This window comes from Erythrolamprus reginae, chromosome 4, assembly GCF_031021105.1.
Source record: "Erythrolamprus reginae isolate rEryReg1 chromosome 4, rEryReg1.hap1, whole genome shotgun sequence".
In the NCBI taxonomy this organism is placed as follows: domain Eukaryota; kingdom Metazoa; phylum Chordata; class Lepidosauria; order Squamata; family Dipsadidae; genus Erythrolamprus; species Erythrolamprus reginae.
Window position 1 is genome coordinate 45,349,517 of NC_091953.1, and position 144,179 is coordinate 45,493,695.

The 144,179-nt window shown below is 38.5% G+C and overlaps 2 protein-coding genes across 4 annotated transcripts in view; one reads left to right on the top strand and one right to left on the bottom strand.

Moving 5' to 3' along the window:
* Positions 1-17,728, bottom strand: part of MAEL (maelstrom spermatogenic transposon silencer) — a 25,276-nt gene extending 7,548 nt beyond the window's left edge. The window contains exons 1-8 of the mRNA XM_070750188.1: positions 17,561-17,728; positions 16,182-16,265; positions 13,759-13,843; positions 7,129-7,284; positions 6,668-6,709; positions 5,941-6,068; positions 4,589-4,643; positions 1,521-1,662 (exon numbers count right to left, since the gene is read on the bottom strand). Of these exons, the coding sequence (XP_070606289.1) occupies positions 1,521-1,662; positions 4,589-4,643; positions 5,941-6,068; positions 6,668-6,709; positions 7,129-7,284; positions 13,759-13,843; positions 16,182-16,265; positions 17,561-17,692 (824 nt within the window). The 5' untranslated portion in view covers positions 17,693-17,728. The remainder of the gene's footprint in view (positions 1-1,520; positions 1,663-4,588; positions 4,644-5,940; positions 6,069-6,667; positions 6,710-7,128; positions 7,285-13,758; positions 13,844-16,181; positions 16,266-17,560) is intronic.
* Positions 17,729-25,971: 8,243 nt separating this feature from the next.
* ILDR2 (immunoglobulin like domain containing receptor 2) lies at positions 25,972-102,554 on the top strand. 3 transcript variants are annotated; one of them, XM_070750193.1, is made up of 10 exons: positions 25,972-26,173; positions 34,945-35,277; positions 40,385-40,504; positions 69,335-69,391; positions 71,486-71,632; positions 76,795-76,971; positions 82,053-82,166; positions 90,828-91,038; positions 94,904-95,564; positions 100,344-102,554. In XM_070750193.1, exons 1-10 carry the CDS (start codon positions 26,128-26,130, stop codon positions 100,377-100,379), a joined length of 1,902 nt encoding a protein of 633 aa, XP_070606294.1. In that variant the 5' UTR covers positions 25,972-26,127; the 3' UTR covers positions 100,380-102,554. The 3 variants fall into 3 exon arrangements, with proteins under 3 accessions (XP_070606294.1, XP_070606292.1, XP_070606293.1); XM_070750192.1 differs by lacking the exon at positions 25,972-26,173 and adding an exon at positions 29,021-29,039; XM_070750191.1 differs by lacking the exon at positions 69,335-69,391 and having other exon boundaries at positions 26,056-26,173.
* The last annotated feature ends 41,625 nt before the right edge of the window (positions 102,555-144,179 follow it).

Consider the following 144,179-nt stretch of genomic DNA (forward strand, 5'->3'; position numbering starts at 1 on the left):
TTGCTAAAAAAGTAAATATAAAATATACAGTACATGTATAAATATTTTACACATTTAAGTATTATAGTTCTGCTGAAAAAAATATTAAAACAACTCTAACTGTAATTATTAGTTGTTCCCTCTATGTATAACAATTTGACACCTGTTTACTGGATTAAAACATTATACTTCTCGTTTTGACTATTTTGTTAAATTCCTTAAACACTCCTTTCCAAACTTTTTTTCATTATCCAAAATCACTTATGAGAAAATCCTATCACACTAACAAACACTAACCGTATGTACTTTCTCGGAGCACTTTCATAACTGTGAACAGTTGTTAAACGAATGGTTTTTAATTTGAGAATAACCAGAATCACTAAAAACATTACTGATCTTTATGTTATTCCAACAAATCACCATTGATAATTATTCTGTCACCTACCTGCTGCTGCTCTTCCCCATCGGCCAAAGTAACCTTGGTCTACTTTGTCTCCACTGGACTCTGCCAGCTTCCACAGTAAACCTTGGTCTACTTTGTCTCCACTGGATTCTGCCAGCTTCCCTGTCCCCGAACAGGGACTCTGTTGGCACTGGATTAATTTCCCTCACACCCCATGACCTACCTGCCAGATATCAGCTATCTTAGCCGGTCACTGGATTAGAGGCTCTACATGCTCTGCACAAAGTTTTACTACTTCCGTGCACAAAAAAGGAAGCCATCTACATAATAGCTCTCTAGATCTTACTGCACACCAGGATAGGTCTCAAGTTCTCCATGCCATTGCTGTCCTGGATGATTCTTCTCCCAGGTAGCAAAGAGGGAGTATTTTTTTGCAAGGAGCTAAGACTGCTGAAGCAGGATACATTCACCAAGACATGGCAATTAGGCAGTCTCATTACTGACAGAAGCCCCATGCAGAAGATCTTAAGCTTGGTTGGTATTGGTGAATCCAGCAGAGGAGAGGCAAAGCAAAGACAAAAAGGCCAGCTGGGGACAGAGGGGATAGCAATAGAAAGAGCACCAGCAGAAGACAGTGGCTTCTTCATTCCAATTGTGGTTTATAGGGCAGCCAAAAAACCCAGGGATATTGGGGGGATAGATGGTAGGGTGGAACTTAAGTGGGAAGGGAAGGAGGAAATTTATGTGGGATTACTGCAATAGTCATAAATGCATGCAAGTTTCCAAGCAATTATCACATCAGTGTAGGATCTTTGGGACTCTTAACCATCAAGTATTAACTTCAATTACTCAAAGCAAGATTTTTCCCCCCGTTCTGTTCATAGGAATTATGCATTCCTTCATAATTTTAAAATATATTCCCCTGCTGATTGCTTTGTATATTCTAAGAGTTATACAGATACAAACTGAAGTAATCATTTCTTTGAACATCGTGCAAGTAAAGTAAGGAACCATCAAAACCACATTAAGATGTAATTTGAAAAAAGAAGTTATAGGTAGTAGATAAAACATTGGAAAACAGAGACGTACAAGTTTATGGCTCTTTCAGAAAAAAAAGAGAAAAGATTTAAAAATATACCTAGTATTTCCTGAATAATCCCACATGGAAGCATCCAGTGTGTTACACACCCAAGTTTTAGAAGGTTCTTTTTGAAGTTTTTTACAATACAGCTCCACAACAAGATCCTCCACATTTAAAAGCTTTATATGATTGGCATTACCTATTAGGAAAATAAATTTCAATATCAAAATACAGTGGTACATCTACTTACGAACGCCTCTACTAACGAACTTTTCGAGATACAAACCCGGTGTTTAAGGTTTTTTTGCCTCTACTTGTCGTCTCCCTTCCGACTTAATTATAGTTCATAAAATCATATACCAAAATGTCCTACCTGTTAATGACTACTCTACCTTCATCCGCAACAACAGACGAGCACAACATTGATTTAAACTAAATGTCAACCGCTCCAAACTTGACTGCAAAAAATACGACTTCAGCAACAGAGTAATCAACGCCTGGAATACACTACCTGATTCTGTGGTTTCTACTCCTAAGTCCAAAACCTTTAACCTTAGACCAGTGTTTTTCAACCTGTGTGCCGTGGCACACTAGTGTGCCGCGAGACATGGTCAGGTGTGCCGCGAAGCTCAGAGAGAAAGAAAGCAAGAGAGAGAGAGAAAGAAAGCAAGAGAGAGAGAAAACAAGAGAAAGCAAGAGAGAGCAAGAGAGAGAAAGCAAGAGAGAAAGAAAGCAAGAGAGAGAGGAAACAAGAGAAAGCAAGAGAGAGAGAGAGAGAGCAAGAGAGAGAAACAAAGCAAGAGAGAGAGAAAGCAAGAGAGAGAGAAAGCAAGAGAGAGAAAGAAAACAAGAGAGAGAGAAAACAAGAGAAAGAAAGAGAGAAAGAGAGAGAGAGCAAGAGAGAGAAAGAAAGCAAGAGAGAGAGAGAAAGAGAGGGAGGGAAGGAGAGAGAGAGAAAGACATAGAGGGAGTTAGGGAGGGAGGGAGAAAGAGAGCAAAAAAGAGAGGGAGGAAGGAAGAGAAAGAAAGAGGGATGGAGAGAGAGAAAGAGGGAGGAAGGGAGAGAAAGAGGGAGGGAGAAAGAAATAGAGTGAAGGGGAGGGAGAGAGAGAGAATTTTTTTGTCCAAACTTTTTTAGCCTCCCCCCCCCCGCTCAATGTGCCCCAGGGTTTCGTAAATGTAAAAAATGTGCCGCGGCTCAAAAAAGATTGAAAATCACTGCCTTAGACTATCTAAAATTGACCTCTCCCCCTTTCTAAGAGGTTTGTAAGGGGCGTGCATAAGCGCACCACTGTGCCTACCATTCCTATCCTATTGTCTTCTTTTGTTACTTTTTATCATTATTTATCTAATGTTTTATTTGTACAAATTACCACCCTATAATTGTTTGACTAAACAAACAAACAAACTAACACTTCCGAAGCATTTTCTACTTCCAAACCCAAGCCCAGGTCCTTGCACTCTTTTACTGCCGCAGGGATTCCGCTGCCTTGTGACTGCTACCGCCGGGATTCCCCAATGGAAAACAGCAGCACACACACGACAAACTACCCAGTCCCCACCCCCCAGGCTTGAGAACTGTCTTAATGGGAAGAGGTAGAGATGAAAACAGAAGTGAGGAGAGACACACATCCTCCTCCTCCTCCTGATTCCGCTCCACCACGGAACAAACAATAGGCAAAAAAAAGTAAAAAGACGGAGCGCAGCAGCTGGGGATGAGGGCACACGTGAGCAGGCGGGGAGAAGAAGGCAGAATGAATGCAGCACAGCTCGGAACTACAGCGCTGCCCCGCAGACCCATTTCTGCAATGCAATAACACCCCCCTTCCAAACTGCATGGCGAAGTCTCTTTTTTTCCCCTCCTTCGGCTTCAGAGGCACTTTAATAGCAGGATTTAAGGCAAGCAAAGGTGATATCCCGGCGGCAGAAAGGACAGATCCAGGAGGGGGGGGTCATTTGGACGCTGGTGGAGGAGGAAGAGAAAGAAAGAAAGGAGGAGGACGAGAGTGAGGAAGAGGAGGAAAGGAAGAGGAGAAGGAACACAGGAGAACGAGGAAGAGGGGAAAAGAAGGAGGAGGAAAAGGAGAAGGAGGCAGCAGGGCTGTCAAGGAGGGCAGAAGCCAAAGTGAGGCTGTCAAGGAAGGAGAAAGTCTCTCCCAGCACTCAGATAAAAGAAGCCCTCATTTCGATCTAGGCAGCCTGGATCCTTCTCCTTTTCCTCCCCCTTCTTTCCCTCTCTTCCTCGTCCTCCTGTCTTCCTCCTCCTTCTCCTTGTCCTTTCTTTCTCTTACTCCTCCACCTGCATCCAAATGATTAGCCCCTCCGTCCTCCTGTTCCTCCACTGTTTCACCTCCCTCAAAGTCGCTCACTCGTTCGCTGGCGTGCATGGCTGGGAAGGTGATCACTCTTCCCTGGCAGTGGTGGCACAGGGATTCTTTTCCTCTCTTCCTCCTCCCCTCTTCTCCTTTTCCTTCCCCTCCTTTCTTTCTCTTCCTCTATCACTGGCGTCCAAACGACAGTCCCCCCCCTCATGGATCTGTCCTTTCCGCCGCCGGGATATCCCCTATGCTTGCCTTAAATCATGCTATTAAAGTGCCTCCAAAGCCGAGAGGGGAAAAAAGAGACTTGGCCATGCAGTTTGGAAGGGGGACTCATGGAGTTCAAGAGAGGAGAAAGGTTTGGTGGAAATGATCAGAGTGGGGTGGACAAAAATGGGAGGTACGGACTCATGGAGCTCAAGAGAGGAGAAAGGGGTGGTAGAAATGATTAAAGTGGGGTGGGTAAGAACAGGAAGCAAGGACTCATGGAGCTCAAGAGAAACTCTTTTCACCTTGCTTTGTTGGGACTGCCACCACTTGCTACCTCTCGCTGTCTCCCCCCCCACTCCATTCACCCAGCAGCAGCTTCTTTTAAAAAAAAGCCTTAAATTTTGGATTTTTCTAATGGGTTTGCACGCATTATTTGCTTTTACATTGATTCCTATGGGAAAAATTGCTTCTACTTACGAACGTTTCTATTTAAGAACCTGGTCACGGAATGAATTAAGTTCATACATAGTGGTACCACTGTACTACAAAGTATTTGTTAACAACATTTCCCTTATTATAAAGGTAGCAGTTTCTTACCTGTTTCTCTAGCCATATAGTTTAGGCACCAGTTAACTCTGAAGTGATCATCAGACTACAAAAATAAAAATTTGGAATTAAATATTTATTTATTCAGTACATAGATACTGATGAGAAACGGAAGAACTTAGTTTCTTTTAGAATGTCTTAAATCTATTGTGGCTCTAATTTACTTAATTAGATCACCTTCACAATAGTATTAATTAAAATTTCATTTGATGCAGTCTGTAAAATCTTCAAACAGCAATACTATAACTGTATACAACAATGGTTCTCAACCTGGGGGTCGAACGATCATTTCACAGGGGTTGCTTAAGACCACGGGAAAAGACAACTTTTATTCTGGCGCCTTGGGACCAGGGGTGGGTTGCTGCCTGGATGGAGTGGAACGCAGTGGGGTAGTGAAAATGGAGTTCCACCCCAGAACACCCAATTTGCACTGAAAGGTGAAAGAAAATGCAGGGCATCCTGCATAGGCCACACTCACGGTGTGGTAGTAAAAAAGTTTGGTAGCCCTTTACTGCTTGGGACATATTTTCACAATCCGTCCAATTAGGCGTTTACAGTGGGGGTATCCCTCTGACCTTCCTACCAATCAGCTTAAAGCTCTGTTGGGAGATTTGGCGCTAGACTTATGGTTGGGAGTCACTACAACATGAGGAACTGTGTATTAAGGGGTTGCGTCATTAGAAAGATGAGAACCACCGGTGTACAATATAGAAATAGAAATTTATAAACTACCAATGGATTGCATAAACTAAGTGTTGAATATCATGGAATATGTTATTAGAATGATTGCCTTCCTATGCCTTTATCAATTAATTTTTAACAGGATTTAATTATTTTTCCCTCTTTGAAAATTTTATAATTTTAACTTTACATTCCAATTTTTATATAGCATTTTATATTTTGATACTTTACTGTACACTGCCCAGTCCCTCTTTGAGGAAAACAGGGAAATTTAGAAATGTAAACTATAAATAGACAGGTGGATAGATACTAGTGCATGAACGTAAATGGAAATGATTTTGGTATCTATATGAGTCTTTAAATAATAGTGGGTCAAATATTGGAGATTCAGTGCTCAAAATCTGACGTTGGTTGACATGAGCTTAGAATACTTTAATAATGGTAGAAACATTAGACACTTATCTACTCTTTGATATTTGAGGAATAAGATAGCCAAGAACTTTTTTTAAACACTGAAATCTCAGATTAGATGAATAACTGATCAAATGCCTTTTAATTAATATATGTAAGCCAAAGGGTTTATCCCTGTGGCTGAATTCCACTGTGGAAACATATTTGGGTGGATATTCTTATTCAATTCCTTCTCAGAAATTTGAATGTACCTTACAATACACAGATGGGAAGTTGCCACTTTGTGGTTTGATGAACTTGTAAAGGTCATGCAATACAACTGAGTAACTTGTAGTTGCAACCTCAAAACCAGATATGGGAATTTTATGGGTAGCATCACCTAAAGGAACATTTAAAATATTTTAAGATGCAAAGTGTCATTCATACATTGCAATATCTATATACCAGTTTTATGAGGGAAGCTCAAATATCTTAATTTGATTTTTATTAAAATAGTCAATAAGAACAAAACTAGTTTCATAAACAAGTTAAAATGTTTGTCATAAATGTAGAATAAAATGTCCCATTATAAGACACCTTTTTGAAATAAGGATTTTCCAAAAGCTGAACTCTGCTATATTATTGAGTTAAAGTACTATCCATAAACACCATTTGCTTTATCATTCAGTGGGAAATTCTAGCATGAATTTTACTGAAAAATGTAATAAGCAACATTCAATCAATTCTGTAAATCAGATGATACAAGTGGCACAATAAAAATTTAAAAAATATGAAAGTTTTCAAAAAGATAAATACTGTAATTGTGAAATGGCTGAAGTGTATTAACAGTAGCATGCTACACAGAATATGTTGTACAAGTAAAATAAAATGTTTCAGAAAATCTGATATAATATCCAACTGTGACGAGGAAAAAAAACGAATAAAAATTTAGTCAAATTTATGGAATAAATTTTGTTTCAGCGTTTGTGTAATATTCACCTGCAGCCTGGCAATGAAACCGAAATCCCCGTGGTACTTCTCCTGCAGAACACCAAAAATCAAACAAACTACATTTACAGATTTGTATGTTGCTAAATTGTTACCTGAATACCTATAATGTACTGTCCTTTCAGTGCCATTGTTAACTTCTTGTGGTAGTTGAATGATAACTACCTGTACTTCTCTTGCAAGACAGATTTAATAGATTAAGATCCTAGGAAATTTGCACTAAAATACTTTTTCTTGGTGATGTAATGTTTATTAGATCATGATTGATTCATCACTAATATTGTCAAACCATTTTGGCCATTTGAGTTTTTATTTTCTCATTATGCAGGATTAAAAAAGATTGCTTGAAAAAACTGAAACCTCCCTCTTTTAGAATAGGCCTGAATATCTATGTCCCTTCTACTTTCAGACACATCAGAACAAATTCATCCTCTCCTTTTTCTAACACTCACCAGGATTTATAAAATGATGAAATTCTGCAATTATGCCATCTTTAAGTGAATATTTGATACATCCAATTTCACAAGGGAGGAAACGCTGATTGCAGTGAGGGGGTAACACTCCATGACTGAATATATTCAGAAAATAGAATGAAGTTTCTTGCACAACTGAAAAAATGATTTGAATCAAATTAACAATATATTTTGTTATGTGATTAATATTTAATACTAATATAGTTGCCCCATATGTCTAATAAATGAAATAAATTTTAACACAAAACATTTCAGTATATTTAAAAGCTTGATATAGGATTTTAGCTTTCCCTCTAGAAACATGAATGTTGTCTGCATTTCATTGACTAAAATCCTGGTTTATTGGCCTAACTATTTAAATTACATTTCATATTTTTTCCCATAAATTACATTTCATATTTTTTCCCATATAAAATACATTTCATATTTTTGCCCTTCTATTAAAATTCTTGAAATATTTAAATGTTAGAACAAAATAATGTAAAGCCACAAATATGAAATTATTTATAATTTAAAATAGTTCATGGATTTAATTTGTCTACTCACGGAAATAAAGATTAAGCAGTTACCAATCAATGTAAACAAAAACACAAGGTCAAAATAACTCATTTCAATACTAATTACCATTTGTTCAAACTCATTTAATAGCAATTATCCCATCAGCTCAATAGCTTTACTTGACCTATCCTATAATCAGGCCTTTATTCTAAGCATGCTACTACATTTCTTGGACACTAAAGCCTTACTATATACATTTAATTTTTGTAATTTTTATTACTGCTTCCTTGGGACTCTTCCTGATAGATACATATATCATCTCCTAACCTCTATCTCATTTAAGCATAATTTTTGAAAAATCCTTCAGAACCAGCACACTTCCTAAGCTGTGGTCGAAAGCAATGGTCATCCCCATCTTCAAAAAAGGAGATCCCTCTCTTGTCGATAACTACAGACCAATTTCACTATGCTGCGTCCCATGCAAAGTCATGGAATCAATTATAAATAAATCAATTACTCTCCATCTAGAAACTAATAATTTGCTCTCTAACAAACAATTTGGTTTCAGAAAAAAACTATCCTGCAACCTGCAGCTCCTCCACTGCAAAAATATATGGACAATTCATCTAGATTAAGGGAAATCTATAGATGCAATTTATACCGACTTCTGCAAAGCCTTTGATTCAGTGGTCCACGACAAACTACTCCTAAAACTCAAATCCTATGGCATCTCAGGATCATTCCATAGCTGGATTACAGCATTCCTGTCAAACAGACAACAAGTGGTCACATTAGGAAGCACCATATCCACCCCATCCCAGTTAAAAGCGGTGTTCCCCAAGGTAGTGTACTGGGACCAACGCTCTTCATTCTCTACATCAATTACCTTTGCGATTACATCACAAGCAACTGTGTCCTCTTCGCCGACTATGTAAAACTCTTCAACACCACCGATAACACAACTACTCTCCAAAAAGACCTGAACTCTGTTTCTGAGTGGTCTAACACATGGCAACTCCAAATCTCAACTAGCAAACGCTCTGTCCTACACATTGGGAAAAAGAATCTGAACTTCAAATACGAACCGAATAATCAAATTATCACAGATAATACCCCACTCGGTTAAAGACCTCGGTATACTAATAACAAAAGATTTAAGTGCCAAAGCCCACTGCAATAACATACGGTAGCCAAGAAGGCTTCAAGAGTTGTAAACCTAATCCTACGTAGCTTCTGTTCTGGCAATCTCACACTGCTTACCAGAGCTTACAAAACTTTTGCCAGACCCATCCTCGAATACAGCTCATCTGTTTGGAACACATATCGCATCTCAGACATTAACACCCTTGAAAATGTCCAAAGATACTTCACCAGAAGAGCCCTTCACTCCTCCAGTCGAAACAGAATACCCTACGAGACTAGACTTTCAATCCTGGGCCTAGAAAGCCTAGAACTAAGACACCTTAAACATGATCTAAGTATTGCCCACAAGATCATATGCTGCAATGTCCTGTCGGCGACTACTTCAGCTTCAACCACAACAACACAAGAGCACACAACAGATTTAAACTTAATATTAACCGCTGCAAACTTGACTGTAAAAAATATGACTTCAGTAACCGAGTTGTTGAAGCATGGAACTCATTACAGTGATCCCTCTATTATCGCGAGGGTTCCGTTCCCAGACCCCTCGCGATAATCGATTTTTCGCAATGTAGGGTTGCGGAAGTAAAAACACCATCTGCGCATGCGCGCCCTTTTTCCCATGGCCGCGCATGCTCAGATGGTGGAGTTTGCGTTCCCCGCCGCCCACGCAAAGGGGAAACCCCGATTCGGCTCCTCGCTGCTGCTGCGCTACCGAGCAGATCAGCTGTTGGGCGGCCGAAGGAACCTTCCCTGGGTCTTCCACTCTTGCTGGCGGGCGGGTGAGCGGCGGGCATCAGCAAGGAGCCGGGGTTTCCCCTTTGCGTGGGCGGCCGGGAAGACCCAGGTTGGGGGTTGGGGGGGTGCTGGGAAGCCCCCCATGCCGGCGGCGACCTTTTAAAACAGCCGCGCGGCTTCCCAACTGAGTCCTGAAGCCAAATGCGGAAGTTCGCCTTTGGCTTCAGGACTCAGTTGGGAAGCCGCGCGGCTGTTTTAAAAGGTCGCCGCAGGCATGGGGCGGCAAGATATTGACTGTAAAAAATATGACTTCAGTAACCGAGTTGTCAAAGCGTGGAACTCATTACCGGACTCCATAGTGTCATCCCCAAACCCCCAACACTTTACCCTTAGATTATCTACGGTTGATCTATCCAGATTCCTAAGAGGTCAGTAAGGGGCGAGTACAAGTGCACTAGAGTGCCTTCCGTCCCCTGTCCTATTGCTCTCGTATATCTCCTATTCCTTTCTTCTATTCCTGTATCTCTTCTTCTATTCTTTCATTGATATGGTCTATATCTTCTTTTCTATTCTTTCATAGATATATTTTACTATGAGTATCTCCTCTATAACCTTCATCATGTATTTTACTATGTATATATAGATATATACCCACTAAAACCCTCATTGTGTATTGGACAAAATAAATAAATAAAATGAATAAATAAATATATGTGTCTGTGTGTGTGTGTATATATATATATATATATATATATATATATATATATATATATATATATATATATATATATATATAACTATATATACTATGTGTATATATATATATACAGTGAACCCTCGATCATCGCGAGGGTTCCGTTCCAGGACCCCAAGCGATGATCGATTTTTCGCGAAGTAGCGGTGCGGAAGTAAAAACATCATCTGCGCGTGCGCAGATGGCGTTTTTACTTCCACTGCCGCCCGCCCTTCGCCCGCCCACCCCGTTGCTCGCGCCTGGGGTGCGCGCGCGCTTGGGGACACCCTAGCTCTGCTTCCCAGCTGGGAAGCGGAGTTGGGGTGTCCCGAAGCTCGCGCGCGCCGCCCGCCCACCCACGCTGTTGCCGGCTCCGCTTCCCAGCTGGGAAGCGGAGTTGGGGTGTCCCGAAGCTCGCGCGCGCCGCCCGCCCGCCCACGCTGTTGCCGGCTCCGCTTCCCAGCTGGGAAGCGGAGTTGGGGTGTCCCGAAGCTCGCGCGCGCCGCCCGCCCGCCCACGCTGTTGCCGGCTCCGCTTCCCAGCTGGGAAGCGGAGGTAGGGTGTCCCGAAGCTCGCGCGCGCCGCCCGCCCGCCCACGCTGTTGCCGGCTCCGCTTCCCAGCTGGGAAGCGGAGGTAGGGTGTCCCGAAGCTCGCGCGCGCCGCCCGCCCGCCCACGCTGTTGCCGGCTCCGCTTCCCAGCTGGGAAGCGGAGTTGGGGTGTCCCCAAGCGCGCCGCCGCTGGGGTCTTACCGGGGCAAGAGGGGGAAGACCCAGGGAAGCCTCTGCCCGGCGGGGAAACTCCACCATCTACGCATGCGTGGAAGGGCACGCATGCGCAGATGGTGGAGTTTACTTCCGGGTTGAAAACTAGCGATATAGCCCTTTCGCGATGCTTGAGGACGCGAAACTCGAGGGTTCACTGTATTACTATGTGTATGTGTATGTATGTATGTGTGTGTGTGTGTGTGTGTGTGTGTATATACACACACATACACAGTGGAACCTCAAGATACGAACCCCTCGTCTTACGAACAACGCGTTCGGAGACTGCTGGGAAGCTGCGCAGCTGTTTTAAAAGGTGACAGCTGGGCGGCGGGGCTTCCCAGAAGCCTCCCGAACGCCGGTTCGTAACTCGAACAAAGTTCGTAAGAAGAGGCAAAATTTTTCTGAACCCCGGGTTCGGTTCGGGAGGTTGCTGGGAAGCCCCCCAGTCCGGCTGTCACCTTTTAAAACAGCCGCGCCGCTTCCCAGCTGTCTCCCGAAGCCGAACGCGGAAGTTCGGCTTTGGCGTTCGGCTTCAGGAGACAGCTGGGAAGCGGCGCGGCTGTTTTAAAAGGTTGCAGCCGGCCTGGGGGGCTTCCCAGCACCCCCCCGAACCCGGGTTCGGGGTTCGGGGGGTGCTGGGAAGCCCCCCAGGCCGGCTGTCACCTTTTAAAACAGCCGCACCGCTTCCCAGCAGTCGCCGAAAGCTGTTTTTTTTCGGGGGGTTTTTTGGTTGCACAGATTAATTGACTTTACATTGTTTCCTATGGGAAACAATGTTTCGTCTTACGAACCTTTCGTCTTACGAACCTCCTCCTTGCACCAATTAAGTTCGTATCATGAGGTATTATGTATGTATATGTATGTATGTATGTATGTATGTATGTGTATATATATATATATATATATATATATATATATATATTCGTAGATTTTCATGGGTACAGGTATGACGGTCTTGGTATATTCGGGTTTCTTCCCGTGTAGGATTTGGAAATTTCTGGCAACGTTTCGACGAGGTTTCACTTTTCATCTTCAGGCTGGTGTTTCTGTCCTTGTTCTAAGGCGAACACTGCGAGACCTGAGCTGCCTTCCTTCTATAAATACTGGTGGCTGGGTGTGGTTTGATGGCTCAGCAATTGCCTGCTGTGTAGAAACTTCCTGGTGAGTCAGTGGAGTAACAATTGGGGTCGTTGATGTAGCTGAGGTATGCTGATTAGTTAATGGTTGTAGATTAGGCATGATATCCTGAGTAGTTGGAACTTGCAGGCTACTTGATTGTTTTACAATGTGTGTTCTGAGTCTGGTTTCTATGGCTGGGATACGTTTGAGGGCTGGTTTCCAGATGTCTGGTAAGCGGAAGGTATCATCCCGCTTGTTCATATTTTGGGGATGTTTTTCTATCTCGATGGCTTATATATACAGTGATCCCCCGGGTATTGCGATCCCGATCATTGCGAAACGGCTATATGGCGATTTTTGAACCCGGAAGTAAAAACACCATCTGCGCATGCGCGCCCTTTTTTTCTATGGGCACGCATGCGTAGATGGCGCCGGGCAGATCAGCTGCTGGGCGGCTTCCCTGGGTCTTCCCCCTCTTGCTGGCGGGAGGGCGAAGCCCCCCCAGCACCCGCTCGCCTGGCCACCCGCCGTTCGCCGCTCGCCCGCCCTTCGCCCGCCCACCCGCCCTTCGCCGCTCACCCGCCCTTCACCCGGCCACCCGCCGTTCGCTCGCTGCTCGCCCGGCCACCCAGGTTCGTTTGGCTTCGGGACATGTTGGCGGCGACGTTTTAAAACAGCCGCGCGGCTTCCCAACCAACTGAGTCCCGAAGTTCGCCTTTGACTTCGGGACTCAGTTGGTTGGGAAGCCGCGCGGCTGTTTTAAAACGTCGCCGCCGGCATGTCCCGAAGCCAAACGAACCCGGGTGGCCGGGTGAGCAGCGAGCGAAGGGCGGGTGGCCGGGCGAGCAGCGAGCGAAGGGCGGATGGCCGGGCGAAGGGCGGGTGGGCGGCCGTTCGCCGCTCGCCCGCCCTTCGCCCGGCCACCCGGGTTCGTTTGGCTTCGGGACATGCTGGCGGCGACGTTTTAAAACAGCCGCGCGGCTTCCCAACCAACTGAGTCCCGAAGTTCGCCTTTGACTTCGGGACTCAGTTGGTTGGGAAGCCGCGCGGCTGTTTTAAAATGTCGCCGCCGGCATGTCCCGAAGCCAAACGAACCCGGGTGGCCGGGCGAGCAGCGAGAGAAGGGCGGGTGGCTGGGCGAAGGGCGGGCGGGTGGCGGGTGGCCGTTCGCCCGCCCTTCGCCCGGCCACCCGCCGTTCGCTCGCTGCTCGCCCAGCCACCCGGGTTCGTTTGGCTTCGGGACATGCCGGCGGCGACGTTTTAAAACAGCCGCGCGGCTTCCCAACTGAGTCCCGAAGTCAAAGCCAGGGACAGTAGCGGGCGAGCAAGAGAGCTGAAGATAGAAGTCGGCAAGCTACAGAGAGAGAGAGAGACACACACATGGGTACAGAAGCAGGCAAGCTAGAGGGAGAGACAACTGAGGAGGGGAATTTATTTTAAATTGTTTTGGTTCTCAACCAAATCGGTTCTCAACCACACTTCCAGAACGACATACACCCACTAACTCTCATTGTGTATTAGACAAAATAAATAAATAAAATAAATAAATAAATTTACAGAACATTTCGGCTAAACTGGTCAAGAGATGGATTATTTTAAGACTATACTTTACCTTGTTCATACTTAAATGGGCTTGCAAAGCTTGTAACAGAAATAAGATCCCGACTTTGAGTTGGTACTGGGACTTCTTTACGTGTCTAAAAAAGGTAATTCAATATTTACCAAATCAAGAACAAACATATATAGAATGTTCCTTTCTAGCACTATGCTGTTTGATTTGACAATATACAGTGGTACCTCAAGATACGAACCCGTCTTACGAACAACTCGTGATACGAACCCGGGGTTCAGAAAAAATTTGCCTCTTCTTACAAACTTTTTTCGAGTTACGAACCGGCGTTCGGGAGGCTGCTGGGAAGCCCCCCGGCTGTTTTAAAAGGTGACAGCCAGGCGGCGGGGCTTCCCAGCAGCCTCCTGAACGCCGGTTCGTAACTCGAAAAAAGTTCGTAAGAAGAGGCAAAATTTTTCTGAACCCTGGGTTCGGTTCGGGAGGCTGCTGGGAAGCCCCCCAGCCCAGCTGTCACCTTTTAAAACAGCCTGGGGGCTTCTCGGCGGCCTCCTGAACGGCAAACCCGGAAGTTCGGGTTTGGCGTTCGGGAGGTCGCTGAGAAGCCCCCAGGCTGTTTTAAAAGGTGACAGCCGGGCGGCAGCGTTTTTTTGCGGGGGGGTTTTTTTGGTTGCACGGATTAATTGACTTTACATTGTTTCCTATGGGAAACAATGTTTCGTCTTACGAACCTTTCGTCTTACGAACCTCCCCCTGGAACCAATTAGGTTTGTAAGACGAGGTATGACTGTACAAAGAAACCTGTGATTCAGAATTATAAGAAAACCCTCAACTTGCAAACATTTGTTCGGCAATGGTTCAAACATATGAAGGAATGTACAACCTCTGCCTGAAGTTTACAGCTGCTGCAGAGCCCTCACAGTCACTTGAACAAAATCTAAGTGTTTGGCAATTGATCCGTCCTTAGGACAGACTGAAGACTATCTTCCTGAATCCTGCCTTGAGTCTGTTTCCTACACTGGTGGATCTCTCATCTCTCTCTTTCCCCACCAAGTCTTTGCACTTATTTCTCTACAATTCTTCATGAAGCAGCTGATTCATTGCATGGTCTTCCTACACGGAGGCTATTTGATGCTGTCCCAGAAGACGGCGCCATTTTTGGGAATTCAGGAGATTGAGGATTCAGGAGAATGAGGAACTGACTGTTCCATCCCTTGGCCTCCCTATACAGCACCGAAGCCATGGGGAAAGTGGCATCATTTGAGTGACCATAATTCATTGCAGCTAGATCCAGCAATCTTGGAAGGCCTATGTGGACTCAATGCGGTAGGAGAGCAGGCCCAAGGTAAGCAGAACATGAGTGCTTTGGGATGAGTAAGGCCCTAGGAGATAACATGTCCCCTAGGAGGCAACTGATCCAAGGAAGTACTACAATGGTATACTGGACTAGGCCTCTGCTACCAGATGCACCACATGCTCCTCTTAGCAGCCCACAAGGAGAGCAGGAACTGGGATGTTAAGTGACATGGGCACCCAATTTAACAACCATCATGACTTGTGACTGTTATCAGGAAGGTTCTGTTATGGTAATAAGTTAAGAACTACTTTCTAACACACATACACGTTTGTATGAATGCAGATAGTGATACCATTATTGAATTTATTGTGTGTCTATCTGCTTACAATATCTTCATGCAAACGCAGCACAGCTGATCAAGAATACTAGGCAGCTCACTAAAATAAATTAAATTTCTAAAAATATTGCTTTAAGCTACATATCCTATGCTATCAGAATAATAGCCATAACATTTTCCTTTCCTCAGTTGAGCAAAAAGGTTGTTAGGAATGGAAGTACAGAAACATCTCTTTTACATTTTTTCCCTTCATTCTTGTAGTCTGAATATTGTCGCAGAGCCTAGAACTATAACACAGGTTTCCAAATATTACTGTACTAGAAACCTTGCTATGTAAAGTTACCTTCTATTTTTAATAGAGTAGCAAAGGGAAAATGCAATATATAAATATGACATTAAGACTCTAATTATGTGAAAGGTGGAAAGAAAATTACAAGCAGCAAAGTGGATGGATTCCATTACTGTGGCAATAGATGCATTATTTTGAAGACTTGAAAAAAGATTGATGGATTATCAGAGAAAATGTGCTTATCAAACATTAAAAACAATTTGATAGCACATTATCATAGGCTACTACATAACTAATCCTGTAGCTATGTTTATATTTTTATAAGATTTAATTTTATAAGATTTAATGTACTATTTGAGATAAATTTGCTCTGCATTACAAATACAAAAAAATGCAGAATCTATCCAACTAGAACATTAACTCAGTATCTTTCTCTATATATGGTACCTACAGGTAATTTTTCTTACTCATTCCCCAATTTAAACATAATTGTGCTTGAAAATAATCATATTTACATGCTTTAAATATTTCATTCTTCTATTTACCTTTTCTGTTACTACTTCTGACTTGGCAGCTTTCCACTGACGAGCCATTTCTGCATACTTTTCTTTTTGCTCATTATTAAGTAGCTTAGGAATAAAAACAATTACATAAATCCTTGCATTATTTTCTCAATAATGTTTTCTGCCAAATCATTCAGACTTAATCCAACAGGTTGTTTTTTGGCAGCACTCATTTGGGAAAGTCAAACATGCTAACATTCACTCTAGTCAAATGTTATATTAGGTTTAGTAACTTCCATATAGTGCTTTATCTCAAGTGTTATCTAATAGACCAATGCCCCTGAATCATCATTCTAATGGTAGTTATTTTTAAAGTAATAAACAGTATCTTGTTTCTAGAACAAAAACTGAGATAGGAAACGATTTATGTACAGTAGTTAGTGCTGCCTAGAAATACAAAACCAGAGTTTTTCTCTCCTTAGGCATGAAAGCTAGTTGGATATTTTGGTGCCTTCACACCCTTTGAGGAAGATAGTTCCTGTGGGGAAATATGAAGAGGAGTATTGGGTGTGTTTACTGCCTTGAGCTTATAAAATAACGAAGGCAGGATAAAAATCTAATAAAATAAAATTCTACTTTTTAGTACTATAATTGCTAGATTAAACATTCTAGCAATGCAGAAATATTTGGGAAGCAAATCTTGCTTATTAGGTTGCAAAACAATTTTGCCAGTCTCATCAGTATGGCTGAAGGCCAGGAAATTGCTGTAAAGAGTTTAAGCATGGGGTCCAAATTTTGCAGCTTTCTTCAGCAAGGTCAGCAAAGAAGCAAAGAACGCACGTGTCTTAAATTCAGGAAGAAGCCATTTTTAGCGAATGGAGCACGAAGCCAATTCGACGTTTCAAAAAGATTTTGTAACTATGGCTACCAGATCTCAGCTGCAACAACAAAAAAATCTAAAATAAGCCGTCATCAACTACCAGCCTGATTTTTTTTTTTTTTGCCGTCCAGGTCCGACGGCTTTATTATGTCTTAATCTCTCTAACTCTGCTTCACTTTAAAGCGTCTTCTAGCTCAGTGTTTCCCAACCGTGGCAACTTGAAGATATTTGGACTTCAACTCCCAGAATTCCCCAACCAGCAAATACTAGCTCGGGAATTCTGGGAGTTGAAGTCCAAATATCTTCAAGTTGCCAAGGTTGGGGAAACACTGTTCTAGCTTATCCAAAGAACCGTAGGCTTTACGATAAAGGTTTCCTCGTATTATACTAGGTAGGGTCGGACTAAGTTGTAAGAAGAGGCTATAAATAACGAATAAAGAAATATCAGGTCAGGTCCTTGCAAGTTGAGGGGTTGCCATTCCCATGACTTTCTCTTCGCGTCCCAAAAAACAAAAGAGAAGGCGCGGCCACGCTCCCTCACCCCCCAGGCGTCGGAGCAATACGGGATGGCGCTAGCGACGCCGGTCACGGGCAGGCCCTGCTCCTTCAGTTTCGGCAGCTTCTCCAGCACGAAGAAATAATAGGCATTGCGCGTCCCTCTACCGTTCGCCATTTCGCACACCACACCTAAGGAGAAAAATCGGCGGGTGGACTGGGGGGGGGGCGGGTCGCCCTGTTTAAAAAGAAAAACGAGCCAATCCCGTGCCGCCTTTCTGAGTTCCGAAGCGAACAGGTGGCTAACGAGAAATAAAAAGCAGGGTGGAAAGCGTTTATTGGTCGCTTCCAACTGCGGGGACTGGGTTTTACTCCGTTTCAATCCAGGGTCTTTCAAATCCCACCCCGATTAAGGTTTCCGTGTCTGGATTGTAAAAATCGGGTCGACCGCTAGCTAGCTAGATGGCAGGAAAGAGATCACATTTTTGTAGGCGAAGTATTGTAGCTCTTAACAACTACCAGCTCCAACAACTCCCCCCCCCCCAATTCTTTGTCTTACACACTGCTCAAAAATAATAATAAAGGGAACACTTAAAAAACAGAATATAACTTCAAGTAAATCAAACTAATGTGAAATCAAACTGTCCACTTAGGAAACAACACTGATTGACAATCAATTTCACATGCTGTTGTGCAAATGAAATATTCAATGAATATTTCATTTGCACAACAGCTTGTTGCCCTTTTTTGCACCTTTTCCAGTTCCATTATATCATTCTTGAGGTGAGGTGATCATGCAAACAAAAAGGAAAGGACTGAGTATCCAGTCTCTTCAAATATTTGATTTTCTATCTTGGTATTCATGTTTTATTTGGATAGTTCTTTTCCTACCCACTTTTGCTAGATAATGTTGTCTTTGGAAAGTAAAGCCTCACTCCTACTCTCATTAATATTGTACAGCCTTTGATGGAAGAAGACTATAGGTCGTCCTCAACTTACACCCACAATTCAGTCCAAAATTTATGTTGCTAAGTGAGAAACTTGTAAGTTTTGCCTAATTTTTTTACTTTTCTTGCCACTGTTGGGCTGGCAGCATGAGGTTTTGCCCACCTGCTCAGACACCGCCATTTGTTTTCTTTTACCCTCTGTGCATGCACAAAGAGTGAGGATAAAAGAACCCAAATGGCGTCCAGGAGATGGATGAAACATCGTGCTTCTGTTGCTATTGGTTCTCCAATCACCGGCAGGCACACCAGAATCGGGAGCATTTTACCCCTGATCTGGCCTCTGCCAGTTTGAAGTGCTATCCATTTACTTTTGAATCAGTCCTTGGAATTTAAGCCTGCTTCAAATCACAGCAGTCACTCAATTCACTTCTTTGATGGAGATTGAAGTATTGGATGTGTTTATATAATTATTGAGAGTGTGAATTACATCCAAGCAATTGTCTTGAGATAACCGGTGACAAATAGTTTTTACGTATCTGGAGGTTACTGAACAGTATTGAAATAAGCGAACCTAATCCAATCTGTTAGAATCTGGTCTAATCTCAATATAGCCAATATAGCCAAATGTCCCCTGCTATTTTTGTTTTGAAGTGGATCACTTAATAACATATTCAGCTGAAACTGCAGGACCTACTTAATTTGGAGAGAATTCTATATCAATCTTGAGTTTATAAATCCTCTGTAAATAGGACAAAAAACTGCTGTTAACCTGCAATGATACGGTAGCAACACCAAAAACTAATAGAGTATTATTCTCTTCTACTCTCCAACATGTAATTTCTATCTCATTTACAAGGTAAATCATATTTCTCAATACTATTTTTTGCAAAGAAAGTGTTTTTTATGAGAAGTTTCAGAGTTTTTGTGACTTCTTTTCCGCTACTAAGTTATACGTATCTAGGAACAGAAAATCGTGGGTGATGCACTGGCACCTGTTCTGCTATACCACATCATGCAAATAAAAAAGATTGCTTTTGGAATGCCAGCTAATGTAATCTATAAGTATGCAAAGCTGTTGTATGGATAAAAGAGCAGAGGAGATTGGGAATGAGTCATATACTAATTTTTTGGCCAACAAAATGTGCTTGACTGGTTGGAAGCTTTTATTGTGCAGTTAAACAAAGAGACTTAACTATTGTGTAGTTAATAGTCTTGAGGAAATAATGGCTGGAAAAGAATACCTAAACGTTTTGTTTTTGACAGATTAAATTGCTTTCCTAAAGTCAAGAACCTACACTTGCCTTGTTCCTTTTGCTCAGTATAAGCAGTTTCTTTTCTGTGACCTTAGATTAATTTAAGGACAAATCATTACTTTCAAATGATTAATTTGAATAGCTTAATTTCAAGTGACTTTTTATTTTTTGTTTTGTCCTCAAATAAGAATAGGCTACAATTGATGGCATGCTAAACTTTGTTAAAATGTATTATAGAAATTGAGTTTGTGCCATTGGTTAACCACAGAGGATTCTGGTAGATTGTAGCAAAAGTACTTTCCTTTGTTTATTCAAGGCTTTTTGTAGTTTTTGGGAATCTAGATTTTGGACATCATTAAAGGTTTTATATCATAATGTGTTTACAGTATATGCCACATGCAAATAGCATTATATAGGACACTGCACAGCTTGGGAAAGAGAAGTCTTTTCCCATACCATCTATGGTGCTTCAACTCCTTTCATGACTTGTTAAATTTTTATTTACTTTTAATAAATAGGAACTTAGACTAAGACTATTGCAATATCAACCAAAATATCTGCTTACCAGCAAGTGAGGACTGGCATCATTTTATACTGTTGTCTAGCACCAGATATATGCTAAATACCTTTTCCAGGGTGTCATATTTGGTTGAATTTTCCCCGTAAATATACAGTGTTCTCATTATTTATGTACCTGTATATGATAATTGGTTATTATATATAAATTGTACAGTTATGTACCTGTATGTATAACTGCTTTTTCTCAGATCAATTCCCTATTATTTTTGGCTGGCAGGAAATTTGAAAAGGCATCAAATTAGAAAAGGTATTATATTGTAATCTCCAAGGCCAGGGACTCTGTTGCTGTTACTGATCAAATGTTATGTATAAGAATTGCAGCATATAGATATTAAAGTCGATATCAGATGACAGCATACAATAGGATCTAATAACAAACTCTTCTTCTACAACATTTGACAGAATTTTTTACTTTGTAAATATAGATAGCATCATGACCTTCAAAGCTGGAAATGAAATATAGACCTTGGGGAATCATGCATTGTCTGACAATCTCCTAAGTAGTTTTTTTTGCGGTGTCCTTTACTGTACTTTGCCTGGTAGTAAGCTATCCTTAGAAAGCCAGCTTTAAAATGTTGTGAATGATGAGAATGTATACATTACCTCCATCTTTCTGATTGTTGTTAAAATGAAACACTGTAAAACATACATTCACTCAATTCAACCAAAAACAATATATTACAAGGTTAAGTGCTTCAGCTGCAATTTATTTATGGTTTAAAAATATTTGTGTAAAATCAACTCAGGCCAATTTATTGTAAATGTGAGGAGAAAGATTCTACATGGAGTGAAAGCACAAAGAGTGGTATAGTACATGAAGAAATTCATTCATTGAATAATATGAAGTCAATGCATGCACTATTCATGGGTATTTTCTGTGACATGAGAGCCTTTGGTGAATGCAATGAAATAATTTAGCAATATCTATTTGTTGAGAGCTGCCTGATACTCAGAGAGCTATAGAAATAACTGTTTCTATGGAAATTGCTGCAAGGTAAAAGCAGTGCTGAAAAATGTGTAGATAGACATAAAAGAACAATTAAATTCCGAATGTAAAATTTCTGTAAGATAATTAAGGATTTGAATAGTACTTCAGTATTTCTTAAACACAAGCCACATTATGCATAGTTAATTGTGGGACAAACATTTTGTACCACTTTAATCCTGAAATGTGCATATATAAAGATAAAATGTTGATTATAGATATACAGTACTTCATATTTTTTTCTGGTACTGCTCTACATTACATTACGCTACATTGCATAAGTACACCAGTGTGCCTTCCGTTCAAATGTTTCTCTTTTACTAGTATCGTTTATATCAACATTGTTATATCTTTGTATACCAGCAATATATACTTGGCAAAATAATAAAATAAATAAATTACTATCCCAGGGATAGATCCAGAATGGATCCTGTAGATTCTGTTTACATTACTAAATAGTTGTCTATTAGCTAATGTAAATTAACATTAATGTTTTCCCAGGGGAATATATATTTCCCCAGGGGAAAATACTGTTAAATGCTGATGAGGTGATCTCTTTTGGCATTAAGAAAAATTATTTGAACTTCTTTGAATGTAACTGAGCCGGTATAAAGACAAAGTATTTGCTGGCAACTGTCAATGTTTATTTGTTAGGGATAACTAAATGGACAGAAATGTTTATTCTGTAGCGTTTTGAACAGTAATTAAAGATCCTCAGAAAACGGCCATGTGGAGCCAAAAGAACAAAATTAAGGAGATAAAGTTGCTTCCTTAATGGATTACGGTTATGCTGGAGACAATTCAGTTTGACTTCCACAAAGCATTTTACAATATCTCCCATGATATCTTGATTAGCATGTGGACTGGATAAAAGAAAAAAAATATTGCTCAAAAAGTTCTCATTCATGGTTTCTCATCAAATTGGGGGAAAGTATTGAGAGCTGTCCTATCTGAGATGGTTTGAGATTCTCTACTATTCATTATTTTTTAAATAGTGACTTGGATTTTAATAGGGATACTTGCCATATTTGCAATTGATACAATCTGGGATAGGGTAGGATAGAAATAAGATTCATATTGAGTTTGCTCATTGGAAAAGAGGTTTGAAAATAACAATGAAATTTGAGGTAGACATATTTTGGAAATTATGTATTTATTTATTTGTTTCTTCATTTATTTATTTATTTATTTGTCAAACATGTATAGGATAGCAGTAGTTTGTATAGACATGACATAAATAAAAAGTAATGATAAAAGAGGACAATAGGCAATAGAAACGGTTGGCACAGTGATGCATTTATGTATCTCTTAGGAATGGGATGAGGTCGACTGTAGACAATCTAAGATTAAAGTTTGGGGTTTGGGGAAGAAATCACAGAGGCAGGTAGTACATTCCAGGCATTGATCACTCTATTGCTGAAGTCATATTTTTTTGCAGTGGAGTTTGGAGTGGTTTACATTTAGTTTGAATCTATTATGTGCCCGTGTATTGCTGTGGTCAAAAGTGAAGTAGTCATTGACAGGAAGGACATTTTGGTATATGATTTTATGAGCTACATTTAGCTCAGGTTGGAGGCGATGTAGTTGTAAATTGTCTATTCCCAGTATTTCAAGTCAGGTATTTTGTTGCAAGTGGAGGAGTGAAGGATTCTTTGTGAAATATTTATGGACTCTCTCAATAGAATAGAATAGAATAGAACTTTTATTGGCCAAGTGTGATTGGACACACAAGGAATTTGTCTTGGTGCATATGCTCTCAGCGTACATAAAATAAAATATACATTTGTCAAGAATCATATGGTACAACACTTAATGATTGTCATAGGGGTCAAATAAGCAATGAAGAAGCAATATTAATAAAAATTAATTAATTTAGAATTAATTAAATTAATTAATTAATAAACATCTCAATTGTACTAATGTATGATATGCAATGCGGGTTCCAGAGAGGTGAGCTGTATTACAGAATTGGTCTAACAAATGTTTTGTAAGCTTTTTTGTAAGGCAAAAATGCCCCCATTTTTGTGAAAAAACGGATAAAAAACGGACCGTTTTTCAAAAGAAGAGGGGCATTTTTGCCATCCCCAAGCACCCAGGATTCACTATAGGCTTCCCAGACCCTTTGCCCACTCCCTTTTTGTGAAAAAATTGGTGGAAAACAGTCCCTTTTCTGCAAAAATGGGTGTGGTTTTGCCAAATTACCCCATCTAGCATGACTGGAGGAGGAATTCTTGAAGTCCACTAGTCTTAAAGCTTCATGTTTCAAGACCCCTGGGTTAGGGGTGTAGGGGTCTTCAAACTTAGCAGGTTTAAGACTTGTGGACTTCAACTTCCATTCCTGAGCTAGCATGACTGGAGGAGGAATTCTGGGAGTTGAAGTCCACAAGTCTTAAAGCTGTCAAGTTTGAAATTTGTAAATAGTGTACATGGTTGTAAAAAGTATACATGTTTGTAGAATGTATTCTGCCACACTGGTATTTTATTAAATAATATATTACTACACTATTTGGTTCAGAATACTTTCCCCCTTGTTTTCCACCTCTAAAATCTAGGTGCGTGTTATATTTTAGTATGTTTTATACTCCCCAAAAATACAGTACTGTAGTGAAGAAGCGACAACCCAATCATAGATCTGTACTATTTTACTTTGAATTTCTTTTTTTGGTTGGGGGTTTCAACTTGATTATCTAAATGACCATTTTCCCCATTCTGATTCTGTGATTTAGTGCCCCCTGTTAAAAATGGTACATGGAAGATAGGTCTATCTCATTATTCCAAATTGAGATATACCAGTACTTGTTTTATGCCTACATTTATGTCATGTGTTGGTGCTTCGTGACTTGAATGTTTTCTTTGCCAGCAGGAACATCAGCCAGTGAATTTTGTATTTGTAGGAAGTGGAGGGGGGGGGGGTGTTCCTTATTAAAACAATTTTTTAAATGTTTTCAAACTATACCATATAGAATAATATGCACAATATCATTCTGCATCTATTTTTGTTACTAAATATATCAAGTTTATCGAGGTGGGTTCTAACTTAAGTTGCTTCTGGTTCACGTGGCCACGCCTCCTAGCCATATAATAATTAATAATAATAATTTATTGGATTTGTATGCTGCCCCTCTCCGTAGACTCGGGGCAGCTAACAACAATACGGAGTCTACGGAGAGGGGCGGCATACAAATCTAATAAATAAATAAAATAAATAAATATGTGTGCATGTGCAGTAAAAAAGCTGAAAACAAGATGGTGACATATGCGCAGTGCTGGGAACTCTGCTTCTGTTCATGCACAGAAGAAGAAAAACCCAGGGAAAAATTCAAAAAAAAAAAATCAAAAAAGTTGAATTTACAAAGATGGTGACATCCACGGACTGGCACCGATAGAACCAGTTCTGTGACATCATCATGACATCACCAGCATGTTGCTACTGGTTCAGGCTAACCGGTCCAAACCAGGAGGAACCCAGTTCTGAAATGTATATGGGAAATCATTCATATTTGAATAACATACCAATTTCTTTGCTGCACATTACAGCTTGACGGAGATTTCACCGCTAGATTCAATGGAATGATGTTAGAACACAAACACTAGAACAATCTATAGGATTTCATCAGGTTGTGCCTGATAATTGCGGGTCCCGTCGACTAAACAATGTCGTTTGACGGGCCCCAGGGGAAGAGCCTTCTCTGTGGCAGCCCCGGCCCTCTGGAACCAACTCCCCCCAGAGATTAGAACTGCTCCCACCCTTCCTGTCTTTCGTAAACTACTCAAGACTCACTTATGCTGTCAGGCATGGGGGAGTTAAGATATTCCTTCCCTATAGGCCATTACAAGTTATGCATGGTATGTTTGTGTGTATGTCTGGTTTATAATAAGGGTTTTTAGTTGTTTTATTAATTGGATTGTTACATGTTGTTTTTTATCATTGTTGTTAGCCACCTCGAGTCTACGGAGAGGGGCGGCATACAAATCCAATAAATAAACAAACAAACAAACAAACAAACAAACGAATAAATAAATAAATAAATTGCACTTACCTGTTACAAATGGCATATCCACTAACAACTTATAGTTTTTCTACAGTCATTCAATCAGTGTTGTGCCAAAATAATAGCATAGAGGGCAGGCTTTACAACACTTTCTGCAAAGCTGAGAGATATTATGAATACATTATAAATCACTTGGAAGGAAACTGTTGCATAATTTTCATTGCTTACCTTCTTTCCTCTCTAATTGATACGATTACAAAGTTGTAGATAAATGCTCCTTTTTCAGTTTCATTCTACAGGGCTGTAAATTATGAGGTGAAAATCATGCAACTTTATTTAACTGTTAGTCTCTTATTTTAATTTTCACTCGCACTTTTTCAGATACAGTTGGTCTTTTTAGGCAGGCTGAGTGACCCTAAGAATGTCCAGTGATGAACTCTCTCTGTTCCTGGACAGTTTCAATGGACTGCCATGTGATTTAGAAACTCTTGTAGTCTTAAGAATGATGCCAGGGGAGGTGATGTTTGAAAACATGATAAGATTTAAGCTTATTTTCAATCTGGATTCGGTTTGAGTAAACCAACTGCCTAACAGTGATTTTCTCACCTGCCCAAGATGGGTAAATAAAGCAAGAGAGAATAGAATTGTTGGAATAGAATGTTGCCTGCTTTTGTTTCCCCCTAGCAGAATGGTAGCACCCATTCAGAACTCTCTCTATTCACACACTGAGTTGTGTGGTGGAAGACCTGCAGATAACGGAAAGAACTGTTCTACGTACCACTTCACAGCATTCAAAACAAGGAGCTTTATTTACTTTCTGGCTCTGCTTTCTTCCCTGCTGTTCTTCTGCCTACAAGATGGACAGGGTCTTGCTGAGCTGGACCACTTTCCTGTGGATGACAGGTAAGGTGTTTTTCATCTTTAATTGCATTGTGGATTAAGAACTTTTTGGATTGTAAATGAAGATTTTTAGATTTCTTTGCAGGCTCGCTGTCTCCTTGCAGGCAAAGAGAGCAAGATACTGAGCAAATCGAAAACAGTGTATTTGACATACAATCTTTTTTCATATATCAATAATATGCACATTTCTTCATCACATAACTATTTCAGAGGTTCCCCCTCCCCTTTTGAACCTCTCCTCTTGATTTGATTCAGTGAGACTTAATCTGAGAATAAATTGCCACACTATTTTGTGTGATAAAGAACATAAATTACTGAAATATTTTTTCTTTTCCTAAGGGTGCTATTTCTGGAATTTCTTTGTAGTTGATGCCATGCAAAGAAATACATTTTGCAAATCTACGGAGAATATGGAGAATTAGCATGATAAGGGCAGGCTGAAGATTCTTTGAGTTGCAAGAGAGGAAATAGTTTCCCACACAAATGTCTTGATTTGCAAAGTGGACATTATTACCCCTTTTGTCTATATACCCCGAATACAAATTAATATATTCTATTCTTTCATAAACATTGAATAATCTGCAGATTATAAATCTATAATAAGTACCTTTTTCAGCAGAAGGACAAAATCATTTTTAGACCATCCTTTTTAAAAAAATCACTTATATAATCTAGCATGATTTGATATGGAAGGGAAGGGGTGGGGGTGATTTGGAATGGTGAAGATTCCAAATAATATCAACCAATCAAACCTTCCAATTCTTGTCTTAGGCTGCAATTGTCTTAAGAAAATAATAAGACTAATAAGCTTTCAGAAAGTTTACCACCTATTATTTACTTCTCTACCCCTCATTATTTAATTATCTACTGTTGACCTCTCCGCTTTTCTAAGAGGTCTGTAGCACACTATTGTGCCTACCGTCCCTGTCTTTCTGTCCTATTAGCCTTTTTATCACTTCTTTATACTTTGTTATGTTAATACAAACTATAATTCTATACTTGTTTGACCAATATAATACATAAATAAAATTATAGTTTTCATCCATGTTTACAGCTTGCCTGCATAGGAAAGTTTGTGATTTCTTTCTATCAAAGATGTCTGATACCCTGAAGGTCCCAGATTATCTATACTTCCTCCTATTTTGTGGAACCTCTATAAATAGCTATTCTTACTTTTGAAGGCAACCTTCACTTTGCCTTCCAAAGCAACTACCCTCAGTCATTGAGCCATTCCTTTTCCAAATTGCTGAAACTGAAGTGTGGTAATGCAAGCCAGGAAGCTCTGTACTTGTGTTTTCTAACACAACAGCGGTTTAATTTAGGTAGGTTAGGGAGTGTTACATTAAGGCGAGCAAATGATAGCCTACTTGAAGCAATCCAGATAGCTCTGTACAATACAAACTAATTATTGGTGTCCTTGTACAGTGAGAAGAGGTGATTAGAGTCAGGTGTCATGCAATGCCCAGTTGCTGACACAGGGATAATGATGGCATTCTGGTGAGTTTTTCTGCCCCTATTTCTTCTCAAGGAGGTATCCAACTTTGCTGTCTACTAACTGAAATGATGTCTTTCACTAAATAGCATGGATATATTAAAAAAATATAGGGCGGGACCACATAAAGTACATGAGGGTAATCCTAAAAAAATTAAAAACTAAAGACACTTCAACATTGTGTACTATGCCTTTATTAATGATTCTGAAAGTATATATTGCATTATTTTCTTCTAAAACTGCTACTTTTCTTGTTACTGCTTAGGACGTCCTCAGAAAACACACCATCTAGATTTGCTTTTACCAAATCTGTGTTACTGTATAAAATGATATACATAGTAGTGTACATTAACTTTCACTATAAGTAAAATAATCTATTACTTTTACACAGCAATGTATACAATTTAGCAGAATTACTTTCAGAAATCATACCTATATAAAAATGATGCCTGAAGATGCCCTGAGGTAATTCTGTTCCTGAAGGGGTAAAGAAATCTTCAGGTTCCCTACAAGATTGGCATTTCTATGAGCAGAATGTCATCTAGTCATTTCTACTAGGAGTGGTGGAAAAATATTATTTTGTGTCTAAGTATAGCTATAGAGGATTCTGGGAAGCTGCCAGTAATGCAATACTGAAGTTATATAAATGGGTTTGGGTTTATGGAAGTACATATAAGATATAAGAACATATATGAAGCAAGGATTTTTAGGATAAAAGGAATTTGGAAAAGATTACTGTTGGTAGTATTTTTGAATAAATAAAGAAAAAAATAGGATTGGCAGTTAGATCTGGTAAAGGTCTGCCATTCATTCATTCATTATTTCCTCAATGTCTATGGTCCTCCACAATTACTTAATTAAAATTACCATATTTTCCAGAACATCAGATACACCTTTCTCACCCCTAAAAGAGGCTGAAAATTTGAGTGCATCTTATACTCCAATGTAGCTTTTACTAAAGAGGTGCTAATGAGTGAATCTTAATTGCTTTGCTAGCGAAGCGATCTTCCCTTTGCCTATTTTTCTATTTTTTTCTCTCTTTAAGCAAGTAACCTTCTGCCTTTTTTCCCCAAGTGCTAACGAGGTGCTAACAAGTGAATCGCTCTTCCCTTTGCCTTGTTTCTCTTTTTAGAGTAGAGGTCTTCAAACCCGGCAACTTTAAGACTTGTGGACTTCAATTCCCAGAATTCTGCAGGCTGGAGAATTCCGAAAGTTGAAGTCTGCAAGTCTTAAAGTTGCCAAGTTTGAAGACTTCTGTTCTAAAGAGAGAAAGAGAAAAATGAAGTGTTTTAGAAACTGTTTTTTATCCCCACTAGGAGATAAAAAGAAGCATGTGTACTCAAAACTAGCAAACTAATGGGCTGAAGGACTAGCCAGGTGAATACCTGGTAGGCTAATTATTTTTCCCTATTTTCTTCCCCCCAAATTAAGATGCCTCTTATACTCCGATGCATCTTATACTCCCAAAAATACCCTATATGCTGCCCACCTCACTCCATAAAGTGATTCTGTCAACTTAGTTAACAAAACCTAAGGGTTGAAATCATCCTAAAACAAAATGATAAGATAAAAAAAAAACTGGAAGAGAATCAGACAAAGGACTTATACAGCACATTCATCTAATTTCCTGGACTAGCATCTGAAAGAAAAAACATGTCTTCCGGGTATTCTTCTGGTAAAATAGGGCTAATTAATTTCATTTGTGGGATGGGAGGATTGTTCCACAGAGAAGGTATTGTTTAATTGATAGAACTTGATATATGTTAGCCTTGCCAGGTTGTATATGGGAGACAGAGTAAACTGGAGAGCTATGATTCCACAAATAATGATACAGTATGCCAGGAAGAACTTCATAGGTAACTACTACTATCATCTTGAATTGAACTTGGAAGCCCAGTGTCAGCCAGTGCAAATCATGCATGAATAGTTTAACATGAGTGCACTAAGATGTGGTCATAACTACTTGTGTTGCCATATTCTTAATAAAGAACAGTTTCTGGGTGTTCTTCAAGAGAGGGTTGGTTGCTGATCATAAAATTCCATAAGGTAGTTGTAACACAAATAAAAAAAAATGTTTCTATTTTAAATCTCCTTCCAATCACCTTCCTTAGAAGAATACTAATATTAGCCCTTTGAGACGATGGGCGGGGGGTGGGGGGTGGGGTGTTATCCCTGTTCAGTTCTTCATGCACAATTTTTTATAACTTAGTCATATCAGTTTTACTTTTTTGGGCCTAAATTGTGCCAAATATTTGAGTCTTTTCTTGTTTGAGCCTTGATAACTTTAGTTTCCTTTTTCCTAGTTCTTCTGACTATTTCCCTTTTCAAATGTAGTGACTAGAACTGAACACAGTATTGGAAATATAGGTGATTATAGATTGGAATATACCGTAAGCACATTTATAATGCTGACAATTTCATTTCCCATCTCATTCATAATAATTCCATAGCATAGATTTGTATTTTTTCATAACTCCAGATGAGTTGACATCTTCATCGAGTATCCACTATGACATTAAGGTCCATTTATTTATTTATTTTATTTATTAATTGGATTTGTATGCCGCCTGTCTCTGAGTACTCGGGGCAGCTCACCATTTCTTGTTAGTTATAAATAGCTTAGACCAGTGATGGCGAAACTATGGCATGGGTGTCACAGGTGGCACACAGAGCCATATCTGCTGGCATGTAAGCTGTTGTTCTAGCTCCGCTACAACATGATGTGTGTGCCGGGCAGCTGATTTTTGGCTCGCACAGAGGCTCTGGGAGGGCACTTTTGGCTACCAGAGAGCCTCCGGGGGGATGGGTGAGGGAGTTTTTATTCTCCCCCAATTCCAGGGAAGCCTTTGGAGCCTGAGGAGGACAAAAGACGAACCTACTTGGCCCACCGGAAGTTGGAAAACAGTCCGTTTCTGGACTCCAGAGGGCTTCCGGGAGGTGGGGAAAGCTGTTCTGGCCCTCCCCAGACATTAAATTATAGGTGTGGGCACTTGTGCATGCATGATAGTTAGCACACACACACTTTAGGCACCCAAGGAAAAAAAAGGCTTGCCATCACTGGCTTAGACACACCATTTGGTATATGTGATGTTTGTTTCTTTTCCATATTCCTTGTATATCACTTTAATTTAAATTGATAATCAATTGCCAGTTGTCTGATCAGGCATCCAGCTTAAAACACTTCACAATTTTTGTTTTTCACCACTACATGATTTGGTATTAACTGCACATTTGACCAGCTTCACTTCTTATTTCTAATTTATTCCTAATGCCTAAACAAATTAAAAAGAATTAGCACCACATAAATGCTTCTCCATTTCATTTAATGTCATTTCTTTCTTTTAAGAAAATTGCCCATTTTTTTCTTCTTTTTGCTTTTTTATTAATCAATTAGCAGTCTGTTATTTCTTGATTACTCAGCGTCTGATAAAGAATTTAGTCAGAAACTCTTTGAAAGTCCAAGAGTACAATTTCAACAGAATCACTTCTATCAATGTGGTATTCTAAGAATAAGTAACATATTTATGTTCAGAGGTGAAAAACTCTAATCAGTTTTTTAACTAATAGAGTTTAACTAATAGAGATGGCGTAGTGGTTAAAGTGCAGTACTGCAGCTACTTCTGCTGATCACCAGCTGCCAGCAGTTTGGCAGATCGAATCTCAAGCAGGCTCAAGTTTGACTCAGTCTTCCATCCTTCCGAGGTCGGTAAACTGAGGACCAAGGTTGTTGGGGGCAATATGCTGACTCCATAAATTGCTTAGAGAGGACTGTAAAGCATTATGAAGCGGTATATAAGTCTAAGTGCTATTGCTATTAAAGATAGTGATTGCCATTGTAGCCCAATGATTAATTATTATGGGGTTTCTTATGATGTCACATAATATGCTTGTTATCTCAGCCTACTTTAATTACTTTGATTCTTCCCAGAGAAAATTAGTAATGTTTTGGGTATGTATTATATATATATCCCCCCAAAATACAAATATTTCATTTAATATTTCTCTGTAATCAAATAAATTGTATAAGTTGATTCCTTGGACATTACTTGCTTATCATCTAGTTAAAGCTGTACTTATTACCCTTAAAGGTTTTTCTGTTACCATATATGTTTTTCAAATTGTTATTACCTTACATTTTTTGTGCACTGGTTTGTGCCTCTTATTAGATCAGGCTTTCAGTCACCTGAAAGAAATTTAACTTTTACAGTTTTTTATACAGTACTAGAGAATTATTGCTGGTCTATTCTTGAACTTGGATAACTTTTTAATAATTTATTTGAGGCTCAATTTGTGTGGTTTTAAATAATCCTTGTGGAGAGATTTTGCCCTATTGAGTTTTAATTTCAGTTACTTCTTATCCAGGCTCTTTATTTTTCACAATTGGTCTCTTATGGTGAATTATTGCTGCGAAATCAATAGTTTTAAAAATAATTATCAATGACATCTTATCTAAAGTTCCCACAGAAACTTGTAGGCAATATTTGCTGATGCTCTTCCTACAAAAGGAGAGGATTAACCTAAATAAGACTAAAAGGCATTTTAGGCATGTCATTATTAAATGCTCTTTATCATTTCCACATTCTGAATTGAACTTGGTGCTCAGCAAAATTGCCTATCAGATTCCTGGAAAAAGTCCCACCTGTCTCTTGCAATCTTTACTATATCTCGGAAAAGGGTGGGTTCCTCCCAGTTTGATCCGTTTCACCCAAACTGGTAGTGAGACCCATTGGTGACATCACGTTGATATCACTGACCCGATTTAGTCGGTGCCGGTCCGTTGGCACCGGTATCATTTTTTAAAAAAAAATCTGATTTTTTTGGAATTTTTTTTCTGATCATGCACAGAACCTGAATTTACGGCACTGTGCATGCGGTCGCCATCTTGTTTTTAATTTTTTTAAAAAGAAATTGGATTTTTTTTTGCAACTACTTAGCATGCCCACGTGGTGCGCCCGCGCAGCACAGGAAAAAGTGACTGGCAGTGAAGTAAGTAGGAACCCACCCCTTGACAGATCTATTTAACAATGCTCACGTCCTTCAGAAATTTGAGGCATCAACTAACCTTAGGTAAATCAGGAAAGTATTTGTCTCTGACAAATGACAACCAAATCATCAATTTTCAGATCATCATACAATTGCTAAGAGGTGAAAACTAAATCACATATGACCAACTGGATGTATGAAGCCAAATATTTTCTGGAATAAACCCATGAACTCAGGTCAAACTCCATCCCAAGGATTGAAAATGAAAGAATATAGTATTATAATCCAGTGAATTTTTGCACAAGCCAGAAAATAAGGCTGAAGAATAAGCAAAAAGTATACAGAAAAGTAGATACTACACAATCTGATAGTATACAAACCAGCATCATATCTTATTCAGTAAGACACAAAGCTTCCTGGCTTGTATTGATGGTTGAAATGGGTTTCTCAAGTTACTTATATGCATATAAAAGAAGTATAGAGCACATGTGGAGAAAATGCTTGGATGAAGAAAAACACTTATAACATCATTTTTGCCAGTGTCTTTAATAGTTACCTGGAATACATTTGAAACCGTTAGATTTCACAGGATTAATACAAAATATGCTCTATAGAACAAAAAATTGTTAATAGCAATTGAAAATAACCAATTGAGATCTATTGTTTCCTTTCTTTTCTTTTTATGTTCTTTTTTTGATGACACTGCTGCCCTTTCTTTCAATTGTGATGATTTGCTTTCTGCATTTTGAGATGCTTCCCTTCTCCAACCCCCCAAAAAATCTTTTTATGTGCAGTATTAGCCTCCTTAGGAAATGCTGCAATTAAAAGACGGAGTTCTTTACAGAGATCTGAAGTAACAACTGTACAGTAGCTGTGTATAAATCTCCTGTAAAATAAGCCACATAAGATTATATTCTGAATTTTATTTTTAATCTTTTTTTTCTATACAGTATCTTTTATCTTTTCCATGAAATATACAAGATGTCTTAGAGTAGGCTAAGTTTGTTTGGCCCTGGCTCATATTGTAATTCTGGAAACAGCAGCTCATTTCAGTCAAATTGCAGTATATTTAGGTTACCTACTTCTTTTTAACTGCTAATGAGATATATTTTGAATTCTCTTGACACTGGTGTCTTTCTTTTTAGTTGAATTCCTAAATTTTCCTGGTATAATTACTTATTTCAAATGTGTATTTGAATCTTAGCACAATGGGGAGAGATTTTTTTCTATCGACCTGCCTATGGCATCTGTCAAAAGTGTCCTCCCCTTTCAGTGACTAATGCCATGCTGCTGTGATCTGTCTGTATATTTATTTTACGGTTTCTTTACCAGTTTAAAAAGGAAAGCTTGGAAATTTAAAAAAAAAATGTAAGTAAAGCTGAAAACAAACGCTTGAAATCCGACTTTTGTGATAGAAACACCTTTTAATACTCTGATACTGAGGTAGTAACTAAATGGTTATTTAAAAAGTTCAGAACTAATTCATCAACATAGTTGCCATGAAATGTCACCTTTTATGGATTTGGCCAACATAGTGCCTTCAATATTTGAAGTAATAACCCTTGTGACTACTTATCAACAATTGTTGATAAGTAGCTTAAAATTAATGAATCTTAGTGATTTGTTTGAAGCAACTCAGAATTAAGATTAGCCACATTTTGCTTCAAATTAAATGTCAAGCCATGGTTGAATGAAAAGCAAATCTAAGTCATAAATATGACTTGATAAGCCATTGTTATTTATGGTAGCTAAAACAGCAACGTACTATTTTCTATCATTAAAATTCTCTGTTATCTTGCTATCCATGTTCTTTTGGCATAGTTTCTTCTAGCCTCACAGCTAGATGATAAGTCTTAGAAAGCAGCCATCTCCCATTTATCATCTGGGAATGGGCATACTGAGTAGATGATATACAGTAGTCCCTCACCTATTGCTGGTGTTACGTTCCAGACCTGGCCGCGATAGGTGAAATCCGCGATGTGGAATTTATCGACTGATAGTACTTATTTAAGTATTTATATTGTAATTGTTTGGTAAGTTTTCATTTTTTTAAGTGTTTATAAACCCTTCCCACACAGTATTTATTTTAGATACAGTATTTAAATACAGTATTTACAATTTTAGATTTTTATTTATTTTTTGAAAAACCTGCCGATCGAGTTCGGCGGGCTGTTTAAATCTGCCGATCAACTTCCTCAGAAACCCGCGATGAAGTGAAGCCGCAGTAGGTGAAGCGCGGTATAGCGAGGGACTACTGTATACCTTACAAGTTTGTAACGTCTATGATTTTGCTTTCTAGCTGTGACTGAAGCAGTGCATGTTAGGGTGCTCGACAAGAAACAGGTAGCAATGCTGTTTCAACCGATCGTGCTTCGATGCCATTTTTCAACGTCTTCCACACAACCAGCTGTAGTGCAATGGAAATTCAAATCCTATTGTCAAGATCGCATGGGAGACGCTCTGGGAGTTGTCTCTGCAGGGATCCAGGCAATAAACAAGAGGAACTTGGAATGGGATCCGTACCTGGACTGTGTGGATAGCAGGAGAACAGTCCGCATTGTGGCATCCAAACAGGGCTCGGTGGTCACGACGGGAGAGTTCTACAAAGGAAGAGAAATCTCCATTCTCCATGGTAATTCAATCTTCTTACCATTTTATTATGATTAAAGTTTTTCTTTGGCTATTATGAATAGTAGTACAGTATATAAAATGAGATAATAGTATACTATGTTATAAATAGTACATCATGTTATGAACAATACTGTATATTATCAATAGTAACATATAAAATGAGTAGCATACAAAACCAGTAGTTTATAAAATGAAAGCTAGTTTGGTCTAGTGGGTAAGACATCAGGCTAGAAAGCAGAAGTTGTTAAAGTTGTTTAAGTTGACATAGCCATAAAAACCAGCTGGTTGGGTGACCTTAGATTAGTCACTCTCTTAGTCCAGTCCAGCTCAGAGAATTGTTGTGCGGAAAACAGGTAGAAGAAGGTGTGTTGGATATGATCATTGCCTTATTTGTAAAAATAATAAATTCAGATACCAATGAATAAATAAATAATAAGTATATTTTATTTTAGAGCGTAGTATAACATTTTAATTATAATTTATTATAAATATTTAATAGCACTCTTCACATACCCTGTAAGTTTACATTTTAAAGTAGCTACAAATTTGAAAAACATTACTATGAACAGGATAATTGTAAATGATGGCAACATAACTATATTCTAAATAATGTAGCAACAATTATCAAAATTCTTAAAAACATAAAATGAAAAATGATATTTTACTCATCAAAAAATAAACACAAAAGACACTAGGCAAATTTTTGGGGACAGCATGACAGAATTGTGAGTGTTATTATTGAGAAGAATGATATAAAAATAGTTAATTTCTTTCCTGAATAGAAAACAGCTTTAAAAGCTTGTAACAGCTAAACAGTTTTACTATTACGCAGAATTTTAAAAATGTAAAGTTGTTTCATTGCATTAATATTATTATATACTTTTACCCTGGGCATAAATGATTTTATGTTATTGAAATTTTATTCTCACTGACTTTATTCCCAATATCATTGATTCTTGTTTTAAGCATTTAAGAGGAAATAATTTTCTGTACATACCACTCATGAAAAATTTACATAAATCTGGTATACTATATCTTGCGTTTGTGTCCACAAGCTCTTTAATTTTTTCCAGATTTTCTTGTTTAGCTATCGGTTTCTTGTCCATGAGTGTAAAATTAGTAATACATAAAATAAATTTAAAGACATTCCAAATAAGTAAAACATTTGCAAGCTTTTGCTGAATGTATTTAATAAAAACAATCAAGTGACATTGCATCTGTATGGAATAAATGCAGATAAATGATAAGACAATGGGATCAGTTCATTGAATTGAGAAATCAGAGTTCAGTTCGCCCCTCATCAAACTAGTGAGGATTTAGGGGATTATGTTGCTCAAAATACAGGATGTTTCTAAATTTTCTTGAATTAAAGACAACATGTATAAGGATAACTTAGCCATAGGTATCCTTTAGTAAATGTTGGCTATTAGAATGGAATTATATACCCTTAGAAGTGGTTTAAAGCATCCTGTCATGCATAATTCAGCATCTACAATTTTGTGTAATTTACCTAGATCAGTAGTTCTCAATTTTTCTAATTTATTTATTTATTTATTATTTATTATTTAGATTTGTATGCCGCCCCTCTCCGCAGACTCGGGGCGGCTCACAGCAAGATACAACAATTCATGACAAATCTAAATATAATTTAAAATATTTAAAAAACCCATTAACTAAATAGTACATCATGTTATGAACAATACAGTATATTATCAATACGCCCATGACCCCTTCATACAGTTCTTCATGTTGTGGTGACCCCCAACCATACGTCTAGCACCAATTCTCCCAATAGAGCTTTAGGCTTATTGGCAGAAAGGTCAGAGGGACACCCCCACTGTAAGCGCCTGATTAGTCGGATTGTAAAAAAAAATGTTCCAAGGCGCCAAAATAGAAGCTTTAGTTCCTAACACCATGGGAAATTTGTCTTTTCCCATGGTCTTAGGCAACACCTGTAAATGGTCGTTCGACCCCCAAAGGCGTCCTGAAGGAGATCCTTCAATATAAGATTTCATTATGCATGCTGAAAGAAATCAGCTTGTTTGGGTACTGCTCAGATTTTGAAAGCTTTCTGAAGGAGGTACTATTGTTGCCAATAATTGTACTTTCCTAGGTTTATAAAATGTTTTAAATTAAGTCACTTTGTTTCCTGATCTGCTAATAGTACAGAAATGCTCTTATTCTGTAATTTCATGTTATAGCACAACCTTTTGTGTGTTAAAGGTTGAAATGACCTCACCCTGCAATCTCCCCCCCCCTCTGAAAATGTTATTTTACTCTCACCAAAGTGTTTCTATATTGGAACAAGCTGTTCCAATCTTACTAGAAGTGTCCCACCCTGAAACAGGCTGTTCTGACTGTGGAATGATTTTCAGTGTGAGATTTTAGGATTGGAAAATTCCAGTCTTATAATATTTAGCGGATCTCCACTGGATGAGCCTGTAATCACTTTGAATAAAGATTTTTTTTGAACCTATTATTGAAAAGCATCAGATCAAGATAGTCTAATTCAAATTTCTGGTGCAAAATATATTGTTATTTATTATTCTTATGGTTATAGACTTATAAAAGCTTGTTCAATGACTGTCAAAGTCATTGAAAAAATTGACTTATGATCATTTTTCACACTGATAATAATAACAATAATAATAATAATAATAATAATAATAATAATAATAATAAAAATATTTGAAAATTGAAAACCATCGGAATTGACAAAGTCTCCATTTGTCAATTGCAAAAGGCCGCTTTACTGGGATCGGCAAACATAATTCGCCGCTACATCACGCAGTCCTAGGTGCTTGGGAAGCGCCCGACTGGTGATGAAATACGAAATCCAGCATAGTGATCTCATTTGCTGTGTTGTATTGATAATAAAAATAATAATAAACATTGATTTATAATGCCCTTTTAACAAAGGGCATGACACAAGCCATATACAACTAACAAGGACAGACAGTAGGCAATACACACACTTAGCTAAAACACAACTAATAAAACCACAAAACATGTTTAAAACATTCCCATCTTCTCCAATTTCTTTTCCTCTTGCTGATCCCCAGAACAAGGATGTTTCAATCTGCTGAATCAAAGAGGAATGTATTTAGTGCCTTGCGGAAGCAGAGAAAATTCTCCCCTACCCGAAGCTCCAAGGGAAGACTGTTCCACAGACATGGGGCCAGATCTTGAAAGGCCCACAATTTTGATGTTGCTGTACGTGTCTGTGGCGACCCCGACCCTCTGGAACCAACTCTCCCCAGAGATTAGAATTGCCCCCACCCTCCTTGCCTTTCGTAAACTCCTTAAAACCCACCTCTGCTGTCAGGCATGGGGGAATTGAGACATCTCCCCCGGGCCTATACAGTTTATGCATGGTATATTTGTGTGTATGTTTTGCTTTTTAATAAGGGTTTTTTAGTGACTTTTAATTATTAGATTTGTTATACATTGTTTTATTATTGTTGTGAGTCGCCCTGAGTCTACGGAGAGGGGCAGCATACAAATCTAATAAATAATAATAATAATAATAATAATAACAACAACAACAACAACAATAACAACAAGAACAACAACAGTCAATCGACCCTTCCCTGCCGAACATAGGTCCCTCAATGGTGTGCTGTGTATCAAGATAGATAGGTTGCCAAGTAATTTGGTGTGTTTGAGCACAGGGCCTTAAATACCATCACTAACAGTTTAAATTCTGAATTGGCAACTAATGTAGAGATCTCTATGAGAGGCTGATGCATTGGATGATCTGGAGAGATTTAGAACCACCCGGAAAGCACTATTGTACCCCTTTGACAATTGTTAAGTGTTGTACCACATGATTCTTGACAAATTATCTTTTTCTTTTAGGTACATTGAGAGCATGTGCACCAAGACAAATTCCTTATGTGTCCAATCACACTTGGCCAATAAAATTCTATTCTATTCTACATCTGATAGATGATATTTGTGTCTTAACACAATGTAAGAAATCAAAAATAAAGCATGAGAAAGGGGTAAAAAGTAAAATAAAAATAGGGGAAAAATACAATCTAGCAAGTTCTAAGTACAATTATAAATTTGCTTCTATGGATATAACATACAGAAGCTCTTCTTTCTGCATGATAGTCCTCACTTAGTGATTGGTTGCTTAGCAACTGTTTGAAGTTGCAATGGACCTCTCTATAAGAAAGAAATCAATCTTTCTTATTTTATAAAGTTGTCTCCAAAATTGTTGAAAAATCCTGAAAGAAAGTCTAACTCAAATTGTCAAGGACCTTTTCTACATCTAAGAAAATAAATGCAGTTTGTTTTCCATTATGGTGCTTCAAATATTCCAATGTGTCCAAAATATTTCTAACATTGCCATTTACTTTTTCCACTAGGTAAAACCCCACATTGATCTTCATAAATAACTTCTTGCTAAAATGGTGATGAACAATTAGAATTGACTATTCAATACTAGCAATAGCAATAACATTTAGATTTATATACTGCTTCATCATGCTTTAGAGCCCTCAGTCAGCATATTGCCCCTGACAATCTAACTCCTCATTTTATCTATCTTGGAGGGATGGCAGGTTGAGTCAACTTGAGCCATTCAGATTCGAACTTATTTATTTTTTGATTTGATTTGATTGCCGCCCTTCTCCACAGACTCAGGGCGGCTCACAGCATACAATTAAACAATTCATGACAAATCTAATAAATTTAAAAAACATTTAAGAAACCCATTATTAAACCAGACATACACATAGTACATAAATAGTATAGGCCCGGGGGAGAGGGGGTGAGCAGTGAGTTAGCTTGCAGTACGTCATTCTAACCATGCCACCATGGTTATGCAATAATGATATCAATCTAAAGCAAAACAACAACAACAACAACAACAACAACAACAACAACAACAACAATAATAAACCTTGTGTGACAGTCCCAGTTTCAAAAAAACATAATCGTAATTCCCTTGGTCTCTGAAGTGTCCTTGATTCTTCCAGCAGTGTTTTTAATGAATTAAATGTCATCACTACAGATAAGAAAAATAATGTTATCAATACCATCTAGATTTTAGGTAACTCTCTTTTTCTTTTGATTCTTGCTTGTTTTATATTTTCTGTTAGATGCAGATCTCCACATTGGAAAATTAATGTGGGGTGACAGTGGATTGTATTATTGCATCGTTATCACAGCTGATGATGTAGAAGGCAAGAATGAGGAATCAGTGGAGCTACTTGTTCTGGGTGAGTTTTCTTCTCTACTTATATCTTATATAAATGCATTTGTATTCAATAAATATTAAGAAGAACAGTTCTTGTAAATTTGTATGAGTCTCATTCATAGGTTCTGCACTTTGCATTATTTTTTGTTCTAGAATAAGACTGATGTAAGATGAGGCCAGTAATACAGTCACGTTGCACTTATTTAACACTATTTTAGTGTAATAACTGGCACATGAAGGTAAATTAAGAAAATAAATAAACACTAGATGATCACATTAGAAGAATGCCAGAGGAAATGTATATTTTAATGTACAGATACAAAATTTAAAATATAGCTAATTTTGTATGGCCTTCAAAATGCTTGAATCATTGTTTTAAAAGATAATAGTAACTATTCCAACATATAAGCAGTTGTGCAAGAAAAAAATGTTCCAATCAAGAGAAAATAACTACATCTGAAAATTTGGAGACATCAGAAAGTGATACTGTGCGAAATTTGTATATCTAAGTGTGATGGTGCTTGATTTGTTCCTGAATGCAGATTGGTAGATTTTACAGCCAGCTTCTGGTTCTTCCCATTACTAATCAGTCACTGAATACAGTGTTCCCTCGATTTTTGCGGGGTATGCGTTCTGAGACTGGCCACGAAAGTCGAATTTCCGCGAAGTAGAGATGCGGAAGTAAATACACTATTTTTGGCTATGAACAGTATCACAAGCCTTCCCTTAGCACTTTAAACCCCTAAATTGCAATTTCCCATTCCCTTAGTAACCATTTAGATTATTACTCACCCTGTTTATTTATTAAAAAAAATATTTATTAAAGGCAAACAAAAGTTTGGCAATGACATATGACATCATCGGGCGGGAAAAACCGTGGTATGGGAAAAAAACCCATGAAGTATTTTTTAATTAATATTTTGGAAAAACCATGGTATAGACTTTTCGTGAAGTTTGAACCCGCGAAAATCGAGGGAACACTGTACATCAGTTTAAACAAATTCTTTGAGACATGGTAAATAGCGCAACAAACAGGTTTTTATTATATAAAATTTAACAAGCTTATTTTGTTATTTTGTACCTCGACACTCATTACTGATCTTTGATATATTATCCTATGTTTATATCTTATTCCTAAACACCTTATAACATTTCTACTGTCTTTTATTGCTTGAGATTAAGTCAAAATCTCTAGCCACCTTTTAACCACTTTCATATTGGCTTCTTTTGCTGTCAGCTGTTGTTCTAAGCCTGCTGCTGAAGGGTTGACTTGGCAGTTTCTCAGTCTATGTTGGCAGCAAGAAAAAGAAGGTACTTTACCCGCAGCCAGCTGGCTGAAGCTTTTAAGCATTTCTGCTGGAGCAGTGAAGCTTCTGGGCTGGGCTTCTCCTTTCAATTTGTCCAAGCTTCCTCCTCCTCGATCATCAGTTGCCTGTTGAAGCTGAAGGCTCCACTCCCTCAGCTAAAAATTCATTCCTTCTCTTCCCACACAAAATAAATCTTTTTCCAAATGCAGTTATACAGCCACACTCTGGAGCTTGCAGCTTTTTCTTTTATAATTGGAGTCCAAGTGTGGTGCAATGCTCTTCAGGTTATGCTGGTCACAGCAAGGCGTTCCTTCCACAGAATTGAAATATGTTTTTTTCTGCTCATGGGGAAAGCCCTTTAATTTCGTGACAGAAGCAGATTTTTTCCCCCTGAATCCTTCCACTCTTTCTATAATTCATGCAAAAAATGTGTTTTTGCCCAACTTCCAAAAGCTTGTTTTTTGTTAAATACAGTGATACCTTGTCTTACAAACTTAATTTGTTCCGGGAGGAGGTTCGTAAGGTGAAAAGTTCATAACACGAAACAATGTTTCCCATAGGAAACAATGCGTGCAAGCCAAACCCCCCCCCGCAAAACCGGCGCTCTGTTGGGCACCGCCACCCGGCTGTCACCTTCTGAAACAGCCGGGCACTCCCAAATGCCGAACCCGAAAAGTTCGGCAAAAGTTCGGGTTCGGGTTCGGGAGAACGCCGAGAAGCCCTGCTGCCAGTCTGTCACCTTCCAAAACAGCCGGGGGGCTTCTCAGTGTTCTGCCGAACGCTGAACCTGGAAGTTCAGCAAAAGTTCGGTTTCGGCATTCGGGTTTGGAAGAATGTCGAGAAGTGCTGCCGCCCGGCTGTCACCTTCGCAGAAGAGCCGTGGAGCTGTCGGCCGGTCGGAAGGCTCAAACAGAGGTGTGGAATCCCAATAGGGAATTCCAGGGGCGGAGCTTTGATGTCACAGAGATGTCCTTCCTGGCCGGTCGAAACATGGATGGCACTTCTCGGCATTCTCCCGAACCCGAATGCCGAACCCGAACTTTTGCCGAACTTTTCAGGTTTGGCGCTCAGGAGAATGCCGAGAAGCGCCCGGCTGTTACAGAAGGTGACAGCCGGATGGCGGTGCCCAGTGGAGCACCGTTTTTTGCAATTTTTTTGGCTTGCATGCATTAATCGGTTTTACATTATTTCCTATGGGAAAAACATGGAAGTCTGGAGGTGGGGTTTTGAGGACTTCCGTGTTTTTGTGATACTGCAATTTTGCTGAGGCTCCCCTCGCTGGGAAACCCCACCTCCGGATTTCCATTGCCAGTGAAGCGCACATTTTTGCGCTGCTGGGATTTTCCTGCAGCATCACAACAATGCGAAAGTCCAGAGGTGGGGTTTCCCATTTAGGGGAGCCTCAGGGGAATCCTAGCAGCGCAAAAATGGGTGCTTCAGCTGGCAAAAGCGGTGAGTTTTGGGCTTGCATGAATTAATCGCTTTTCCATTGATTCCTATGGGAAACATTGTTTCATCTTATAAAATTTTCACCTTATGAACCTCGTCCTGGAACCAATTAAGTTCGTAAGACAAGGTATCACTGTATTAAACAATAAAAACCATATATAAAACCTAGCAGTCCAATCAACATACATGCATATCATTCATACACAATTCGGCCATGACAGATGTAATACTCACAGATGTAATATTCCCCAGGCCTGCCAACAAAGTCAGGTCTTCACAGCCCTTTGGAAGGCTAGTAGGGTGGGAGCAGTACAAACATATACCATGATTGCTTGGTGAGACACAATAAAAAATACAAATAGTCATCAACTTATGACTATAATTAATTAAGCCCAAAATCTCTTTTGATAAGTGAGACAGTTGTTAAATTAATTTTACTCCATTTTACAACTTTTTTTGCAATAGATGTTAAGTTTTAAGTTAGTCACAATAGTTAAGTGAATGTGGCTTTTCCATAGATTTTGCTTATTAGATGATCACATGACCCCTGGACACTGCAATTTCCATTACTACCAGTCAATTGCCAGGCATCTGAATTTTGATAATGTGATCATCGAGATGCTGCAACAGTCATAAGTGTGACAAGTGGTAATTAGTCACTTTCTGCAGTGGTATTGTAATTTCAAATGGTCACTAAATGAATGTTGTTAGTGGAGGACTACCTATAAGTAATCATTGAGCTGCCAACAGACTATGCAACAGTTTCTGATTTAAAAAAGACTATTTTGATACATTTGGCACAAATGTGAGAAATAAACTTTATTTTGAATAAGTAATATATATCATATTTATAGAAAACTTCAATAAGATATATAAATGTGGTATCTGTTACTGGATGCTTTTGAATTAAAGCACTCCATCATAAAATGAATTACAGGTCAAATTAAAATTTGTTATATTGCAAGTTATAAAATAATATTCAGGGAAATTCTAGAACAGTAGTGATATGATTTAAATAGTTGTCCATTTAGTCATGTATAGTATACATTTGCTTTTTGGGAGTAAGCGTATAAACCTCCTATTACTATTATCCTTAAACTGCAGCTTTTTGAGCACTAAAAGAATACAATTTCATTGTGGCTAATGTCTCACCAGGAGAAACGTTATTTGAATTTGCCATATTAACTGGAGTGATGATTAATTTTTATAATTTATTACTCTGGAAGTTTCAGTTGTTTATATTGTATTTAAAAATATTATTAACTGCCTAGGATAATGAAACAACATGATTTCTGAACTGTAAGATTCATAGAAAAGTCAGTAAAATATGTAGAAAATGTATTTTTTTCTCTTATATAATCTAGCATAATATCTAGAAGATTAACAAACCCTACCTTTGCAGAATGTATGTTATTTGGTGAATTTAGGAAGATGTAATCTTTTATATCCATATTAAGAATTTAGCAATACAGTACTTCTATTGGCAGATTTTAAAAGGAATCATATAATAATCAACCATGTTCTGTATAACTATATATACATGCAGGAAATGTATTTTAAATCCTGTCAAGTTTTAAACATTCAGCATAAAATTACATGTTATACAATATAATGTGAAAATGGAAAACAGATATAATGTGAACTAGAAAACCCTTCACAAGTAGATTATTTAAGCTTTGACAGTCTAAATAAATTATTCTCATTTTATGTTATTTTGCTAAAGGCTTCCAGTAGCGTACTTTGCAGTAACCAAAACAGATGTTATCTTTGAAGTGCAGGGGATGCTGACGTTTGGGATTCAGCATATTGATATTCTGAATCATAGATTAGCAGCTGGCAGTTCAGATCTCCTTGGAGATAGCCTCTTCTCCAATACTCAATGCAGAAATGTTCTTTTGAGAAGATTACTTTCACAACAAGCTGCCTGGGGATCTCACTATGGTCAATCACATATAGCTGCAGGCCAATATGTAGAACAATTTATTATACATTCAAAAATATTTTTTTTCTTTCCTCTAAGTATCTGATCCCAAAGTTGGCGGTATTAAGGACTATTCCCTTACTGTGTTACCCAATATTAGCTTGAGAACCAAGGGAAAAAATTGTCCTTTAGAACTGTAACCTAAATTTCCCAGATCTGCAAAACGATCAACAGAAATAATTGAAAAGTTTAGATGATACTGAAGAGTTGTCTATAGGTCAACAATAAAGCATTGTTTATATTGCAGTGATCTTCGTCAGAAAGTTGTCGAAAGGAAATATTCATCATAAAAGTACGGTAATACCTCGTCTTATGAACCTAATTGGTTCCCGGGGGAGGTTTGTAAGACGAAAAGTTCGTAAGACGAAACATTGTTGCCCATAGGAAACAATGTAAGATCAATTAATCCATGCAATGAAAAAAAAAGCAACGAAAAAAACCACCGCCGCCTGGCTGTCACCTTTTGAAACAGCCGGGGGGCTTCTCAGCGTCCTCCTGAACCCGAACGCCAAACCCGAACTTCCGGGTTCGGCATTCGGGATGCCGCCGAGAAGCCCCGCCGCCCAGCTGTCACCTTTTAAAACAGCCGGGGGGCTTCTCGGTGGCCTCCCAAATGCTGAACCTGGAAGTTCGGGTTTGGCGTTCGGGTTCAGGAGGATGCTGAGAAGCCCCCCGGCTGTTTTAAAAGGTGACAGCTGGGCAGCGGGGCTTCTCAGTGGCCTCCTGAACCCGAACTTTTGCTGAACGTCCGGGTTCAGCATTCGGGAGACCGCCGAGAAGCCCCGCCACCCGGCTGTCACCTTTTAAAACAGCCGGGGGGCTTCTCGGCGGCCTCCCGAATGCCGAACCCGGAAATTCGGGTTTAGCTTTTGGGTTCAGGAGGACGCTGGGAAGCCCCCCGGCTGTTTTAAAAGGTGACAGCAGGGCGGCGGGGCTTCTCAGCGGTCTCCCGAACCCGAACTTTTGCCGAACGTCAGGGTTCGGTGTTTGGGAGGCCGCCGAGAAGCCCCTCTGCCTGGCTGTCATCTTTTGAAACAGCCGGCGGGCTTCTCGGCGGCCTCCCGAACTCCGAACCCGGAAGCTCGGGTTTGGCGTTCGGGTTCAGGAGGACGCTGAGAAGCCCCCCGGCTGTTTCAAAAAGCGACAGCTGGGCGGTGGGGTTTCTCAGCGGCAGCGGCATCGGGTTCGTAAGAAGGAAAAAGTTCGTAAGAAGAGGCAAAAAAATTCTGAACCCCGGGTTCGTATCTTGGGTTGTTCGTAAGACGAGGGGTTCGTATCATGAGGTTACCACTGTATTATCTAAAGCATGGGCGGGGGGGACCTTGATAAGCTTGAAACAATTGTGAACAATGTTTTTTGGATTGATGAAACAGAAACAGAATTATTTCACTATAATCACAAAAAGATATATTTGGATAAAAAAGGATGCAGCATTTAAAGAGGAGAACATCTTGTTAAGCAGGGGTGGCTCTATTAATGGCACCAGATGGTACAGGAAATACTTGTGTGGGTGGACAGAAGAATGGATTCCATTCATTGTCAGTACATCCTAGAAACTAATGTCCTATAATCAGTGAAAAAATTAAAGCTACAAGGTTTGGAGTGACCTTCAAAGTTCGCAGATTTGGATATTATTGAGAATCTCTGGCAGGGGAAGGGAACGTTGGCTCTTCTATGATATGTGGACTTCAACTCCCAGAATTCCTGAACTAGCATGATTGGCTCAGGAATTCTGGGGCTTGAAGTCCATAAGTCATAGAAGAGCCAATGTTCCCTACCCCTAATCTATGGGAATATTTCAAACATGAAGTGTATACAACGAGAACTAAGATTATTTTTAAGGTAGAAAAGTTCTGTAAGGAAGTGGAGTGGGGGAATTAAACAACAACAGTAGTCTGCTAGCTACCCAGAGGAAACATTTGGAAACTGTTGTGGTTAGCTCTGGCCCAGCTCCTGCCCCAAGAACTGTGGATGTGGGGGAGACATCCACATGCTGCAGGCCTGTTTGGAATCTGCTGATGAAGGCTCCTCTGACCAGGAAGACATGAGTGACAGGGAGGAGGAGAGTGTGGCAGACAGCTCAGAAGGAGATCAATTATCTAGCTCCTCCTTGGATTCAGAACAAGAGTTAATGATACAGCCACGCATGCAGAGAGTGATGCATAGGCAACAACAACTGAGAGATTATTATCAAAGAAAATGAGGCCACCTGTGGTTGGGTGGAGCTGTGGTAATTAGTGAGGCTGTTATAAATAGCAGCCTGTGGGTTTGGCCATTGTGGACGATTATCTGATCGTTATGTTTCATGCCTGCTTTGCTGACTTTGATCTTTGTGTGCTGATTTTTCCCCGCTTTGAAACTAAACCACAGCAAAGTGTGTTTCATTTTGTGAAAGAATAAGGACTGTGAATTGTCTCACTGCTGCAAGCTAAGTCTCACAAAACTGATAAGAGACTTGTACAAATTACCAATTTGTTTGGAGACAAGTGCTCTTTGCTATACAAAAAGAGTGATTCGTTAATTTGCATTTTTCTGAATTTTGTTTTGAAAATTGTTTTGAATTTTCAAACGTGTGTGTGTTTGAAATTGTATCTGGGCATTTTTGGGAGAATTCTACCAGAGAGCTCGACAGAACATGCAGTATATAATATGTTGCAATAGTTTACATTTGTGGTGACAAGGATATGAGTAATTTACATGCTTTCCAATCTAATTAGGCGGGTAGTGTGACCTCCTAACCAGACATAGTAGTCACAAATAAAAAGAGTGTAGCAATCACCCTACATTCAAATAGCCCGACAGGACTTTCCATCATCCTATTCTCTTCCTTGTTATCAATACACTCAGGACTCTTCTTTTATTGATCTTGCTAAGCAACTAAAACAGCCACCAATCTCACAGTCTCACCTTTCAAATGGATCTACTTAGTACTACAGCAGTCTACCAAGCAGTCTACCAAGCCTTTGATTCTATTGCTAAGGTTCTACTGCACAATTGCACAATATTATATTACTATGTTTTCAAATATACTGTTATATTTGAGTCATAAACTCATAAGCATATTATAACATTTCTACATATATCTATGAGTTCTACTAACCTGGAACTGAATACTTATTTTTGAAGCAATTCTCTTATATCCTATGCAGCTTACTCTAACCTATAAGTAGTGCAGTTTCTTCAACCTGTGTTCAGTCTTGTCCCTGCCCCATTAAGAAGTCTTTGAAATACTACTTATTGCCCAATGATCTCCCCATCATTCCTTATTACTTGCCAACCCCAGCAATACACTGTTAACAAAGGTTAATGGTTCAATTCAAAGGCCTCAGCTACTAAAAGTTTCTATGGTAACAGCCCGCATGGCTATTTCTGTGACTGTGAAAACTTTGATATCTGGTAAATTTTGCCACAGTTTTTCCATGGATTGACAATCCCCAGAAAGAGAACTGAAGGGAAAGCAACTTTAATTCTATCTGAGGGAGCAAGGAGGAATTAATTAAATGACCGCACACTGTTAATGAATCTCCAGCAGATTGCTGGATGCCTCTCTGATTTGCAAGAAACACATTTCCTGTTCTGTGCATTTGAAAAGTTATTGGAATACTTAGGTCAGAAGAATGTTACAGCTTGGCCATACACTTGCACTGTTGGGAGTTTCCCTCTCAAAAAAATTCTTGCAAAAGTTGCACAACTATATAACTGAACAATACATCTTCCCTCAATAATGTAATTATAATAAATTTTCATCCTATGCTTAAATTCAGTCAACGTAATTGCATATTTTATTATTTATTATTATTATTATTTATTAGATTTGTATGCTGCCCCTCTCCGAAGACTCGGAGCGGCTCACAACAAGAATACAAATCCAAATCCAATTATTAAAACATTGGGAAAACAGTGAAAAACCCTTGATTTAAAAACACTAATACAACCAAAACAAACACGGGGAATCAATTTCCCCATGCCTGGCAGCAAAGGTGGGTTTTTAGGAGTTTACAAAAGGCAAGGAGGGTGGGGGTAGTCCTAATCTCCGTGGGGAGTTGATTCCAGAGGGTCAGGGCTGCCACAAAGAAGTCTCTTCCCCCGGGTCCCACCACACGGCATTATTTTGTCGACGGGATCCGGAGAAGGCCAACTCTGTGGGACCTAATTGGTCGCTGGGATTCATGCGGTAGAAGGCGGTCCCGAAGGTATTCTGGTCTGATGTCATGAAGGGCTTTATAGGACATAACAAACACTTTGAATTGTGACTGGAAATTGATGGGCAACCAATGCAGACTGCGGAGTGTTGATGTGACGTGGGCATATCTGGGAAAGCCCATGATTGCGGTCGCAGCTTCATTTTGTGTCATCTGAAGTTTCCAAACACTCTTCAAAGTAGCCCCATGTAGAGAGCGTTACAGTAGTCAAACCTTGAGGTGATGAGGGCATGAGTGACTGTGAGCAGTGACTCCCGGTCCAGGTAGGGCCGCAACTGGTGCACCAAGGGAACCTTGCATGTTTTTTTTTTGTTTTTTGCACCAGGCGAACCTTCCTTGTTATTTGCTTGTTTTTTGTTTGTTTTGTCATAGTGAACACAATATATGTATGTGTGTGTGTGTGTGTATATATATATATATATATATATATATATATATATATATATATATATAATGTTTTTAGCTGAAATTTTAAAATTAAGGGAGACTAGGATGGTACCATTTCGGCCTTGTTCTGGCCTCATCAGCTAGCCACACCCTTCCTTACTGGGATTCAATCTGGCAGCTTCTGCCTTGTAAGGCAGAGAATTAACAGTTGAGCCACCAGGCCTTGATCCCTCCAGCTCTGTGAATGTGAGGGGCTATATGTTTTTTATGTCGGATCACCCTGGTATATTGAAGGAACGTCACAGCTCCTTTTTGCCTCTAGGCCCAACCCAGGACCATTTCAAGGTAGTTAATTTATTCATAGCCGACAACTATATTCTGTATGTACAGAATATAGTTGTCGGCTATGAATAAATTAACTGCCTTGAAATGGTCCTGGGTTGGGCCTAGAGGCAAAAAGGAGCTGTGGCGTTCCTTCAATATACCAGGGTGATCCGACATAAAAAACACACACACACACACACACACACACACACACACACACACACACATATATATATATATATATATATATATATATATATATTCGTAAATTTTCACGGGTATATGTATGTAGATTGTTCTGAGTTCGGGTTTTGCCCTGTGTAATATTTTGCATGTCTATGCGACATTTCGGCGAAATCACATTCACCATCATCAGGCTGAAGTTCCAATCTTTGTGTTGTTGTAAAATGGAATGTTAGCAACTGTCATTTCTTCCTAGTATATAGTGTGGGGGTGGAGATTTGTTTTGAATGTAGCAAATAGATTGGGTGATTATGTTTCAGTGATCTGATTGGTTGGTGTAATCATAATTATTAGAAGGAATGACATGGAGATTTTTATGAAGTGTTTTGTTTAAGGCTGATTTCCAAATATAAAATTCTAAAATCATAATTATTAGAAGGATTGACATGCTGATTATTATGAAGTGTTTTTTTTGTTTAAGGCTGGTTTCCAAATTTCTGGTAGGCGGGACGTGTCATCTCTTTTATTTATGCAAAGGGGTCTCCTCTCAATTTCTATAGCTTCTAGAGAAATTCTTCTATATAAATTCTCTGTTTTGTGGAGTAATTTAGATATTTCAAAAATAATGCATTAGAGCAAGCCAAATACAAACCCAAACTTTGGCTGAGATATGTTGATGATACCTTTGTAATTTGGCCACATGGTAAAGAAAAACTAGACAATTTCCTCACACATCTCAACAGCCTACACCCCAAAATACAGTTTACTATGGAAACAGAAATCAATGATCAACTTCCCTTTCTAGATGTACTGGTCTATAAAAAACCCAATGGCAGCCTAGGACATACTATCTACCAAAAGAAAACCCATACCAACCGTTATCTAAATGCACACTCACACCACCCCCCCGCACAAATCACCTCAGTGGCCAAAACTCTCATCACCAGAACCAAACGCTTAGCTGACCATGAGCACTTAAAAACTGAATTGAACAAACTCAAAGATGTATTAATTTCTAATGGATTCAAAGAGAAAACAATAACAAACCTAATCAAAAAAGAGACACCCCCCAAAAAACAAGATCAAGAACAGGACAATGGCACCACCATCCTTCCTTACATCAAAGGCACCACGGATAAAATTAGTAAAATTCTGCACAAACATAACATCAAAACTTCATTTTGCACTAACCAAAAAATATGTAATATCCTAAGGAGCCCCAAAGATAAAATCCAATTGGAATACCAAGGAATCTATGAAATCCCTTGCAAAACATGTGCAGCCACATACATTGGACAAACTAACCGAAGAGTGAGCCAACGCATAGCAGAACATGTGAATGCAGTCAAAAAAGAAGAAAAGACCTCCTCCCTTGACCAGCACATTAAAAAAACAGGGCACGAAATTGACTTTGAAAAAACTAAATTACTCCACAAAACAGAGAATTTATATAGAAGAATTTCTCTAGAAGCTATAGAAATTGAGAGGAGACCCCTTTGCATAAATAAAAGAGATGACACGTCCCGCCTACCAGAAATTTGGAAACCAGCCTTAAACAAAAAAAACACTTCATAATAATCAGCATGTCAATCCTTCTAATAATTATGATTTTAGAATTTTATATTTGGAAATCAGCCTTAAACAAAACACTTCATAAAAATCTCCATGTCATTCCTTCTAATAATTATGATTACACCAACCAATCAGATCACTGAAACATAATCACCCAATCCATTTGCTACATTCAAAACAAATCTCCACCCCCACACTATATACTAGGAAGAAATGACAGTTGCTAACATTCCATTTTACAACAACACAAAGATTGGAACTTCAGCCTGATGATGGTGAATGTGATTTCGCCGAAACGTCGCATAGACATGCAAAATATTACACAGGGCAAAACCCGAACTCAGAACAATCTACATATATATATATATATATATATATATATATATATATATATATATATATATATATATACACACACACACACACACACACACACACACACACACACACACATACATTTAACCTGTTTCATAATCTCATGCATATCTTCGTCCACCAAGGGATAAAATTCCAAGAGTTCCAGACTGTATTAATTTCCTGAGATTTCCATAGATCAGCAGTTGCTAGTTGCTTATGCCATTTGTATGAGAGTTTTGCATCCGAATACTGTCTTAAAAATGCTTCCAAATTGAAAGATATTTGTCCAGCCAGATTTTATCTCACTTTTTATCTCAGTTTTTCCAGACAATCTGATGGACTTTTTACTCACAAAGATAGAGAGAAAAACATGATACAAATCAGAAAGTCTTCATTTGCTAATCTTATATTTTAGTGTACAGTGCACAGTGCACACAGTGCTTTAGATGTCTAGAAGAAAAATATAGATTTATATTGCCAAATAACCAGAATATCAGCAACTATAAACTTAAAACATATGCCTCAAGCAAACCTCATATTTTATAGAATAGAATCCAAACACTCCAAAGTTACAATGCTAGATTTCCTATCTGATAGTACAGTGGTACCTCATGATACGAACATAATTGGTTCCAGGAGGAGGTTCGTAAGGTGAAAAGTTCGTAAGACGAAACAATGTTTTCCATAGGAATCAATGTAAAAGCAAATAATGAGTGTAAATCCTTCAGGAAAATCCCAAACTTTAGAAGGGAGGCGAATAGAGGGCAGGGAGGAGCAGCTAAAGGGGGCAGGTTGAAGAAGCAAGGCTAGGCTGAAGGGTGAGTGGGAAGGAAGATAGGCAAGGGAGGCGCCCCTCCCTTTTCTTTCTTCAAAACACACTCTTTCAGTGCCTGTGGCTGTTCTCTGCAAAGTCTTTCCTCCTCCAAGCCGCCCCTCCCTTTTCTTTCTTCAAAAGACACCCTTTGCTGTTCTCTGCAAAGTCTTTCCTCCTCCAAGCCGCCCCTCCCTTTTCTTTCTTCAAAAGACACCCTTTCAGTGCCTGCAAGCACGCTGTTCTACTTTTGTTAATGCAAAGTCTTCTCCCCTCCAAGCCGCCCCTCCCTTTTCTTTCTTCAAAAAAGGGGAAAAAAAGAAACCCTTTCATCCCAGCAGCAGCGGCTTGGGTTCCTAAGGTGAAAATAGTTCAGAAGAAGAGGCAAAAAAATCTTAAACACCGGGTTCGTATCTTGAAAAGATCGTTAGAAGAGGTGTTCGTAAGATGAGGTACCACTGTATATCTAATTTTTTTCATCATACTAAACTATTACCATGTGATTACTTTTTTAGCCTGAAGTTTTCTTGTTGAAGAGAATTGTTTGTTTTTTTGCATCTTTCCTTTGCTTTTATTCCATAGCTAACTTCTGTGTATATGTCTCCTTTCTCAATATTATACACTCCTATATTCTAAACAAAGCACTGGATAACAAATAATTTTCTTCCTGAATACTTTTATGTGTATCTTATAAATTTTTGTCTACTAATTATGAAAATAATATGTAATTTAATCTATCCAGTTCCATCTTATCTTTTTATACAATGGCAATATTCAATATTCAGTATTTGGTGGCTATGCTACAAACATGAAAGAAACATAGGAAAACATGGAAATGTTGAAGCACATCCAGTACATTAGTTATAACTGTGGAGATCTAAACAAAGAGGCTCTAATGCTTGGAATGCAACTTGGATATATGTTATTACATATGAAAATGGGACAAGAGAGTTCTTTACATTAAAAAGAAAGAATTTGGTTCCAGGACAGAAAAATGTGGTACATGAGCCAGTTATTGGTCCAACAAATTATTTTTGACTGTGCATCACAAAAAACTCAGATTGATGAAAATTTTGTGAAAGTGCAGGTTTTTATTATGTGAGACAGATGTTTTAGAGAATAACTGATGCTAAGATTAAGAAAGGTATTGCTATGCTGACCCATAAACCAGATACATCACCAGGGACAAGTGGTTCAAAGATCTGCTAGTGGGACCAAAGTAATTTGCCCGGAAAGCATTGAACGATGTCATTGAGAATTTTGAGGCTACTGCCACAATGGAGAAACGCAATCAGGCAACTGGAATCTATCAATATAACCAAAACAAGATGCATCAGACACTGAGTACAAATGAAAACCAGTAGCTAAACACTTGTAGCCCTGTTGAACTCATGCAGAGTATAGGAAACATTATACAATTGAATACATTACATACATTAAAAGTTAAATTCATATTTCTCAAAATTCCTACATCATCACCATCATTCTGAAATTATATTTGTAATCAGTTTGAATCGGTCAATTGTAATCACCTAAAGCTTTTCAGGAAGCAAAACCTATCAAAAAATTTGTTATGTAGTGAAATCAGTGCTAGTTTCTTTTGTCAGCTTTGCTCTATTTTTGTTACAACTTAATTATATGCACAGCTCGAATTTCTGCTTAAGCTATGAGAGGCAGCAGGTGCCTTTACCAAAATGACTGAAAAGCAGCTGTTATATGTACTTGTGCAAGAGGTAAAATCAGTATACAGTAGGATTGAAGAAAATGACAGCATGTGCTAGATTATTATTATCGAAAGAAGGGTACATTTTCCATTTGAATATTCAAACCTTCTGAGACAGACTTAAGGAATTGGGCCAGGAAGAAAGAATAGCAGAGGAATAGTTGCTGTGAAACATAGACATAAGATTACAGGAAGTGTTTTGTCTGCATTCATAAAAATAATCTATTTACCTAATTTCTTCAGTTTTCTATCCAATGAAGAAAGGCAATAACAAAAGGAATGAGGAGTGATATGTTATATGTTGGCTGCATAGCTAGAGGTATAACAAGCAGGAAGAGGGAGATTATGATCCCGCTATATAGAATGCTGGTGAGACCACATTTGGAATACTGTGTTCAGTTCTGGAGACCTCACCTACAAAAAGATATTGACAAAATTGAACGGGTCCAAAGACGGGCTACAAGAATGGTGGAAGGTCTTAAGCATAAAACGTATCAGGAAAGACTTAATGAACTCAATCTGTATAGTCTGGAGGACAGAAGGAAAAGGGGGGACATGATCGAAACATTTAAATATATTAAAGGGTTAAATAAGGTCCAGGAGGGAAGTGTTTTTAATAGGAAAGTGAACACAAGAACAAGGAGACACAATCTGAAGTTAGTTGGGGGAAAGATCAAAAGCAACGTGAGAAAATATTATTTTACTGAAAGAGTAGTAGATCCTTGGAACAAACTTCCAGCAGACGTGGTAGATAAATCCACAGTAACTGAATTTAAACATGCCTGGGATAAACATATATCCATCCTAAGATAAAATACAGAAAATAGTATAAGGGCAGACTAGATGGACCATGAGGTCTTTTTCTGCTGTCAGACTTCTATGTTTCTATGTTATCTTGAATAGCTTAATATGCTGTTTTTACTTATTGGATTGTTCCATATTCTATTTATTTACTACATTTGTTTTCTCTCCGTCTTTCTATAATGTTCAGATTTTGATTTTGAACTGAGTTTGGCATCTCTTCCAGACTTGGATATATTGCGTTGTACAGTTATGAAGATAAATGAAATGTAGAATAAATATTCTTCCGTGCAAAAAGGGAAACTTGATTCATCCAGGAAAAGTGTCCTTCACTTAAAACACTCCTGGAACAAGTGGGAAGTGCCACTTATTGATATGGGATATTTACTGTATATCAGCCTATTCAAATAATGTTTATACTTATCTTGATAAAGGGACTCATTATTTCTTTCTATTTTTTATTTGTTTCTTTTAAAAAATATTTCTCCTTTTCTCCCTCCTCCCCAACTTTGGACATTATGTGAAAGTCTAACTCTTTAGTAAAAATTTTAATCCTGAGAAAAATTGAAGGAAAGAGAAGAAGAGGATGACTATAATCAAGATAGATGAATTCAGTTATAGCTGCAATGAGTGCACTCTTGGAAGACCTGAAACATCAGGTTAGGGGCAGATTCAGGAGTGGGTTTCTCCCAGTTTGGACCGGATCACCTGAACCAGTAGCAACCCGCTGATGACATTCATGGGCACTGCTAACTTTTAATAAACATTTTAGCAAATTTTTTCCTTGTTTGGATCGCTTCTCCTCTGCTGCTGCTTGAAAAAGACATGCCCAACCCTGGATTAATACTGACCTTTATTTCTTTGCCTGGAGCACAGCTGATCAGTTCATCAGCTGTGCCTTGGGTTGAATCCTGCTATTGAGCATGTGCAGAAGCAAAATAGCATGAGGGGATGTGTATGAGGGGAGTGAGCACATGTATGCGCAACATCACAACGCAAATAGGTGAAACCCACCCCAGGCAGATTGTCATGGAAAAATACATCTATGGGGTTGTTGAGAGTCAACACTAATTGGATGGCACATAATAATAAAAAAAGAGTTCCGATTGAAGCTACCCAGAGTTATGAAGTTAAATGGATGACCTATAATTTAAAATTGATGACATATAATAAACAAATAAGGATAAATAGGAAAGCAAAATCCTTATTGTTCTGGATCAGTCTGGAGTCGGCTGACTGTTAATAATAATTGCTTCTAAGACGGTTAATTTTCAAACAAATAACACTTCTTTTATTTCTTCCATTTAAATCCTTGTAAATTACAGTTCCATTATGGAGAAAAATACTTTCAGTTCTTTTAGACTGGAAACAAGGTCATTTATCTTTCTAATTAGCTCTCTGACTGCTTAGAAGGATTCCCTTATCTTTGAACTTGTTTCTGTTGATTACAAAGCAATAAATCACACAATAGAAAACTCACTTATTGGAGAGCGAAGACAATAATCGACATCTTGGCTTGATTTCAATTTGTCCAATTTTGGAAGTTATGTAATTAATTAATTAATTAATTGATTAACTTACACTCTCTAAAATGCATCTCAGAACATCCTCCCTCCAATTTCTTCCATTCTTTCCTGCACCCTTCTGAACTTTGGATTTATCCATCTGCTATCTTGGACGCTTAAGCTATCCAAAGATATATCTGCCTGCATACTTTCATTTGAAGGCTGTCTGCTATCTCCTCCTCCTCACTAAAATCATCTGCATCTCCTTAATCGGGTAAATTGGCAGTTTACATTGCATCCCCATCCTCTGAGTCTAAGCATTCCAAAGACTAACAGGGAACACACACAACACTTATGTTTCATAGTATATTTATTTTATTTTTCTCATTTCTGATTTTATATACTGATAAGAGACCTAAAGTGTGACTGCAAAGAGTGTTTCTTCATTACCACAATTGTCATTCTATTCTTGATTTGAGAGAAAATAAAAACAATTTATTTGCTGTGTCTGTTACTAATCCCTGATCATTTTGATTGTTTATGTGCCACCAAATTGATATCAACTAGTGTTGGGAGAACCCAATGAAGTTCGGGTTTGGCGAACTCACCCGAACTTTACTGTGAAATTCAGGTGAGTTCGCCAAACCCAAACCCAAACCCAAACTTTTGCTTGCAGCAAGCCACTGCAGCATCCTTTTCTGTACAAATAAACAAGGAGGTGGGAATTCCCCACCTCCTTTTGCTTTTATTTTTACAGAAGAGGATGCCGCAGCAGTGCTGCAAGCAAAAGGAGGTGGGAAATCCCACAAAGGGATTCAGGGGGCGGGGCTTTGATGTCACGGAGACTCCTTCCTCCCCGTTTCGGTCGGCCAGGAAGTAGTGTCCGTGATGTCAAAGCCCTGCCCCCGGAATCCATTCGTGGGATTTCTCACTTCCTTTTGCTTGCAGCGCCGCAAGCAAAAGGAGGTGGGAAATCCCATGATGGGATTCCCCAATCTCATTCCAGGCGGCACCATTTTGCAGTGTTCTGCCGAACCCGAACCCAAACTTTACCCAAACTTTTAAAAAAGTTCGGGTTCGGCATGCCGAACACTGCAAAGTTTGGCACGGACCTGAACTTTGCAGGTTCGGTTCGCCCAACACTAATATCAACTGTTAGCAATCATATAGATTTTCTCAAGAACGGTCTATTTCATCCTAGTCCTTTCAGTGATTTACTCATTACAGCTATAATTCATCTTGACAATTGACCCTTTTGTACTTTTTCCTTTGCCTTCCACCTTTGCAAGCATCACAGGATTCTCAGAGTTTGACTTTTGCATGTGTCCAGAATATAATTTGAGCCTGGCATTCATTTCTTAAGTGATAACTCTAGATTGAATTGTTCCATGATTCATTGGTTTGTTTCGTTGGGTATCTTAGTATTTCCAGGCATCTGCTCCAATATTAATGTTCAAAAGTATAATATTATTTCTGTCCTGTTTCAAAGTCCAAACTCCTTTTTCATAAAGTGTCTCAGGGAAGCTGTGTCTTGCACAAATATTCTGATTGTTGTAGGTGTAGACATATTTAGACATATCCTGATGTTTGATTATGCCTCTGAAAGCGTTCGTTGCTGTTCTGCTATAATCTGTGATATATTTCTTGACTGCTGATTTATTTATTGTTGATAGTTAATTTTAACAGGCATAAACTATTCCCTATTTTAGTATTTTCTTTGTCAATTCTTAGTTTGGATCTGTTGTCGTTTTTTATTCTTCTTTCTATTTAATCTTAGCTCTATTTTTATCGCTAGAACGTCTATTTGATTTATATTTCCAGCTATCAGTATAGTGTCATCAGCACAGTATGGGTATTGATAGTTCTCTTCCAAATTTATAACCATTCTCATGATCTTCCAATCTGACTTCCCTGAATGAATATTTAGTATATAGTTTGGACAAATAAGAAAGAACATGCACCCTTCTCTCACTTCTGTGCCAACCTAGACTTAATCTGATTCAGCATGTTTAATTGGACTATGGCTTTCTGACCTGTGTATATGTTTTGTATGGAGACCTGAACACATTATGATATTCTGAGATGTTCTGAGTTTCCCATTTTCTTAAAAGCACTACTGGACATTGTTGACACAATTGACGCTTTTGTATAACCAGTGAAAAACATATTGATTCAGTTTGGGCATTCTTTGTCTTTTTCAATTACCCCATGTGGATCAGTCTTGGATGTTAGATAGTCTTAAGTATTATTTTATGACAATATGTGAAATTAATATAATATGTGAAATTAATATAATAATATCTTAAATTAAGGATTTATTTATGATACTTTACTATTAAGATTTTTTTCTTTGTTATTGGTGTGTAGAATGACCTTTTCCAATTAGCCGGTCACTGTGTCATTCTCCAGATTTCCTGGTATTGTTTGATACAACCTCACAGATTCTTTTTCTGTAGCTCAACATGTTGTCCTCCCTTCCATCTTTGAATTTTTTTAAAAAAAATGTTTTTCTTTGAATTTGCTCAAAACATCGCTACAAAGTACTGTACAGCAAGACAACTAGACACAAGAACAGTTTTTTCCCAAACACCATCACTCTGCTAAACAAATAATTTCCTCAACACTGTCAAACTATTTACTAAGTCTGCAATACTATTACCACTAGTTTTTTCTCATCATTCCTATCACCCATTTCCTCCCACTTATAACTGTATGACTGTAACTTGTTGCTTGTATTCTTTAGATTTTTATTAATATTGATTGTTTCTTCATTGTTTATTTGACCCCTATGAATCATTAAGTGATGTACCTCATGATTCTTGACAAATGTGTACAGTGATACCTCGTCTTACAAACGCCTCGTCATACAAACTTTTCAAGTTTTGCCTCTTCTTACAAACTATTTTCACCTTACAAACCCACCACCACCGCTGGGATGCCCCACCTCCGGACTTCCGTTGCCAGCGAAGCACCCGTTTATGCACTGCTGGGATTCCACTGAGGCTCCCCTCCATGGGAAACACCACCTCCGGACTTCCATGTTTTTGTGATGCTGCAGGGGAATCCCAGCAGGGGAATCCCAGAATCGCAAAAATGAGCACTTTGCTGGCAACAGAAGTCTGGAGGTGGGGTTTCCCATGGAGGGGAGCCTCAGGAGAATCCCAGCAGCACAAAAACAGGTGCTTCGGCTGGCAAAAGGGGTGAATTTTGGGCTTGCACGCATTAATCGCTTTTCCATTGATTCCTATGGGCAACATTGTTTCGTCTTACAAACTTTTCACCTTAAGAACCTCGTCTTGGAACCAATTAACTTTGTAAGACAAGGTATCACTGTATTTTCTTTTATGTACACTGAGAGCATATGCACCAAAAACAAATTCCTCATGTGTCCAATCACATTTGGCCAATAAAGAATTATATTCGACTCTATTTACATTTTTAGCATGTCAAATACAAACGGGAATGTCCTTCTGAATTTTAAGATCTGGAAGACTTCTCTTGTTTTTCCTGTCTCTTTCATCTTTGAAAAGAGTGTTTTTCACGTCTTTTCATATGTTGTGCTAATGATTCATTTCTTTTCTTAAAGCTCTCTGTTAAGAAAGTTCCTGGGAACTTTCTGTGTCTTGGTTTAGAATTCCCCTTTCTTCTTAGCAATTTTTATTCTTAGTTCTGACATCCAGATTGCTCTCTTCTTTTTCTTGAGTTATGGTACTCTCTTTTTACTCAGCTATTCTGGTTCTCTATAAATTAGGTTTAAGACTTCAAAGGTTTTCTTTAAAAAATGATGGGTATATACTTAAAATCGTATCAGGGAAACTGGTTTGATGTCTTCTGATGCTGTACTTTGATTTGGAACTAACACATGAACAGTTTGTGATCTGTTTTATAGTAATCTCCTAGCTACTTCTTTGCTGTCATAACTGAGCTCATATAATTGCTTGTACCAATAACACAGTAACATTGATTTCTTTATGTTTCACATGATAATATACATGGATATTTTAACAATGAAGAAATCACTAGAGTGGCAGAAATCAATAAATTAATGTCCTATTTCATTAGACCATACAGGCCAACTATGTTTTTCTCTTTAATATTGCCAATGTCTTTGGCATTTGGATCTCTTAGCACATCTTGCTTGCATATTCAGTCAGTTTAAGATTGAACTTGACCATAAAACTGATTAACCTCCTCTTCTGCATCAGTGTCCAAAACATCAAAAATTTGGATTAAAGATCATAATAGAAGTTTTTTTTAATTAAGTTTGATTATTCAATAATAATCTTTCCTTGCTATATCCTTTCTGATTATGAAAGCAAAATCTCTCTATTTTATTGTATATGTCCTAAATATTCAACAGTATAATCTTCTGACCAAAAGTGTCCAATTCTAATCAATGTCAATGGACTGTATGTATAGTCTAGTCATTACATCTTTTGTAATGTTAAGTTTTCCTTGGAATATGCTTATGTTCTAGGTTCTGTATTTCTGGCTTTTCTTTTTCATTTCCTACATGCAACATCAGCAAATAGACTTTTTGAAAGTTTTATTCCTGATAAAACTAATGATAACTTTAAGTCTGTCTGATTCATGGGCTTGGAATGAGATAATGGCAACATCATAGGACCAAGGAAGAAAATAAGTGTTGCTAGTACAAGCTTGTCATCAGCTTACAACTGCAATTGGGATTGGAATCTCAGTCATTGAGCAAAGCTAACTGATATGGCCATTGATTGCTTAAATCAATGACCACAATCCTAGCCCACTCAAAGTTGTAATCATTAAGTGATCTCCCAGGTTGTTAAGTGGACAGAGAGAAAAACTTTGTGGAGAATTCAGGTCCTCTCTATGCACAGAAGGGAACTCTTGGAAAAGAACTGAACTGCAAGAATAGACTTCAGATCTTTAGGATCTGAGGTATTTGTCCACCCTGCCAAAGGAGTTTGTATCTTCTCTATGTACAGAAGAGAACTGTTCAGTGGATTGCAGGAATAGAGCTCTAATCGCTGTAAGTTCACACAGATGGCCAAATATCTAGATTGCAATAGTGTGACTGTAGGGATGGACACAACAATTTTTATAAATACCCAAAAGTCCTTTATGAGTTAAAAAGTCATACTCCATACACCGCCTAGAGACTGCAAGGAGTTGTGCGGCTTAAAAGTTAAAATAAATAAATAAATAAACAAGGCATCCTTTCTTAGGCTAACATAGTTTTGAGCAGTCATGAAGCAACAGTCATAACTCGACAACTTTGTATGATTATGCCATAGTTAGCTACATTTGGGGATATCGCCATTGAGAAACAGAGATAAAGATTATATCATGAATCAGATTTGTTGTTATAGGAGATTAAGGAAATAATTTTAACAATATTTTTATTAGTGAAACTATATTACTTGGTGACAGGAACCTTGAATACGATATATTGGTACCTCCAGCAACTTTTTGCAACAATATCTATTTTTTATTGTCCAGAAGCAATATTTTCTTTAATTGGAAGTGATATACAAACAAAGATTGTGCACATGTATAGCTAAATTATACTTTTCAGCTGTCCTGAATCGATGTCCTTCGTCTGAAACCGGACCACTTCTGAAAATAGCTACAACAAATTGGAATTTTAGGTCAGCTACTTTTAAAAAGTATTTCTTGATAATTAAGGGTGAGGAACCAATATTGAATTACATAAGCTCTTCAAAAGATATTTACTTCTTCATGTGACTGTTAGTTCAACATACATTGATAAGTACAAAAGAGCAACCGAATGATAGTGTTAGAAATGACAAAATAAACTTGGTTCGATTAAAAACTAAGAGTATCTATTGGAAAGAAACAATAATAATAATATCAATTTGCAAAGAGCGGTGGATCTTTTAGCATGACCTCAAATTGAGGTTTGAGCCAAACCCACACTTAAAATTTCAAAAGCATTACATTTTATAGATTCTATCTCGATGCCGTCCCCCACCCCCATGGCCTTCCTATTGGATACAGTCACTGATCACAGCTACTCCGTAAAGCCTCAAAGACAACAGCATCTCTGACCTGTTCATCAACACCTTCCCATCTCATAAAATATTTTGGATATTTCATAACATTTTTTCAAGCTTTTGTGGATGCCTTGTGATTAAATCAATCCCCCCCCCCCCAATGGTCCGTGGATCACCAGTTAAGAACCATTTGTCTTGGTAATTGCTACACTCTGATTTGAATCAAATTTTTCTAAACATTCCAAACTGACATCTATTCTGCCGGGCTCTCTGGTAGGAGCCTCCTGAAAATTCAAGGGTACAAATTTCAGACACACACATGTTTAAAAATTCAAAACAATGTCCTTTATCACAAAATTCAAAATAAACTAATTTTGTTTTGCAAAGAACACTCGTCCCAAAACAACTGGGTAGTCTGTATAATTTCCCTTAGGCAGTCATTAAGTACTTAGCTAGCAGCTGTGAAGAAACTTCACACCCCTTCTTCTTCCAACGAAGTGAGACACACACACACACACACGTTGCTCTGCTTTGGTTTAAAAGGCGTGAAAAAATCAACAAACAAAGTCCAGAAAACAGCAACACATGATTCCTGAAGAACTGTGATCAGATACTCTTTCACAACAGCCAAACCCACATGCTGCTATTTAAAGCAGCAGCCCTAATTACTGGAGCCCCACCGAACCACAGGTGGCCTCATTTTCTCTTGTAATAATTCTTCAGTTGTTGTCTCCTATGCATCACTCTACGCATGCGTGGATGTGTCATTAATTCTTGTTCAGAATCCAAGGATGATACAGATGATTGATCTCCTCCTGGGCTGTCTGCCAAACTCCCCTCTTCCCTGTCACTCATGATTCCTTGGTCAGAGGAGGCTTCATCGGCAGATTCCATCGGGAGCAAAACAGGCCTGCGGCATGTGGATGTCTCCCCCACATCCACCTGCACATTCCTTGGGGCAGGAGCTGGGCCAGAGCTAACCACAACAACATCTTGATCATAATGTATTTGATTTTGATCTGATTCCTGACTGAAAACTGATTTGGGGTGATAATTCTAAAGCTTATGCTTAAGATATCACAATTCCCAATTTGTATAAATTGTAATAAATTATATCCAGAGGGCCTCATTCAGAAGAACATCAGAGTTCTATTCTGAAAATTCTACATTTGCTGATTCTTTCCTTGATTTGGTATTCTCTCCTCCCCAAGGAATAAACCTATGGAAATATCATGTAGTCACAGCTGTTTTATTGTTTCAAAGTATCGTTTTTAATTGTTAAAAATGCTTCCACTTTCTCATATCGTATTTCCAGCAGCTTTGGAACATTTCCTACCCTAATCAATGTGTGTTCTTTTGTCCTTTTTATATATTTTTGGTTCACGTGTGGCTCATCCCTGTGGGAGGAAAGTTGGCCTTCAATTAGCAAGCATTCATGACAAGCCTGTGTGTTATCTACCCTTCTGTTGCTGTGGAAACCACCGGTATTAAAAAGAATGGCTGGGTCAGCTTTAGACTTTTTCAGCAGCCTACTTAACAGTGGTTATTAAAAATGAGGATCAGGGGAGGAGAATTACACACCGGTAGGGAGAAGGGTTATCACTAAATTAATTCAGTGCATAAGGGGGGGGGAGAGATTGTGGCAGAATTACTTAGGTTTTATTTTAAAACAGGTTGGCTATTGGGAGACATGACACATTCAAATATTCTAGCAGTTTCAGATTTAGGCTGTTGCTTTTCTATCCAGCCTTTTGCTGAAATGGTTAATTTAAAAAAGAACTTTAGTGAATTCCATTACAGATTTTATTTCTCAGAACAGTGGTGAGAAGAGATCTGTGAAACCAGAAAAGAAAATAGTTTTTCAGAAGGTGTGTACAGTGCCTGGAGAACATTGTATTTTTGGAAGCAGCTATTATTCTCTCTTGGGAGTGGAACATCCTGGCAGTCCTGACTACAGTAATATGGTTGTTTGCTAAGACTTGCCAAAACATGAATAAATAATATTATTTTGTTTTAAACTGATCACAATTTAGGAGTATTTAGGATGATAATTTTCCAAATCTTGAGATATTTTGCATCAATTTTATTGTATTCTTCATTTTCTGTTGGTCTTTGCTCTATTGCAACTGCAAGCCAGATGTTTAAGTGCAACCAAGATTCATAAGTAGCCATTCTTAGTTTATAACTTTTTATAGTTTTTAAGTTAATCTTGGCAGAGTCAAACTAAATGAAGCTGTATTCCCTTCCAAGACCTTTCCTGCTTTGCTATTCCTGTCATATTTCCTGTCAAAATTTTCACATCCTCTCCAGCTGCTGTCTTATTTAATGGGAAAAATAGAGCTATTAGGAAGAAAAATAATTTTTGAAAGTTGCAGTTAAATTAACAAAATATATTGCACAGTGGATGAGAAAGTAATATTTCATAGTGAGACAAATGTTTCCTATCTTTACAACAGTTCTTAGGAAAAGGAAAGTATTTGAAGTTGGAGCATGGATTCTCATTCATTCATTCATTCATTCATTCATTCATTCATTCATTCATTCAGTCAGTCAGTCAGTCAGTCAGTCAGTCAGTCAGTCAGTCAGTCAGTCAGTTAGTTAGTCCAATGCACAATGAGGGTTTTAGTGGGTATATATCTATATACACATAGTAAAATACATGATGAAGGTTATAGAGGAGATACTCATAGTAAAATATATCTAAGAAATAATAGAAAAGAAGATATAGTAATAGAACATATCAATGAAAGAATAGAAGAAGAGATATAGGAATAGAAGAAAGTTATAGGAGATATAGGAGAGCAATAGGACAGGGGATGGAAGGCACTCTAGTGCACTTGTACTCGCCCCTTACTGACCTCTTAGGAATCTGGATAGGTCAACCGTAGATAATCTAAGGGTAAAGTGTTGGGGGTTTGGGGATGACACTATGGAGTCCAGTAATAAGTTCCACGCTTCGACAACTCGGTTACTGAAGTCATTTTTTACAGTCAAGTTTGGAGCGGTTAATATTAAGTTTAAATCTGTTGTGTGCTCTTGTGTTGTTGTAGTTGAAGCTGACGTAGTTGCCGACAGGCAGGCCGTTGCAGCATATGATCTTGTGGGCAATACTTAGATCTTGTTTAAGGCGTCTTAGTTCTAAACTTTCTAGGCCCAGGATTGAAAGTCTAGTCTCATAGGGTATTCTATTTCGAATGGAGGAGTGAAGGGCTCTTCTGGTGAAGTATCTTTGGACATTTTCAAGGGTGTTAATGTCTGAGGTGCGAAATGGGTTCCAAACAGATGAGCTGTATTTGAGGATAGGTCTGGCAAAAGTTTTGTAAGCTCTGGTAAGTAGTGTGAGATTGCCAGAGCAGAAGCTACGTAGGATTAGGTTTACAACTCTTGAAGCCTTCTTGGCTATATTGTTGCAGTGGGCTTTGGCACTTAAATCTTTTGTTATTAGTATACCAAGGTCTTTAACCAAGTGGGGATTATCTGTGATAATTTGATTATTCAGTTCGTATTTGGAGTTCAGATTCTTCTTCCCAATGTGTAGGACAGAGCATTTGCTAGTTGAGATTTGGAGTTGCCATGTGTTAGACAACTCAGAAACAGTGTCAAGGTCTTTTTGGAGAGTAGTTGTGTTATGTTCTCTGTCTTCAATCTCCAAAAGAGAAATGACTGAGGTCTATTATCTCAAAAAGCCCCCAAACAAAGCAAATACATATTTGCTTCTTAAAATATGCAAAATGCAGGAGAAGTAATAGTAAGAAGGCTTATGCTTGGCTAAGCCATGGAGGGATTAAGTACTGGCTTACTGTATGTCTATCATTTTCCTAGCAACTCCAAATCTTTTTCTCACTGTGTTTTATTTGGATTGGTAGCATACTATCCACAGATATTTACAGCATTCCCTGAAACAAGGTTCAAAGTTTGAATTAAAAAATAATAATTGAAATAGTTTCTGCATTTTTACTCATCACAATCTGTTAAGAGTTTTGAACATCTGAGACTTGGAAAAGTGCTGATCAACTGATTAGTTTACTTGGGGGGAAAAACTGCTGCCATACAATCAAATATCTGTGAAATAAATGCAATATTCTCATATTAACACTTGTAAATATGTCAAATTTGTCAAACTTTTTAAAAAAGTTTTACAATTGGCTTTGTACGTTAAAAAATAGTCTTTCCGCAAATGCCAGCCAGAGTGGCTTTTCTATAAACTGATACATTTTGTTCTCTTGCAATTTAGCAACCCAAGATAAGAAAGTTCTTCAAGGACAGAGAACAAAGAATACTTAAGTGATACAGTATTCCTCACAGTAAAAAAAAAAAAAAAAACCTATAGAGAAACATTTTTCTATATGGGGAGGATATTTTTTGGCTATACTGTACAGTATTTCAATCAAAACTTAAAAGACATTAAAAAAAATAAGCTCCAAACTTTTCGCTAATTAATAAAATGCAGAATCCCTGTAGTGAAAGTCCAATATAAATGTAAATCAAGACATTTTCAGTACCCAAGAACATTCATTCATTCATTCATTCATTCATTCATTCATTCATTCATTCATTCATTCCTCAAACATGTATAGGATAGTAGTAGTTTGTATAAACATAATTTTAAAAAGTAATGTTAAAAGAGGACAATTGGTAATCACTGTGGTGCACTTACGCACGCCCCTTAGAGACCTCTTGGAAACAGGGAGAGGTCGACTCTAGACAGTCTCAGGTTAAAGGTTTTGGGTTTGGGGAAGAAATCACAGATTCAGGTAGTACATTCAAGGCATTGATCACTCTATTGCTGAAGTTGTATTTTCTGCAGTCGAGTTTGGAATGGTTTATATTTAGTTTGAATCTATTATTGCTGTGGTTGAAGTAGTCATTAACAGGAAGGACATTTTGGTATATGATTTTATGAAAAACATTTAAATCTGATTGGAGGTGACGTACTTGTAAATTGTCTAATGCCGGTATTTCAAATCTGGTGGAATAAGGCATTTTGTTGCGAATGGAAGATTGAAGAAATCTTCTGGTGAAATATTTCTAGACTCTCTTGGTTGTATTAATGTCTGTTATGCAGTGCGGATTCCAGACAGGTGAGCTGTATTTCAGAATTGGTCTAACAAATGTTTTGTAAGCTCTGGTTAGCAATGTAATATTGCCAGAGAAGAAGTTACCTAAGATTAGATTAACAACTCTTAGTGCATTTTTGGCAATGTTGTTACAGTGGGCTCTAGCACTTAGGACGTTGGATATGAGTACATGCTATAACTTCCTTATGGAAAAGGAATAGTTATTCAAAACAGCAAAGTAGATTCCTCAAAAAGGGACAGAGAAAACAGATAAAGTCTAGCAGGGAATTAAAATAAGTCAGCGTTCAACCAGTCGCTTAACCTTTAAAGATAAAAAGCAAAGTAAAATAAAACCCAGTTATAATCCAGTCTTGCTTTAAAAAATGAACAGTCAAGAGGAAAAGTTGGGTCACCTGACTTTCTGGCCTCTTCTATTGGGAATTACAATCTTCAAGATTCCTCTTCCCAGGTTGGGTCAATGGTCATCTTGGGTCATTTCTAAGTGCTTCCTTTGAAATCCAAGGAGCAACATTGCCAAAGAGCCAACTTTGGCAGCAAAATCAGTAGATCATTGGCAGGAGAGAAAAATCCTCTTAATGTTCAGCAGACACCTTGTGGGAAGATTATGCAAAGGAAAATCTTGATATGGTAAAAGAGCAATTACTGTATTTCCCGCATTCTTGCGCTGATGACAACCTAATTAAGCCAAAATGAAGTTGCTTCCTGGTTAGTTAAGATAAAGCATATGGTATTAAGATCTACCTAAGCTGTGTGTAAAATTTTGCCAGTGAAACTTAATGAAAGACAAGACAAAGTTATCCATGCTGGACCAAATATACAATGCAGAACAGAACAACAATATTCATACATACAGTAAGTTCAACCTAATGTGGACAGTATTGTGGGTAACCTTTGACAAACTTAGGTAACTATAGTATAGTATCTGCCAAAGCCTTATGGTACCAGATAGCATATTGAAGCATTATATATGGAATATTATAATAATCTGTTACAATATGTAAAATAGTAAGCATTTCATCACATGCATTCATTAGAAACAAAGCAGAGATGGTCAGTATTCTAAAACAGCATATATAGCCCTTACACCATGCAATTCTATGAACTTAATGTGAAGACAAAGAATGGGAAGTGATTTTCCTGCACTAACTTCCTTCTTTCCATCCTTCTGGTCTTTTCTAGGTAGGACAGGGATGCTTGCTGGTCTCTTACCCACTTTTGCTGTGGATATTATGTCAGGTACTCTGCCATCTAACACTTTCTGTTCTTCTGTTTTCTACTGCACCTTATTTGTGAATTTATTCCCTGCTTTTTAATCAGTAACCTCTTCAATAACTTTTTGCAATTTTTTTGGGGGGGGGTGTGGTGGTAGTAGAAGGGAGTGGTGAGGTTGTTAACAGGTCAAGATGAGATGTAAAAAGAGTGTTTCATTGATTTATTAATTACATTTATATCTTGCCTCCCCTCCAAATAATTCAGAGGCGAGGATTGTATAAGTGAACATGGATACTTAACGGGAAGTATGTTTATGTTCTAAATCAGGGGTAGTGGGTCCTAAAACTCTTTGCTACTGGTTTGCAAACACACGCGCAATGCTGAAGAATTCCGGGGGTGGAAGTCCACAAATCATAAAGTTGCTAAGGTTGGAGACCCCAATTCTAAATACTATTTCAAGTATACAAACTTTCTTCTTCAAATGATTACTATAATTTATATAATTCAGGCAAATATTAAGATCAGGGTTGAATGAATTTCAAATGCTAGCGATGTATGCATGTCAACCCTAAGCCTCATTTTATAGGTTACAAGTATCGTTTCACACCATGCTCAGTAAGAAAATTTACAATATTTAGAGATAAAATTTACTGTATTCTTAAAATAATGTTCCCATTTAAAACATTAAAAAAATATATTTTCATGGGTGAGTTGCTTGGGTCTACTTTCTTTTGCATTATCATCTTCCCTGCTTTGGCCTTCCTATTTAAAAAAAAAAGATTCTAGCAACATAAAAACTGGCCATTCTTATCTCACACCATATTCAGAGCAGATTTTACCAGTATGTTTGTTTTTTATTGAGATGTATTGGTTTTCATTCCAAGCAAGAATGATGGCTGCCTAGTCATTTTATTTCAATATCAGCATTTGTGGACAGCATCATACTAGGGAATTTTGATTCCATTACTAGCCTTTTATATCTAGCCTATTATAATTATACCAGCGTACAACAATAGGATCTATATATTCTAGTATAAATATACATTAATAAATAATTGTTAGATTTTTTTTCCTGGTCTTTTAAAAATGCCTACTTGATAAAAACCTACTTTAAAAAAATCTAATGGTTCTTTTTCAACACTACAGGCTTCTTCATTAAGCTAATAAAGTTATAATTTTAGTTACATAAAATAGTCATCCTTTTAGGTTGTATTCAACTTAAGGATACCTTACTTTCTATTGACATTTAGAAAGACCATGAAGCTGAATTTCAGCTGTTGAGGTGCCAAACAATAAAGGAATAACTGGCCTGGGGATGGTTATTTTCAAGTTTAATTATTGACAGAAGAGAATGTTGTAACTCTGGATTAGACTATGGGATCCTTGGTGTCCTCTGAACTTGGTAGTTTTCTTGCAGTTGTCTTACCTAGTAACTGATGATCTTACCCAGTTAGGTAATGAAAAAGCTGCAAAGATATCATCAGGATGGTGCCAGATAGCATCCACACTGCACAAATTGATTATTTCTGTAAGATATCTTTTATTACGACTGTTTATGATTTGGCAACTTTATGATGTTTGAATGATTGCAGATTATATTACACTGTTTTTATTATGTCATTATTATCAAATTAATTATTTTATTCATTATTTCATTGCTGAATGTATTTCAAAATAATCCTCATACTTTAACTTCAGTTATATTCTAGATGGAAATCCTCACCCCTCTCCATGCCCCTTTGTTTGGCTGTTCATTCAGCTAACAAATTCAAATTTCAACTAGCAGAACAAATGGCCATTTGAAATGAGCAAAAAGAGGATTTTGAGCTTTTCATTTCACACATTTGTGTGTCATTATATTGCCATTCTCCTTGATTACACTATACACAGTGTATTACTCCTGATAGACCCTCTCAGGAAATACTCTTCTGTATTAAATAGTTCTAGACCTCCTTTTCATTTAAACTTATCAAATAAGTATCACGGGTTAAAGATTAGCCTTTGTTTTCAGCATATGTATTGTGTAATCCATTTTTTTATTTGTATTTCATTGATCAATTAATCAGTATTGGTTGACACCTCCAACTTTCCATTCATGTATCTTCTTTTTGTTTACAGAATGGATGTTTGTAGCCTTGGTGATCCTGGGGGTTTTCCTTTTCTTTCTCCTGGTTGGCATTTGCTGGTGCCAATGCTGTCCTCATAACTGCTGCTGTTACATTCGTTGTCCTTGCTGTCCAGATACCTGCTGCTGTCCACGAGCATGTGAGTAACTGTATACAGTGCAGATCAAAGTGCGAACAAATCTTTCATCAAGATACAGTGGTACCTCAGTTCTCGACCACAATTCGTTCTAGAAGTGTGGTCAAGAACCGATTTGGTCGAGTACCAAATTAACTTATCCCATAGGAAATAATGGAAATGGATTTAATTGGTTCCCAGCCCCTATTGACTCGCTGGGAACCAATTAAATCTATTTTCTTTATTTCCTGTGGGATGAAAAATCTGAGGAGCTCTATAGTCTAAGTGCTCCCAGCTGCAGGAAGAGTGGGGGCGGCTGCAATCCCGGCAGCTTCGGGGGGCTTCTTTCCTCAGTGCTTCATCTTGTTACCTGTAGGCAGCTGCACCAACTTTCTCCTTCCTGGTGGTGGCAACGGAGGCGGCTTCCCTTCGAGTAGCAACAGCGCCGGGAACATCACGTAATGAAGGGAAGCCGCTGGAGCGGCGGCAACTGCTGAGATGGCTCCGGCGGCTTCCCTTCATCATGGGACATTCCCGGTGCTGTTGCTCATCGAAGGGAAGCCGCCGCCGTTGCTGCCGCCGGGAAGGAGAAAGTTGGTGCAGCTGCCTACAGGTAACAAGATGAAGTACTGAGGAAAGGATGCTCCCCGAAGCTCCTGGGATTGCAGCCGCTCCTGGCGGCAACATTTCAGATAATTAACAAAATTTTCTGTGGCTGTTCGGTATCCAAATTTTTGTTCGGATACCGAAGGAAATTTTTGCTGAAAATTTTGTTCGGTATCTGAAATGTATGACAACCAAGGCATTCAAGAACCGAGGTACCACTGTACATTGTCTAGTATGTTTCTTTATATAAATAAAAAATTATGAGCTAAGAACTGTGGTGGCTCAGTGGTTAGAATGCAGTACTGTAGACTACTTCTGTGGACTGCCGACTGCCAGCAGTTCGACAGTTCAGTTTTCATCGATTTTCAAGGTTGACTCAGTCTTCCAACTTTCCGAGATCGGTAAAATGAGGACCCAGATTGTTGGGGGCAATATGCTGACTCTGTAAACCCATTAAAGAGGACTGTAAAGCACTGTGAAGCGGTATGTAAGTCTAAGTGCTATTGCTATTCATGGGATTGAAAACTATAGTTAGAGTACATACAGTATAAAAATCAGTATAAAGAGCTAAAACGTAAATTATCTGGCCTCTAAATTTGGGGACGTTTGCCCAGGTTCGCCTGGTGCACCAGTTGTGGCCCTATATGGACCGGGACTCACTGCTCACAGTCACTCATGCCCTCATCACCTCGAGATTCGACTACTGTAATGCTCTCTACATGGGGCTACATTTGAAAAGTGCTTGGAAACTTCAGATCATGCAGAATGCAGTTGCGAGAGCAATCATGGGCTTCCCCAGGTATGCCCATGTTACACCAATACTGCATTGGTTGCCGATCAATTTCTGGTCACAATTCAAAGTGTTGGTTATGACTTATAAAGCCCTTCATGGCATTGGACCAGAATATCTCTGGGACCGCCTTCTGCCGCATGAATCCCAGCGACCGATTAGGTCCCACAGAGTTGGCCTTCTCCGGGTCCCGTCGACTAAACAATGTCGGCTGGCGGGTCCCAGGGGAAGAGCCTTCTCTGTGGTGGCCCTGACTCTCTGGAACCAGTTCCCCCCGGAGATTATAACTTCCCCCACCCTCCTTGCCTTCTGTAAACTCCTTAAAACTCACCTCTGCATTCAGGCATGGGGGAATTGAGGCATCTCCCCCCCTCGGGCCTATACAATTTGTGTATGGTATGTCTGGTTTAATAATGGGGTTTTAAAATGTTTTTAAAAAATTTATTAGATTTGTTATGAATTGTTTTATTGTATGTTGTGAGCCCCGAGTCTACGGAGAGGGGCGGCATACAAATCTAATAAATAATAATAATAATAATAATAATAATAATAACAAAAATGTTGTTACTCATGGAATAGCAACAAGATATTCCCAGTCCAAGTGAAACCATGTTTAACTAGTTATGTATAATTACTGGAGGTTGAACCAGGGCCTGGTTCCTCTTACCTCCATACCAGTGTGCTGCATGCACATCGCAATGTTTTGCGTGCACTGCAAAAATTGTGCACAGGAGAACATTCCCTCACAGAATTTTGCTTCCGCACATGTGCAAGAGCAAAAAAAAGAGGCAAAAATTAGTAAAAAAATATGGTGCTGGGCAAGGTCTGGCAAAGACAGCACTAGAGCTGTCGCCCACCAATTGCGCAATCGTGGGCCACCATCAGACTACCGCATCGGACCGCATAGGCAAGAACACACCTCTGAGTTGAATAAAGTTGGACTACTTCGTTTCATGACATTTTAGAATACTGTCCCTCAAGTTCAGTAATTTTAAGATGAAAACCTATTGCTGAGATTGGGAATCGTTGCTTTAGAATAGGAGTTCCAACTGTTCTGGTACCAGGAACCTGTTTTGTGGAAAACATTTTTTTCATGGACTGGGGGAGGGAGGAGTGGAGGTGATTTTGCATGTAAACTAAATTCCACATACAGGCAGATAATAATAATAATAATAATAATAATAATAATAATAATAATAATAATAATAATAATAATAATAATTATTATTATTATTATTTAGATTTGTATGCCACCCCTCTCCGAGGACCTGGGGCAGCTCACAGCAATAACAATACAATACAAAACTAATATTAATAAAAACTAGAATTAAAACCCATTAATTTTAAAAAACAATCAATACTACACAGTCATACCACTCTCAAAGGCTACAGTCAGAAAGGGGGGGGAAGGGAATTAATCCTCCCATGCCTGGTGACATAAATGGGTCTTCAACATCTTGCAGAAGGCGAGGAGGGTGAGGGCAATTTGAATCTCCGGGAGGAGTTGATTCCAGAGGGCCAGGGCCACCACAGAGAAGGCTCTTCCCCTATGTCCCACCAAATGACATTGTTTAGTCGACAGGACCCGGAGAAGGCCAACTCTGTGGGCCCTAATCGGCTGCTGGGATTCGTGCGGCAGAAAGCGGTCCTGTAGGTATGATGATGCTTCGCTTGCTTGCTCGCCATTTGCATGGCCTGCTTTTTAACAGGCGATGGACTGCTACTGGTCTGCGGCCCAGGGGTTGGTTACCCCTGCTTTAGAACATTTTAAAAACATATAACTTCCTTTGGCCTTTTGTATAAACAAGTTACTGTTTTGGTTTTTTTATTATTATTATTTAAATTGTTGTATAACTGACTATCAAAGTTTACAATTTATTTTTACTTCTAGTATAAGGATAATGTACCGAATTGTGAGATTTTTTTGGTAGTACATCCAGGTTTTGTTTGTTTTCTTATCTGCAACTCCATAAGCTTTCTCACGAGCTCATCTGAAAGTGTTGAGATCTTTGGAATTAATATGGAGATTGGCAAGGACAATTTGCAGTTTTCTCCGGTTTCAATTAGCAGATATATTAACAGCTAGCACAAAGCCACTATTGGGTGTGACTTTGCAATGTTAACTTTTAAAAGTGTAATTTTTTTTAGGCAGCTGTTTGATTTTTGATGATTTAAAGGTTTTTCATAACATTTCAGCAACTTCAATCAAAGTTGTAGCTAAATAACATTTAAATTTATCTGGCAATTCAGTTAGTTAACAAGAACTGGATTATTTTGCTGCAGAAGATTCTTAATGACTGCGTGTATAAAATAGCACTCATCTTTGTGAATCAAAATTACTATATAGTGAGAAAGAACATTTATATGATTGCTTTGTGCACATTTTTGTTTGAATTAATCCTACTTTGTTACCACATCTGTTCAACAAGTTGTCCTTTTACATTAACTTGAAGATGTCAATGGTAGTAAAGGTAATCTGCTATGAGATTAAGGCAGGAATCACTGATATTGAAAATATCAAATGTGGTCATTGAGTTCAGCCTGTTCCTCAGCAAGAAAGTGGTTGGTTATATTTTGTTTCAAATTCCATTTATATCTTGGACTTGTCTATTCACTTGTTCAAATTTCATTGTAAGATACAATACTGCTCAATTTTGTACAAATGACCAGTTCAGAAAACACATTTCCTTGTGGCACTTGTATGTAAATTGTGTTTTGCAATATCTCCTAGTGAGACTGCTTCTTTAAAATGAGTTCATTAAATTTCCATTTTAATGCTTATTCCCTCATATCCTATTTCCCCCAGGTTTCCAGGATCTAGGAAAAGCTAGTCTGACAGGTCTTCTGAGTTGTGCTCAGCTAATTATTTTAGGTTTTCTATTTCCATTTTCAATGTAGCCTACTGTTGTGGTTGGCTCTGGCCCAGCTCCTGCCCCAGGGAATGTGAAGGTGGAGGCAGGGGAAACGTCAACATGTCCTAGGCCTGGTCAGGGAGTGCAGTTTCCTTGGACGAAGAAGAAGGTGGGGGTGACTTGGAAGAGGGGGGCTTGGCACACAGCCCAGGAAGCCAATCACCATTACCTTCGGTCGATTCGGATGACAAAGTGTTAGACCCACGCAGGCGCAGACTTATGCATCGAAGAGACCAATTGAGGAAATATTACAGGAGATAAGAGAGGCCACTTGTGTTTGGGTGGGGCTCCAATAGTTAGAGCTGCTGCTATAAATAGCAGCGTGCTAGTTTGGCCATTGTGGAAGATTATCTGATCGCAGTCTTCAGGATCGTGCCTCACTGTGTCTGAACTTTGTTTGTGGATTTTTCACGCCTTTGACACCGAAGCAGAGTAAAGTGTGTGTATGTATTTCACTTCATGGGAAGAAGGAGAGCTGTGACGTTTCTTCACAGCTACTAGCTAAGTACTTAAGGACTGATTAAGGGACTTGTACAGCCGACAAGGTTGTTTTGAGGAAGAATGCTCTTTGCAATACAAAAAGGGTGCTTTGTTTCTTTTGAATTTTGTGATAAAGGACATTGTTTTGAATTTTCAAATGTGTGTGTGTCTGAAATTTGTACCAGTGAATTTTCGGGAGGCTTCTAACAGAGAGCCCGGCAGAACACCTACATTCCTGAGATTTCCTCATGGTCTTCAATTCAAATAGAGATCAGATCCAACCCTTCTTCATTTTTCACATTCAGCCAAGATTGATTAAGTGTCACTTGCTAGCTAAATAAGAAAAAGACTGCTGCTGATTGATATATTTTAAGTATTGTTTGTTACTCTTTTTTCAGTGTATGAAGCAGGAAAAGCTGCAAAAGCTGGATATCCTCCAGCAGTCACATCAATCCCAGGTCCATACTGTATCCCTACTGTTTTGGGTAGTGGTGTCCCATCTCATGCTGTCCTTGTGGAGAAGTCACATCTACCTCCCTTGGCACCAAATGAATCTGGTGCAGGAACACAAAATGGTAATCTCTCTCTCCCATTTCTCCCCCTCCCTCTCCCCTCCCTCTCTTGCTCTGATATGTTGCTATGCCACTTCATTTCTGGGATGTTAAAATAATAGAATTGATAACAGAATCAGTTATAATTGAAACACTACTATTTAGAAAAGCCTAGAATGTCCTTATCCTACTTTTATATAGTTAACTGACTGATCAATAAAGTTATTCTAGTGTATTATCTTTTCTCTAAGTGTCAAATGAAGTGCTATATTTTATGACTGTCTAAAAATGAATTTAGGAGTAGTTGTGGCAGATATCTAGTCGGGAATGTTTCTACTTCCAAAGGAATAGGAAAACCATGAAGAAAATTTGAATTCTAGGGTCAGTGAAGATTATGTTCCATTGATGCTGGGATTCCCAGCGCACTCTCTCTGTCAGATGTTACTGAATGGGCAGATGAAATTCAGAGAAAGCTAGAGTAAAGAGAGACAGGTAGAAGTTGACCCAAGCAGGGCTAATGAAGGTGATATGACATTAGTCTTTATTGGTTAGCCCTTTACTTATTTATTGGTTAGCCCTTTATTTATTTATTTGTTTGTTTGTTTATTTGTCATACAAATATAGTATTGTATTGTAGTATGTTTATAGGTATAAAGTAGAGATAGAAAAGATAAAAACTCATTAGGACAGGAACGGTAGGCACAAAGGTGCACTTATGCACGCCCCTTACAGACCTCTTAGAAAAGGTGAGAAGTCCATTGTAGATAATGTAAGGTTGAAGATTTTGGGATTGGGGGAAGAAACAACAGAGTCCAGTAGTGTATTCGAGGCATTGACCACTCTATTGCTCAAATCATATTTTCTGCAGTCTACTTTGGAGCGATTTACGTTTAGTTTGTATCTATTGCATGCTCTTGTGTTGTTGTCGTTAAAGGTGAAGTAGTCGCTAACAGAGAGTACATTGTGATGTATGATTTTATGAACAACAGTTAAATCAGTTCGGAGGCGGCGTAGCTGTAAATTTTCTAAACATAGTAATTGAAGTCTGGAGGAATAAGGTAATTTGTTGCGTGAGGAGGAGTGAAAGACTCTTCTTGTGAAGTCTTTCTGGACTTCTTCAATTGTATTAATGTCTGTTAAGCAGTGTGGATTCCATACAGGTGAGCTGTATTCAAGAATTGGTCTGACAAATGTTTTGTATGCTCTGGTTAGTAGATCAGTGTTTCTAGAGAAGAAGCTGTGTGGAATTAAGTTTGTGACTCTTAGTGCTTTTTTGGCAATGCTGTTGTAGTGGGCTCTGGCACTTAGGTCATTGGAAATGCTCCAAGGTCTTTGACTGAGTGAGGGTCTTCTGTGAGTTCAGTTTGTCCAAGTGTGTATTTAGTATTTGGATTCTTTTTACCAATGTTTAGGACAGAGCATTTGTTGGATGAGATTTGGAATTGCCAGTTGTTAGACCATTCAGCTACATGGTCAAGGTCCTTTTGAAGGGTAGAGGTACTATCGGAGGTATGAAATAGCTTAACATCATCAGCAAAGAGAACTCAATTGCTTGTAATATTGTCATTGTTTATGTAGAGTATAAAGAGAGTAGGTCCTAGGGCACTGCCTTGGGGAATGCCACTGTTAACTGGAGCAGGATTAGATATAGTATTACCTATTTTGACCACCTGTTGTGTGTTTGACAAGAACGCTGATATCCAATTGTGTAGTGCCATAATATTATGAAATGCCATAATATTTTAGTTTCATAAGAGGTTGTCGTGACCTACTGAATCAAAGGCTTTGCAAAAGTTTATGTAGATTGCATCAATTGATTTACTCTGGTCAATTTGGGTAGTCCATATGTTTTTGCAATGTAAAAGTTGCAGGTTGCAGGATATCTTTTTTCTGAAACCAAATTGTTTGTTAAAAAGTAGGTTGTTTGTTTCAGAGTGGAGTGTAATGGGTTGGTTAATAATGGATTCCATGACTTTGCAAGTGACATAGGTCAAGGAAATTGTTCTATAATTTTCAACATTGCTAGGATCACCCTTTTTGCAAATAGGGATGACCGTGGCTAGAGACCAGAGTTTAGGTAGGGAGCTGGTTGTAGAAGATATTTGAAAATTATGCTTAGGGGTTCAGCCAGAGTTGAGGAGAGGTTTTTTTAAGAAATATGCACATAGTCCGGCAGGTCCGATAGATAGAGATGGTTTTAGATTGTGCAGTGATTTCTTAATGATTTCTTCTGTAAAGTCAATTTGTGTTAGATCATTGAAGTTAGTTGGTGTGTGACTAGGAAATGCTGGGCATGAGCTGTTACTATTCACAAAGACAGAGCTGAAGAAGTTGTTAAAGAGGTTGGCTTTAATTGTTTCATCAATATACTCTTTGTCGTTTGATCCCATAAGTGGTGGGATGGATCTAGAGTCTTTAAGTTTGTTGTTTACAAAGTTATAGAAAGCACGAGTGGATTTCATGCGCAGGAGGTTTTCTACTTGTTTGATATGGTAGTTGGTACATTCAGTCTTTTATTTGATGACATAAATTTTTATAGTGGTTTTTAAAGTTTGCAACATAACCTGTTTTGCTTTTATGCCAAAGTAATCCTTTTTTTGGATTGTAGCTTTCTTATTCTTATGGGTAATTTATTTTTTTGGTTTTGGTGTATATTAGTGGTACATGTAATTTTATGACTCTTTGGATCTCGAGCAGAAATATATTGTAATAGTCATCTACAGTGACACAGCTGGAGAATATTGTGTTCCAATCAAGAGATGAGAGGTCAGAGTCTATGTTGTCAGAGTTGGCCTACTTAAAGTTGAAATTGGTTGTTCTGATTTTGGGGTTGTTTATGAGAGGACGTACGTTGAGGCAAAAGTCGATTGTGTTGTGGTCACTGTTAGAAAAGGGTTCTCTTACTTGGATTCCATAAATTGAGTGTAAACTGTTGCAGAAGATGAGATCTAGGCAGTTGTTGAGTCTGGTGTTGTCAGTAACTAGCCCTAGACTAGTGATAGTATTGTAGAGAGTTGAGTAAATTGGTTCAGCTGTGTATTCATTTAGGGACCAGTTAATATGTGGTAGGTTTAGGTCGCCAAGAAATATGATGGGATGTTGGTAGGAGGTTGCCGACATTAGTAGTGAGGTTAACTTGTTCACATGTGAGATGTCATAGTCAGGGGCTCTATAGCATAGGAGGAAGCGGAGTGTGATGTCTGAGGTTAGTTCACAGATGATAGTTTCAGGGAGGTAAAGTTCTTGTTTAACTTGGATTTGCTTTAGGTTTAGTGATTTCTTGTAGAAGATTGCAACACCACCTCCTCTATGGGTTTTGTGATCAGATTGGAAAACATGGTAGTCATTTGTAGTGATAATGGAGTTGGGGAAGGATGTTGTTAACCATATTTCGCATGTAAAAATGATGTCAATTTGGTGGTTTTTAGTAGGAGAAGGAGTTCGAGTATTTTGTTAGCAATGCTTCTTGAGTTTATTAGTTTACATTTAATGTTAGAAGTGGTTGATGATGAGGAAGTAAGGGGCATGCATTCCTAGTCTTGGTTGAATGGGAGTTGGTTTTGATTGATGGTGAATTGTATGCTGGGATGGTTTTGGATGATGGAGTTTGGAGGGTTAGATGATAGGATGTGGGTCTTGGTTTTGATGCTGCCAGCACGGTAGTCGATGTATAGGTTTTGATGTTTTTTAAGTTCTGCACAAAGTTCTCTGGATTGGATTCTTTGCAATATGGATAAATCTGATCTTGCACGAAGTTTCTTAGGGTTGGGGTTGTTTTGATTAATGGAATTTATGGTATTGATGAATTTACATTTGCTAATTTTGTTTTTGCAGATGACTCTGCAGAATTGAGGGGCTGCTGAGCCATCTCTGTATTGGAACTCGGAACCGTCTCTGGACACTTCGACGATTTCATCCATAGGGAATACTGGTGCGATGATATTGCAAAGCTTGTTGATATCAGGTTCATTTGTGATATCCAGGCCAAATAGAATGGCATTGTTACATTTTTGTTCCCTTTCAAGGGTGTCTTTGATTATTAGGGATATGTTATTTAGGTGGTTGGTGGATTGATGATGAGGTGGTTGATGTGGTTGCTTGTATGGTGGAGGTTGTGGATGATTGGTTATTGGTTGAGGTAGAGGTTGTTGATGGTCAATTAGATTTCTGTTTGCCTGTGCTGAGATTTTGTTGTCCAAGGATATGAAGCATGCTTGTATTCGTGCTTATCTCCGTGTTTCCATTGACTCAATATATTTGTGAGGATAGGGTTGATTCAAGGTTGTGAAATTTATTGGACATGGTGATTAGTTCATTTAGCTTGGGTAGGCATGTTGGGCAAAAATGAATAAAAGCGGGACCTTTTTGAAGGAAGTTGTTTATGTTTTTGTTTATTTCTAGGCAGGAATTGTGGACGTAATTTGAGCACATTTGGAATTTGTTATATTCTTCTATATCTAAAGTATTTTTGTTGCATTTATAACAAATGGTATGCCATATCAAAGTGCAAAGTTCCAAAAATAAATTATTATTAAAGTTTGATAAATTGATAAAATGTAATTTAAAATGAAATTGGAATCAAATACGATTTTAAATGAAATTGGAATAAAATATAGTCTAAAATGAAATTGAATAAAATATAATAACTTAAGATATAGATAAAATATAATAAAATTATATTTTGGTATCACCACTGCAATTTATCCCAGTCAGTCCCACATATGAAGATTTCAGCCGAACCATTTTGTTTAAATACTGTGCTGTGTTAAATCTTATTTTCAAGTTCTGGTCACACATAAAGTAAATTGTTTCGATATGGGGATCCCAATGGATCATTCATTTGGTATATAGACCAAGGTACCTGTCTCTCACCTCTTTTTATAAACAATAACAAATGCAGAGGGCTAGTGAAGGTATTATTTAATAAAATATATTTCTAAATACTGAAAAACTCCTAGGACAGTTATACATCATTGGACAATGACCTCCTAATATAATATCATTTATTTATTTATTAGATTTCTATGCCGCCCTTCTCGAGGCGACTATTAGATATTTGGGTGCTCGAAATACTATATTTACTAATCACTTACTTTTCTATGCAGTGCACAAGGGTTACCGAATACAATCTGACAAAGACAGAGATTCTATGAAGGTGCTATACTATGTTGAGAAAGAATTGGCTCAGTTTGACCCAGCCAGAAGGATGCGAGAGAGATGTGAGAAACTATTTTATCAACTATTTTAAACTAATGCTGTCTTTTCTTCAATTTAAAATATTATGGAATTTTAACATAGATCTTCCACTGCCATGCTCACTACCATATTCTATCCTTTAGGTCAGTGTTTCCCAACCAGTGTGCAGCAGCACACTAGTGTGCCGCGAGACATAGTCAGGTGTGCCGCGAAGAAGGAAGCTCAGCTTCTGGTCTCACAACTTTTTGCTGAGAGTGCAAAGAGCAAAAAGTTGTGAGACCAGAAGCTGAGCTTCCTTCTTTGCGCCTTCCAAGTTTTCTGGAAGCTGCAGCGCCCTGCCCGGCTGGAGCTTCCCTGGCGGCAGCAGCAACAGGTGAGCTTTGGGGCCAGGCGGGAGGGCAGCAGCAGCGGGAGGGTGGTGGCAGCAGCGGCAGAACTCCAGGGCAGAGGCACTGGCGGCGGCGGCTGGACATGTTGCTGTACGCCATACATGCTGGCATTGCGTGGCTGGGCTGGGACGGAGGCTCCAGCCCCACACCCATGCCCAGCACAATGCCAGCATATATGGCATCTAGCAACGTATCTAGCCGCCGCCATCGGTGCCTCCGTTCCGGAGCTTCGCCTCACAGCTGACCACCCTGCCGCCGCCCCACGGCTACTGCCCAATGCTGCTGCTGCAGCGTGGTGTACAAGAAAGAGAGAGAAAAAGAAAGAGAGAGAGAGAGAAAGAGAGAGAGAGAGAGGGAGAGAGAGAGTGGAGAGAGAAAGAGAGAGAGAAAGACAGCAAGAGAGAGAGAGAGAGAAAGCAAGAGAGAGAGAGAAAGAGGGGGGAAGGAGGGTGAGGGAAAGACATAGAGGGAGGGAAGGAGGGAGAGAGAAAGAGAGCAAAAAAGAGAGGAAGGAAGGGAGAAACAAAGAGGGATGGAGAAAAAGAGGGAAAGAAAGAGGAAGGAAGGAAGAGAGAGAAAGAGAGAGCGAGAGAGAAATAGAGCGAAAGGGAGGAAGAGAGAGATTTTTTTTTGTCCAAAATTTTTTTAGGGGTGTCCCCCCCCCGCTCAATGTTCCCCAGGATTTTGTAAATGTGAATAATGTGCCGCGGCTCAAAAAAGGTTGGGAAACACTGTTTTAGGTAATGCTGGCTCCAGGTGTTGTTATAATTCCCCCTCCAAAAAAGTATGCTAATTTTCAAAAACCCTTGGGATAAATTTTCTAGTTGCTTGATAAACCTGTTAATCGTGTAAATTAAGTTACATAAACGTGTTATCTAGTTCGTATATTGCAGTTGGAAGGAGGTTGGAACTTTCATGTGACTTTTTCTATGAGTACAAAAATATCCCATTAAATGAGCACCTGCATGAAATGCTGTATAAAATAAGTCCTTTTATTTCAATAAGGGTCAAGGATTAGAACTGCTTATTTCCTCTGTGGCTTACTTTTTAAAAGTAGTTTAAAATATTGTTTATGTCATACACTGGTAATATATAATATAATCCACTCTTAACCAATTTTAAAAAGGTTTAACAAGTAGTTTAGGAAGAAAATAAATTAGATATATTGCCATTTCCATCCAGTAAATTCCACTGTGAGTAACTGAGTCATTCATTGAAGTGTTTTTCTTCTAAAGAATATTACAGCAGGTGCATGTCCACAAATTGCCACCCACGGATACTTTTTCTAATATCTATCTGTACATAGAAATCATTTCAAATGAAACAAAATAGTAACCCAAGTCATTGACTCATTTAGTCCTCTCAGATTTGATGAATACAGGGGTTTTTATGTAAACAAATAATAATTGCTGCTGTCTATTTTTAGCATACACATTCAATAGACTCACTTTGTAAAAGCCAGTATGTTCTAGCAGACTCAGACATGAGGCTGCCTCAATCAATTGATAGGCAGACTGAAGGAATGACTTTAAACATAGTTCTGGGGGAAAAAACTAGCAAATTACATGGTGTTCTGCAACACTCATCACTGAACATGCTGCCATTTCCACCCACTAAGAATACTATAAAAAGGTTCCTTCCAGATTGGAATGCCTCAGATCCAAATGTCATTGCATGCAGTGGGATAAGCAATGGGGGTGATGGGTGGGGAACATCAAGTCATTGTGAAACGTTGCATTTACCATTCCAAAAAAAGTATTATTGAGGTCTCATATTTCTGACACCATAGAAATAGTGCATATGGAAAAGGTTTACATTATAATATAAATGTCACATTGGTTTGATGTGCTGCTCTATAAGCAGACTTCGCTATAAAGGTGCCACTTTTTAAGATGTAATCTCTATGGGATTTTTTTCTAAACTTTCCCCCCCTATTGAGCTCTGATCTGCAGTCATATTTGCAATACAGTGGTACCTCTACTTAAGAACTTAATTTATTTTTATTGATTGATTTAATTGGATTTGTATGCCGCCCCTCTCCGAGGACTTGGGGTGGCTCACAGCATATATAAAAAAAGAACAGTAATATAATCCAATTAGTACTACAATATTAAAAACAATTAGAAAGAGAAGATTAACCTAAAAATTTTACTTATTAAACAAACATTCAGCAATGATACTTAAGGCATTCAGTGGTCAGGGGAAGATCTAAGAGTCCCAAGTCTGGCGGCAAAGATGACTTTTTAAGCTCTTTTGGAAGGCAGGAGTGAGGGGACAGTGCGAATCTCTGGGGGGAGTTGATTCCAGAGGGCTGGGGCTCCCACAGAGAAGGCTCTTCCCCTAGGTCCCGCCAACCGACATTGTTTGGTCGATGGGACCCTAAGGAGGCCAACTCTGTGGGACTTCACCGGTCGCTGGGATTTGTGCGGCAGAAGGCGGTCTCAGAGATAATTCGTTCTGTGACCAGGTTCTTAAGTAGAAAAGTTTGTAAGTAGAAGCAATTTTTCCCATAGGAATCAATGTAAAAGCAAATAATGCATACAAACCCATTAGGAAAAAAGTAAAAGCTTAGAATTTGGGTGGGAGGAGGAGGAAGAAGAGGAGGAGGACAGTCACTGCCGAAGGAAGAAGGTGAGGTGAGGGGAATCAAAAAAATCCAAAACTTTAAGGCTTAAAAAAAAAGACAGACTCTGAGGTGGTGAGGAGGAGCATTTGCCTCCCATACACCTGGTGCGAGGCTGCCTCTCATACACTGCGCCAGAGAGAGAAACCCAAGGGCAATGGCAGGAAACTGGCCGGGCCCTCATGCCGCTCTCAAATTTCCTGGGAAATTTTTCCGGGCTCGGATTCTTAAGTAGAAAATGGTTCTTAAGAAGAGGCAAAAAAATCTTGAACACCCAGTTCTTATCTAGAAAAGTTCTTAAGTAGAGGTACCACTGTATTTTTAAAAGTGGACCAATCTTTAATATTAGTCTTATCAGACATTTTGTTCTTAAAAATGTATAGCCTGCACATTGTTCAAAGAAATTTATAAGCCATGAAATCAAAATGGAGGAATAAATATAATAAAGCAATGCAATAATTACTTCTGCATTCTATACTAGCAGTATTTTTGTGTCATCTTCAAGAACAGACCCAGAATAACAGACCCATATTAAGTTTATTGCAATAATTCAAATATGTTACCAGGGCATGGATTATCCCTGATCAGATTGGTTGCAGCTATGATCGGAATGGTTGCAGCTACTAACATTCAAGTGACAAAAGAAAATCTAATCCCCAACACTGTGTACCATCTCCTTTATAGGGAATAAATAGAAATCTCACCCAGAACTGAAGATTTTTCCATTTCATAAATCAATCCACAGTGTTTTCATCTTGTTGGATTCAGCTCCTGCTCATTGACCCAATTCAAGGCAAAAGTAATCTACAAAAAAACTGTTCTACTTAGAGCTATAGATATCATCAGTGTACAAATGATACTCAACTCCAAGTGTACTGATAATAGTACCAATGAATTAATATAGATATTAAACACGAGTGATAAAATGGATCCGGAGTCAGGAACTCTGTAGTCCCTTAATCTTTTTTGGAGTAGGCACCAAGCCATTGAAAAATAATGCCTTCGACTGTAGATGGCAAAATACTAAGATTAAATCCAGGCGAGAAAGAAGGTTGCATTTATCCTATGTTTCCCATCTGTCATCTAGCAAAGAAACCAAAGTAACTCCAGGGCCAAATCAGGCCTGAAAGCAAACTGGAACAGGTCTAGTGTATCAATATTAATCAATAACTCATAAATAAATTATCATCCTCTCAAGCATTTTGCCCAAGTAATAATATCTGTAATAGGGTAATAGTTCTCAAGAATCCCCCAACTCTAAGGTGTGGTCTTTAGAAAGTATTAAACCACCACTTCTTTTGGAGCAGAGAAGATACTCTAAGGCATTTACCTCTCCCTGGATCAATGTCATCAGTTCCTGTCTGCTAGTAGTAATAAACAAAATGGACAAAAATCACATTTGCAGGTGATAGGTTGAACATATTGCTATCCTCAACTCGGAAACTCAAAACTGGTCCCCTAAAACATGAACTCTTGGCGATAAAGGTAAAATGCAGCCGTTAGCAAATTACTTAGACAGTTTGGACAACCGGTTAAAAATAAAGTGCAAGAGTATTCTCTCTTTCTGTCTATTCTCTCTCTTCTCTCTCTCTCTCTCTTTCCCCATTCCAGTTGCAGATGGAATACAGCCATGACATACTGAATCAAGTCAATAAACAACAGAAACTGACATTAGTGCAGGGAAACCCATCAATCACCCATCTAGGGATGGAATTAAGCTTCAGAAAAAAGGACAATATTACAAAATTTTCATTATAAAGAGTATTAAGTAACACTTCTGTGATCAGCTGATACTCCCTGGAGTTTGCCAAGACCTTTTGTGTTGGCTACGTCTTCTTTCTTCCTGGAGGAAAAGATACAGGAAGGGACAATGATGCAGCTTGATCATATAGGCTGTGAATTTAATGCACTGTGCCCCAGCCAGCTGTATTGTTTCTGCTGTGAAGCATCCAATTTAGAACATAGAAAGAGCATAAAATAATAGAGTTGGAAGGGTAATGGCTTTTGGCAGCACACCCAGGCTTTCAATTAGCCTGAGCAGCTGCTCTTAGTTTCTCTCTCAGCTGCTGTGTTTGCTTTGAGGTTGACTTTTTTAAAAAGGGGAATGGCTGTTTTAAGGTTTTTTGCATTCTTTTAGTAGTTCCTGGCACTGTCCTTTTAGGGTGTACTTCCCTCACTCTTTTAGAAAGCCTCTAGTGATGGCAAGCTATTCCATTCATTGATTGACCTCACCCTTAGGAAATTTCTTCTTATTCCTAGGTTGCTTCTCTCTTTGGTTAGTTTCCATCCATTGTTTCTTGTTGTGCCTTTTGGTGCTTTGGAAAATAGATTGACTCCCTCATTTTTGAGCTCCCCCCCCAAATTTCCTGACAGAACAATTGATCAGTGGAACAACTTGCCTACAGAATTTGTAAATGCTCTAATTCTGGAAGTTTTTAAAAAGAGATTGGATAACCATTTTTCTGAAGTAGTTTCCTGCCTAAGGGCTGGACTAGAAGGCCTCCATCTCTGTTATTCTATTCTATTCTATTTTAAATATTTGAACAGTGCTATAAGTTATTTTATTGTGAATTGGACTAAGGAGAATTTTCTTAAGGGTGAGAGCAATCAAATTGGCCACACTCATCCAGTCACATGACCAAGCCATGTCCACAGAACTGGTAGGGAAAATTTTGGGATTTAACACTTGTTGGTGAACTATATCTCTCTCCAGATTCAGTGATAATAAATGCAAACTACTTCTTTAGCAAATTCACGACAGTGAACAAGCTAACGTTTCAGGAGCTGTCATTACTGTGTCACTGTTGAAGAGTCTTCACTACCTAAAACAGTTCTGCCAAACAATGATACAAGTCTAAATTAATATTTATTGCTTATTCACCATCACCTCTAAGACTATTTCAGCCAATTTGGCCAGATAGGTTGTTGGAGAACATGATGATTAATATGCCAGGAATACTATTGTCTGGTCCAGTACCATATACCAGTACAGTGTTCCCTCGATTTTCGTGGGTTCGAACTTCGCGAATAGCCTATACCATGGTTTTAAAAAAAAATTAATTAAAAAATACTTTGTGGTTTTTTTCCTATACCACGGTTTTTTCCATTCGATGATGTCATACGTCATCGCCAAACTAATAATTTTTGCAAATAAATAACAAAAATATAATTATTGTTAACAAATAATTATGTTTATAAATATCAGGATCATTATTCAATGGTGAGTACCAGTAATAATGGTGAGTAAATGGTTGTTAAGGGAATGAGAAATGGTAATTTAGGGGTTTAAAGTGTTAAGGGAAGGCTTGTGATACTGTCCATAGCCAAAAATGGTGTATTTACTTCCGCATCTCTACTTCGCGGAAATTCGACTTTCGCGGGCGGTCTCGGAACGCATCCCCCGCGGAAATCGAGGGAACACTGTATACATGGAAACACTGAATACTTTATGAAAACATCAGCACTCCTTCCTTAGTCCTCCAAACTATGTTGCCCTGAAATTATTACTTAAATGAGCAAAGAGGATGAGAATAATTCTATCAATATCTTAACCCGATTTTTGATAATGTCAATCAGTCCTCTCATCTGCACCGAAATAATGGGTAGAACATTAGTAACTAAGTGACCTGATTTCTTAAAGCAGCACCAGAATAACAGAAGTTGGCCTTGAACTCTCGACTTGGAAATGGGACAGCTTTCAAGCATTTAGCCTGCTATTTTTTTCTTTATTTGACTAATTGTGCTCCCAATGATACATCTTCCATTGCCTGAAAACTCATTGTTCTATATACCCATCCTGTAACATATGCTAGCACTAACAACATCCATAGATACTGTATACATTTAGCACTAATAAACAGTATGCCAACAAGTATAACAAACCATACACATATAACACAAGCAGCCTTTAACTTGATCTTTAAATTGCTTAGTTTCTCTAGGGATTCCTAATGGGGCTATTTTATTTGATTCCTTTGGGAACAATCACATTGGCAACATCTTCATTTCCTCAAAGAAATGATTTTTTCCCACTCAGGCCTCAGTCAGATGGAGAAATACTAAGTCAATTATTTCAGGCCTTTCCAACATCACCAGTGGCAAGGACTAAATGGCAGAACATTCTTCCTAGTAGAGTGTCTTTAGAGTAGAGAAAATCAGCCAGCATGTTACAAACTATGTTAAAATGAGGTTCTATGCTGCAGAATGCTTGTAAATTTTCCAAATCAGAGATTATTGACAGTAGTGGTGTTATGTCCAGAGGACAGTTAGGCCTTGTACCCGCCCCATATTTTTTGGGCGGGAAAATACTACAAGGGGATTGGTTGGCTCAGCCTGGCAGCCCGGCATATATATAGCTGCCAGGCACGGCCATGTTGTTTTTGGTTTTAGTTCTGTAACCATTACTCATTGTTAATAAAGAACCGTTACTCACCACAAGAGTGCAGTCCTTCTTCCAGCAAGGATCTAACATTTGGCGACGAGGAAATGGGCACCAGAGAGAAGGTAACCAGGGACTTCCCTCAGCCACCGCTGCTGTTCCCCTCAGCCATTTTTCGCGGCACCACACCGAGCCACACAGAACCGAAGGAAAACCCCACCGAATTTTTTTCCTTGCTGCCACGGGCTGCCGGTTTTCCCGGTTTGCGAGCGCGTTTATATGTGCAATGCTTCTGTGCATGCACAGAAGTGTGGCCCAGGTGGGTGGGCAAAGCCTCTCTCCACTGGCGCTACCGGTTTGGAAAACCGGGCCAAACTGGGAGCAACCCACTGCTGATTGTTGGTGATTACTATAATTTTAAGTTTTCCTTGGTCAAACAGAATCCACTAAGTTTCCATTTCTGTGGGACTCTTATTTCATACTGTATGTATATTTATAACAGAAAGGAAGACCAGATACATAGAAGGCAAAGGAATCAATATCCATTTGAATGTGGTGAGACAAAGGGAGTTGAGCATTCAGCACAGGACCTCCTGGCATATGGCTTTGGAGCAGCTTATGAAAGCATACACTTGTTATTAAACAAATAGATAAATAAATGTTTTGTGCCGTGCCTCATTATTTGGGATAGTTCTTGATTTGCAAAGGTTTCCCATGTTAAACACTGTTTCACCCCAATTAATCTCACCTATTATTTTTAGAGTTATAGGGTAAAGTTGATGATCATGTTACTAATGCAGGTTTTTGTTCTTAAAATGTATCATAATTTCTTAGTGATAAATATAATAGCAGAACATAAGTTTATATGTATGATACAATTTGAAAAATGTGACTTTTCCCCACAAGTGGCAGCTAGGTTTTTTTTAAAAACAGAATCTGTGGTGACAATTAAAATAGGTAAGGCTGAGAACTATTGCTTGTAATTTCTTCTACATTTTTTTTATTTATTCATTCATTTGTCCAATACACAAATACATAGGAAGAAAAATAGACATGTAGTAATATATATAAGAGTAAAGTGAACTTAGAGGAGAGGATATATGAAAGAAAGAAAATATATATGATAACTGAGAGAAAGGAAAGACAATTGGACAGGGGACGAAAGGCACACCAGTGCACTTATGTAAGTAAACAATGAAATTGTTTGTGCAAATAATGTTCAGAGTTGTATGAGCATCTCAAGAAATTGTATCTTCTCTAACATTTTCCCAATAACTACAATCTTTCATCCCAGACAGTAACACCATCTCTGAACTCAGTTCTTTACACGATGGGGGACCCAACTTCCGCCAGTCTTTCCGTCAAGTGAGCAGGAAAGCACTTCCTCCTTCAAGAGATATGGGTGGTGATGCTGAGTACTGGACAGGGGTTGTTAGTGGAAGTACTTCATCCAGGCCACAAACACATTCTGATTACAGGGAAGACAGAGGAAGCTTCAGAATGAGGTAAGTTTAATGATGAAAAGTGAAAGCAGAAGACTATAGCCTTTTAGTACAGTGTTTCCTCGATTTTCGCGGGTTCAAACTTCGTGGATAGCCTATACCACGGTTTTTCAAAAAAATATTAATTAAAAAATACTTCACGGTTTTCCCCCCCTATACCACGGGTTTTCCCACCTGATGACGTCATATGTCATCGCCAAACTAATAATTTTTGCAAATAAATAACAAAAAAAATAATTATTCTTAATAAATAATTATGTTTATAAATATCAGGATCACTAAGTGTCTTATTCAATCGTGAGTACCAGTAACAATGGTGAGTAAATGGTTGTTAAAGGAATGGGAAATGTTAATTTAAGGGTTTAAAGTGTTAAGTGATGGCTTGTGATACTGTCCATAGCCAAAAATGGTGTATTTATTTCCGCATCTCTACTACGCGGAAATTCGACTTTCGCGGGCGGTCTCGGAACGCATCCCCCGCAGAAATCGAGGGAACACTGTATTTTTATTTTCCTGATTTATATGGGTGGATAGCAAATATGAACATAAGGCATTTAAAAGATCTTATATACCAGGCTGGCTATGATAAACGCAAGTCAGTTCAATGTAGCGGTTAAAACTCTGGATTAGAAACTGGGAAACTTTTGGTCTTTAGGGCTTTAGGCATGAAAGCTAGCTGGGTGACTTCATGCCAATTACTCTCTCAGCCCAACAGCCTCACACTGCTGTTGCTATGAAGAATGAACATTATCTTGAGTTGTACAAAATAATGATGGGTTATATATTTAATAACAATTAAGCTAAGTTGCAAAGTAATTTGCACAATTGAAGCACAATAAAAGGCATTGTCTTATCTTGAAAATATATTTATTTATTTATTTTTATTTATTCGATTTTTATGCCACCCTTCTCTTTAGACTCAGGGTGGCTTACAACATGTTAGCAATAGCACTTTTTAACAGAGCCAGCCTCTTGCCCCCACAATCCGGGTCTTCATTTTACCCCCCTCGGAAGGATGGAAGGCTGAGTCAACCTTGAGCCGGTGATGAGATTTGAACCGCTGACCTTCAGATCTACAGTCAGCTTCAGTGGCCTGCAGTACAGCACTCCACCTGCTGCACCACCCTGTGTGCGCTTTATCTTTTGGACATTGTCAGACAGTATAAAACATCTAACCACCAAACACAGCCTGTTTAGGGAGCCATACTGATATATCAACCATTTGGATAGTGTTGATTAGGCACTGTATCACATTCAACAAATCAGATTTTATTTTTTTTAAATAACACATTTTTATAAGATGTATTACAGTCTATAACACAAAGTCTATAGTAGACAACCTCTTCACTTTATTTGTGCTCAGAAATAGAGCGATATTTGAAGTGATTGACACAAAATAAAGTATGATTCCATCTTTCTTTCTTTTTTTTCTCTTCCCTTGTTTAGCTACTCTGACAGACCTTAGTCATATGTACTAATATTAAACCAGGATACATGCCTGGTTTAGTTATAGGCATTCTCTGAGCCAGGCTATCTCAACTTAGAGGAAAGATGCGATGTAAGAAATGACATATAGTGGTACTTCTACCTAAATACACCTCTACTTAAGAACTTTTCTAGATAAGAACCGGGTGTTCAAGATTTTTTTGCCTCTTCTTAAGCACCATTTTCTACTTAAGAACCCAAGCCCGGAAAATTTTTCCAGCAAATTTAAGAGCGGCACGAAGTCCCGGCCAGTTTCCTGCCATTCCCCATTTAATCCCAGCCATCTTGGACTTTTCTGGGCTGTCAAAGGAGCCTTTTGGCGGCGCTTAAGGAGGCGTTGGCAGTCCAGAGCGAACAAAGCATTTTCCTTTCTCTGGGCACTTGGAGAGGGAATAAACCACTTCACTGTGTTGACTCCCTCACGCTGCCTCCCATACACCTGGCGCAAGGTTGCCTCCCAGAGCATCTGGGCGCGAAAAGGCAAAAGGGGATGCTTCACCTCAGCTGGATCAACTCTTGCTACAGCCAACCCGAGGGGTCAGCACAGTGAAGGAAAGGCGCCAGCTACAAAGTGAGCGAGCGAGAGGAGAGGGGAGCCCTTCAGCATGGGAAGGAAGAGGAAGCAAGTAGCAGCAGCAGCAGCTGCTGCCTTTCAGTCAAAGGAGCAGGGGTTTCCCCCATCTTGCCCGCCTTAGTTTCTCTCTCTGGCGTAGGGTATGGGAGGCAGCCTAACGCCGGGTGTATGGGAGGTGCGTGCTCCTCCTCGCCACCTCAGAGTCCCTCTTTGTTTAAAAAAGCCTTAAAGTTTTGGATTTTTTTGATTTCCCTCAGCTCACCTTCTTCCTTTGGCAACGACGGTCCTCCTCCTCCTCTTCTTCCCCCTCCCACCCAAATTCTTACTTTTTTCCTAATGGGTTTGCACTCCTTACTTGCTTTTACATTGATTCCTATGGAAAAAATGCTTCTACTTACAATCTTTTCCACTTAAGAACCTGGTCACGGAACGAATTAAGTTCTTAAGTAAAGGTACCACTGTATTTGGAGTATTATTCTCTTAGTTGATTGTTCCTATCTGATCAATAAGATGTTAACCATCAATTTACAGGCTCAGCTCTGTGATCTTAAGTCTCAGTCATTATTTGTCCTGAAGTTAAAATGTATATTTTGGAGTAATAAATGTTACTGTATTTTGCTATCGTTCGACAGCAAAACATATGATTTGCCTGACAAAGGGTCTACATTCAATAGCTGCAAACTCAATTGCAAGAGCATGTATTTTTATTTTATTTATTTATTTTGTCCAATACACAATGAGGGTTTTAGTGGGTATATATCTATATATACATAATAAAATACATGATGAAGGTTATAGAGGAGATACTCATAGTAAAATATATCTAAGAAATAATAGAAAAGAAGATGAAGTAATAGAACATATCAATGAAAGAATAGAAGAAGAGATATAGGAATAGAAGAAAGGTATAGGAAATATAGGAGAGCAATAGGACAGGGGATGGAAGGCACTCTAGTGCACTTGTACTCGCCCCTTACTGACCTCTTAGGAATCTGGATAGGTCAACCGTGGATAATCTAAAGGTAAAGTGTTGGGGGTTTGGGGATGACACTATGGAGTCCGGTAATGAGTTCCACGCTTCGACAACTCGGTTACTGAAGTCATTTTTTTTACAGTCAAGTTTGGAGCGGTTAATATTAAGTTTAAATCTGTTGTGTGCTCTTGTGTTGTTGTGGTTGAAGCTGAAGTAGTCGCCGACAGGCAGGACATTGCAGCATATGATCTTGTGGGCAATACTTAGATCTTGTTTAAGGCATCTTAGTTCTAAACTTTCTAGGCCCAGGATTGAAAGTCTAGTCTCGTAGGGTATTCTATTTCGACTGGAGGAGTGAAGGGCTCTTCTGGTGAAGTATCTTTGGACATTTTCAAGGGTGTTAATGTCTGAGATGCGATATGGGTTCCAAACAGATGAGCTGTATTCGAGGATGGGTCTGGCAAAAGTTTTGTAAGCTCTGGTAAGTAGTATGAGATTGCCAGAGCAGAAGCTACGTAGAATTAGGTTTACACCTTTACTGGAGGCTTTGTTGAATAACTTTTTCAGATAGCCTGGATATAGAAAATTGCACAGATAAAAAGTTTTGACTTTGTTTAGATATATACTTTCCTTTGCTCTAGAAATAGGGCAATCAGTGTTAAAAAAATTTTTCCACTGCTCACTTGGGTGCTGCCAGTACAAGTATAATACTGCTATGATATTTAAAATGTTCATCTGGGAATTACTTATATTGGCTGAACGGCCAAGTAGGTTACATAATTAATCTAAAAAAATTAAACCAAAAATTCAAAGCATCTCTTTTATCTCTTACCCAGCCAGCAGAGATCAAAGTCAGAAATGCTTTCAAGAAAGAATTTTTCTTTCGGCGTGCCAGCTGTCTCCATGGATGAATTAGCAGCCTTTGCTGAATCCTACAGTCAACAGGTCCATCGGACTGAGGCGAATCAGGAGCCGCGACACTTTGAGAGGACAGGGTCAAGGGTGGGGCACATACAACATCTGGAGAATTCAGATGATTTTTATAGTAAACGCAGGGGAGGAAACCGTGAACCAGTAACAGATCCAGACCGGAGCTGGCGATACAGTCCACCTAGGAGACGTACGCATGAAGAGAAACACCTTCCTAGACTAGTGTGTCGGGCACCTGGAGGAAGTCAGAAGTATGATCACACCTACCTCACTAGTGCCCTCGAAAGGAAATCCCGAAGCTATGATGAGAATGGTGAACATAGTGACACTCCTTCAAAGCTCAGCTCAAAGTCCAGTCAGAGGGGAGGATCTTACTATGCTTGGTCACCACCATCAACTTATAAAGCAGAACAACAGCAGCAACAACATCCACAACAAGAGGAAGGAGAAGATACTCTGCCCCCTTACAGCGAGAGGGAATTAAGCCGGGGTTCTTCATACAAAAACAGAGAGCAACCTAACTTCAATTCATCAGAGAAGAAGAGGAAGAAAGACCCTCCCCAAACAGTGAGGCTATGTTTGATACCCTTGCTCTGGGGATAAATGGGCAGAATGTTTATTGCACTTTGATACAATGATTTGGAGACATTTTATTTATTTATTTGTTCTGTCGAGCTCTCTGGTAGAATCCTCCCAAAAATGCACAGATACAAATTTCAGACACACACACGTTTGAAAATTCAAAACAATGTTCTTTATAATGAAAATTCACTTAAACCAAGCCCTCTTTTGGTATAGCAAACACACTAGTCTCCAAACAAACTGGTAATTTGTACAAGTCCCTTATCAGTTCTGTGATACTTAGCTTGCAGCTGTGAGGCAATTCACAGTCCTTCTTCTTTCACAAAGTGAAACACACTTTGCTCTGGTTTAGTTTCAAATCGGGGAAAAATCAGCACACAAAAGGTCAAAGTCAGTAAAGCAGTCACGAAACACAACCATCAGATAATCCTCCACAATGGCCAAACCCACAGGCTGCTATTTATAGCAGCCTCACTAATTACCACAGCCCCACCCAACCACAGGTGGCCTCATTTTCTTTGATAATAATCTCTCAGTTGTTGTTGCCTATGCATCGCTCTCCGCATGCTTGGCTATATCATTAACTCTTGTTCTGAATCCAAGGAGCTAGATAATTGATCTCCTTCTGAGCTGTCTGCCCCACTCTCCTCCTCCCTGTCACTCATCTCTTCTTGGTCAGAGGAGCCTTCATCAGCAGATTCCATCAGGGGCAAAACAGGCCTGCAGCATGTGGATGTCTCCCCCACATCCACAGTCCTTGGGGCAGGAGCAGGGCCAGAGCTAACCACAACAACTTCTATGCCACCCAACCCTGAAGGATTCAGGAGAGCTTACAACAATATAAAATTAAAAAGAAGTCAAATATATGATTCTAACTAAAAAAATCCAGATTAAAACCCACACTAACTAAACAATCAACATGCATGCACAGCATTCATACAATTTGGGCATGATGGTTGTTAATTCATGGCCCTAGGCCTGACGGCAAAGTCAGGTCTTCTTGGCCTTACAGAAAGCCATTAGGGTGGGAGCAATACAGATTTGGTCGTGAGGGAAGTTGATTCCATAGATCCGGGGCGGCAACAGAGAAGGCCTTCCCCTGCGGCCCCGCCAACCTACATTGCTTAGTCGACAGGACTCGGAGGAGGCCAACTTTGTGTGCTCTTATAGGTGTCCGGGAGGTATGCGACAAGAGTCAGTTCTGTAAATAGTCTGGCCCTGAGCTTTTCTCAGTTATCTCTGGATTTAATGTTAAAGTTGCAGTTGGCAAAAAATAATAACAATCCCTCACTATCTCAGGGAATACAGTGGTACCTCATCTTACGAACGCCTCTTCTAACGAACTTTTCAAGATACGAACCCGGTGTTTAAGATTTTTTTGCCTCTTCTTCCGAACTATTTTCACCTTACGAACTCAAGCAGCTGCTGCTGGGATGAAGGGGTTTCTTTTTCCCCCCTTTTTTGAAGAAAGAAAAGGGAGGGGCAGCTTGGAGGAGTAAATATTTTGCATGCTTGCAAAAGCACTGAAACGGTGTCTTTTTAAGAAAGAAAAGGGAGGGGCAGCTTGGAGGAGTAAATATTTTGCATGCTTGCAAAAGCACTGAAACAGTGTCTTTTTAAGAAAGAAAAGGGAGGGGCAGCTTGGAGGAGTAAAGATTTTGCATGCTTGCAAAGGCACTGAAACTGTGTCTTTTGAAAAAAGAAAAGGGAGGGGCACCCCCTTTGCCTTTCTTCCTTCCCACTCACCCTTTAGCCTAGCCTTGCGTCTTCCACTCGCCCCCTTTAGCTACTCCTCCCTGCCCTCTGTTCGCCTCCCTTCTAAAGTTTGGGATTTTCCTGAAGGATTTGCATGCCTTATTTGCTTTTACATTGATTCCTATGGGAAACATTGTTTCATCTTACGAACTTTTCACCTTACGAACCTCCTCCTGGAACCAATTAAGTTGGTATGATGAGGTACCACTGTATTGCTTTTACAACTCAAAAATCCAATGTGGTCAGATAAAAAGGATAGTGCAAAATTCTGCATCATAGACTAAGAGAAATATGAGTGAAGCAAAATATGAGTTCAGCAAGTGTATGTCAAGGGCAGAAGGGTATGCCATGAATTCAGTAGGAATTGTCTTAATGTTATCTCAATTGCATCAGTAAAAAGATCCTTGTTTATTAATTTACACCTATAAGTGAGAGACTTTAATATTAGGCCACACTTGAAAGACGCATTGACTTATTTCTGAATGGTTGAAAGAATTGTTATACAGTAAATTTAGAATATGAACTTATCCATTGATCATACAATGGGGGGGAAAAGTATTTAGTCAGACACCAATTGTGCAGGTTCTCCCACTTAAAAAGATGAGAGAGGCCTGTAATTGACACCATAGGTAGACCTCAACCATGAGAGACAACATGAAAAAACACATCCAGAAAATCACATTGTCTGATTTTTAACGAATTTATTTCCAAATTATTTCTTTTAAAAAAAATAATTTTTATTAAATGTTTTTTATTAAAAAATATTTTTACAATCCGCTTATTAGACAATTATCCAACATTCATTTACATCCATTTCTTATTCATTTGTCCTTCTTTTCAACCTATAATAAACATACAGTATAATATAATATACATATAATATAAACATATAAACATGTAAATCTATCCTTACATATTTTTCTTTATCTATTAGACAACAATATTTTTCTTAGTAATGTGCCAATTTTACAATAGTACAGTTTTAATACAAGGATGTCTTTTCCTACTACATTCTTACTATTATACCTTCCTAAATTTTGTCATTTCTAGCCTATCTATTATTTAACCATTTATACCAGTCATCCCATATCATATAATATTCTGATTCTTCTTTATCATTCATTGCTTTAGTAAGCCTATCCATCTCTGCACATTTTTTTTGATCACACAATCTTCTCTTGGGATGTTATTGATTGTTGAATTGCTAAGTGATCATTATTTCAAAGGAGAAGGGGAAAGATAGAAACCCTTTGATAGAGTCTATACACATGGGAGATTTTTAACTCAAAAAAAAAAAAGAAGAATACAAAATGAAACCATTCTATTTGTTCATTATTTTCAATTGGAGGGCTGTGCAGTTGTATATTAGGGATATATTATAAGACACACCTTTTCTCCCCTCTAAAAGAGGCTGAAATTTGGGTGCTTCTTATACAGTGGTACCTCGAGATACGAGTTTAATTCGTTCCGGACCTGGGCTCTTAAGTCGAGCAGCTCTTATCTCGAACGACTTCTCCCCATAGGAATTAATGTAAATAATTTTAATTGGTTCCAGCCCTCAAAAAACTCACAAAGTTAGTCTAAATTATGCAGAAAGACATGTTTTTAATGAAGAAATGTACATGTACATATAAATGAATAATGAAGTTTCTTTCACTTAACTTGTAAACTTTCTTAAACTTTTAAATTTACATATGTTCAACTTCTCTGCCACCCAATCCTGTAGGACAGAGGTCCCCAACCCTTTTTGCACCAGGGACCGGCTTTAAGCGATCAAGAGAGGAATGGGTGAATGAATGGGCGGAGGGTGGGAAGGAAGGAAGGAAAGAGGGAAGGGACAGGAACAGAGGAAGGAAGCAAGGAAACTTATGAAAGGGGAGAGTAAGAGAGGAATGAGTGAAGGGAGGGAGGGAGGGAAGAAGGTGGGAAGGAGAAAGAAAAGAAATAGAGGAAGGGAAGGTAAAAGAGAGAAAGAAAAAGAGCAAGAAAGAAAGAAAGAAAGAAAGGGGGAAGGGACAGGAACAGAGGAAGGAAGCAAGGAAACTTATGAAAGGGGAGAGTAAGAGAGGAATGAGTGAAAGGAGGGAGGGAGGGAAGAAGGTGGGAAGGAGAAAGAAAAGAAGAAATAGAGGAAGGGAAGGTAAAAGAGAGAAAGAAAAAGAGCAAGAAAGAAAGCTGCAAGCACCCCCCCGAGCCCCCCAGGCCGGCTGCAACCTTTTAAAACACGCGCACCGCTTCGCAGCTGTCTCCTGAAGCCGAACGCGGAAGTTAGCGTTTGGCTTCAGGAGACAGCTCCTTGGCGCTTGTATCTCGAATTTGGGCTTGTAAGTAGAACAAAAATATCTCTCCCCTCCCAGCTCTTATTTCGAGTTGCTCTTAAGTAGAGCAGCTCTTATGTCGGGGTTCCACTGTACTCCGAATGCAGCTTTTACTAAGCTTTTTTTAACCCCAAGGAGATGCTAACACACTCTTTCATGCTTTGCTAGCTAAACAATTTTTCCTTTGCCTGCTTCTTTCATTGCTGCTCCCTCTGACAATCAGCTGAGCTTCTGTGCTTTGCTAGCAAGCGATCTTCCACCTTTTTTCACCCTAACAAGGTGCTAACAAGTGAAGCAATCTTCTGTGCTTTGCTAGCAAAGCGATCTTCCCTTTGCCTGATTTTCTCACTGTTTCTCATTGTTTAGAAACAGTTTAGAAACTGTTTTTATCCCCAACTAGGGGATAAAACTAGCACGTGGGCTCAAAACCAGCAAACTAATGTGCTGAAGATGACCAGACTAAAAATTAGCCAGATGAATACTGGTAGGCAGATTATTTTTTCCCTATTTTCCTCCCACAAAACTAAGGTGCGTTTTATACTCTGGTGCATCTTATACTCCGAAACATTTGATCCTTTTCATTTTATGTTTTTTTTGGGGGGGGGGAAAGAATGTTAAACATTGATTTGTTACACCCCATCTTCGTTGATTGCTTTTATATTTTATATTTTTTGCTTCTTGTTTTTCTCAGAATGAATTCCCAACAAGGATGTCCCTTGTGGTTTGATGTTGCTAAAGAAGAGTTGTCTTAATAGACTGGGAAAACAGAAACAAAGTCATGAAGTCTTAGAGAAATAAATGCTTTGATAGGATACATTCAGAGATTTGTATGTTTCATCTTGTGAACTGAGGTCTTATATCACAGTCAGTGTTAGCCAGATGATCTCATGCAATTGATAGACTGACCCCTTGGAAGAAACAGCTCACTTGACTAAGGAAATGAAACACAAAGTTTTCTTTTGGCAAGTTTATTCTCGGATGTCTTTCTGCAAAGGTGCTGTCTTGATATTCTGTCTTGATCCCTCTCTGGAACATTAGCAGTATTGGAGAAACAACTTCAATGTATAGTAGAAATTTTGTCTTCTGATACGGCAGACTTTCCCTACATGCACTGGATCTTATGTTTCACAGGAAACATTGCCACAGGTTCAGGAAGTTTGCCTCATTTCTCTGCTGAATCACCTACCGACAGAAATAGAGACTTCAACTAAATATTTAGTGATTGTTGTAATTTAAGAAAATACTTTTCAAGAACATCTGGAAAAAGAAATCTCCGTCCTTTTGGAAATGTCCTGAAACAGAGATGTGGAGCATTGGACTATGAAGGACAAAACAACAATGTATGACATATGAAGTTCATTGGTTATTGTTTTTATAATGTCCTGTTCATTCAGTAATGGGAGATGCCAGTGAGATTAATGTTTTATTTTGAAAGTGAAACTCAATATATTTTGCTGTAATGAAAATGTTCCATGTTATTTTGCTATTGTCTGATATGATGTATCAGCATTGCCTTACAGATAAAGTATAGCCATAAAAGGCTTCAGCTTGGGGCTACTGAATGGTCCTATCATAAGATTAGCTCAAGCTCAGGTTCTGCTGACAATGCTCTGTGGACAATTATCATTGGGTTTGTTTTTTAAAAAAAAATCTATTGGGAGGAGACACTACAACTGGAAAGAATAAAACAAGATGCAAAAAATGCATAAACACATACATACATACATCCTTCCGAGGTGGGTAAAATGAGGACCTGGATTGTGGGGGCAATAGCCTAGCTCTGTTAAAAAAGTGCTATTGCTAACATGTTGTAAGCCGCCCTGAGTCTAAGGAGAAGGGCGGCATTTAAAAAAAATCAAATAAATAAATAAATAAACAAACAAACAAACGAATGAACGAATAAATAAATACATACATACATACATACATACATACATACACACACACATACACACATACAGAGAGAAAGTGAAAACAAATAATACAGTGGTACCTCATCTTACGAACGCCTCTTCTAACGAACTTTTCAAGATACAAACACGGTGTTTAAGATTTTTTTGCCTCTTCTTCCGAACTATTTTCACCTTACGAACCCAAGCAGCTGCTGCTGGGATGAAGGGGTTTCTTTCCCCCCCCTTTTTTGAAGAAAGAAAAGGGAGGGGCAGCTTGGAAGAGTAAAGATTTTGCATGCTTGCAAAGGCACTGAAACGCTGTCTTTTTAAGAAAGAAAAGGGAGGGGCAGCTTGGAGGAGTAAAGATTTTGCATGCTTGCAAAGGCACTGAAACGGTGTCTTTTGAAGAAAGAAAAGGGAGGGGCGCCCCCCTTGCCTTTCTTCCTTCCCACTCACCCTTTAGCCTAGCCTTGCTTCTTCCACCTGCCCCCTTTAGCTGCTCCTCCCTGCCCTCTGTTCACCTCCCTTCTAAAGTTTGGGATTTTCCTGAAGGATTTGCACGCATTATTTGCTTTTACATTGATTCCTATGGGAAACATTGTTTCATCTTACGAACATTTCACCTTACGAACCTCCTCCTGGAACCAATTAAGTTCGTATGATGAGGTACCACTGTATATGTAAATCGGTGTGTCTCTCCACATTTTATACTTATACACAGAGCAGTATTACTTTGTGATTGTTATTACTAAAAAATTCTAAAAGCAATAGGGAAAAAATTGTAAAACCATTGGATGAGCAAGACCATTAAGAACTACTTCATATTTTTTTTATCATTTTTTGTAAAGTATTCATAGTAACAATTGGGTGGCAGTATTAGCCTAAAGAGCTCTTAAGTTTGATTTCTTTTGTATTACAGTACGTTGAATGAATTAGGAAATTTAAAAAAACCCTCAACATTTTCCATGCATTTTTTTTAATAATAAAAGGTTTATAATGTTTGTTAAAAATGTCTGAAATATTGAAAGATTCTATGTGAAGACCCAGAAAATCTGAGACAGTTCCCACCCTTGTGAAAACTTTTGATTATTTTTTTTAATTTTTATGATTAAATTAGCTTTATTTTGTAATGTTGCAGAAGCCATGCTGTCACTTTTCCTTCTGTTAACAACACAAGGATTCCTGTTAACAAATAATAGCAATGGTTCTTGCTAACATAAACCATCTTATCTTATGTAACAACAGTAGCAAGACAGTTGGATTTCTTCTCTGAAATGTCAGGGTTTTTTCTTGATGGACAACTCCTTATGAAGCTTTATCAATATCAGAAAATATTTCAAAGTTGGCAGTAAACCAGTACATTATTTCCTAGCTGTACAAATCATTGGAAACTTCTTGTTAACATGTTAACATAAAAAATTACATTGTACCTACAGATGAAAAGAACAGACTGCTATAGTTAACCACAAACTCCTGCCCAACAGATACACAAAGTTTCAAGTCCAAGGTCAATCAGCATTTTGCTGGAACTCCAGAAATTTTAATTGACAATAATGAAAGGTCATCAGCATGGGGTAATTGAGCTACCCATATGTAAGCTTAACCTATACAGTAGCTTTTTATACATAGAAGACTAATAAACAAGGCTCTCTCTTATAAACAGTTGTACTTTTTTAAAATGCTTATATGGCTGTGTCCTCTTCATGGTAAATGAGATTGCATTATCAGCGTAATTGACCTATTGACTAGGTTCATATATCATAATAGACTAAGGCTGAGTTTAATTGTGATTTATTTATTCAAATTTATTTATTTACTGAAATGTATAAGTCTCCCTTCTCCAGTAGAGTCAGGGCGACGTACAGAATAAAAGAAATACAAAATCTTAAAACCCCAAACATTAAAAGAAGCCACTCATTCAAAATTCATCCAATACCACTAACATACTATAGTCTGGAGCAGAGGATTAATACTCAAGGGCCCCAGGCCTGATGACAAAGGCATGTTTTTAAAGCCTTTTCGAAAGGCCAGGAGGACAGGGCCATGGGAATCTCTGAGGGGAATAGTTTCCAGAGGACAGGAGCCACCACAGAGAAGGCCCTTCCCCTTAGCCCCACCAGCAGGCGCTGCTTGACTGACGGGATCTGGAGAATGCCAACTCTGGGGGATCTGACTAGTCGCTGGGATAGATGAGGAGGAGACGGTCCCATAGGTAATCTGGTCCTAAGCCATGTAGGGCTTTATAGGTAATAACCAATACTTTAAATTGTGTTCGGAGACTAATCGGTAGCCAGTGCAGCTCACAGAGTGATGGTGATATATGGGTATATCTTGGTAAATCCATAATGGCTTGCATGGCTGCATTCTGGACTAACTGCAGTTTCCAAACATTCTTTAAAAGTGGCCCCATGTAGAACACTTTCACTTTGATGGACAAGTGAAATATTTTTGTTGCCAATATTTATTTATTCATTCACTCACTCACTCACTCACTCACTCACTCACTCACTCACTCACTCACTTATTATTCATACAGGTGGTCAAGTTGGTGTAAAATTTAGGCCCCCCAAGCTGGCCGGCATAACCAGGTCTTCGTGGCCTTACGAAAAGCCAGCAGGGTAGGAGCAGTGCGAACATCGGGTGGGAGTTTGTTGCAAAGAGCCAGGGCGGCAACAGAGAAGGCTCTCCCCCAAGGTCTTGCCAGTCTTGGCTGACGGGACCTGGAGGAGGCCAACTCTGTGGGTTCTATTTGGTCTTTGGGAGGTATGTGGCAGGAGACGGTCCCATAAATAACCTGGCCCTAAGCCATATACTATACAAACTATAGTAATATACTATACATACTAGTCCATAAATATAATAATACATACTTACATATAGTACATCCAACATACTAATCCATAAATCTCAATATACAAATCATACATTGTGCCAAAACCCAGCAATATATTATGCTGTATCAGGATATAAAAACAATTGAAACAATATGAATATATTGTACCTTGAAAGTCCCAATAAGGTTTATCTTTTACTTAATGAAATAATGAGAGTAATGGATGCCTGCTAGACCTAAATGTCAATTACAGTGTTCCCTCGATTTTCTTGGGGGATGCATTCCGAGACCGCCCGCGAAAGTCAAATTTCTGTGAAGTAGAGATGCGGAAGTAAATACACTATTTTTGGCTATGAACAGTATCCCAAGCCTTCCCTTAACACTTTAAACCCCTAAATTACAATTTCCCATTCCCTTAGCAACCATTTAGATTATTACTCACCAAGTATATTTATTAAAGTTTATTAAAAATGTTTTTTAAAGGCAGACGAAAATTTGGCAATGACATATGACGTCATTGGGTGGGAAAAACCGTGGTATAGGGGAAAAACCACAAAGTATTTTTTTAATTAATATTTTTTAAAAACTGTGGTATAGACTTTTCGTGAAGTTCGAACCCGTGAAAATCGAGGGAACAGTGTATACCCAAATAGGTTCTTACACATGGATAATTTTCATATGCATATTCAATATGAAGTAGTGGGTTTTACATTCTGCAACTGAGAGCCGCTCTACTTTAGACCTAGTAAATTCAAGATTTGATGTGCTATCATTTTCGAGGCTTCACATCAGCAAGGCAATACATTTTTACAAATCAAGTAGTCAACCTCATATTCAGAATCTTGTAGCAGAAGTTCCACAGATACTACTTGGATAAATAAATTGCTTTATTGTAGACAAAAATGTTATATAAGTGCAGAATATCTGCTACTAATTAATACAAAAATGAAAGATATAATTGTCTCAAGGGTTTGAATTCTATATCTTTCCATCCTGCCTTTTGGGGGTCAACAGACTTTGGCCATACTTTTTCTGGCATTAAAAGTTAGAAATAGCTACTAAATGTTTATTTCTATCTGTCTATGTGTGAATGAAATGTTGCTATTTTCAGCTCTAACACCAATACACTTAGAATCCTTCAGTTATAATGAAAAACAGGGGTCCCCAGTCCCTAGCTGTGGCCCACTATCGGACTGCAGCTTATTCACAACTGAGCATGCACATACATGTGTATGTTGGTCTGCTGTTCATGCAAGTTGAGCTGCACACATACACATGCTGCTTACTTGGCTCAGTTCCTCCCTGTTCGCTAACCACTAAGCTGCAAAGGTTGGGGACCACTGTTGTAAATAACCAGGCCTTAATATACATATGTTCTGATTCTAATTAACCTGTAGAATAATAATAATAATAATAATAATAATAATAATAATAATAATAATAATAATAATAATTTATTAGATTTGTAGGCTGCCCCTCTCCGAAGACTTGGGGCGGCTCACAACATAGCAATAGTACAATATGTTACAAATCTAATATTAAAATTTAAAAAGTCAATTAAAAACATTAATTAATTAATTAATTAATTAAATTTGTATGCCGCCCCTCTCCGTAGACTCGGGGTGGCTCACAACAGTAATAGAAAAAACAATGTACAATACAAATCTAATAATTAAAACTAAAAACCCATAATTAAAAAAACATGCACACAACATACCATACATAAATAATATAGGCATGGGGAAGTTATCTCAGTTCCCCCATGCCTGACGGCAGAGATGGGTTTTAAGGAGTTTATGAAAGGCAAGGAGGGTGGGGGCAGTTCTAATCTCAGGGGGGAGCTGGTTCCAGAGGGTCGGGGCCGCCACAGAGAAGGCTCTTCCCCTGGGACCTGCCAAACAACATTGTTTAGTCGACGGGACCCGGAGAAGGCCAACTCTGTGGGACCTAATCGGTCACTGGGATTCATGCGACCAATTATATAAAATAATAATCAATATCATAAAATCACAACTACGCACTCGTACAGACTCAACCCAATTAATCAGGGTTTGTGCGAAAGTAGCATAAGTTCTCAAGATAATTTCATTTGGTGTTGTCGTTAGTTGCAAAGTCATGTCTGACCCATGACAACCCCATGGACAACATTCCTCTAGGCCTTCCTGTCTTTTACTGTCCTCAGAGTCTATCTAAGCTCATGCCAATTGCTTCAGTGACTCCATCCAGCCACCCCATTCTCTGTCATCCCAATAATAATAATAATAATAATAATAATAATAATTATTATTATTATTATTATTATTATTATTATTATTATTATTATTTATTAGATTTGTATGCCGCCCCTCTCCGTAGACTCTTAGACTTCTTATTTTACTTTCATTCACCCCCAGCATTAGGTTCTTCTCCAGTGAGTCCTTCCTTCTCATTTGGTGGCCAAAGTTTGAGTTTCAGGATCTGGTCTTCCAAAAAGCGGTCAGGATTTATCTCCTCTAGGACTGATTGGTTTGATTGCCTTGCAGTCCAAGGGACTTGCAGGAGTTTCTCCAGCACCACAGCTCAAAGGCTTCAATTCCTTGATGCTCAGGTTTTATTATGGTCCACCTTTCACAGCCATACATTGCAACTGGGAAAACCATATCCTTGACTATATGCACTTTTGTTGGCAGGGTGATAGTTTCATTCAGCTGTCCCTTAGCTCTACCTTATTTTAATGATTCACTGGTACATTATTAAAGATTTTTCTAAAGCAGAGTTGATCAATGTCTTCCTCTCCATGAACTGACTTTGAGATTAGATTAGATTAGATTTATTGGATTTATATGCCGCCCCTCTCCGCAGACTCGGGGCGGCTCACAACAATGGCAAAAACAGTACATAGTGACAAATCTAATATTTGCCAATCTAATTACAGTTTTAGGTTAAAAAATTCATAAAAGCAACCCCAATATATATAAAAAACAAGCACACAATCAATCATACACCAAAACAACATGGGCAAGGGGGAGATGTTTCAATTCCCCCATGCCTGACGGCAGAGGTGGGTTTTAAGGAGTTTACAAAAGGCAAGGAGGGTGGGGACAATCCTAATCTCAGGGGAGAGCTGTTGCCAGAGGGTCGGAGCCACCACAGAGAAGGCTCTTCCCCTGGGTCCCGCCAGACGACATTGTTTAGTCGATGGGACCCGGAGAAGGCCAACTCTGTGGGACCTAACTGGTCGCTGGGATTTGTGCAGAAGAAGGCAGTCCCAGAGATATTCTGGTCCGGTGCCATGAAGCGTTTTATAGGTCATAACCAACACTTTGAATTGTGACCGGAAACTGAGATTACTGGAGTTTCCCCTTCTCCAGAATTTTGGCTGTGGGAGTCCTTTGCATGAGTCAAATTTCCACTATGCTGTTTTTAGTGATAACATAGAAAAATTTGTGCATTCTCAACAGAGGGTTCTACTACTAGGTTTTCAGAGAACCTTGAAGGGAATTGCCTTTGGGAGTTGACTGCTGATAAGCTCAGCTTGACACTGAAAGAAAAAAGGTCTTTGCCTTAATCTCATTGATTCATAGATGTCCCTGTCCAGCATTAGGAAGGCTGGTCCAATTCAAAACTAGCTAATCACTCTTGAATATTATTTTAGGCTTGAAGTGGGCAGCCAAAATGGAATGTCATGTATGTAAACTTAATAAAGATTATATCTTTACCGTATTTAATAAATATATATAGCCACTGACTTTAAGCTAAATATCATAAGCTAAATATTTAATTTAAAATATTTCAGAAAATTTCAAAATATATATATTTATGTAATGCATGTAAGGACAATCTGACTGTGACAGCCCTCACCCAATTGATTGCCAGAATTCATTTGACATTTGTTTAAAAAGATAGTCATCTGAGTAATTGTGCCAGATGGACTTGCATTAGAATATATTCATAGGCTCATCCTGGTTCGGACCGGATTTCTCAAATGCGTAGCAACCCGCTGGTGACATCACTAAACTTGATCATCTGGTGCCGGTCTGTGGGACCGCCATCTTTTTTTCCAGATTCTTTTGTGATTTTTTTTTACTGTTTTGAAGGTTTTCCCTGTTCTGCTGCTTGTAAAAGGGCTCTGTTGTCTGCCCCTGGGTTTAAACTAACCTTTATTCCTTCACCCGAAGCAAAGCTGATTAGTTCCTCAGCTGTGTTTCGGGCCAATTCCAGATGCCAAATTGCATGAGAGACCACAAATGTGTGTGCGAGCGCAGTGTGAACACGCAGACAAAACATTGCGATGAAAACCGATGGTGAAGTTAAGTGGAACCCACCCCTGAGTACATTATATTTACACTGACTCTGTTTTCATCTCTTCGGTTCCTCAAAAGTTGGCTCTATAGTGCTGAGAACATAAGTAATCACTTTCTGACCTGGTCTGTAGAAAGTATCGGAAAAGAAAACACCCCTTTACAGACATGGTGCATCAAAGAGAAGCACATTAATTTCTACAAACATACACGCACACCATCCATGAATATATATTGTTTGCATTTCTCTGGCCATGTTTTAAAAAGGAAATTAGATGTCTACCTCCTATGATGCAGACTTGTACATCATCAGAATAATAATAAAATTTTAAAATGCCTAGGATGGCTAAAGTTCAATTCCTTCTAATTGCTGCTTATCCTTATTTAAAAGAATAACATTGCAAAACAAACAAATGAAAGTCAACCATTTTCAGTCTCAAGCAAATAAACTCAAAACCATTGTGCAGTTATATAGATCCAAAGTTAGCTTTAGCTTTCAGAGAGATCTTGTGACAATTTCTCAAGGAACATGAGACACCTTTTGCTCTTTGTAAACTTAGGCACATGCATTTTACAATATATTCTTAAAATATCAGCACCATCTTGTGGTTGTACATGAGATATTCACTTATGTTATTGCCTACTTAAAAAAGCAAGCTTCTTGACAAGCAGCAAATAAATCCTATTGAAATAAGTAAAAAATACTTGGAACCAGGTAACAAATAAATATCTTTTTATTGCTTCCAAGAAGTGAAATGTGCAGCAAATTATAATTTGCCATCATAGATTACAATGTCATTAGTAACTGCTGAGAAAATTGTTACATTTTCTAGAGTAGAATAGAATATGAACTGATGGAGTTACGTAGTTTGGTACTGAAGCTCAGGCAGTACTAGAAACCTACAGTTTTTAAATTTTGATTTATGATTTGAATGTTTGGTAAACCTAGCAAATTATGTCATGTTCAACAGACCATAGTTGAGAAAACCATATATGAACTTACATATTGAGTTAATGATAATAAAATAAACCATAATATTATATATTAAGATACTGTACATGAATACAATTGTGGCATAAGCTACTTAGGAAAAATATTTCTCTTCCTCTCTCCATGTCCATGGGGTATGATAAATTACAAGTGTATGATCAAAGTTCTGCCACTTTTTTTTATATATGTCACACGTGGAGACATCTACATGCATCCTGTCTTATCTATTTTCTATTTTACAATCACAGAACTAGAGGCAATAGTAGAATCATAGCTTAATCCCTCTAAGGCAGGAAAATAACTTTAGCTGTAAGACACATTTGAAGGCTTTGTGCAGTTCCAGATCTTTGCAGATGGACAAATATTGTAAAAGAAAAGGAAGGAAGGAAGGAAGGAAGGAGGGAGGGAGGGAGGCAGGGAGGAAGGAAGGAAGGAAGGAAGGAAGGAAGGAAGGAAGGAAGAGAATTCTGTCTGGCATGCTTTAATTTGGATTCTTGCACTGCAAAGAAGGTTGGACCCAATAGCCTAAACCCAGTAGCCTAAATCTGTGATTTGTGGACTTCAACTCCCAGAATTCCTGAGCCAATCATGCTAGCTCAAGAATTCTGGGAGCTGAAGTCCACGTGTCATAGAAGAGCCAACTTTGCCTATCTCTCGCCTAAACGGTTTGCTGGGCAACATGGTTCATCAGGTTTATACATTAACAGAGAAGCAATGGAAGATAATCATGATTGCTCAGGGCTACTACTTAGGGAGATTTTATATGTTTAATCTTGTACCAGGAAAATATATCCTTGTTGCAACAGTGAAATAGATGTTTATGTGCTTGGGAAGAGGAAGATTACCTTTACAATTGATCACTGCTGTGAGACTATTATATGTACAAAAATGGAGAGACTGTGAAATATCCACCATGGTTGGTAAAGATGACAGAACTATGAGAGATGGCAAAATGAACTTGTCTACTTAGAAAAACATCACTAACTATAGATTTAACGACCACATTTTCCATTTCTTTTTGGTGGCCCCTGATCTCTCAATTTTTTTACAACATAAATTCAGCAACCCTTTCCTTTCCTACACCTTGTTTTAACATATTAAACTTAAGAGTCCTAAAAACAGACCAAAAGTATTTTCACTTAACTACTGTAATGGAGCAACATATGCACAGAAATAAAAATACTCTGAAACCACAAATAATTTTGTATGCAGCAGTTTGAGGTAAGAGATAGAGACCATAAGCCATTCAGAGTTCTGTTCAACATGTTACCTGCTGTACTTTACAGCCTTAATATGTGCTAATGGGCTAATTTATTTTTCAAAAATTGATTCAGCCCAAGTGCTGGCTGTGAATTGTCTCTCAGCTTAAGGTTTTGTTAATTAATTTGTTATTTGTTAATTTTTCAAGCAATGTATTCTGAAAAATGATTTACTGTTGAGGTAAAGTAATATTTCTTATATGATGAAAATGTTAGAAGCAGAGAATTAAATTTAAATGATTTCATTTATTGACAGGTTAATGTTAATGTTTTATACAGTGCTGCATGTTATTCAACGTTCAACCAGAGCCTTTTGTCAAATGATCTGACAGGAATAATTTAAAATAACTAATTATTTTCAAAATCCAATTCTAATTTTAAAGAAGACAATAATTCTGATATATATCAAGTCATCTTATTAGGCCTTTATTTTAAAATATTTCTGGTGGCACTGAGCTCATTTGTATAAATGATTTTTGAAAATGAAAAAAGAAGGCAAATAATGAGAGTCATGGATATTGGGGAAACAAAAGTAGGTTGAGTGGAATGAGGATTATTTAACTACATTTTGGGTAAAATAAGGTGAGATATGAATGGATGTTGAATGACCATAGATTGAATACAAAGGTAGTTAATAAAAAGATTATAGATTGTCAGATGAAAACAAAAAATGAAGATCAATTTGTAAAATAAATATGTATTTTGAGTGAAGGAGTTCTCAGGAACAGAAATTCTGGGAAAATCATGGTTTCATGTAATTGATGAAACTCTCAGAAACAGAGAAGAAAAAAGCAATGTATAAAGTTTGTGCATATTCTAAAAGAAAGTGTGATTTGCAATATTTTTATATGCGTTAAAGTCTCTGGGGAACATCAAGACTGCATTATGGAAGTGCAAACAGAAAGTTTCTGACATGTGCCACACAAACTGAAGGAAAACAAGTTAAATTGTGGTGGAGATCCCGTTCTAGAGCCCTATTATGTGGAATGCCTCATGGCTCAAATCTCTTTCTGCTCTTATTTAACTTCTATGTATGAGGTTGCTGGGAGAGAGATTTAATGTAATCAGTATGCTTGATGATACCCAATTATATATCTGTATGCCAGTCAGGAAAGTAATTGTTCAAGTGCTCGCTCAGTACTTGGACACTGTAAGGGCTTGGAGGGACAGAAATTGGCTTTGACTCAATCCTAAAAGATTGTGGATTTTTTTTAATTTCCGAGATTCAGGGGAGTTGCTATCTCTGGCTCTGGACTGGATAACAGTCCATTGTACAGTCTGGTACACAATTTGGGGGGTTTTGTTGAATATGGCAGCCATGATCAGGAGGGCTGGCACAAATCTGCCTTGGGTACCAATTGTATCCATTCCTGAACTGGAATGTGAGCATCCATTCTTTAGTCACCTCCCATTGGATTATTGCAATGAGCTCTATATGGGGTTGCCCTTGAAGACACATGAAATTTACAAGCAGTTCAGAATGCACAAAACATTCAGTTATAGGTTCCTGTGGTTCTCCCAATAATACTATTTTGTGAACTGTATTGGCTGCCACTTGATTTCCACATTTGCTTTCCAGATGGTGGTTATAGGTTTAAAGCCCTATAGACCATAGGGCCAGGTTATTGTGGGCCACTTTTCCAAGTTCCTTCCCTTAAATGTTGCCATCTGATGGGTCCTCAAGAAATCATTGAAGGCGATCCCAGTTGTTTGGAACAGCCTTTTGCTGAGCCTTTTGGAGGGCTGTGCAGATCTAGTTCTTTTCTCAAGCATTGGCAGAAGAGGAGGCTAAACTGTGAGGATATTTGGTCTGGGTAAAATGGTATCTGTTGTGGTTAGCTCTGGCCCAGCTCCTGCCCCAAGGAATGTGCAGGTGGATGTGGGGGAACATCCACATGCCGTAGGCCTGTTTTACTCCCAGTAGAATCTGCCGACGAAGTCTCCTCTGACCAAGGAAGCGTGAGTGACAGGGAAGAGGGGAGTTTGGCAGACAGCCCAGGAGGAGATCAGTCATCTGTATCATCCCTGGATTCTGAACAAGAATTAATGACACATCCACGCATGCGTAGAGTGATGCATAGGAAACAACAACTGAAGGATTATTACAAGAGAAAATGAGGCCACCTATGGTTGGGTGGGGCTGCTGTAATTAGTGCTACAGATAAAAGTGCAGCTTTGTGTTTTAGCCTTATGGCAGTTTATCTGATTCATTGTTTCGTCAAGATCGTGGTTTTTGTGCTGTTCAAGATGGTGTGTGGACTCTCTGGACTTTAGAATTGGACTCAATTTCCCAGTTATTGGGTGAACAATTGGATTGCATTTAACCTGTGCCTTGTGTGAAACAGAAAATCCCTTTGACATTTAAAAAGGGAGCTGTTTCTGTTTTTCTGTTTATAAAAACTTTTGGGTTTTCCTTTTATCGTGTTGTGTGTGTCTTCCTGGACTAATTACCCTGTAATTACTGGCAGTTGAAACACGCCGGCAGAACACCTATACTCTTCCCTTTTATACTATTAGTGATGACAAACTGTGCATAGTATTCAATACCTAGATCTATGTTGCTGGAGATATTCTTGTCCCCCTCGCATTCTTCTTATCTTAGCATCTAATATGGGGTCCACAATATCCCTTCCTCATCTGACTCAAACATTACCATAGCTGGGGGTTCTGCAGTCTCTGGAGGTTCCCCAGGCCCTAACTCTCCCTCATTCTCACTTTCTGATTCCTCTGGTAACCACACTGGCCTATCACAAGCCAACTGCAACAATTTTTACCTATGTTTTATGGATTTCGTGGGCCATCTGGATTAGCTATATGAGATAGGCAGCTACGTAAATAAATACATAAATACTTTTGTGATTATTTCAATGAAAAATGTAAATAGATAAATACAATTGCCCATGCACATCTTAATTCATGTCATATATACTGAGCTAGCCATATACAAAATTATACGGCTATTTCTAGAAGAAGGTATTAAAAAGGCATCAAATTATTTCATCCTTATTAGAACTCAAGCCTGGGATATGGGAGGTATGGGAGGCAGACATTCCTAAAACTGTGAAATAAAAAATTGCAGCATTTCAACTTACAAAAACACAGCAACAGAAATAAAGCAACTGTTTCTCAAATGTAGTTAACATACTACAGTTTACCGAATCACAAAAATCTAGAGCCACTTTTGAACTACAGAAATGTACACAACACTCTTATGTAGCCTTCCTCCCCACAAACTCTTTTCCAGAATGCTAATCCATTTTTCAACTTGGGCAGATAACTTCTGCTTGTTCAGTTGTTGACTTAATCTATTCTCTTACTCTTGTTCTTTTACGTCTATCTTTTTTTGTTTTTCTTCTTCTATTCTCCTCTCTTAAGTTTCAAGTAATCCTTCCCCTGACACCAAAATCATTCTTGGTTTTTCATCTACAGTATTTGTTCATGGGCTTTTTAACCTTTGGTTTCTCTAGCTTTCTGGGATCTCTTTCTTAAATGCCAGCTCATGCCTGTGTCCTTTTAATCCCAAGAAGGGCCGCCGATAGACCGGTACTACTGGGAGTCCCGTCATGGGCCCGGCAAAATTGAAGAATTAGGGCCCCCCCGCAGTCAGATCCTTGCACATGCGCAGACTGTCACCTCAGCAAAGTAAAAGGACGGGCCTTTTACTTTGCTGAGGTGAGGCAGCAGGCAGCCAGCAAAAGAGGGAGGGTACAGTCTGCGCATGTGCAAGGAGCTGCTAACTTGGCGCCAAGTTAGCAGCTCCTTGCACATGCACAGACTGTACCCTCCCTCTTTTGCCGGCACCTCAGCAAAGTAAAAGGTGAGGCAGAACTCAAGTCCTGGTCCTGGTCCCGAAAAATAAAGCGTGGCGGTGCCGTGTGTGCGGCGAAGCAAGGTAGGAGCCCCTTTGGGGTGGCGAGAAATGAGGCTTTTGGGCGGCCGGGGCCCGGGCGCTCGCCTCATCCGGGCCCTGGCTGGCCGGCATGCGCGGCGTGAATTGGGCGTCCCTGAAACTTTCCACCCCCATGCGGGAAAGGGTTGAAAGAAGTGAAAGAAAAATGCGATTCTGCTGATCGACCTCTTCCCCCCTCTCCCCGTTTTAACCACCGATCGATTAATGATAAACCTATTGCGGTTCTCATGTGCGAACGGGATGAATCCAGCGTAGCGTTTATAAAGCGTGTGTGTGTGCGCGCGTGTGTGCGGATTTGCGATTTGGTAAATAAATCCCCAGAGGGAAGGGGACAGAACTTTTTTCTTTCCTTCGATAATCCGGTTTGATTTTATCGAGCCGCTTTCTCTCCGAACCGATTAAAATTGCCAAGTTTGAGGCCCTCTGGTTTAGAGTAGCACTTGTTATTTTTGATGACTACCTTGTTATATCATAGAAACTTCATTGTTTTGTACTATTGATAATTAATGTTGAATTGTGCAATGTGGATATGTGATGTTATGGCTGGAGAATTCCGGGAGTTGAAATTCACAAGTCTTAAAATTGCCAGGTTTGAGGACCTCTGGTTTAGAGTGAATCTTGTTATTTTTTAATGATTACCTTATTATATCCTAGATATTTCATCATCATCATCATCATCATCGTCATCATCATCATCATCATTATTATTATTTATTAGATTTGTATGCCACCTCTCTCTGAAGACTCGGAGCAGCTCACAACAAACAATATACAGTGTACAAATCCAATGTTTAAAAAACAGTTTAAACCCCCCCCCTTATAATAAAAAGCAATCATACAACCCAAACAAACCATACATAAACCATAATAGCTATGGGGTATATCAATTTCCCCATGTCTGGCAACATAGGTGGATTTTCAGGAGCTTACGAAAGGCAAGGGGGGTGGGGACAGTCCTAATATCTGGGGGGGGGGAGTTGATTCCAGAAGGCTGGGGCCACCACAGAGAAGGCTCTTCTCCTGGGTCCCGCCAAATGGCATTGTTTTGTGGACCGGACCCGGAGAAGGCCAACCCTGTGGGACCTAAGGCGGTCCTGAAGGTATGTATGGTCTGATGCCATGTAGGGCTTTATAGGTCATAACCAAACTGTACTGAGGAGATTTAATATTCCATTGTGCAATATAGATATGTCATGTTGCGGCTGGAGAATACTGGTAGTTGAAGTCCACAAGTCTTAAAGTTGCCAAGTTTGAGGACCCCTGCCTAAGGGCAGCAAGGGTTTTTATCAACCAAACCATCTTTTAAGAATGGAAAACTAAAGAGAGACGTTAGCTTTGCTTAACGGGTATTTGGTGTTGAGTATTGTATACTTGTTAGGCTTCTATACCCGGCTTTCTTCCGGATATAACGAAAAAATATATATTCCCACAGTCAAATTTTCACCCCAGCAGCTGGCTCAGAGGTAGGCCAGTTTCCACCCCCCATAGGCATAGTTCCCCCCCTCAGTGTTGAAGCGGGCAGTTAGTTGCAGGACGGCCTAGTGGCCCTTTGGCTCCCTCCTCATTTACTAGGGCTTGTAAGTTGGCTCCAGGCTTCTCTCACTCCCCCTCCCTTTCTCTCCCCCCCCATCTTTCACGCCCTCTCCTGTTAAGTTGCACAAAAGCTGGTCAAGGGGGAAAAAATTCTAAAGAAAAATTGAAGTCCTCCTTGAGGAACTGCTCCTCCAGCTCCAGCTGGACAATGTTTGCTTGGAACTGAAGGCCCAAAGGGCATTTTTGGAATAAACATGCATTGTGGGTTCTGAATAAGTTGCTGTTTTCCTTTGGAAATCAGCTGTGCTGTAATGCACTCTCCCATGGCTCTATTAGTGCTACCACTACCAGCATGTAGCCGGCATGAAACCACAGCTTAAATATATTGTTTGCAGAGTGGAGCTGTTTGCATAGCCTCAGATTAAAAGGGCTGATCAAATGTTGGGGTATAGTTTTCTCCTGGTATGGAAGTTTTAGAGCACCATAGGATTTTTCTGTTGTGCAGTACTTCTTTCCCTCCTTCCATTTCTTTCATTCCCCCTCTCTCTTTTTATTTCTCTTTCATTCTCTTTCTTTCTTTCTTTCTCTCTCTTTCTTGCTCTTTTTCTTTCTCTCTTTTACCTTCCCTTCCTCTATTTCTTCTTTTCTTTCTCCTTCCTACATTCTTCCCTCCCTCCCTTCCTTCAGTCCTTCCTCTCTTACTCTCCCCTTTCATAAGTTTCCTTCCTTCCTTCCTCTGTTCCTGTCCCTTCCCCCTTTCTTTCTTTCTTTCTTTCTTTCTTTCTTTCCCTCCCTCCATTTCTTGCTTTCCTTCTCCTTCCTCCCTTCTTTCCTCCCTCACTCCCTTCTTTCACTCCTTCCTCTCTTACTCTCCTGTTTCACACCTTTCCTTGCTTCCTTTGCACCCTTCCTCTGTTCCTGTCCCTTCCCTCTTTCCTTCCTTCCCACCCTCCGTCCATTCATTCACCCATTCCTCTCTTGATCGCCCCTTTTACCATTCCTTCCTTCCTTCCTTCCTTCCTTCCTTCATAGCTCGCCCTCGCCTTTCTTCCCTTCCTTCCAGATGGGAGTGCCCCCTCAAGACACCTGCCCGACTGCTGGTACCCTGCTTTTTCTCTCCCCTCATCCTTTCCAGCTCCTCGCCAGTGCCTGCCAGGTGTAGGATCCCCCTCCCCTCTCCCCTCGCTAGAAAGCACATGGTTTTGTCAACAAGGCCTCTTCCAAGAAGGGAGAAGTGCCAAGGAGCCATAAATAAGCCATGCTCCGCCTGACCGATGCCAGGAGGCTCTTTCTTTCCCTCGCCGCTCCCGCTTCTTTCTTTCTCCTGGATGAGTCCACACAATCAGCTTAACCCAGTTCATGAAATAGCCTATGGCAGTGTTTCCCAACCTTGACAACTTGATGATATCTGGACTTCAACTCCCAGAATTCCCCAGCCAGCGTTCGCTGGCTGGGGAATTCTGGGAGTTGAAGTCCAGATATCTTCATGTTGCCAAGGTTGGGAAACACTGGCCTATGGGACCGCCTCGCTTGGCGTGAAGCGGGAAATGATCCCCGGGGGATGGAGTGGCTCGGCGACTTAAAATAGTTTTAAAATGGCGGGGGGGGGGGGCAGACACTTAGGCTGTATGGGGCCCCAAAATTCCTGATGGTGGCCCTGATCCCAAGCATATCATTTTTTTAACTCACTTTCTTTTTGCAAACTAGTTTGCCAACTGGTTTGCTTGCTGAGAAATTGAACTGTTTGTGTGTTCTCTACATCAGTTCAGTTAAAGTTTTATTCCAATCAACATAAAACAGTACAAGTGTTTTATGCACAACACGTTTTTAATAGGAAAGTGAACACAAGAACAAGGGAGCACAATCTGAGGTTAGTTGGGGGAAAGATCAGAACATGAGAAAATATTATTTTACTGAAAGAGTAGTAGATGCTTGGAACAAATCTCCAGCAGACGTCCACAGTAACTGAATTTAAACATGCCTGGGATAAACATATATCCATCCTAAGATAAAATACAGGAAATAGTATAAGAGCAGACTAGAGGGGCCATGAGGTCTTTTTCTGCTGTCAATCTTCTATGTTTCTACACATTAGATGCTAATGCTTAAAACCTGAGAGATTTCAAATTGTATCAATTTATTCTCTATTGGTGATTTTTACATTTCGTACTTGTTGAGATACATTTTATGCTTTATTTGACTAGTCTTTTCCTCTTTTATATTCTTAAAAATGATTTTGGAAACCTTGTTTTGAATTCTGCTAAATATATAGTAATGCTAATTAGCACCCATATCAAGATCCTTTTGACACTAGCAGTTCTTTTACCACAGTCAGCAGTTATCATCCTAGAGACAAACAGTTAAGGGGGGAAAAGCTTAAAATGAAATGGAGAGAGGAATCACTGAATATTTTAAAGACTCATATTTTAGATTCATAAAAGAACATGAAAAAGCCTACATTCCTACAAGAACAGTTTTGGAAATGTTAAAAAAAACCCTGCTGATCAGAAAGCGAGAGATTATATAAAATATTCACTGACCTTTTAAAATACTATTTGAAATTGCATGTGTGTACCTTGCTACTGAAGCATAAATAATATTTATTTATTAGATTTATATGCCGCCCCTCTCCATAGACTCAGGGTGGCTAACAACAATAATAATAAATCAAGAGAAACAAATCTAATATTTAAGTTTAAGTTAAATTAAGAAACCCTAATTTGAGAAACCAATAATACATACAGACATACCAAGCATAAACTTTATAAGCCTAGGGGGAAGGGAATATCTCAATTCCCCCATGCCTGACGACAGAGGTGGGTTTTAAGGAGCTTACGAAAGGCAAGGAGGGGAGGGGGCAACTCTGATCTCCAGGGGGAGTTGGTCCCAGAGGGTCAGGGCCGCCACAGAGAAGGCTCTTCCCCTGGGTCCCACCAGACAGCATTGTTTAGTCGACAGGACCCGGAGAAGGCCACCTCTTTGGGACCTAACTAGTTGCTGGGATTCGTGCGGCAGAAGGCTGTCTCGGAGATATTCTGGTCCGATGCCATGAAGGGCTTTATAGGTCATAACCAACACTTTGAATATGTGTATATGTAGGCCAAAAATGAAAAGTTTAGTTTAGTTTAGTTTAGTTAGATTTGTATGCCGCCCCTTTCCGATTATCTGAAATGGCTATTACTCTTTACAGTAACATACATTTAAGGTTGATGAAATTAGAAAGAGGTATCTAAATATCTCCCAGGGGTTTTTTTCCCTACAGACACTTCTTGCTTAGCAACCAGTCAAAATTAGAAATGAATCCTCAAAAAGGTATCTACAAAAACAACTTCTGACAGTCACTTGCCTGCCTGATCTCATGTGATCATATTTTGGGTGCTTGGCAACTGGATGGCATTTATAGCCATTTGTAGCAGTCCACAATCATGTGACTGAGATATTCAGCACCAGCATGCCTTCTGCCCCCTGTCCTAATGTTTCTTTATATTTTTACTAGCATCATGTACAGTATATGAATATTATTATTTCTAATGTTTTTCTAATCTTTTTATTTCTTATACTGGTATCATATATGTTCTGCCGGGCTCTTGGCACGAGCCCCTAATTAAATGCAAAGGTAGAAAAAGCAGACACACACATCTGAAAAGTCAAGAATACTGTCTTTATCCATTGAAAGTATTATTAGCATTTTCTTTTTTTGACCTGTTTAATATCTTTACTATCAGTATAAATGAAAGTTTTGAGTTTCTAAACTTTTAAAAATTTTGTCGTTTTGAATTTGTTCATCCTTTTAGCAAGGATTTGTAATGTTATTTTATGGGTTCGTGAGATAGTTGTTTGGGTAAAGGTTAAGAGGGTCATGATGGAGTTGTATGTTGTCTTTTCTCCAGCCAAATGTACCATTTATTCCATGCTTTGTACAACTCTGTTTCCTCTTTGTCCTGTAGTTCAAGGGTAATGTTCGTCATATCTAAACTAAACACATATTGCCTTTCCTCCAAACCAAATGCTTATGTCCTGAATTTTTACTTTTTACTTTTTATTTATTCAATTTCTATAGCTACCCAAATGAGTCTTGCCAACTTATAATTCTAAAATTATGAAATATTAAAACAATAAAAACAATAAGTCTTTGGAGAAGGACAGCATACAAATCAAATCAAATAAAAAATAATAAATAAATAAATAAATGTATAAACAGCAGCTGTAAGGATTAATCAACTAACAGTAAAGCCAAGTAATGTGGCCTTAATACATTCCAAGTTCTAAGCCTGGGTATATAGCCAGGTGAAAAGCTTTGTGAAAAGCCAACAGGTTGGGGCCATTTTAATCTCCATGAGGAGAACATGAGGCGGGCCCCAGGGGAAGAGCCTTCTCTGTGGCGGCCCCGACTCTCTGGAACCAGCTCCCCCCAGAGATTAGAACTGCCCCTACCTCCTCGCCTTTCGCAAACTCCTTAAAACCCACCTTTGTCGTCAGGCATGGGAGAACTGAGATATCTCCCCCGGGCCTATACAATTTATGTATGGTATGCTTGTGTGAATGTTTGTTTAATAATGGTTTTTTAAAAAATATTTTATATTGTAAATTATTAGATTTGTTACAAACTGTTTTTATTGTGTTGTGAGCCGCGCCGAGTCTGCGGAGAGGGGCGGCATACAAATCTAATAAATAAATAAATAAATAAATAAATAAATAAATAAATAGATAGATAGATAGATAGATAGATAGATAGATAGATAGATAGATAAATAAATAAATAACAATCCATAAAGCAGAAGCCAAAAGGAAAAAAAAAAGCCAATCTTCTAGTTCCTGCTAATCAACACTTTTTGACTGACAGGATTTGCAGCATGCCCGTTTTATTGTACTGTAATAGTTTTCTGTATTTGTAGAAATCAAGTGTTAATTGTTCTTCACATTTATTCAATATTGCCTATTGATGTTTCACACATGGTTTTAATGAAGTGGATGTATGTAATCAGGGAAAGTAAATATAAAAGCAAGAATTTGCCAATCGTTATTTTGGGTGAGTAATTACATATCAGTCTTTTCCACATTTCAACTTTCAGCTGCCTGACTCTAGTGCATAGAATGGCTGGAAATAATGCCATCTTAAGAGACCATTTTCTGAATTTCAACCACTTACTTTGCTCTGACCATGGTTGACATAGTAACCAACTGAAGTGGAGGGGGTTTGCTTAAGGAACTGAAGCACAGTATGGAAGCAGGACTGCATAGTTTGAGTAGCAAAATATGAAAAATACTAGTACCTTTATATGCATCTACAGGAAATTTCATTAGCAATTGGTTATAAAATAGGAATATGGGTGGGTTTAGGTCAACATCATACATTCATGCCTTTAATATCATGCCTTTAATATCCAGGTTACTTGTGCCAAGTAACCTGGATATTCAGTTCTAAATGAGAACGGACCAGATAAAATCTAACTATTATCCTAAGTCATTTTAGATATAACTGAACCTGCTTTACACACTAAATATTTAGTTCAGGAAAAAATCTTAATTTTTTTTGGTTTCACAATTAAATAGTTTTTCTAAGTTATTCATTAAATTTTTTGGATGGAAAAGAGACAAAAGTAGCATTTCTACAACAATTTTCCAAGGATAGCATTCCACTGCAGGTTGGATGGTAATATCATTACTGAAAAAGGAGAAAGAATTATTTCATTCTGTTAGACTTGGGAACTTGATTTGGTATGTAGAAAATTAGGAAGGCTTTAGACCAGTGGTTCCCAATGTGGGGCCCGTGCCCCACAGGGGGCAATTTGATTTTTATGGGGGCAACTGGAACCTAGTTTGAATCAAGTTAATGGCCATTTATTTACTTATTTACTTATTTACTTATTTACTTATTTACTTATTTACTTATTTACTTATTTACTTATTTACTTATTTACTTATTTACTTATTTACTTATTTACTTATTTACTTATTTACTTATTTACTTATTTACTTATTTACTTATTTACTTATTTACTTATTTACTTATTTACTTATTTACTTATTTACTTATTTACTTATTTACTTATTTACTTATTTACTTATTTACTTATTTACTTATTTACTTATTTACTTATTTACTTATTTATTGGATTTGTATGCCGCCCCTCTCCATAGACTCGGGGCGGCTAACAACCCTTATTTTAAAACCAATCATACCTACAAACATACCATACATAAATTATAGAAGCCTAGGGGGAAAGAATATCTCAGTTCCCCCATGCCTGACGACAGAAGTGAGTTTTAAGAAGCTTACGAAAGGCAAGAAGGGTGGGGACTATTCTAATCTCTGGGGGGACTTGGTTCCAGAGGGCCGGGGCTGCCAAAGAGAAGGCTCTTCCCCTGGGGCCCGTCAAACGACATTGTTTAGTTGATGGGACCCGGATAAACCCCACTCTGTGGGACCTAACTGGTCGCTGGGATTCGTGCGGCAGAAGGCGGTCTTGGAGATAATCTGGCCCGGTGCCATGAAGGGCTTTATAGGTCATAACCAACACTTTGAATTGTGACTGGAAACTGATCAGCAACCAATGCAGACTGCAGAGTGTTGGTGTACCATGGGCATATTTAGGGAAGCCCATGATTGCTCTCGCAGCTGCATTCTGCACGATCTGAAGTTTCCGAACACTTTTCAAAGGTAGCCCCATGTAGAGAGCGTTACAGTAGTCGAGCCTTTAGGTGATGAGGACATGAGTGACTGTGAGCAGTGACTCCCGGTCCAAATAGGGCCGCAACTGGTGCACCAGGCGAACCTGGGCAAATGCCCCCCTCGCCACAGCTGAAAGATGTTTCTCTAATGTGAGTTGTGGATCGAGGAGGATGCCCAAGTTGCGGACCCTCTCTGAGGGGGTTAGTAATCCCCCCCCCCGGGTAATGGATGGACAGATGGAGTTGGTCTTGGGAGGCAAAACCCACAGCCCACTCCGTCTTATCAGGGTTGAGTTTGAGTCTGTTGACACCCATCCAGACCCCAACAGCCTCCAGGCACCGGCACATCACTTCCACTGCTTCACTGACTGGACAAGGGGTGGAGATGTAAAGCTGGGTATCATCTGCATATTGATGATACCTCATCCCATGCCCTTGGATGATCTCATGCGTGAGTAGGAGTTTACTTTTTGAATGGTAAGAATTATATGTCACAGAGGAAAGCATCAGAATTTTAGATATGCTTAGGTGGGGCATGGCCACAAAATGATTGGGAACCACTGCTTTAAACTAAGAGATAAACATGTAATATACTCATATACCCTTTGTCATCTTGTTAAGTACACCTACATTCCATTCATAAGAATCTTCCAGAAATTCTCTTCTGTCTTGAAAAAGCTTCTAAGACAATTGCTGTCATTAGTAGCCAATTGTCTTCCATCAGAAGTAATTTCTCTTTTTGCCATACTGAATAAAAAATGCAGGGGGATTTTTCTGCCATTTTCTATTTTGTTTAACCAGACCCAAGAGACGGAACTTGAAGCTAAGTTTTGGTCTTACAGTATCAGAGCCACCCACCAATTTCATCCAACTCTCTCTTCAAAAATAATGGACATTCTAAAAATTTTAGGTTCAGCCTAAATGAACTTCCAACAATAGCATTAATAGAATAGAATAGAATAGAATAGAATAGAATAGAATTTTTATTGGCCAAATGTGATTGGACACACAAGGAATTTGTCTTGGTGCATATGCTCTCAGCGTACATAAAATAAAATATACATTTGTCAAGAATCATGTGGTACAACACTTAATGATTGTCATAGGGGTCAAATAAGCAATGAAGAAGCAATATTAATAAAAATCTTAGGATATAAGCAACAAGTTACAGTCATACAGTCAACATGGGAGGAAATGGGTGATAGGAATGATGCAGATTTAGTAGAAAGTCTGACAGTGTTGAGGGAATTATTTGTTTAGTAGAGTGATGGCGTTAGGAAAAAAACTGTTCTTGTGTCTAGTTGTCTTGGTGTGCAGTGCTCTGTAGCGACGTTTTGAGGGTAGAAGTTGAAACAATTTGTGTCCAGGATGTGAGGGGTCAGTAAATATTTTCCCCGCCCTCTTTTTGACTCGTGCAGTATACAGGTCCTCAATGGAAGGCAGGTTGGCAGCAATTGTTTTTTCTGCAGTTCTGATTATTAGCATATTAGCATTACTCTATGACATTATAGCAAATTAGAAAGGCAGCTATGATGACGGTTGGTTAAAATGTTACTGGTATGTGCCATTGCTACTCAAAAATGATAGGCGCTTCTTCCAAAGCTGAAAGTCTCTTTAAATATGAAATTGTCCTGACTGCAATCTTCTTCTGAGTCCTTCTCTGTTTATCTATATACATCATTTACACATTTGTGCCTTGATTCTTCTCAGAATAGATATACCTAGAAGACTGGCAAGAATAGCCAGAACAATTGCCAATTCTATGTCCACATAACATTGTAAATACAAAAGTAACAACACATATTGGATTGTACGATAACACAGGCTAAAATGGGATTGGCTCTTTTATAGCCCATGATGCTGCTTTGCAAAAATAGACACAATGGCAAATTGGCAATATCCCATTCTCTTCGTCTTACCTATTTTATTTAGGATGGGAGAAGAGGAGCAGTCTATTAGCATAGAGTTGGCACAAATCCAAAACACAAAGGACAAGGGCATCCATGGGTACCTTTCTAATTGCAAATGTCTTTTCTCCCCTCTGTGCTGGCCTGCAGATGTCTGGAGATTCAGATGACTGCTTTTCTCACGGAAGGCTATTTTTGTCACATCTTAGATCACTGAATTTTTTTAAAAGAGAGAGCAGTAGAGTTAAAATTAAATTATAATGACCTTCAGTCAGTTCTATTGGTTTTAGAAGCAGAGTCTGATATTTTGAGGGGGTTTTGTGGGGAATCCAACAACATACTAACTATAAACATGACTCTGCCTAATTTATTTTGTAAAATAAATTTTTTAGCACAAAATGGAAGATAGGTTATATACAGCCCATTGGATCAATATATATGCAAATATGGTGTACATTTATGCCATGTAGATCATTAATATAATACTCACAACAAATGTAGATGGTATATTTCTTTGTCAGTAAAGATTGAATATTTAATACAGCTGTAAAATAAACAAGACTTAAATTTGTATTAATATGGAAAAGACAATGCTGCTATCGGTATTACTGTAATATCGCTATTTTTCCTATATTAGAGTCATCTGGTTGTCATGAAAGTGACAATCATCATAAACAAAGGGAGGTAGGATCTAGCAAGATCCATAAAAAGGAAGCCATAGCGTGCACAGACAAAAGAATCAATTATATTCTGACACCAATGCTCTAGTCCTTTATTTCTTCTTTGACTTAATTCATTAATATAGAAACATAGAAACATAGAAGACTGACGGCAGAAAAAGACCTCATGGTCCATCTAGTCTGCCCTTATACTATTTCCTGTATTTTATCTTACAATGGATATATGTTTATCCCAGGCATGTTTAAATTCAGTTACTGTGGATTTACCAGCCACGTCTGCTGGAAGTTTGTTCCAAGGATCTACTACTCTTTCAGTAAAATAATATTTTCTCATGTTGCCTTTGATCTTTCACCCAACTAACTTCAGATTGTGTCCCCTTGTTCTTGTGTTCACTTTCCTATTAAAAACACTTCCCTCCTGAACCTTATTTAACCCTTTAACATATTTAAATGTTTCGATCATGTCCCCCCTTTTCCTTCTGTCCTCCAGACTATACAGATTGAGTTCATTAAGTCTTTCCTGATACATTTTATGCTTAACACCTTCCACCATTCTTGTAGCCCGTCTTTGGACCCGTTCAATTTTGTCAATATCTTTTTGTAGGCGAGGTCTCCAGAACTGAACACAGTATTCCAAATGTGGTCTCACCAGCGCTCTATATAAGGGGATCACAATCTCCCTCTTCCTGCTTGTTATACCTCTAGCTATGCAGCCAAGCATCCTACTTGCTTTTCCTACCGCCCGACCACACTGCTCACCCATTTTGAGACTATATACACACGTATACTCAGATATTAAGAGGTTAGCAATAGTTTGAAGGAAACTACTATGGCAGTTTGTCAGGAAGGAGGGAGCATATTCCAAAAAGGCGAGGGAGACAAGATGTAGCATAATCTCCATAGTAGACAGACGAAGAGGATGGGGATACGCATATTCTAGAACCATGATGGTGAAACTATGGCACTCATGCCACAGGTGGCACACGGAACCATATTTGAGAGAAGGTGAGGAGTTGCCCTATATCAGTTCCTGGAAAGCTGATGTTCAGCTATCTAGAGGATAGGGGAGGCCATTTTTCCCATTTCCCCAAGCCTCAAGAAAGCTTCCATAGCCTGTGGATGGCAAAAACCGGTCCAATGGACCTACCTGAACTTCTGATAGGCCCAATGGGCTGTTTTTCACCATCCACAGGCTACAGAGACTTTTCTGAAGCCTTGGAAGGGTGATGGTCCAACAGGCCTACTGGAAGTCCGGAATGATGCCTATGTACATACGGAGTGGGGCAGTGCAGGGTGGGGTTGCGTGCCCAGGTGTAGGTGTAGGGCATTGAATTATGGGTGTGGGCCCGCACATGTGTGCTATTGCACATGTGCGCACCTTTTTGTTACTCAAGCAAAGAAAGATTTGCCATCACTGTCCTAGAATCTTCCAGGTTGTGTTCTTTGGTTAGAAGAAGTAAGGTATTGAATATGTATTAAGTAATGTAAATAGTTGGAATTTGAATTGTTGATTGTGATTCGTTAAGAATTTGACCGGGAATTTTAAGAAAGTGACAGTTGCATTTAAGCGGGAAAGTGAGAGTATAAAAGAGGCAAGCTGACACTGTTTTAGTCAGTCATTGCAAGAGCTGAAGTCACAAGTTCAATTGTATCTATGCTGCTGACAATAAAGCAACTTTAAAGAAGCTGACAGTCTCAGTATTCTTCATAAGGGTCTCGAGATTCCATCTTCCCCTAGTCTACGGAGAGGGGCGGCATACAAATCTAATAAATTATTATTATTAATTATGTAAGCAAATAAAGAACTGAACTTTGGCTAGATTGTCCCATTTCATTCTTGAACTTAGTTTCTTTCGTAAAAAAATTCTTTCTCTTTGCGACTGCCATCTTGGAACTATGGTAGAATGGGTGTAAGTTGTCTAGCGGCATTGGCAGGCTTCTGGGGCCTGCCAGCATAATTGTAAAAAGCATAAATTCATATTTTGTCTACAATAATGTTTCTGTTTCAGTCTGTGAGAAAATATTCATATTCTGTATGCTGACAGGCCCCAGAAGATGCTGTAGAATAAACATATTTGTTCTGACATCACCCAATTATCAGTAATCCTGATTTAATGACCACAATGGGGGAACTGGTAACTTGATTGCCAAGTGATACAGTTGTTAAGTGAAAAATCCCATGACTGCAATTTTATTTCAGGTTTCCTTTTCTCTTTGGAAAGCTCATTCCAGTACAGAGATAATAACAAGAAGGAAAATATGTTTTTAATTTCATTTACTGGGGAGAAAAAAAATGCAAGAAAGTAAGTACAGAATGGGGAATACACATTGAAGGGAATTCATGAATGCTGCTGTTTGACTAGAATCTCATGGGTATGAGTCCCAAGCTGCTTAGGAGGGAACTGTTGGTATGAAAGTGTTTAAAGGCTGTCAGTTACAGGCAGCAGCTGCAAGCCACCTAATTACAGACAGAATGCTGAGCTTGTTATCTTATGATACCTGTGGGAGACCAGGTACATTGTTCAGATTGTTTAAGCAACTTCTATGCATTGCAAGTAAAGAAAAAAAAATCCAGGTAAACAAGGCATGCTAATTGACTATAATTGTGCACACATTACAGAGAGACAGATGTCATGAAAATTGCAAAAACACGCATTGGTTGCAAAGTTACTTTTTAAATCATTGATATAACCTCAAATTGTCGCTTCCTGAGGCAATCAGTAAGCAAGTTCTACCTCTACAAACTAGTCACTATTTTTTATCTCAGCCTGTTAGGTTACTAAAGTACACTAGATTAATTTTAATACAGTGGTACCTCATCTTACGAACATCTCTTCTAATGAACTTTTCAAGATATGAACCCGGTGTTTAAGATTTTTTTGCCTCTTCTTCCAAACTATTTTCACCTTACGAACCCAAGCAGCTGCTGCTGGGATGAAGGGGTTTCTTTCCCCCCCCCCTTTTTTCAAGAAAGAAAAGGGAGGGGCGGCTTGGAGGAGGAAAGATTTTGCAGAGAACAAGGTGCTTGCAAAGGCACTGAAAGGGTGTCTTTTGAAGAAAGAAAAGGGAGGGGCGGCTTGGAGGAGGAAAGATTTAAAGGAGTGAATGGATATATATATGACCTTTCACTTTTAGAAGTGAATGGATATAAACATGTGACACTTCAGGTGTTGACATTTGCCATCTTCCTTGGCCATTATTCATACTACCTGGAGATGATAAGCAATTGGGGACCAACCACATCTGGAAGACTACAGATTTTTGCTGTGACTTGTTATATTGTTTATAAGTAACAAGTCTTGATGCAATTTTAAGCTTTCCCTGTTGGTTCTCTTTCTATAGATGTGGAACATAAATATCAGTTCTCTTTCAGGCTTAGAATATATTGGCTGAGCTTATACATAGTACAATAGAATTACATATACATTGGTACCTCTACTTACAAACTTAATTCATTCCGTGACGAGGTTCTTAAGTAGAAAAGTTTGTAAGAAGTAACAATTTCCCCCCCAGGAATCAATGTTATAGCAAATAATGCGTGTGATTGGAGAAACCACAGGAAGGATGGAGGTCCTGTTTCCTCCCAGGAGACTCCTAGAGAAGCCCCACGGAGGCTTCTCCCTGCCTTTTCTGGCCCTGTTTCCTCCCAGGAGATTCCTAAAGAGGCCCCACGGAGACTTCTTCCTCCCTTTTCCGGTTACAGTTTCGGAGGCTTGAGTTTGTAAGTAGAAAATGGTTCTTGAGAAGAAGCAAAAAAAATTTGAGCACCCAGTTCTTATCTAGAAAAGTTTGTAAGTAGAGGTGTTCTTAGGTAGCGGTACCACTGTATAGTACAATAGAATTTTGCAATTTTGTTCCAACACACAATGTTTGCAACTAGCTTGGTTCACTGTTTCTAGTCATTTAATGGACCATGCTTTAAAAAAAAAAAATACCCTGACATTATTCGTTTTATCTATTTAAGAAAAGACTAAAAAACTGGAAACTGGTGTAATGTCAGAATTTGCTTAGATTTTTTTCTTAGCTTTGACCTGTAGGCTAAGATGGTCTTGCTTAGATTACTATTTCATCTCATCTTCTGAATTTACTCTTACACACCCCACTTCCTGCGTATATGGCCATTGAAATAGATCATCTTGCTAATGTGGCTATAGCATGAGGTTAGTCAACCAAACAACCTTCCATTCTATTTTGATTCTACATTAATCTTGGATCCTTCCAGTATTCGTTTTTTTTAATTTCATTTTTTGTTACTGCTTCTGACATCATATCCTGAGTAGTACATTGGTTTAACAGCAAAGCTAGACCTTCTCAGCATGCAGTGCAAGAAGATGTTTAAAATGGATTTCAGTTTTTCATTTTCCCTGTCATGTATGTTGACGATCCTGATTAGTGGTAAGTGAAACTTTATTTTATAAAATTAGCATGATGCCTAGCTGATTGGAAATGGTGCATTTGTACAGACACTTATACCTTTTTTTAAAGGTGTCAACAAATCTCAGCAAAAATTTGGTATCATCATCAAAGCATAAGAAGGAGTAACTAAGTTTACCTTTTTGAACTATATTTATCGTGTTTTTTTGCTTACTGCATTTAAAATAAAAATAAAACTGATTTATGGGCTTTGCACATAATACAGTGGGTAAAACGGGAAGTTAAACACCAATAATTCTTAAGCTTCCTTCTCTTTTCTTAATATGTCTTTGGGTAAATGATTCAATATGCTAAAAAAATCATCCCAAATTACTTAGGCCAGTTGTATATAATTTTAAAAATAAATTTCAAGACTTTATCATACTGATTTTTTTTTTAAAAAAATTGAAATACCAGATTCATTTACATGTTCATTCATAACTCCAGAATCAGTGAATATATATTATAAAGAATATTACAAACTCTGATGTATATGTGCTGGTCATGTCCTTATTTATATTTTTATTTAATGATGGAAGCTATTTCTCCTACTGATTTATTATGTGTAGAACTGTGAACAAACAATTCCTAATTTTTGAAGCAACTGAATTAACCAATGTAATTATATACACCTGTATTAATTATAAGTGACAATATAAGGCATACTTAATTACATAAATAAGCAGACAAATAATATATTTCAAATTTTAAATATTTACTCAAGTAAGAATGATACATAGGTTGTAGTTTTGTTTTAGTAACACACTAGCAAGTATTCTTATTTAAATCTGAGATCTGTAAACTCACCTGCTTTAATTTATTCAAATTTTCAGATAGATAGCTAGATAGCTAGTTAGCTAGCTAGCTAGACAGACAGACATACAGACAGATAGATAATATAGATGAATAAATATAGAACAGTATTTATTCTTAGCTTTTATAAGTAAAGCAATCAAGTAATTATAGCATTTGTGAGGTTCCTTAAACAGTTATCCACTGTTTCTCTGGACATTGATGAGGTAAACATGTGATGTGAGCTAAGAAAAGCAATATGAAGACACTTTAAATCTTCCCAAAATAATAAGGCTATGCTCTTTTATATTAGCAATCACAATATTTCTTTTCTCCACTGCCAATTCGTATGTTATAAAGACAAATAAATTAATTGTTTTCTTTAGCAAGCTTAAGCCCTCAGGATATCCTTGATTATCTGGCAGTATCCTTTGATGCTGACAGCTGTAACTATCAGGATTTTAACCAATCGAATTCAGGCTTTACATATAATTTGACTTTAGTTTTGACGTCTATTTGTTTTTCAAATGATTGTAGAATCCAAGCAGCAGAGAAGATGTTTTAGTTGAATACTTGGGCTAACTAAATAACTGATACTTTAAATCAATTGGTTGCAAATATAATAGCTGATTGAAAGATGTCGACAGATGAAGTTTTAGTATGATTCACCTACAACATTTGCTTGAGAAGTAGATTAAAATAGATTATGTGTATATTTCATGTATGTGTGTGTGTGTGTGTGTATTATATGAATTGTGAAGTGAAAAATGAGGATTTTGAGTTTTGGATAATCAAGAGATCTAGGCATTAATAAATATTAATTTATCAATAAATATTATTTTATATTTAGTGTACCTCTTGAATCAAGTTTAAAAAGGGTTACCTGATGTGTGTGCGTGTGTGTTGTTCATGTCGTAAGAAATGTTATTTAATATATAATTTGATTGTGTTCAAGTTCAGTCTTGTTTCATTTTTAAATTATAATGGCAACTGAATTACAGAAAGAAATATTATATTTAAGAATGTCAATTTGATGATGAACTGTACTAATGATGGAGTCTGCCATCTCATCAGAAACTTTGGGTCTATCAAGCCTGAGTACCATTTTAAAGTTTATTTTATGAAATTTGTTTTCCCCCCATCTCGATTTGAAGTGAGTCTGGGTGGCTTACATTATTAGAAGCAATAAAACCTTACAAGATAAATATTTCTAAGAACAATAAAAATACAATTACAATCAAAGTAAAGAATTGCACAAAAGATGGGAGAGAGCAGGAGGGGGGAGTTTGGGATGTTCTCTTAAATCATCAACCACCTTCAGTGGTACTCCCCTGTTGGTACCACAAGACAGTTGGCAGAACAGGTTTTCAAAACCTTATGGATGGTCAGAAGTATGGGAACCAATCTTACCTCATGGGCCAAGATGTTCCAAAGAGAAGAATCCATGGCAAAGAAGGCTCTTCTCCTGCATCCAGCCAAAATCCATAATAATAATAATAATAATAATAATAATAATAATAATAATAATAATAATAATAATAATAATAATAATAATAAAATAAATATCGAACTGCAACGACTCTGGCATAAGCCAGTGAAAGTGGTCCCAGTGGTACTTGGCACGCTGGGCGCAGTACGAAAGGATCTCAGCAGACATTTGAAAACCATCGGAATTGACAAAATTTCCATCTGTGAATTGCAAAAGGCCGCTTTACTGGAATCGGCAAACATAATTCGCCGCTACATCACATAGTCCTAGGTGCTTGGGAAGTGCCCGACTGGTGATGAAACACGAAATCCAGCATAGTGATCTCGTTCGCTGTGTTGTATTGACATAATAATAATAATAATAATAATAATAATAATAATAATAATAATAATAATAATAATAAAAATAAAAAAATAGATTTGTATGCTGCCCCTCTCCGAGGACTCGGAGCGGTTCACAACAACAATACACAAAAGCCCCTCTGTCAGCAGGGGTGGGGTCAATCTAATGGTTTAGTTGGTTTCTTGCGATGTAGGGCTTTAAAAGTAATAATCAACAGTGTGACATGGGCCATCCTAGGGGTCCCAAAAACAGCCTGCACCACCAGATTCTGTACCAGTTGTTGCTTCCAAATGCTCTTCAAGGCTAGCCCCATGTAGAGCTCATGGCCATAGTCCAAACGTAAGAATGAGAAATGAGTAAAAAAAGTTGTATTCTAAAATGAGATGAAACAAAATGGCGATATATGGTATATATGATATGATTGTTTATGGTTATTAGATTAATATTTCTGTAAGTTTTTTCTTTAATCCTATTATATTATTTTAACCATTACAATATTTATAGTATATTCACTATTTTTTTATGTTGATGATATAGATTTTTTCTTGCATTTTGTTTTCATTCCCAAATGCAACACCACTCTTTCAATCAGTCAATTAATATACCCTTCTCCATGCCATGTTTTTCTCTGTTTTACCATTATAAACCAGGTACATATAACATCTACTATACCAGAATAGTTCAATAATGAATAGATTTTGTTTTTATTACAGGCAAGACTTGTGCTGCCAATAATTTTACCATTCAGAATAATTTCACAGAAACACATGTATCACAGTATAATCAATCAGGGAAAGGAGACATAAAGTGTGTACACCCCTGTGACAAAGTGATAAATTTGAAGGATGATGAAAGAAAGTGCCTTGGAAACGAGACATCCTTTCTTTGCATATGTGGTAAGTATTTAGACTTTGGGTCAACAATGACAAAATATAATAATTTCATTGCAATTCCTAATGCATTATATGTATTGATGTCTTAAACATGTTTACTTCAGTTAAGCATCTAATCTGCAGTTAAATGAACCTGAGTTTAACACAGTGGAGCCTAAAGGGACGTACGACCTCTTGGCTTGGGGTAGGATGCCTGAGGAAATGTCAAATCGAAAGGGCAGATGGCAGAAATAAGGTGGTGGGTCTTCTGTCCACCCCTTTGTAGGCATTGGAAAGGAGTTTCTTTTTGTCTTTGTATTCAACTGGCATTTATCATCACCTCAGGTGGCACATTATTATGATCATAATATCTTTATGTTCACATACCATATGACTGGAGCTTATTATTGAATTTCACATTATTGATTTTACCACGAAGGTAAAATAATTTGGACGAAGGTAAAATAATTTGGTAAAATAATTATAAATATATAACTCATCTTAGAAAGATTATAGGAATTTCTCATCTTAGTCACTGACGAACAAGGAACAGAAATGTTTTAGTCATTTCTCATTACAACAAAAAAGATTCACTTGACAGTGAGATGGAGGGCGAAGAACATAAATAAATGAATAAAATGAATGAATGAATGAATGAATGAATGAATGAATGAATGAATGAATGAACAGATTTGGAACAATGAAAATGCTCTTTACTCATGCTGTATTTATGAGTGCACTATTTCTCTTCCAACTTTGTAAATATATAGGATCGGACCTGGATTATTAAAAATGACAAAGCTTCTTTCTTTAATTCAAGTATCACACCCTCAAAAGTGCAGTTTTCTTCACATTGGTATTTTTCAGTGTTTTCAGTTCTGATTTTTATTTTGTGCAGGATTAGGAATTGAACAAAAGGCCCATCTTATTTACTAAACAAAACTAACCCTGTACAAGCATTTTTGTCAAAAGTATTCCTATGACAAGAAAGACAAAGAAGCATTTGAACAAATTCATCAGTTCTGGAGACCTCACCTACAAAAAGATATTGACAAAATTGAACGGGTCCAAAGACGGGCTACAAGAATGGTGGAAGGTCTTAAGTATAAAACTTATCAGGAAAGACTTAATGAACTCAATCTGTATAGTCTGGAGGACAGAAGGAAAAGGGGGGACATGATCGAAACATTTAAATATGTTGAAGGGTTAAATAGGGTTCAGGAGGGAAGTGTTTTTAATAGGAAAGTGAACACAAGAACAAGGGGACACAATCTGAAGTTAGTTGGGGGAAAGATCAAAGGCAACATGAGAAAATATTATTTTACTGAAAGAGTAGTAGATCCTTGGAACAAACTTCCAGCAGACGTGGTTGGTAAATCCACAGTAACCGAATTTAAACATGCCTGGGATAAACATATATCCATTGTAAGATAAAATACAGGAAATAGTATAAGGGCAGACTAGATGGACCATGAGGTCTTTTTCTGCCGTCAGTCTTCTATGTTTCTATGTTTCTATCAGGCATCTGGGAAACAGACTGCTTTATTCAAAGCACCTTCTCTTCTGTTTCTACTTACTGTACACAGTTCCGATTGTTAAAAATTCACATGTCATACCTTTGATTATTATATTTGAATGATGGAGTTCATTTCTTATATCTCCCAAATCTTGGCAATAGTACTTTTATCCCTTTGTTTTGTAAATATTTTATTTACATTTCCTCATAATTTTGCTTTCTTTCATCCTAAGCCCGTATCAATGCCGTTCAATTCATCTTTAGTTTCTCTATAGTGAATTTCCTTCTGTTATGGCACAATTTCTGCCCTGTACATAATCCAGTATGTCTCACTAAGTTTATGGTTGAGTTGCAGAGGTCTTCAAACTTGGCAACTTTAAGACTTGTGGACTTCAACTCCCAGAATTCTCCATCCTGCTGGCTGGAGAATTCTGGGAGTTGAAGTCCACAAGTCTTAAAGTTGCCAAGTTTGAAGATGTCTGAGTTAGGGGGATATGTCCAGCATTCCTTGTCTATTTAATGCTGCTGCAGTCACAGACCCTTCTGTGTAGTTGCTGGCCATTGCCTTCTATACTCATTTGGGCCTTGTATACAGATGAGCTGGGTCATCTGGCTTCTGAAACATCTACTTACATTATGCAATGCTTGCCCAGGCTTCTTATATACATAGATTTAGTGCTGTTTTTGAAAGTGCCATACCTGAGCTGAGCAAAAATCAGTTTAAACCAGGAAAGACAGTTGAACCCTATCACGAATGAGTGCTTTAGTTTTTGTATTTCTTCTGTTGGCAAGGTGTTTCCTGTGGCCATACTTTTACTGTATTTATTACTTTGCTGGCATGTGCCAATTTAAGCTGCTACTTCCAAATGCTGCAGGAAAGGTCGTTCGCTGGCAGGCAGCCCTGCCATTCTCTGGCAATCAAGAATAGAATTCACTTATCATTGATCTTTCCCTCTTGCTTCAGCCCACCTTTATGTCTCTTGATTCTGTTGACAGTCATAGGTATGAAGGAGGCAGGAAGGAAAACCCAGAGGCCTTCACAAGGCTTCCTCTGTCTGTGACTTGTCAGTCAGGCTATTTCTGAACATGGGTCTATTACTTTTTTTTGAAGAACCACTAACTTGTGTCCAAATTTAGCCTGGCTGTCAAGTCTGAGATGCAGAGAACAGATTCAGGGTGAAGTAGGAGGAATATCACACATTCTTCAATTTTCTCAACAGTGTCATCCTTGTATCATCCAGTATTCCACAAAAGTGGCCAGGGGGAAGCATAAAAGCTAATTTCCACATGTCTCTCATTCCCTATCTCCATTCAAATATTTTTTTCCAGTAAGACATTGTGTTTGTTTTCACTGGGTGGCAACACTGGGCACTTAATTTAAAAATGAATGAAATGGGGTTTAGGAGCCATAATGCTCTGGCTTCAAGTGAGCGAGGATGAGATGGGAACTTTTTCTCAATTGAAAACTGCTGATATCACAGATAACATAAAATGCTGCAGAATGGTTCTGAATTTGGTAGAGCTGAAGAAACCCAATAACTAGAGGAGTGCTCATGGTGGAGAGAACCTTATTGCCCTTCTCTTTAGTGTTAATATATGAGCTGTGGCCAGTTCAAGAATGTCATGGATATAATTTTAGGCATATGTATTCTTTAAAAAACTCAATTCCATTTTGTATATTTTGCTGTTGTGGTTAGCTCTGGTCCAGCTCCTGCCCCAAGGACTGTGGATGTGGAGGAGACATCCACATGCCGCAGGCCTGTTTTGCTCCCGGTGGAATCTGCTGATGAAGGCTCCTCTGACCAAGAAGACAAGAGTGACAGGGAGGAGGAGAGTGTGGCAGACAGCTCAGAAGGAGTTCAATTATCTAGCTCCTCCTTGGATTCAGAACAAGAATTAATGATACAGCCATGCATGCGGAGAGCGATGCACAGGCAGCAACAACTGAGAGATTATTATCAAAGAAAATGAGGCCACCTGTGGTTGGGTGGGGCTGTGGTAATTAGTGAGGCTGCTATAAATAGCAGCCTGTGGGTTTGGCCATTGTGGAGGATTATCTGATCGTTGTGTTTCGTGCCTGCCTTGCTGACTTCGACCTTTGTGCACTGATTTTTCCCCGCTTTGAAACTAAACCAGAGCAAAGTGTGTTTCACTTTGTGAAAGAAGAAGGACTGTGAATTGCCTCACAGCTGCAAGCTAAGTATCTCAGAACTGATAAGGGACTTATACAAATTACCAGTTTGTTTGGAGACGAGTGCTCTTTGCTATACAAAAAGAGTGCTTAGTTTATTTGGATTTTCGGTATAAAGAACATTGTTTTGAATTTTCAAACGTGTGTGTGTCTGAAATTTGTATCTGTGAATTTTCGGGAGGATTCTACCAGAGACCTTGACAGAACATTTTGCCATATACAAAATATATGTATAGATAGAGGTTCAACTACCACTAATTTATAAAGGCAATTGAAATTTAAATTGCTACGTGGGATCATGTAGCAATCATGGTTGATTTTGGTATGCAAAAATCATGTAGCTCATTAAATGAAGACCTCTTGTAGCCACAACTTCTGACTTCCTGCCAGCTTCCCCATTGAATTTGCTTGACGTTGTGAGTGGTGACTGCAGAGACATAGTGATAGCTGAAAATCTGAGGACTGGTCATGTATCACATATTCAGTGCAGTTATATCTTTGAAAGTTGCTGAACTTAACCCAGGGGCTATCTGTATTATACCTTCATTACACAGTCATTTCACCTTTAATTAAGTAGTATGTTAGATCAGAAAGGTCGGAAGTTCAGCAGTTCAAATCCCTAGCAACAAATAATAGATTGAGCTACTATTACTTGTCGCAACCTAGCAGTTTGAAAGCAAAACTGCAACTAGAAAAATAGGGACCACTTTGGTGGGAAGGTAACAGCATTCAGTGTTTAGTCATGTTAACCACATGACCATGGAACGCCTTCAGACAACGCTGACTCTTTGGCTTTGAAATAGAGAAGAGCTCCATCCCCTAGAGTTAGGAACGACTAGCACATTTGTGTCAGGGCACTAGTGTGCCTTCCGTCTCCTGTCCAATTGTCTCTCCTATATTTTATATATCTTTTCTCCCATTCATATATCCTTTCCTCTACTCTTCATTGATGTATTCTATTCTCATATCTCTTCTTCTATCCCTTCCCTGATATTTACTACTACATGTTTTTATTGTATTTAACTTTCAATTTGTATTGGACAAAATAAATAAATAAATTAATAAATAAATTTATGTAATATTTGGAAATATTGTATTATCATGTGATTTATTTTATAAAGTTCCTAGATTTCATTTTGTCCTCTGAATAACTTTTGCAGAAAGAAATATTTTTACAGGCTATTATTTCCAGGAGGCACAGAGTAGGATAAATATTTTTTTCAAGGGAATAGGAAAAATCTATGAGGACTTTTCAAATATGTGCAATTGTAGTTTTTCCTAACTGAAGAAGCTGATAGAAGTTTTGTAAAAAGGATAGTAATTTGGTGTTGAATGATTTAATAAAGATATATACCACATATCAGGAGGTATACCACAGGTTAGCAAGATACTGTACAGCTTCTAGATATAAAATGAAATGTGATAAGTTTTTTTGTTGAAATGAAAGGTTTTTATTTATAAAACTACCCAGGGCAAAGTTCTGATATGTTTTCTTATGGATACTAAACCAGATTGATTTTTACTTATTTTATCATATTTTATTTTTTGTATTTTACACAGCATTATTGCCATAACCTATTAAATTCTTTTCTCCCCTCTGATTGTCGATATCTCACCATTTAGATCTGCTTCCAACTGTTCATATTCATTGTCTCCCTTATGGAAAAATAAGCCTGTTGTGTGAAATAGGTGGCCACTTCAATGACAATGTTCATTGGACTCTGAATGGAAATCCTGTAAGTGACGGATGCATAAAGGATAATGGCACTAAAATTATTTTGGAAAAAGGTAAACGTGGCAAGTATGTTTGCCAAAGAGGAAATCACTGTAAGAGTTCTCCTGTTGAAATGACTTGTGATAACGGTAAGTTATATTTTACCTAATGTGTCTTATTGGAGTTCAAAACGTTATATGGATAAATATCCAAATAATCAGATTGTACAGTAGTACATCTAGATATGAGCTGCTCCACATGTGAGTATTCCAAGATACGAGCCACGAGGGGAGAGAACTTTCTTTTCGAGACCCGAGCTCAAATTCGGGATATGAGCCGAGCATCCACTAGGTGGCGCAAAAATCCTTGCTTCTGGTTATCTCAGAGGGGAAAAACAAAGTCTAAAGCCATTTGTTCCAGATACGAGTTGTTTGACATACAAGCTCCATTATGGAATGAATTAAACTCATATCTAGAGGTACTACTGTATTTCCTTATGTATCATTCATTTAATATAGTCAGAGAAAATAGTTTATTTCTATCAAATCCCTTTCTCTCCTGTCCTCATTATTAATGTGAGACTACAGCAACAACTATTTGCAGATAGTAACTCTGATAACAGACTGACAGAGATGAATCCAAATAATTAAGGGATCAATAAATTAATAATAACTTTACACTTAATTGTCTAGCTTATTAAACTTTTGTTAGTCTTTTATAGGATGTAAACATTAAAGTAGAAAATATTTTGTCTAACTGTGCTTAAGGTTTCTGCAACTGCAAATATTGACACATATTTTATAAAATACTATATTAAAAGTAAATAAAAATAGTATGTTAAAATTACAATTAAAATTAAATTTGTAATTTCTTGAGCATTCAACTCAGTACTATTGAGCTGAGGTTATTATTTCACATTATGATCATGACAATTTTGTGATTTAAAGATCTGGAGTACAGCCACGAATGGGTTCCTACTTACGTTTGCTGCTGGTGCATTTCCTCCCATGCCACGTAGTGTGCTTTGTGAGTGTGTGCACATGTGTAGTTGAAAAAAATATGAATAATAATAATAATTTTAAATAAGATGGCAACCACATGCACAGTGCTGGAAACTCAGCTTCTGTGCATGCTCAGAAGAAAAAAGATTGGTTGAAATAATGGAACAATTTTTTTGAAAAGATGGCAGTGCCCATGGACCAGCACTGACCAAACTGGATCAGTGACATCATTATGACACCACTAGCAGGTCGCTACTGGTATGTCTTTGGCTATGGCTTATTTTGTGGGTGTGGCTTGCCAGCCATGTGACCAGGTGGGAGTGGCTTGATGATCATGTGACCGGGGGTGGTTTAAAGGTCATGTGACTGGCTAAAAGGTGCCCAATCTGACATCAGTCACATCAAGGGTTTGGGTTAGGGTTTGGGTACCTGGCCTCTCATCACCTCAAAGAGATACAATTTCCCTTACTATTACTGAACATCCAAAATATACTATTTGATTCTATGTATATAAGTCATATGTGTACATACATATTACACACATGCACATAAAAATATACATTATCTACTATATAATGTGTATGTACATATATGCACGCACAGCTCTTCTAAAATTGTACACATTCAACCTCATTTACTGTGATAGGAAAAACATACCCAGAGCCCAGAAGGGGTGGGGGGGATCTTTTTTGTTTGTTTTACTGGTTCTGCATACCTTTTCAAAAATTTCCTACTGGTTCTTTTACCTGACTGTACCCGTAGGAGCCCATTACTGGTCTGACTCAATTAGAACCTACCCTAGTACAGATATTAGCCTACCAAAGACATAGAGTGCTCTAATACAGTGTTTCCCAACCAACATTGAGCCGGGGGGGGGGAGGGGGAGGCTAAAAAAAGTTTGCACAAAAAAAATCTCTCTTCCTCCCTTTCGCTCTATTTCTCTCTCCCTCCCTCTTTCTCTTCCTTCCTTCCTCTTTCTTTCTCTCTCTCTCCATCCCTCTTTCTTTCTCTCTTCCTTACTTCCTCTTTATTTTGCACTTTCCCTCCCCCTTTTTGCCCCTCTCTTTCTCTTTCTCTTGCTTTCTCTCTCTCTCTCTCTCTTGCTTTCTTTCTCTCTTGCTTTCTTTCTCTCTTTCTCTCTCTTTCTCTGTCTCTCTTGCTATCTCTCTCTCGCTATCTCTATTTCTCTGTTTCTCTTTCTCTCTCTCTCTGTCTCTTTCTCTCTCTCTCTCTTTCTCTCTCTCTTTTGCTCTCTCTCTCTTTCTCTCTCGTACACCACGCTGGCAACAGCATCATCGGGCAGTAGCCAGGGGTGGCAGCAGAGCGGTTGACTGTGAGTGGGAGCCCTGACGGCAGTGGCTGGATGTGTTGCTGGATGCTGTACATGCTGGCGCTGCGCTGGGCATGGACATGGGGCTGGCACCTCCATCCCATCCCAGCCCAGCCAGCAGGCCAGTGCCAGCCCCGAAGTGCCAGCATGTATGACGTCCAGCAACACGTCCAGCCACCACTGTCGGTGCCTACGCCCTGGAGCTCCCGCTCACAGCCACCTCCTCCAGCTACTGCCTGGTGGCGCTGCTGCCAGCACTCTCCCGCTGGGCCCCAAAGCTCACCTGCTGCGAAGAAGGAAGGCGCAAAAAAGGAGGTGCGAAGAATGAAGCTCAGCTTCCAGTCTCGCGGCACACTTGACCATGTCTTGCGGTACACTGGTTGAAAAACACTGCTCTAATAAATACACGCATAGACACACTCATATTTTGCCTACTGTTAATCTCAGAAGACAAAGTTTATATCATGACTACATGTTTCCTCTAGCTTTTCTCTCTCCCAGCTCCCAATGGATTGCCTTGCCAGATAAGTGACAGATCATTCCTACCTGGTTACTTGCCAAAAGTTTCTTCTTCAAATTAAGAAGTTTCTTATTCTTCCCTTTTTAATGAATCAGAAGTGACACTAAAATTATATTCCTGAACCAACTGACTCATAGTTACCTTAGCCATGATTTTTTTCAATCCAATTATATTCACACAACATACTGAAATGGTTTTAGACAGAATGTTAAATTGGAAAATTGGTGAGAAAGCAGGGTTCGGTAGCTGTAGAAAGAGAGTCTAATTGGGCCTTTGCGCCTAAGTCAGTGAAAGATACTGGTGCAAGATTTTCTAACCTGCAAGTAGCAGCTTCTGTGAGGGGAAAAGTAACTCCAAATAGCTGCAGAAAAAGAAAATGTTATATTCTTTCCATATACAGCATATTGTAAACAGGCCATATTATGCTATTTTCATTTATTGCTCCAAATAAAATTACTATAAATTGCTGCAAATAGAAAGAGAAAAAAGAAAGAAAAATACATAAAAACACAACTCTTATTAATAAATAAAGTTAGTTCTATGGATTAAGCACATATACTAAAATATGCATTCCAAATCTCTAAAAAAAAATCATGCGGGTAGATTTCAAGCAGTTCGATGCTTACTGAGCTATATAAAAGAGCTTGTTTGTTTGTTTGTTCATTTAATTTGTTTGACTCTCAACGTCTCTGGGCGTCTCACAATTACAAACATTAAAGAAGTAAGATACAAAAATAAAGAATAAATGCTAGCAAAGAAGAGAGAAACCAGGCAGGAATCAAAACGCTCCTACCCAAAGATCCGTACTTCAAGTGGGAATAAAATTGAGAAAGATTGGCATCACTTCCAGGTAATTAAAATCTGGAACACAGCAACTACAAAAGCCATATTCAAAAACACAGAAAAATCTACAAGCAGTGAGTTTCCAGATTAAAATATATATTTGTTGTCTGTTCTTTCACAGTTATATATATATTTGTTTAATTGATTTTTAATTTAATTAAAAAACTTGTTTTGAATAACATCTATTATGAAGGAAATTGATAGATTTGATTATATTGTCAGTCCCCTCTTTTTCTGAATAAGTATTTTACAGTCCAAAAATTCTCTTTGTAAAACTAATAAAAAACCATGGTCTGTGTATATTAATTCATATGTTTATTCTGGCTTCTAGTTGTTAAATCACCACCCAAAGTCCTACTTTCACCACCCAGAGTCCCTCTTTGAGTTAGATGGTCAGTTCAGAAATGTGAAAAATAAAATAAAATAAAAAACAAATAAAGTGGCCTCAGCATTGCGGAATTTGACATAAATCGATATGTAGTACTAATTTTATATTAAGGCATAAGACATATATGCTTTGTGAAACTTTTTTATTTTATAATATTTCGGTGTATACAGTGGTCCCTTGATTTTCGCGGGTTCGAACTTCGCGAAACGGCTATACCACGGTTTTTCAAAAATATTAATTAAAAAATACTTTGCTGTTTTTTCCCCTATACTATAGTTTTTCCCACCTGATGACATCGCCAAATTTTTCATCCACCTTTAATAAATATTTTTTTAAATAAACTTTAATAAATAAACATGGTGAGTAATAATCTAAATGGTTGCTAAGGGAATCAGAAATTTCAGTTTAGGGGTTTAAAGTGTTAAGGGAAGGCTTGTGATAGCCAAAAATAGTGTATTTACTTCCGCATCTCTACTTCGCGGAAATTCGACTTTCGCGGGCAGTCTCGGAACGCATCCCCCACGAAATCAAGGGAACACTGTATATTTAAACATTAAAAAAATAAAATTCTGCCTTTTTTGGTGTCAAGATCCATCTCACATCAGCTCTACTTCTCATGGAGTTTAATGTTTAGAAAACCAGCACTGATCTCTTCTATTTTTGTCAACTGCTGAAGACCATCTCTTTCTTTCTACCAGGGGATCTGCTGCAGCATCCACTTTTCCTGTATGTCCTAACAGCCTGTGGAGGCGGAGCGGTTTTGCTAGCCGTCACAGCCTCATTGATCACATGTTGCTGCATGAAAACGAGGCACAACTTTGTTCGTGTTCCTGTGGGTGAGTAATGCTTTTTCTCATTGATGTAGTGTCTCATAATGCAGCCCCATGTGTAAAACAAAATCAGGAAATATTTAATTAGATGAAAAGTGTTTTATCAATTTATATTTATTATTAAGAAATTCTTTTAGGTGAATTGGCAAATAATTAGCATATATTTTTGTTAAAGATATCTCCATCTTTGGTGAATGCTTCTGAATCCATATTGTTTGTTGTGGTTGGCTCACATCCAGCCCCTTTGGTCACGGATTTTGAGGAGAATGAACCAGGTCTAACTGGGTATCATAGGCCAGTGTGTTTATCAGAGGAATCAGAAAGTGAAA

What these genes read in the sequence shown, in the direction of transcription:
- ILDR2 (XM_070750193.1), top strand. Translation starts at nt 26,128, where the DNA reads ATGGACAGGGTCTTGCTGAGCTGGACCACTTTCCTGTGGATGACAG. An exon ending in TGGTGCAGGAACACAAAATG is followed by an intron (nt 76,972 to 82,052) that starts GTAATCTCTCTC and finishes TTTTCTATGCAG; the next exon opens with TGCACAAGGGTTACCGAATA. An exon ending in AGAAAGACCCTCCCCAAACA is followed by an intron (nt 95,565 to 100,343) that starts GTGAGGCTATGT and finishes TGTTTTTCTCAG; the next exon opens with AATGAATTCCCAACAAGGAT.